We start from the raw sequence: 125595 nt of genomic DNA on the forward strand, positions 1-125595 counted from the left end.
TATTAAAATTTGGAAAATTTTCAATCAAAAAATCAACTAGTAGCTCGGCATTGTTGATGTCATTACACCATGCTCACTCCCCAAACCCATAAAATCATTTGGACCCAAGCGCCAGCAGAGGGCACCAAACAAAAACAAGTAACAAGCGGACATTACACTACTGTCATTTTAATCTGAGCGGGGCATGTGCGTTAATTGCGTCAAATATTTTAACGTAATTAATTAAAAACATTAATTACCGCCCGTTAACGCGATAATTTTGACAGCTCTAATATTAATGGCTATATTTTGTGTTATTTTGAGGGGAAAATACATTAACTCTATTGTATAAGCTGCACACAGTCTACTTTTCATTGTGTCAAAGTGTAAATAAATGCATGATAACAATTGTGGAATCTGGCTATTGTTATTACCATCACATACACATATTAGCATCTTTGTAAAGGAAAAACTAATTACAGTGTATCACAAAATTGAGTACACCCCTCGCATTTCTGCAGATATTTCAAAAAGTATATCTTTTCAAAATGACAAAATGACACTTTGACACAATGAAAGTAATCTGTGTGCAGCTTATATAATAGAGTTAATGTATTTTCCCCTCAAAATATAGCCATTTATATCTAAACCTCTGGCAACAAAAGTGAGGAGACCCCTTTGAAAAAACGTACATCCCTAAATGTCCAAATTGAGTACTGCTTGTCATTTTCCCTCCAAATTGCCATGTGACTCATTAGTGTTACTAGGTCCAGGTGTGCATAGGGAGAAGGTGTGTTTAAATTTTTAGTGCATCTCTTACGCTCTCTCATACTGGCCACTGAAAGTTCCAACATGGCACCACATGGCAAAGAACTCTCTGAGGATCAGCATTTTAAAAGAGCAGGGTCCACTCAGAACAGGCCTCGGGTTGGTCGTCCAAAGAACCTGAGCGCACGTGCTGAGCGTTATATTCAAATGCTTTCTTTGAAAGATAGTTGCAGGAGTGCTTTCAGCATTGCTGCAGAGATTGAAGAGGTGGGGGTCAGTCTGTTAGTGCTCAGACCATACGCTGCACTCTACATCAAATTGGTGTGCATGGCTGTCACCCCAGGAGGAACCTCTTCTGAAGACTGTACACAAGAAAGCCCGCAAACATTTTGCTGAAGACATGTCAACAAAGCACATGGATTACTGGAACCATGTCCGATTGGTCTGATTAGACAAAGATTAATTTGTGTGGTTACGGTGGTCTCAAGCATGTCCGGCGGTGACCAGGTGAGGAGTACAAAGATAAGTGTGTCATGCCTACAGTCGAGCATGGTGGTGGGAATGTCATGGTCTGGGGCTGCATGGGTGCTGCAGGGAAACATGAACTCCAATATGTACTGTGAAATACTGCAGCAGAGCATGATCCCCTCCCTCCGGAAACTGGGTCGCAGGGCAGTGTTCCAGCATGACAATGACCCCAAACACACCTCCAAGATGACCACTGCTTTACTAAAGAGGCTGAGAGTAAAGTTGATGGACTGGCCAAGCATGTCTCCAGACTTGAACCCAATAGAACATCTTTGGGGGATCCTCAAGCGGAAGGTGGAGGTGTGCAAAGTCTCAAATATACGGCAGCTCCGCAATGTCGTCATGGAGGAGTGGAAGAGCATTCCAGTGGCAACCTGTGAAGCTCTTGTCAACTCCATGCCCAGGGGAGTAAAGGCAGTTCTGGATAATAGTGGTGGCCACACAAAATATTGACAGTTGACATGTTGTACTGTATGTTAATATTGACTACTTTCACTAAGGGGTGTACTCACTTTTGTTGCCAGGGGTTTAGATATCAATGGCTAGATTTTGAGTTATGAACAAGCAGCTAACAGTTTGGGGGCGGGGGGTCTATCAATAATCGATATATAATCGAATCGTAGCCTCTGAATCGTAATCGAATTGTTAGGTGCCCCAAGATTCCCACCTTTATAAATGAAAGAGCAATTCTATGTCGTTTGAAGAAACACTCAGGTATTTCATTTTGAAAGTGCAATCTTGGCAAGTCAAAATAAATATCATTGCAAGCATAAACACTTTTTCCTTTGTTTTACATCACCTAAAATGTATTCTGCAATGCATTAAATGTTTGTAATCCGATTACTCAATTATTCGAACTAACCAATGGATCGATAAGTCGATTACCTAAATAATCGATAGCTGTTGCCCTACAGTACAGTACTGTAACATGTTTAGAAGGTTTGTTCAAATAAAATAAAAAACACTGTTTAAAGGACATCTGATGTCGGATTGGGACTCAAGATTCTCTAAATCAGGTGACTTGAACTGTGGTGCAAAAGTTTGTGATCAGGACTTCCCTAATATTATTGACTTTCGAGTGAGTGTAGTTATTGGTCCAGTTATTTATTTATTTATTTTTTTATAAAGGGGCAAGGAGGAGTAGTAGAAGTAATAGAAATAGTATTTTAAACAAAATGGTTATTATTGGTAGTTGTAGTCCACAATGTGGATTTTTTTTGCATTGCACTCAAATACAAAGACCCAAATGAATTCATTTGTGGAAATCCAAATTCATTCATTTGTGAGTTTAGCCCTTTATAGCCACTGGGGGCCGTCAAAAAGCTCACTAAAGAGCAGCCATTATCCGTTTCACTCATGTCAGTATGTCAGTGTGACCAATAAAAATGGTCCTTTACGTTTTTTTTTTTTTTTTTATGGTCCCTTTTATACTCTGTGTAGCAATTTCAAAGCTCAATGACTGCCAATGGTAAATGGTGTGATACTTATATAGCGCTTTTCCACCTTTCAAGGCGCTCAAAGCGCTTTACACTATCTCGCCAGTCACCTACTGGTGACACAGCACCAGGAGCAACGTGGGGTTCAGTATCTTGCTTAAGGATACTTAGGCGAGTTCATCAGGGCGAAGAATCGAACACAACCTCTGGGTTGGGGGACAACTACTCTACCACTGAGCCACGCCACCCCTGACAGCAATAGACGTCCAATCCCTTCTTACTGGGAGGGGTGGCAGTGGATCACCATGTTTCAGTGCCATTAATAGTAATAGTTGTCCAATCCATTTCAACTGGGAGTGGTTGGAAGTGATCGAATAATCAATGCCGGGCCCTCCCACTCAAAACTAGAGATGTCACGATCCAATCACTGATCAGAAATCGGGCCGATCACACCATTTTTCGGAGAGTCGTAATCGGCTGAAAAGGATCGGGTTTTTAATTAAAGAATTATGTTTATGCTTCTCTGCTTCATGTGCTGCTTTTCTCGCTCACTAGTGCACTGTAGTTTGCTGCTTGTTAAAGTTAACAATGAGTGACAGCTCGCGATGCTTTGATGTTGCCAGAAAAGCTTGGGAGTGCTGACTTGAAAGATGCCGCTTCTGTCAATCATCGTTGAGCTTTTTAAACATTAGCGTGTTCTAAGGGTTCTCACCAGAGAACTGAGCGTATTTGAGTAAACTCACTCAATTAAGCATTTAATGAAGGCAAGTATTTTTCTACATTATTGTTGTTTTAAAATAATTTGGTGGCACAGAAACAATTTTAAAACTTCTCATAATTATTACATTTGAAGAGCTTTAAAACCATTTATTAAAATATGCATAAAAGGTTTTTTGTTTTTAATATACTTTGAGGAAAAAAAGGGGATAAACGTCTTTCATATATATATACAGTGGGGCAAATACGTATTTAGTCAACCACTAATTGTGCAAATTCTCCCACTTGAAAATATTAGAGAGGCCTGTAATTGTCAACATGGGTAAACCTCAACCATGAGAGACAGAATGTGGAAAAAAAAAAACAGAAAATCACATTGTTTGATTTTTAAAGAATTTATTTGCAAATCATGGTGAAAAAATAAGTATTTGGTCAATACCAAAAGTTCATCTCAATACTTTGTTACGTACCCCTTTGTTGGCAATAACGGAGGCCAAACTTTTTTTGTAACTCTTCACAAGTTTTTCACACACTGTTGCTGGTATTTTGGGCCATTCCTCCATGCAGATCTCCTCTAGAGCAGTGATGTTTTGGGGCTATCGTTGGGAAACACGGACTTTCAACTCCCTCCACAGATTTTCTATGGGGTTGAGATCTGGAGACTGGCTAGGCCACTCCAGGACCTTGAAATGCTTCTTACGAAGCCACTCTCTTGTTGCCCTGGCTGTGTGTTTGGGATCATTGTCATGCTTAAAGACCCAGCCACGTTTCATCTTCAGTGCCCTTGCTAATGGAAGGAGATTTTCACTCAAAATCTCTCGAAACATGGCCCCATTCATTCTTTCCTTTACACAGATCAGTCGTCCTGGTCAGAAAAACAGCCCCAAAGCATGATGTTTCCACCCCCATGCTTCACAGTGGGTATGGTGTTCTTCTGATGCAATTCAGTATTTTTTCTCCTCCAAACACGAGAACCTGTGTTTCTACCAAAAAGTTCTATTTTGGTTTCATCTGACCATAACGCATTCTCCCAGTCCTCTTCTGGATCATCCAAATGCTCTCTCGCGAACCGCAGACGGGCCTGGATGTGTACTTGCTTCAGCAGGGGGACACCTCTAGCAGTGCAGGATTTAAGTCCCTGGAGGAGCATTGTGTTACTGATAGTAGCCTTTGTTACTGTGGTCCCAGCTCTCTGTAGGTCATTCACTAGGTCCCCCGTGTGGTTCTGGGATTTTTGCTCACCAGTCTTGTTCTCATTTTGACGCCACGGGGTGAGATTTTGCATGGAGCCCTAGATCGAGGGAGATTATCAGTGGTCTTGTATGTCTTCCATTTTCAAATAATTGTTCCCACAGTTGATTTCTTTACACCAAGCGTTTTACCTATTGCAGATTCAGTCTTCCCAGCCTGGTGCAGGTCTACAATTATGTCTCTGGTGTCCTTCGACAGCTCTTTGGTCTTGGCCATAGTGGAGTTTGGAGTGTGACTCACTGGGGTTGTGGACAGGTGTCTTTAATACCGATAATGAGTTAAAACAGGTGCCATTAATACAGGTAAAAAGTGGAGCCTCGTTAGAAGAAGTTAGACCTCTTTGACAGCCAGAAATCTTGCTTGTTTGTAGGTGATCAAATACTATGTTCCACTCTAATTTGGAAATAAATTCTTTAAAAATCAAACAATGTGATTTTCTGCCCCCCCCCCCCCCCCCCCCACACACATTCTGTCTCTCATCGTCAGAGGCGTCACATCCCATTAGGCAAACCAGGCAATTGCCTAGGGCCCCCAGCCAGCAGGGGCCCCCAGAGGGCCAACAGATTTAGCACACGCAGCTGCACTGCACTGCTTTGTGTCTTGAGTTCCCTGAAGGGGCCCCTTCACTTGCTCTACACCCCCCCCACACACACACACACGTGACTCAGAGTGAAAGTGAGCGGCGATTTGGCTTTTTTTTAATTGGCGTATATCCAAAATGAAGAGAAATTATCCTTCTGGAAGCGACAACAGAAAGGAAAAAAAAGCAGAAGAGGAGAAAAGGAAGCAAGACAGCGCTGAGGTTACTATGTTACTGTAGTTTTATGTCCTAATGTAGTAGAAGCCGGACACTTTGAGTGTCCTAAAAAGCGCTCTATGAGAGCGAGGCGTTATACTTTTATTAAATATGCTATTGCTGCAAGTCCAACTGTCCCCCTTACTTGCAAACGCTCGAAGGGCACCATGTTGCTTGTTGCCCGGGGCCCCCGGGTACCCTTGCTACGCCTCTGCTCATGGTTGAGGTTTACCCATGTTGACAATTACAGGCCTCTCTAATCTTTTCAAGTAGGAGAACTTGCACAATTGGTGGTTGACGAAATACTCATTTGCCCCACTGTACATCTTTCATCTTTACAATGCTAAATACATTAGGGGGAACATTTTTTTTCGTTATCAGATCAAGACTCGGTATCGGCAGATTCTCAAAATCAGGTGACTCGGACACTCGGGTGCAAAAATATGTGATCGGGACATCCGTAATTAAACCTGTTAAGCTGTCAATGGCATCCGATGAGTGAATCTGGTAAAAGAGCAGTTAAGACAGAATAGTTTTTAAATCTACCTATAAACTAGCATAGGGTTTTGTTATTAATTTAACCATCAATACAGGAATGGCAACACAAAACAGTAAAACGACATTTAAAACGTCAGTCAAGAAATGCTGCTCTACATTCTTGCCAATACTGACAAGCGGATCGTTTCTATCCCAGTGATCTAAAGACTGAATGAGCTCTTTCATAATGCACTTCCTTGGTGACTCCATAAACAATACAAAACACAATGGGACTAGAATAAAGATATGAATGAGCACAATTTGCAGCAGTGCACTATTGAGTGTTATCTTATCAGGCCACCCGGTTCAGAAAGATGGCTCAATGACTTCACTGCAGTATCATTCCAGCAGGTGGCTATGTGACTGACAGTCTTAGCGGACATAGGTTAGGTGTGCCAGTCAGGAGAGGTTTTTTTTTACAACTAGCGATCAAAGTCCGCATGTGGCCGTCAAACAGTTGTCAGTCCACCGGCTTCCCGCAGTGTGCGTCCGCTCCCCCTTGTACCTGAGACTATGAAGACCTGACCTGTCCCAACCGTGGACATGTTGGACCTATAGACAGTATGGATATTCCTGAACAATTCCATGAGCAGCAGGAACAGCGGCAGCAGGCTTTAGGACTTCAGACGGACAACCACCATGAAGACATCTTTCCATTAGAAGGAGCTTCAACGTGTGAGTAGAACCTGGGAATGTAACAGGGTTCATATTAGAGTCCTAGTGAATAATGCAAGTCTCATATCTGTGATGATTCATATCAAAATGGGTAGTTTGATACTTTAGCAGAGAAGAAATAACAGTAGCTAAATTGGCAATGATAACAGTACACTATTGTCACCTACATTGATTAAAACTGATTTTACTGTCAGAGTACTTTGCTACTATTGTTACCAAACAGCAATTACAATACTGTAAAAAAAATGGAGGTTTTCTATTTATTCATAGTGACCGAAAATACATTTCTACGTCCACTCTTCACTGACGTAATAACTGACTGAACCAGCTTAAGCTATGATGATTCAGTCATCTACTTCGGTGTTTTTCAACCAGTGTGCCGTAGCACACTGGTAGTCTGCCGTAAGAGATCATCAAGTGTGTCGCAAGAAATTATCCAATATCACATTTTTTCTTTTTTTTTTTTTTATGTCATCGGGCGGAGTTGCAGTAGGAAGACAGGAGTAGGTAGAAAGTTCTCGGTGGTGTGCAAAGAACCGCTCGGATTTCGAGACATCAGCCACCTTGCTTTCCGCGACAATGTGGACTCCAGCACGTCTACTGTACATCACTTGATTAGACCTGTCAAGTGCGGATATAAACGAAAATGTCCTTTCTATTTTAGCCGAATGTGACGACCGTCAATCCTCCCCATGTTTTCTTTCTACACATTGTGGAGGACAGCAAGGTTGCTGATGGCTAGAAATCTGAGCAGTTCTTGAACACGACATGAACAGCTCTCTAGGGGTGCACGATATCCATTTTTTGAAACCGATACCGATATTGATAACTTCCTGCTCCTCAAAGCCGATACCGATATCGATAACCGATAATAAATATATAATTTTTTGAGTTTTTGAACACCTGGAGGATTTAAAAAAAAAAAAAAATAGTGGTGGATTCAACATAGATTTGCCTTTGATCTCATCAGATTTTTCATAATGAGATGTACAAAACAGTGCGTTTCACTTCTGCACTGCCCGACAGCCAGCTAAGAATGAATGCACTTCTATAAACCACAAGGCTAGGTCTTTTCTTGCTTTTATGGGAAGAAACTCGTCTTAATATTGTGAAAGTACAAAAAAAAAATACACATATTCAATACTCAATATACAACAAACTGCACAATACACTTATATACACAACTATTATATGTATAGCATAGCACACTAGCTTGAGCTACTAAAGCATTGGCTGGCTTGTAGAACACAACTTATGAAGTTCTGTACATATGACCCTTCACCACAGAAGTAAACATATTTTGCACATCTATATGTAATAGTAAATATAAAATACTTACATATATTTCCGAGGCGGAAACGTAACAGCATTCACGACTGTCAATGCTCCCGCTAGACCGCTAGTCAATATATCCAACTTAAGTCATTTAAATCCAGACCCTCCCCTGTTACCTCCAGTGTGCCTCAGGGCTCTGTCCTGGGGCCCCTACTCTTCATCATATGCCTACTTCCCCTTGGCAATATTTTTCGTAAATTCAACATCCACTTTCCCCGCTATGCCGACGACACCCAACTCTACCTCACTTCTGAACCCTCCTCCTCTCTCCTGCCCTCATCTTTGACTGACTGTATCACTGAAATAAAAATCTGGTTTACCCACAATTTCCTAAAACTTAACAGTAATAAAACTGAGGTGCTCCTCGTTGGCTCTAAATTCACCATCTCGAAAAACCATAACATATCCATTACCATTGACAACTCCACTGTTTCACCCTCCCCCCAGTCAAGAGCCTAGGAGTAATCCTAGACAACACACTTTCCTTTCAATCGCACATCAATAACATTACCCGGATTGCCCACTTTCACCTGCACCATTAATCGCCTCCGCCCTTCCCTCACACACACATTCTGCTGCAATCCTGGTTCACAGCCTTGTCACTTCCCGTCTGGACTACTGCAACTCCCTCCTCTTCGGCCTCCCTCGTAAAACTCTCCATAAACTCCAACTGGTCCAGAATTTAGCTGCCCGCATCATAACTCGTACCCCGTCCATCCACCGCATCACTCCAGTCCTCCAACAGCTTCACTGGCTCCCGGTCCACTTTCAAATACAGTTCAAAGTTCTCCTCCTCACATTCAAGGCCATCCATAACCTCTCCCCTCCATACCTGTCCGATCTCATTCATGTTACTACTCCCTCCTGTGCCCTTAGATCCTCCTCCTCCATACAACTCTGTCCCCCCCGCTCGCCTTAGCACCATGGGGAGCCGAGCGTTCAGCCGCTCGGCTCCCCGACTTTGGAATTCACTCCCACCCGATCTCAGGAACACAGATTCCCTCCCCCATTTTCAAACAAAACTCAAAACTCACCTGTTTAGACTAGCCTATACACAATAATCACTTGGTTCTGGTCTTCTTAACTGCCCCTATATCTCTTTTAGTATTTTAAATTTCCTTATACGTTATATACTTTCATTTTCTCACTTTTAATATTTCTAAATGTTTGTACGGCGACCTTGAGTGCCAGAAAGGCGCCTTTAAATAAAATGTATTATTATTATTAGACAGCGCAATGTGTAAGTGATTGAACCAAACTACTGTAACAAAAAATAGGTGCATTGAATTATTCCGACCAGCAGGTGGGAGCAATGCCCCGCAAATGGTCAACTGATTTCCCATACTATTGTGTAAGCTGCAAAGCCAGAACAGTACATATGATCGGTCCTAGGGTTATTCCGATCATGTTTTTTTGCTCCCGATCCGATCCCGATCGTTTTAGTTTGAGTATCTGCCGATCCCGATATTTCCCGATCCGATTGCTTTTTTTGCTCCCGATTCAATTCCAATCATTCCCGATAATTTTTCCCGATCATATACATTTTGGCAATGCATTAAGAAAAAAATGAATGAAACTCGGACGAATATATACATTCAACATACAGTACATAAGTACTGTATTTGTTTATTATGACAATAAATCCTCAAGATGGTATTTACATTATTAACATTCTGTCTGTGAGAGGGATCCACGGATAGAAAGACTTGTAATTCTTAAAGGATAAATGTGACTTTGTATATTATGACTAAATATTGCCATCTAGTGTATTTGTTGAGCTTTCAGTAAATGATACTGTAGCCATTTAACTGTTCTGGCCAAATGCATGATGGGAAGTGCAACCATGACTATGCGTAGGGGCACCAATTGATATATCTTCTCTGCGTTGGGAAATAACAGAGGGCGTTAAGAAAAAGATCAACTACTACCTTACTTCCCCACATTGCTTCCCACAATATTTCTAATTGTGGAGGGAGGGATTTTAAGGCTTTAGCCAATTATAAAAAGGCTCCAAAGACTGCCTAAATTCACTCTACTCATTTTACGTTATCTTTTAGCTCTACATGTAAGTAAAACGACGCCATTATTGATTGAACGCGAGTGGGTCGTGCAGCGCATGCGTTAATTGCGTTAAATAATTTTACGTGATCAATTTTTTTTTTAAATCAATTACCGCTGTTAACGCGATAAATTTGATAGCCCTACTTTAAGCCTAAACTAAAGACTCTGGATGAGTGTAACACATTTTGTCTGTAACATTAAATACAAATAGAAAACGATTTAATTAAAAAATATAAATATATTAAAAAAAAAGGCACGTCCGATATTTTTTTGCCGATTCCGATACTTTGAAAATGACGTGATCGGACCCGATCGATCGACATCTTTAATCGGTCCTATTATAAATGTTATTGGATTTATCGGGATTACGTCATAATTCCTATTATCGGACCGATAATTATCGGACCGATAATTATCGGACCAATAATTATCGTGCACCAGTACAGCTCTCCAACAGCACCATGGTGCCAAGCAAGTATAAACGTCGTCTCCGAACGAAACACCCATTGCTTCAAAACAAGTCCATTGACTATTTTGTTTGCCTTTGAGAAAACACAGAGTAGCAGACAACTTTTTTGAGGAAAAACTACAAAGGTAAATGAGAAAGCCCTCAAACACAGTTACCTTGTTGCTGAACTTGTTGCTAAATCCAAAAAGTCCCATACAGTGGCAGAGAAATGAATACTTCCTGCCTGCAAAGCCATTGTCAGCGAGATGCTCGGCCCTGATGCGGTTAAAGAGATTGCTAAAGTGTCCCTGTAGGATAATTCTGAGCTTTTCAAACCGAACTGCTATAAAAAAAAAAAAAAAAAACAGAGAGACTGAGAGCTGTTGAAGAAGATTCCTTCCAGGATATCGGTTCTGTGTTCATCTAAACAGGCTTATGTTTCCCTCTGCGTAAGTATAATTACTGAGAAATTAGTTTTTCATTAAACATACTGCACAGAAATTATGGAACATTTTTGATTTGTGGTGTGCTGCAAGATTTTTTCCAATGTAAAAACGTGCCGTGACTCAGAAAAGGTTGAAAAACACTGATCTACTTTGTGTGATAAAGAGCATAAAAATTTCACATGGGCCATGGGTGCGCTACACCCAATACCGGCCCCAGACATTGGCATAGTCCAATGCTGGTCTTAAATTATGCTAACGTGCATGTCTTAGAAGTGAAGAAACTGCAGAATAACTGGCGTTCAGTGTCCGTTGACTGCACTAGAGTTGCTCTAAATATTACCACATTTTTCAGACTCGAAGTCACACCTGAGTATAAGTCGCAATAGCCCAAAAATACGCAATGAAGAGGGATAAAAACATCACCAGAGTATAATTCGTAGGGCTGAAACTAATCATTATTTTTATAACCGATTAATCGGAGTTGCATAGAAGTGGACCATTTCAAATCTGATCTGAGTCACTTTCGTATATGGTTTAAATCAGATCTGGGCCACATTTTTCAAGAATGTGGCGGCGGTCTGAACAGTCAAGTCTCACCAATCGGAATTCATGCAGCAATTACGTTAGCAAAGAGCGAAAGCGGGACGCAAGGCGGCAGAGATGGAGCTGTTCATTAGCTTTAGCGCCTAGCTTTTTTACCAAGCTGAATTCGTGCTTGACCACAGTAAAAAAAAAAAAATACAATGAAGAAAAGGATAAGCCTGATAATGTTCGGTTTCTTACTGTGTGCCAAATGAGCAATATTTCAGTGTTGCTAAAATGGCTGAGTCGGGGCGTCATGCACGCACACTGCGTAGTTATTTGTTTTGATGCTTCCGCGTGTAACCGGTGTGTCCGCGCTGCAATGACCGCGTTCGAATCCCACCTCGCTCAGATCAAAACTCAAACCCGCGCCAATCCATTTGAAGTGGGAGGGTACCCTCCCATTTTAAATGGATTGGATGTCTACTAGTGATAAAGTCATTCCAATTCATAGCAGATAAAAATAGCTTGTTTTTCCTGTTTATTAGTTGTTTCGTAGAAATATCGTGATATCATCATTATCATGAGCCTTGTATCGCAAATCCTATCGTGAGGTACCCAAGGGTTCCCACTCTTGGTTATCAGCAGCTTAGAACACCATCAGTTCACAACTTATCTGGAGCTGTGACGTTCAGGGAAACCTTGTCAGTTTCAGCGTTTATCTTTGGACTTAACGGTGTTTTCACCTTGCTTGGTCAGCTCTAGAACTCAGGAGGGATGCGGACGCGCCGCCCGAGTCTGGCCAGGGCTGTCCCGTATGCGGTGACAAAATATCGGGGTACCACTACGGCCTTCTCACCTGTGAGAGCTGCAAGGTAAAGCATACGTACGCCATGGCGACTTGACTCCTAACGGCGCCGTAACGTGTCGGCAGGGCTTCTTCAAACGCTCGGTGCAGAACGACAAACGCTACACCTGCGCGGAGGCGCAGAGCTGCCCTATGAACGTTGCGCAGAGGAAGCGCTGTCCTTTTTGCCGTTTCCAGAAGTGTCTGGCGGTGGGCATGAAAAAAGAAGGTAAGAATTAGACAAGTGTGCACTTTGCTCCAGTGCAACATGAATTGTGCTCCACTGACATGCATGCTGTCCGTTGTATCTAAGAGGTTGTAAAAAGCAGCGTCACTACTGCTTGTAATGACCCAGTTTACATAAGATGACTTTATAGCACAGTGATAAGACACGCTCCTTCAGCTGAGTATACATGTACCGATTTTCAGACAATTGGACTCGAGTCACAGGGACTCGGACTCAAGTCGCAAATTTGACGACTCGCAATTCGGTTCGGGCTTGAAGAAAAAAAAAAACGCAGACTCTGACTTGACTCGCTTGAGCTGGGAGGGTCCGAGACTTGAGGCCCAACTTGACTCGTGAGACAATGACTCGAGATTTGAAAAGCTGACTCGAAAAACTTGGATTGTAGATTGGTTCCCACCTGCCAGTGATCCGCTTGGAACACCTTAATGCTGGTTTATTTCCTGCAGACTAAACTGCATAGTTCGTGACCCAGCTCGGCTCAACGTAGCCTCGTATTCTGGCTTGGCTCGATGCAATGTCATGACTCGGCTCGGCCCGACGCAACGTCGTGACTCGACTTAACGTCGTGACTTGACTCGACGCAACCTCGTGGCTCGGCTCGGCTCGACCCAACGTCGTGACTCGGCTCGGCTCGACCCAACGTCGTGACTCAGCTTGACTCAACGTCGTGATTCAACTTGGCTCGACGTAACCTCTTGACTCGGCTTGGCTCGGATCAACGTTGCCTCGTGACTTGGCTCGGCGTAACCTCGCGACTTGGCTCCAGTTTTGTCACAGAATACTTAAAAAAGTAATTTATTTACTAGGGCTGTCAAAATTATCGCGTTAACGCGCGGTAATTAATTTTTTAAATTAATCACGTTAAAATATTTGACGCAATTAACGCACTAGGCCCGCTCAGACAGATTTAAATGTCAGTACAGTGAAAGGCCAACTTGTTAATTGTGTTTTATGGAGTTTTTCCGCCCTCTGCTGGCGCTTGGGTGTGACTTGCATATGTTATGTGGCCTACTGTCGCCCTCTGCTGGCGATTCAGTGCAGCTGATTATTTGGGTTTCGGCGTGCTTTTCTGACGTAATTATATGTCGACGCGAACTCACACTAATAGACAGTGCTATTCAGACCAGCTAACGTCAGCGTCCAGTATTCAGTGGCAGTTCTCATAGCCCCATCACACTGTTTGTGTCTAATACATGCATCGCTTGTGAGTTATATTCCTCCTTTGTTTATATTTATGAGCATTATATAGTTATTGATGATGTGTATTTGAATTTGTTCACGTATATGGTGAAATGCAGTTACATTGTTAGATGCTTGTGAGCTAATTGGCTAGTGCTACTGCTCAAATGGACACGTGTGTGTACATTTTATGTTATTTTGTGATTTATGCAAGTTATTGACACATTGCCTTGTTATTTTCAGTTTTACAAAAATACAAGAAACGTGCTCCTGTCAAAAAGAGATGACTTCAGTAAAGCCCATGCAACTTTGCCTCACCGTCTGATTTCTTTTTGGAACTTATGTTCGCTATCTGTCAATTTGTGTACTCACACACATTGAGGACAGCATAGGGCAACTAGTTTATTTTTTGATTGAAAATTTTACAAATTTCATTAAAGCGAAAACATTAAGAGGCGTTTTAATATAACATTTCTATAACTTGTACTAATATTCATCTTTTAAGAACTACAAGTCTTTCTATCCATGGATCACTTTAAGAGAATGTTAATAATGTTAATGCCATCTTGTTGATTTATTGTTATAATAAACAAATACAGTCCTTATGTACTGTATGTTGAATGTATATATCCATCTTGTCTTATCTTTCCATTCCAACAATAATTTACAGAAAAATATGGCATATTTTATAGATGGTTTGAATTGCGATTAATTGCAATTAATTACGATTAATTAATTTTTAAGCTGTAATTAACTCGATTAAAAATTTTAATCGTTTGACAGCCCTATTATTTACTGATTTTCCCTCAAAAAAGTAATGTAGTTACTTTACTGATTACTTATTGTCAAAGTAACTAAGTTATTTTAAAAGCTGTTTATCAGTTCCTTTTTAACATTTTTTTTCCTCCCTTTGCTGCCTCAACATAAGAATGACAGCAAAAAAATGTAATTGACTTTCCGATAATTGAATTTAAAGCAAAAGCAGGGGTTTAATTAGTGGATGGAGTTGATTTCAACAACCAGTGACTAGCGCTAGCTTACCCACTCCAGATCCCTGAAACTAACAAATAACTGACAAATATCATGGAATTCGTCAAAATCAACTCAACCGACTAATTAAACCCCCGCTAAATCGAAGATTAAGTCTAATGTCAAAAGTTCTGAACTCCAGGGGGTTAGGGTTGAGGGTGAACAGCATATCTGCGCCAATGTAAAACAATGCAAATTGACTGCACAATAATCAACAACACACAAATGAATTGCACAGTGCAATAAACACAAAGGTGGGGGCGGGCGCGAATGCGCGAGCACAACATGGGAGTACGCCGTACACACACGCGGTCTATTTGGCCACAAAACGTGGCGGCAGCTAAGCACTTTACACTCATTCGGACTTACAACATCCCAAAGATGCTAAATGAACACGTCACCTCACGGCATAAATGTGCAACACGAATAAGATGTAAACAATGCTCGCCGACTACCCGCCGTTGCAACGACAAAGTTATGAAACGGCTGCGCATGTAGCAGCTCCAACCTATTGCTGGAACCCTTCAGAATGAAGGAAAAATACTCACGTTCATTCAAGGACGCACACAGATCAACATTCCTCGCACATCTCAACAGGTGGCATCACTCGGCTCGAATGTGCGCATGCCTCTCTCAGTTCTAAAACACTTAGCGCGTGTGACTCGAGACCAAAACACATAGCGCGAACCTTTTCTGCCATTTTTTATTCAGAATGCTCTTTGTAGATGACTACAATATCCTCATTCTACATACATTATGAGGCAATAACAAAATGGTAACTCACAGGCACTAAGGAAACTAATTTTATTCAGATTACGAGTTTGGAAAAATGCACGCGTTAGATTGCTCGTTACTGAAAGGAAGTACAGTATTGGCCCGAATATAAGACGGCCCTGATTGTAAGACGACCCCCTCTTTTTCAAGACTCAAGTTTGAAAAAAAGACTATTTGAACACCAAATTAATTTCTATACAGAAAATAATTACAGTACATCCGAAACAAATTATTATAACAATATATTTGAGAGAAAAAGCATGTTATTTTGCCTCATTCAAATCTTAATATCTGAACATTTAAATATGTAAACTAAAGTGCAATCACATTCGTAAATGAAGTGCTTCTGGTTGTAAATAAACTGGGGCTGTCAAACAATTAAAATTTTTAATCGAGTTAATTACAGCTTAAAAATTAATTAATCTTAATCGCAATTCAAACCATCTATAAAATATGCCATATTTTTCTGTAAATTATATATTCTGTAAAATAAATTATTGGAATGGAAAGATAAGACACAAGACGGATATATACATTCAACATACGGTACATAAGGACTGTATTTGTTTATTATAACAATAAATCAACAAGATGGCATTTACATTATTAACATACTGTTAAAGCGATCCATGGATAGAAAGACTTGTAGTTCTTGAAGATAAGTACAAGTTATAGAAATTTTATATTAAAACCCCTCATAATGTTTTTGTTTTAATAAAATTTTTTAAATTTTCAATCAAAAAATAAACAGGTAGCCCGCCATTGTTGATGTCAATAATTACTTACACAATGCTCATGGGTGCTGAAGCCTATAAAACCAGTTGCACCCAAACGCCAACAGAGGGCGGCAAAACTCCATAAAACACAATTAACAAGTGGGCATTTCACTCTACTGACATTTAAATCTGTCTGAGCGGGACACGCGCCTTAATTGCGTCAAATATTTTAACGTGATTAATTTAAAAAATTAATTACCGCCCGTTAACGCGATAATTTTGACAGCCCTAAATTAAACCAATCTATTTTGATAGAACAACAAAATTGCAATAACTGCATTAACCATCAAAGTGAAGTCTAACTGTAACTGTAGTCTCGAAACAAATCTGAATAAGGAAAAACATTGCAATAAAATAATGCAAACTGGTTAAACTTGAGAGTAGCTGAGATCTGTCATGACAGAACATCGCTTCAATGATATCTGGCACCATCTAGCGTCGTGAATGGGTATAACGTCTAGACTGCGAATATAAGATGATCCCCTCTTTTTCAGTGTTATTTCAATGCAAAAACACCGTCTTATATTTGGGCCAATATGGTAAGCTAAAACAATAGTAAATTAAGGCAAAATTGGCATCAAATGTTCAACACTTGTTCGTGTCTTCAAACAGGGAGAAAATACATTATGTCCTTTTGTGTTTCATGTCCTGGGGGACAGCGGTGAGAGCCGACCGCATGAGAGGCGGACGGAACAAGTTTGGGCCTTTCTACCGGCTGATGAAAGAACAAAAAGTTTATCCCCAGTCAAACACCGACCCCTATAGGGACAAAATGGAAACGGCGCAAAGGCTCTGGCCTGCCGCCACTAATTACTGTCCGCTTATGTGCAACCACATGAGCACCACCCACTCTCAGAATGCTTTCCATCCGTCGCCAGTGTATCCATCTGGAACGGCGTTCTTGCCTTCAGACGATAGGGTGGTCCCTCCGCTGCCGTTTCCCCACGCCGGAACGCATCACCAAGCGTTCCCCGGTTACCACCCGGAGGAAATGCCAACGCCCCTGAGCTCTGGTCCTCACTACCAACCCTTGCACAGAACCCCAAGCAGCCCCTACATGTTAAGAACGCCCTCGCCGTGCTCGAGCATCCCGCCCACGCCGCCGCCTTCAGGCCCGCTCGGTTCCCCGGCAGCCTGCGCCGCGCACTCGTCATCCGATTTTCTGGCTCAGCTCCTGGAAGGGGAGCCGGACGAGAGCCAGCTGTGCGCCAAAGTGGTGGCCAGTCTGCAGAGGGAACAGGCCAACCGGGGTAAACACGACTGCCTCAACACGTTCAGCATCATGTGCAAAATGGCCGACCAGACCCTCTTCGGTCTGGTGGAGTGGGCCAGGAACAGCTCGCTTTTCAAGGAGCTCAAGGTGAACAGCTTTATTTGCAAAAACCGCATCAACCGAAATGTAATGTACAGTTTCCTCTACTAAAAAGGTAGAGGACCAGATGGTTCTCCTGCAGAGTTGCTGGAGTGAGCTACTGGTCCTGGACCACCTCTGCAGACAGGTAACCTATGGAAAACAGGGTTGCATATACCTGGTCATGGGACAGCAGGTAATGTGCTCCATCTCCAGTTGAACTACTTTGTTAAAATGACGATCCCAGTTCTAACTTTTATTCACTTTGTCTCCAGATCGAGATGTCAACAATCATATCTCAGGCGGGAGCCAAACTGAGCAGTTTGGTCACCAGGACGCAAGATTTGGTGTCGAAACTGAAGGCGCTACAGTTTGACAGGCATGAGTTTGTCTGTCTCAAATATTTGGTGCTTTTTAACCCTGGTGAGCTTCTCATTTCTTTAGAAAAGAATGTGGCAAATTCATACATAAATTGCCAAACATGTCACAGCAAGTCATATATTCCTAGAGGCCCTAGAGCAGACATGTCCAAAGTCCGGCCCAGGGGCCAAATGTGGCCCGTGGTCAAATTTCATCTGGCCCCCAGCCTCTGTCATGAAATCAATAACGTCTGGCCCACACACAGAATTAATAAATTGGTCAGCAGTACTGCTACCAGCATATGAAGTAGCTTAATGCTGCTCCTCATTTACCCACTAAAAGGCAGCAGCACTCTAAGCAACATTACCCCGTGTTACCCTTTATTCCATTTCGAAAATGGCGACAATCAACAAAAAAAAAAAGAAAGTTGACTGTGACAGCCGACGCTTAAAGAATAGGTGGAAATTGGACTATTCTCTAAAATACGCAGACAGTCTCCGTTTTCAAATGTGAGGCGATATTACCAAACAAGACATGCTGACATGTACGACAACATTACAGGGAAGATACGTAGCGAGAAATTGAAGCAACTTGAAGCTAGTTTAATTTTACAGCAGCAGAGAACGCCACAAAGGCTAGTTGCGAAATTGTTGAAATAATTAATTTAGGGCGGTCAAACAATTACAATTTTTAATCGAGTTAATCACAGCTTAAAAATTAATCAATCCTAATTAATCGCAATTCAAACCATCTATAAAAGATGCCATATTTTTCTGTAAATTATTGTTGGAATGGAAAGATAAGACACAAGACGGATATATACATTCAACATACTGCTTGTAAGTACTGTATTTGTTTATTATAACAATAAATCAACAAGATGGCATTAACATTAACATTCTGTTAAATCGATCCATGGATAGAAAGGCTTGTAGTTCTTAAAAGATAAATGTTAGTACAAGTTATAGAAATTTTATATTAAAACCCCTCTTAATGTTTTCGTTTTGAATAAAATTTGTAAAATTTTCAATAAAAAAAATAAACTAGTAGCTCGCCATTGTTAATGTCAATAATTACACAAAGCTACTGGTGCTGAAACCCATAAAATCAGTCGCACCCAAGCGCCAGCAGAGGGGGACAAAACACCAAAAAACACAAGTAACAAGTGGACATGACACTGCTGTCATTTTACGTAATCTGTTTGACCGGGGCATGTGCGTTAATTGCGTCAAATATTTTAACGTGATTCATTTAAAAAATTAATTACCGGCCGTTAACGCGTTAATTTTGACGGCCCTAAATTAATTAAAAAATAATAATAAAGCAAATGTGACACACAGAATGGCTTGCTAAAATTTGCTTAAATATATTGTTCTACGTTAAGGACGTCAGCCAAGGTCGGCCCTCCACATTTTTACCGCAACAAATCTGGCCCCCTTTGCAAAAAGTTTGGACACCCCTGCCCTAGTGTATAGGCCTCACGTAATTAACTATTGATTATTTTATTGAAATATTTGACTGTTAATTCAGGGTTTCCCCTAGGATTTGTTTGAAGCTGTGGTGGTGGGCTGCATCAGAGTCCGACAGACGCACCATGTCGTGCCACAGTGAAATTGCGTAATATCATGACAACTGAAGAGGTTTTTTTTCGCATTTCATCCCCAAGAAAAACCATAACAAAGATCTATTTGAAATATTTCATTACCCAGGCTAACGTTGTAGCTCTCAGCTACGGTACATGTACGTAAAATGCATACAGCTACATTACCTTACGTAATAATACAACTTTTTTTCTCGTAGCAATAGTACGACTTACATCTCGTAGTCCTTCTTTTTCCTTTTATTTGGCCCTAATACGTAGTACATTACCATAACAATAAGCTCTGTTAACGGACCTATTTCAAGGAGTAGGGGGAAATTCTGATAGCCTTGTAAAGAGTTCTACTAGTTTCGGCCATTTTTCAAGTGTCCCAGGGCTCGCGAAACGCATTTATCAAGGTTTCGTCAGCCGTGATTATGTATATGCGTCCGCTGAAAAAGCCTGATAGAACAGATTAGGGCTGCAGCTATCGATTATTTTAGTAGTCGATTAATCGATGAACTAGTTATTTCAAATAATCGAGTAATCGGAAAAGGAACATCAAAGATTAAAATACCTGAGCTGAGCCTCAAACGGTTTTAAAAACAAATAAATGAGGATCTATGTACAACAAAAGAACAATTGGCTAACTTACATGGGAAAAGTCCTTTAGCTAAAATGCTACAAAATGCTAACTTTTTTTCCCAATGCTCTTAACAAATGGTTCAGACTCATATTTCCACAAAAAACGGCTAAATATACATATAAACTACATTACGAATATATTAAAAAACATAAGCCCAAAGAATAACTTAGCTTACTTTGATCTTAACAGGGAGCAGTTGGATTCAGCCATGTGAAATGAGGCAGACCAGAGGGCAATGTATCCACCCTCATCAATAAACTAAATGTAAACACTTCAAAATAAAACATTACAACGCCATTTTAATTAAACGAATACTCGAGGCAACAAAATTTGAATTTTTTTTTTCTAATCGAATACTCGAGTTAATCGATTAATCGTTGCAGCACTTGAACAGATATAAGTACGCCTGCCCCTCCGCTGTTGGATGCGTTGTTGATGTTAGCGCAGCGGCGCTCTGAAAATAGAGCAAGGCTGTATTTTAGGCCCCGCCTCTCGGCGCAAATTCATTCAGACTTGCGGTTTCTTCCAAAACGGCCGTCCAAGCGTGATGCTTGGCAAGATGGCTACAATATTTCCTGACTGTAGCCGACAGCCTACAATCTACGCACACTTGATGCTACACTAGATATCACATGCATATAGAACTACATGCGTAATAACAGACTCAGCAGCGTTAGTAAACAGCTGCCATTTTAAAGCAGTAGACTTCTCAGAAAGGCTCTGTTGTAGTAAACCTTCCTAGCAAACCTAAGTAGCTTTTTATCCAAAATACTACTAAATCGGCAAAATCTTGACTTGAATCCATCTTTAAATGATGAAACAGGTTTAAAACTTTCACATGTCGAAAGGAGACAGAAGGCAACTAATGCAAAAACGGGAGCAATTTTAACAACTTTAACAGTTGATTCACAACATTAAATGACTTCCAAACATAGCAAAGGTTACTATGTTGTTTTTTTAAATGGAAAAAAAACATTTTTAAAAAACCATGAAATGTAACACCAGTTACTTTGCCAAGTAACTAATTACTCTCACGTTCAGGTCACTGAGCTACTAACTGAATTACTTTTGGGGAGAAGTAACTTGTAACATTAATTACTTTTTAAAAGTAAGATTAACAACACTGGTCATAAAGATGCAGTCTGCAGAATGGAAAGTGACGAAAGCGGAGATTTTATTCTGCCAATTTGTTGCCGAACACAATTTGCGTGCAACTATTGCTGATCACTTCTCGGAATTAGCCAAACAAATGTTCCCTAACTCAAAGATTGCATCGGTAAGTTAATTTTGTCAATTAACCTTTTTAATTTATAATTGGACACACTAACGAACTACCTTCAAGTCAAACTGAATTGCGAGCTGAAGTGCAGCCATCAAAAGACATGATAGAAATTACCAAAAGGGCTACATACAATTATAACAAAAGTCACTGTTAAATTTTAGTAATCATCATAGGCGGAGTTTGACTTTTGGCACATGGGGGGCACAACATGTTGATGACCCCGAAACGCAGTGTCAGCAATAAAATTAACTTACAAGAATATTTATAAGATGACAATGAGCGTTTTTTGTTTCCCATCATTCTGGAGGGGATTTCTAAATCCGGCTGCTTAGGCAATACTTTTCGGCAAAATCGTCATCCATTGAATATGGTACGCCCGCCGGTGTCGTGCCAATGTAGTTACCCCAGTCAAAAATTGTACCCCCTAGGCAGAGTCATATGGAGGTAGATTTGTGTCTTTATTATTCAATCAAAAAAAAAAAGTTGCTTCAATAAAAAAAAAAAAAAAGTTGCTTCAATTAAAATATACTTTTTCAATCAAAAAAAAAAAAGTTTCTTTAATAAAAAAAAAAGTTGCTTCAATCAAAATATATATTTTCAATTAAAACAAATCGCTTCAATCAAAAAAAAAAAATGAATGCAAAAATAAATTTGAAAGTAAAAAAAAATAAATGTGAAAGCTATTTTTCTTTGATGGATTTTTTTTTTTTTTTAATTGGAGCAACTTTTTGATTGAAGTAATGTTGATTTGTGTTTGGGCCACACTTTGGCTAGGAGGTTTTTGTCTTTAATATTCAATCAAAATATAACTATAAAATATATTTTTTTAAAAAAGAAAAACCACTTCAATTAAAAAAAAAAGAAAAATTTCAATCATGGAAAACGTTTTTGAATGCCAAAAATTACTTGAGATTGAAAAACTTGCATTTGAACACTTACTTTTTCATTGAAAAGTTTGATTGAAGCAAACCTTTTTGTGTTTGGGCCATATTATGGGTAGGACATTTGTGTCTAAATCATTCAATCCCCCAAAAAGTTGCTTCAATCAAAAAACCTATTTTCAATCAAAGAAAAAAATCATTTGAAAAATAAAATTGCCATCCCTTAATTTTTTCCTTTTTCTGAAAATTATATGCAAAGCAAATGACTAAGGTGCTAGTCACATGATCTGTTCGAAAAATAATTTTGACCCACTATAAAAATATTTTGTTCATTTCATTCATTTTTGTTGCAGTTTTATTGCTTTACAACTTTTATATCTATAGGAAAGTCAATTTCATGCGATTACACATTTCGGCCACCAGGGGGGCCTGCCCCCGCACCCCTTAAAATCCGCTTATGGTAATCATGATGTAGCTGAAGATATTTGCACCAGGTTATATGTGACAATATTACCAATAAATTATTTTTAGTTTGATTTTTGTTTCATATTGCACGCTTTATAAAAAGTTAAGATTAGTCACCATTTTGTAAGGGCGTACATCACTAGTTTTAAGATTGCCAATGGCCTCGGGTTGACAGGTATGATGATGTATTAAAAATTGTAAACCATAATAGGGTCATAAACATACCTGTTGAGCAAACGTCGCTAATAGACAGAACCTTGACGTTGAAACACTTTCAAGTTAGGCATCCGATTAATATCCTGTAAACACAAAAAATGACTCATTCACCGTGAAGAAAAATAATTTGTAGATTACTTTTGAAATATAAATCCATATATGTTTGCTTGGAGTAGATGTGAAGTCGGTGCAGAGTCGGCGGCAAGTGGAGCACACGCAGGAGAGAGTGAACCGGGCGTTGATGGAGCACACCCAGCGGACTCACCCGGGACACTCGGACAAATTCGGCCAATTGCTACTGAGGTTGCCCGAAGTCCGCAGCATCAGTCTGCAGGTGGAGGAATATTTATACCAGCGCCACCTTCTGGGCGATCTGCCCTGTAACTCTCTTCTCACCGAGATGCTGCACACCAAACACAGTTAATAAAAAAATTGCAAAAATCTGACGTTTACATGGAAACCACATCAACCTGCTGCTGCAATGTAAAAACAAACAAAAAATGTAAATAAAAACAGAATTCCAACAAGCATGAGACAACAAAGTGTGCAAATGATTTAAAAATGATTTTTATTCTGGTCCTGATGCCAAGGAGAGTCAATGAAGGAAATAAACATACACATACTGGCACAGATTTGATGACAGAAAAAAATATAATAAACACATAACGACAGCGATGGGAGGAGGGGAGTACTACCTGAACCGACAAAAATTAGTAGAACCTGAAATTAAACATCAAATGTAAAGCAAACTAAATAAATAGACCCCCTTGGGTGGCAGATTTTAGGGGGAGGATTGCACAGAATCAAAATAAAGTTATTGCATAACCACATACTACTCTTGATAAATAAATACACATCCATAGTCCATGTGCACATTCTTATTTTTTTTTCTGTTTTTTATTTTTCCTGTCTTCACATCAACATTGTCAATATGTGACATGTTGGAGGCAGCCAGTGATTTTAAACAGACAACCCAATGGAAGCTCACGGGGGCAAATTTACCATCACTGGCAAATATGTAGTGTTACAATAAAAAAATTTGGCCGTTTACATTCCTCAGAGTCTAAACAGACCGAGTGGCTTAGATTTAGGGCTGCTACAGTCCAGAAAAATCCTTCATCAAGAAGCCCGGACAGACAAAAAAGGGGATTAATTTATGGTAATAAGACGAGAAAATGTCTAATTCCCTCGACATTTAATCCCAAAACGTACATCTAACCCACGTGTAAGCAGCGGACTAGCTTATTCCGATTTTTACAAAAAGCACAGCTTCTATTTTCAAGCGAATTATTCTCGAAAAGTAATCAGCATTCATGACGTGTCAAATCGGCATTGGTTAGCAGAGTACAAATACTAGCCCTCCTTCACGGTTATCTTTCCAGTTGTGTTTCTCAGAATAAGCGCACCACGTGTCAATGAAGGAAAACTCATCCAGCAAACATGAGTAGAAAATGAACATCCAAACGTCTACAGCAGAAGCCGTCGAGTGCACGGGCGGCCAAATCGCTTCCACGGTTGAGCGTGCCCGACATTCGTACATCTTTTCCAGATGTGAACACCCTCTTCTGTCAACCATATTCGTGATTCAGCCCTAGAGAGAAGAAAAGGCAGCGAAAAAATAGGGAAGCGGCAATGAACGACTACAGCCCGGAATACTGTCGAACAAAAAGGCAAGGCGTTGAGGTTGTCGTATCTTGACACGAAAGGGGCGCGGGATCTTACACGGCGCTTTATCGCGTACAATCATCCATCCGGGAGCTCTGAAAAGGGAAGCGATGGAAAAAGATTCAGCAATTTCTTGGCACATAGCGTTGATTGTTCTTTCAGTTTGTCTGCTACTAAAAAAAAGAAAATAAGCAAGGAAAATCTCCCATAAACAAGCCAGGATAGAAAACCGGAATAGCAAAATTCATTTTGGGGTGCCGAGCTTCTTGGGAGTTCCCGGGCGCTTTTGCCAGAAGTGTCCTGGGATGGTGATGGCGTCCACGCTCATGGACATGGTCTTGGACGGGATGGCGGTGAACTGCTTGCGGTCGGAGCTGTACTTGTAGATCGACTCCACCATGTCCAGCGTGATGACGCGCGGGCCGATGCCGGTGAGCCGCATCATTTCCTCTGTTTCGGGGTTCATGGTGTAAACCGCCCGGAACTGGCAACTGGCGTCCCTGAAGAGGATGAGGAAGTGGTTGGCCGTGCTTTTCTCCATTTCCTGGGACAGAGAGATAGAGAAAGTTAGGGTGGATACTAGAGCTGGGAATCTTTGGGCACCTAACGATTCGATTACGATTCAGAGGCTCAGATTCGATTATAAAACGATTATTAACGCACCCCCCTCTCTTTTTTATTTATTTTTAAAAAATGTTTCGTACATTAGTTCCAAAATTGTTCAAAAATCCTCTCAGGCTAAACCAAACTCCTATTTCAGTATCAAGTTAACATATAACAGTAAACAAATATACAAAAATAACAGTAAATAAAAAACTCCAGTCCCCATTCTGTATCAGCAGCTTTAAACTACATTCAATTGAATTAACGGTGTGAATCAACTGTTACAGTTGTTAAAATTGCTCCCGTTATTCCATAATTTCCCTTCTGTCTACTTTTGTCAAAGTTTTAACACTATTTCATCATTTAAAGATAGATTCAAGACAAGATTCTGCCAATTTAGGAGTATTTTAGATAAAAAGTTAATTAGGTTCGCTACAACAGAGCCTTCTAGAGAGGTCTACTGCTTTAAGATGGCGCCTGTTTACTTACGCCGGAAAGTGTCAATTCGCATCTCTTCAATAACACATGGTCTAACACTGACGTCATCTGTCATTTTGCATCTAGTTCTACGTATTTATGATATCTACTGTAGCCGTATGTTTGTAGCAACTAGCAACTGGGCGTTCTTTGTAGCGGCTGTCAGCCGCAGTCAGGTATGATTGTTTTTTTTTTTTATCTAGCGGTATGAGTTGAACATGATATTTACTCTCGGTCCGTTCCTCATTGCGTCCCAAAGACCGCGCTGACTGTATTTTACTTCCGCTTTACCTGGTATAATTCAATAATCGGAATTTGGATATTTGTGAATCGTTCTCGAATCTATCACGGCCGAATCGCGAATAATCTAAGAATCGGAAATTTTGCACGCGTCTAGTGGATACGGTGGGGCTAAATAAGTATTTAGTCAACCACTAATTGTGCAAGTTCTCACACTTGAAAATATTAGCGAGGCCTGTAATTGTCAACATGGGTAAACCTCAACCATGAGAGACAGAATGTGGAAAAACAGAAAATCACATTGTTTGATTTTAAAAGAATTTATTTGCAAATCATGGTGGAAAATAAGTATTTTGTCAATACCAAAATTTCATCTCAATACTTTGTTATCTACCCTTTGTTGGCAATAACGGAGGCCAAAGGTTTTCTGTAACTCTTCACAAGCTTTTTACACACTGTTGCTGGTATTTTAGCCCATTCCTCCATGCAGATCTCCTCTAGAGCAGTGATGTTTTGGGGCTGTCGTTGGGCAACACGGACTTTCAACTCCCTCCTCACCCCGTGGTGTCAAAATGATAACAAGAACGGACGCAAAAATCCCAGAACCACACGGAGGGACCTAGTGAATGACCTACAGAGACCACAGTAACACAATGCGCCGCCAAGGACTCCAATCCTGCACTGCCAGACGTGTCCCCCTGCTGAAGAAAGTACACGTCCAGGCCTGTCTGCGGTTCGCTAGAGAGCATTTGGATGATCCAGAAGAGGACTGGGAGAATGTGTTATGGTCAGATGAAAACAAAATAGAACTTTTTGGTAGAAACACAGGTTCTCGTGTTAGGAGGAAAAAAAATACCGAATTGCACCATACCCACTGTGAAGCATGGGGGTGGAAACATCATGCTTTGGGGTTGTTTTTCTGCAAAGGGACCAGGACGACTGATCTGTGTAAAGGAAAGAATGAATGGGGCCATGTATCGAGAGATTTTGAGTGAAAATCTCCTTCCATCAGCAAGGGCATTGAAGATGAGACATGGCTGGGTCTTTCAGCATGACAATGATCCCAAACACACAGCCAGGGCAACAAAGGAGTGGCTTCGTAAGAAGCATTTGAAGGTCCTGGAGTTGCCTAGCCTGTCTCCAGATCTCAACCCCACAGAAAATCTGTAGAGGGAGTTGAAAGTCCGTGTTGCCCAACGACAGCCCCAAAACATCACTGCTCTGTAGGAGATCTGCATGGAGGAACGGGCCAAAATACCAGCAACAGTGTATGAAAAGCTTGTGAAACGTTACAGAAAATGTTTGGCCTCCGTTATTGCCAACAATTATTGTTATTGCAAACAAATTTATTTTCCACCATGATTTGCAAATAAATTCTTTAAAAATCAAACAATGTGATTTTCTGTTTTTTTCCCCCCACTTTCTGTCTCTCATGGTTGAGGTTTACCCATGTTGACAATTACAGGCCTCTCTAATATTTTCAAGTGGGAGAACTTGCACAATTAGTGGTGGACTAAATATTTTCCCCACTGTATTAGCGTTGGACTCTGGCACTCGTCCGCGGGTGGCTCACCTCTACAATCTTGTTTTTCTGGGGTTCGTTGACCTTGCCGGCCAGGCAGCAACGGGAGATTGCGTTATGGATGATGAACTTGTTGGACTTAAAGCTCGGCTCCTTGTATAGCTTTGGTCCTGAAAAGGAAAAAAAACAGGATTTACCTTGCGAAATTGCGTTGGGATGCTTTGCCTTTCCTATAGATTTTCGGTCATTTCCCATTCATTTTTAGGGGTGTGACAAAATGTCAAAATTGTGATAGAGTGATCCCTCGTTGTTCGCGTTTAATGGGGAACATAACTCGCCGTGATATGCATACACAACAGGAAAACAGTCCATAATTTTCAATTAATTGTACCCAACTAAACACCACGAACTGCATGTAAAAAAAAAAAAAGTTACCTGAGAGTTTAACTCATTTGCTCCCAAAAACGTATAAATACGTTCTATTTTTAATTGTTGCAGTGTCCAAAAAAAGTATTTATACATTTTTACGTTTTTTTTTTTCACAAGAGACATCTCTAGGTTCTGATGCAAATTAGCTTCAAAACATAAAGCCCAAAATCCATTTTAAGGCAATAAAACTGACCAATGGAGGGCAGTAGCGCATTTGGTAAGACCCGCAACCCGATTCAACGGAACGAATGCCTGGGCCGCACGGCCGGGGCGCCGGCGGAAGACAACCGAATGGACGACCAGGAGGCCGTCCAGAATGCCAGGTGCGGGAAGTCCGAGCAGGACGACCGGGAAAGACGTCCAGGACTCCAGGCGACGTACGACCAAGTGCGACGACCAGGAGGACGTCCAGGATGCCAGGCGGCGGACGACCAAGCAGAACAACCGGGAGGACGCCCGGGATGACAGGCGCTGGACAACCGAGCAGAACGACTACCAGTGCAGCGGATGATGCCGTTGAGTCCATGCTGCTCGCCGAGCAGAGCCAGCGCTGCCGTGCTCGGCCGCTCGCGTCTCCCGGGACCCTCCAGTGTCCCACGACTCAGCCAGAAACGCGCACGGCCAAACTAGTTCCCCCCCCAGGAACACGACATGCCCCACACAAGTTCCCCAGGCGAACTCCGCCACGAGGCAGTGGTCACCACAAAAGAAAGACTCAAAAAAATCCATCTTGATAAGACAGGCAGTGACGAGGGAAAAGCCCACCCCATCCGCCGAGACAGCTGCGGCCACAACAGCGCCATCTCCCAGCCCAACAGTCTAGCCATGTGCAAATAAATTGTTACTTTGCTATCAAAAGCTGTATTTGTCTTGTTGTTTATATTATTTTGTAGAAGAAAAACATTATTCAGATGTTTGGGATGTCACAAAAGCAAAAAATAACTGTTAAAGTCAAAGTTATGTTTGAAGTGTGTGCTTTTACAAAAAGCTAAATTTCTGTTTTTTCATCAGAAATTGGAAAATTGCTCAAACTAAGCTATTTTCTAATGCTGATTTCTAAAGAATGGAAAAAGATATCAACTAACTTTTATAATAATAATTTGATTACTCAGTACTGACAAAAATAATGCTGTTAGTAACGCCGTTATACTCTAACGCCGTTGTTAACAGCACTGCCCATAAATGCTCCAAAATGTGGTAGCTGCCACCCTCCCAGTCATAACAGAGTGAACGTCTAGCACCGCCAATCGCATTCAATAAGTTAAATAAGTGCCTAGTAAGGACACTCGAGTTAAAAGTTACACCTAGAAGTTATTCCTAAATAATTAAAAATAAACAGCTTTTAAAAAACGTGAATCATTTAGTTTACATGGAATACAACTGAACTGGACTGGATTAAGGCCATGTCTACACGTAACAGGGTACTTGGCAAAAATAAGAACTGTTTCTATGGTTTGGGCTATCATCCACACGCAAATTTAAACGATGGTTCTTAAAAACTCCGTCCAAAGTGAAGATTTGTGAATTCTGCATTTGTAGCACCATCGTGTGGACACTGATAACCCAAAATTTAACTGCGGAAACATAACTGACTGCAACAAACTTTGTCCTTACGTCACACGTGAGACAAATGTTTACATTTGGAGTAAATCAGACAGGTGCTTTATGCTTCCATTTATTTTACAAACTGTTGCAGTGCTTCATATTGAAGAAACACATCCGAAGGATGGGGGTATTATGGACAATTGTTTTTCACTCATTTTTATGAATGTACTGAAAAATGAATGAATGTGGTTGCCTGTGGAACCTTTTTTTATCTATAAACATGCTAGTGTAGATGTAATTATTTTTCCCGGACGTATTAGGGCAGGATCCTTGGTTTTTAAAAACCCTGCTAGGTGTAGACATGGCCTAAAACAAACTGTATGAAAATATAATTCAGTCACTATTTCGCCAACCGCTAGAGGGAGCCCGCGTACCGCTGCTTTAGACTGTACGTGTCCTACCTGTGTACTCTGGTATTGAGGCAGAGGAGGAAACCGTGGAGCCGTTCTCCCAGTCCCTGTCTCCATTGTGAGCGCTCATTCGTCCTGGCGACATCAGGCGGGAGGGAGAGTGGGAACGACTGGCGGGAGGAAAGGAGAAGTTAAGTGATTGTGTGCTTCATTAAAACCACGTAAAAATGATAGTGGAGTTACCTGCCAGATCTTCTGACAGTTAAGCCTCCGGATTCATTTGCCATGGAGGACAAGTTCATTGTAGAGTGGGAGTAGACCTTATTCAGCCTGCTGCCTAAAAAAAGAAAAAGCATATTGGTAAGTAAATATCTATAATAAATTGTGTTGTACCGATACAGGTATCGGATGGGGCCCCGATACGGCACTGAAATGTAGGCATCGGTTTCGGGAGCGCTAAGAAATAATGCTCTGAGAATGCAAAATATTTGCGCTCCGTAATTTCGTTTCCAACCACTTGTTCTTCCCAAAATGGCTTCCGAAGAAGAAAACGAAGAACACAATAAAGGTTGAACTGTATTAGAGCTGAAACGAATACTCGAGCAACTCGAGTAAATCGAGTTTAGAAACTGATCCGAGTAATTTTATTCACCTCGAGTAATCGTTTATTTTGACAGCTCCAAGCGTCACGTTTTGCTCGGACTACTTTTAATCTGGGACAACGCGCTGATGTCACGTGCGTAGAGGGAGAAGCAAAAAAAAAACCCCAAAAAAAACCCAACAACTTACTGCAGGCGAAAGCCGCTACAAATGACACCGACGTTGCTAAACACTAGCCCGCACGATGCTACGTTGGTAGCAGGTAGCGTCTGATGAGTCTCATAGAGATCACATATATGTTGAACTAGATGCAAAATGACAGACTCGGCCGCATCTGGGCAGCGTTAGTAAACAGCCGCCATCTTAAAGCAGTAGAGCGCTAAGCGCTAATAAAGTGCGCTAAGGGCTAATAAATAAGATTAACGTTACTGTCACTAGCTCACGTAACGTTAGCCCTGCGGAGGGCTAGGTTTCTATTAATTATGACCGCTGTCGATGCGTGGCTAACGTGTCTTACATACAGGCTTTAAAATAACATAGCGTTGTGGAGTGATGAGGGTGTAAAATAAAAACTCAATAATGCTAACTATCAATTTTAGCTCAGTAGTCATTGATGGATAAAACACCAAGTAGCACTGGTCCCTAATGTGCTCCAATACAGCCTGCATCATACATTTATTTTGAACACTGCAAAAACTCAAAATCCTATCAGGACTTAGACTAACTTAAAACTTAACTAGAACTTAAAAATGGCTTGACACAAATAGAAATTCAATTGAAACACGTGGGAAAAAATCCTAACTTTTAAGTGATGTGTGTTATCAAGCGTAACGGCATTATATATATATATACATATACAGTGCCTTGCAAAAGTATTCGGCCCCCTTGAATCTTGCAACCTTTCGCCACATTTCAGGCTTCAAACATAAAGATATGAAATTTAATTTTTTTGTCAAGAATCAACAACAAGTGGGACACAATCGTGAAGTGGAACAACATTTATTGGATAATTTAAACTTTTTTAACAAATAAAAAACTGAAAAGTGGGGCGTACAATATTATTCGGCCCCTTTACTTTCAGTGCAGCAAACTCACTCCAGAAGTTCAGTGAGGATCTCTGAATGATCCAATGTTGTCCTACATGACCGATGATGATAAATAGAATCCACCTGTGTGTAATCAAGTCTCCGTATAAATGCACCTGCTCTGTGATAGTCTCAGGGTTCTGTTTAAAGTGCAGAGAGCATTATGAAAACCAAGGAACACACCAGGCAGGTCCGAGATACTGTGGTGGAGAAGTTTTAAGTCGGATTTGGATACAAAAAGATTTCCCAAGCTTTAAACATCTCATGGAGCACTGTGCAAGCCATCATATTGAAATGGAAGGAGCATCAGACCACTGCAAATCTACCAAGACCCGGCAGTCCTTCCAAACTTTCTTCTCAAACAAGGAGAAAACTGATCAGAGATGCAGCCAAGAGGCCCATGATCACTCTGGATGAACTGCAGAGATCTACAGCTGAGGTGGAAGAGTCTGTCCATAGGACAACAATCAGTCGTACACTGCACAAATCTGGCCTTTATGGAAGAGTGGCAAGAAGAAAGCCATTTCTCAAAGATATCCATAAAAAGTCTCGTTTAAAGTTTGCCACAAGCCACCTGGGAGACACACCAAACATGTGGAAGAAGGTGCTCTGGTCAGATGAAACCAAAATTGAACTTTTTGGCTATAATGCAAAACGATATGTTTGGCGTAAAAGCAACACAGCTCATCACCCTGAACACACCATCCCCACTGTCAAACATAGTGGTGGCAGCATCATGGTTTGGGCCTGCTTTTCTTCAGCGGGGACAGGGAAGATGGTTAAAAACGACGGGAAGATGGATGCAGCCAAATACAGGAACATTCTGGAAGAAAACCTGTTGGTATCTGTACAAGACCTGAGACTGGGACGGAGATTTATCTTCCAACAGGACAATGATCCAAAACATAAAGCCAAATCTACAATGGAATGGTTAAAAAATAAACGTATCCAGGTGTTAGAATGGCCAAGTCAAAGTCCAGACCTGAATCCAATCGAGAATCTGTGGAAAGAGCTGAAGACTGCTGTTCACAAACACTCTCCATCCAACCTCACTGAGCTCGAGCTCTTTTGCAAGGAAGAATGGGCAAGAATGTCAGTCTCTCGATGTGCAAAACTGATAGAAACATACCCCAAGCGACTTGCAGCTGTAATTGGAGCAAAAGGTGGCGCTACAAAGTATTAACGCAAGGGGGCCGAATAATATTGCACGCCCCACTTTTCAGTTTTTTATTTGTTAAAAAAGTTTAAATTATCCAATAAATTTTGTTCCACTTCACGATTGTGTCCCACTTGTTGTTGATTCTTGACAAAAAATTAAAATTTTATATCTTTATGTTTGAAGCCTGAAATGTGGCGAAAGGTTGCAAGGTTCAAGGGGGCCGAATACTTTTGCAAGGCACTGTATATATACAGTGGGGAGAACAAGTATTCGATTGGCAGTGTATCGAATACACTAATAAAACAAGTATTCGATACACTGCCAATCGAATACTTGTTCTCCCCACTGTATATATATATATATATATATTTTTTTTTTTTCAAATAATTGGTATCAGGAGCAACAAAATGGTATTTAATCTAATAATAAATATGATGGTTTAATTCCAAAACTTTAGTTACCCAGGAGGCCCTTGACTGGGCTGTGCCCGAGGGCCGAGTCGTCCCTGAACACGGTCTTGGGTCTCTGTTTCTTGACGCCGCGCACAGTGGTGGGCTTCTGCCTGAGCACCTTGTCCAGGTCCTCCATGATCTTCAGTTGCTGTCTGCGTTCGTACTCCTGCCGCGTGAAATCTCCTCTTCGCTGAGGGGTTCCCTCGGCCGATGCCGGAGGGGTTCCTGGGGTTTGAGGCCTGTCTTCACTCTTGCCACCCCAGCCTTCGATGACCATCCACTGAGGTTTGCTGGGGTATGAACAGAAAGTCATTGAACGTTTGTAGTCATTAAAATTAATTAACGGAATGAATAATAAAATGATAAATGAATATCATGTGTAGAGTCCCAAAAGAAAGTCTCACTTTGATTCCTTTTCCTGCTCCAGCTTGCGTTTCTTCATCTCCTCTGCTCTCTTCTGCTGTTTCTCAAGCAAGGCAGCTCTTCTCTGCGCCATTTCATCCTCCGGTCGCTCGTTGTCATCCTAAAAACATTTAACCCATTTTGAGAGGGCAGCAATTACCGTATTTTTCAATCTATAAATCCCTATGTCCAATGATGTTTTTGTCAACAACGACAATCACGAAAATATTTCGTGAACGAACCATTTTTTCCAGGACTATGACAAGCCTAAAAACGTGGCTTGGAGAGACTATAGCATAATGAGACGAATGGCAGTTTTGGTCTGACAAGACGACAAGGTGACAAAAATGCGACATATTTTCTGTAATATGATCGCAACGCCTGACATTTTCATATTGTACATGGAGTATGTCAGCTTGCATTGTACCAGTGTCCTGTCACTCATTCGAGATGTGCTGCGCCTCTCCCTCCTCACCGGAGTTTAGGATGTGTCTCAAGCTAGACTGCACTCCATTTTAACCCTAAACCCCAAAAAAAACACCCGACTTTGGTACCCCGCCCAGGTCAGGCCCGTAAATGAAAACTCACCATTTTGATAACTTAACATGTCATATGTCTCATGAAGAGTATCACCAATTTTGAGGAGGATCCAACTAAGTGCCTTGGGGCAATGGTCTCAAACGCGCACGCTGGTTTTCGACAAAAATGGCATGTTTTTCAACATTCAATCCAAAATACCCGATTTCCTGTTGGGTTTGCAATATGGGTGCAAGAGACTTTTTGAAGCAGGTTTGCACAACGTATCGACTCCTCTTGCTTTTTCGAAACACGGTAAGATTTGTTTGAAGAAGATGATCTTGACAAGAAAGAACATGCAATATTGCTTTAGCGTTTAAAGGTCTGTGCTGAGTGTCAGTAAGTCGAGAGCAATGGTTCATAATCTGTGTTCGCTCAAACCCCAGGGGTTCTGTGAGAAATTGTCAGGGGTTCGGAAAGTCAGACACGCAGGGACCCATTTTAATATATTGACCAAATCTATACAAACTGACATTTTAGCACAGGTTTTGGACATGTTTGCCCCCAATTTACATTTATTCAATTTGTGTCAAACGAACGGCCAACATAGTGAATCACATGCTTTTATTTTGACACTTGCGCTGTAAAACTGGAGATTTGTGATTTTTTTTCATGATCGACTGCATTACTGTCCTTGTGTCACTTTTGTGTCTGCAGTCACTTATGTTCACTTGCCCCTCCCAGTGAATGGCTGCTAATGAGGTAACAAGGAAGTGACCCAAACATGCACAAAACCAACAGGAAATGCCCCAAAATGTACAGGAATTAATCCATAAGTATCCCAAAATACCAAAGAAGTGACCGAAAATTAACTCTTTGGCTTCCATTGACAACATTAAACATCCAATTCACTTAAACAGTTAAACTGGCAGTGAATGCTCATATTCTTGTCCCATAGATGGTGGTTTTGACTGGGAGTGGCTAATCATTCACATAGTGGGTATCTAGTGCCAATAATGACAGCCAGTGAGTTAACTTGATTGGTCCAAAGTACACTAGTCCAGCCTACATGAACTCTAAATGCCTGAATGTGGCCTGCAAAACAAAATGAGTTTGACACCCTTGCTTTATTCCATTTCTTTCAATTGCTAGTCCTCCATCTGATTATAGCAGAAACTGGTTTGCTCAGTGGAAAGTTGACTCGCACTTGATATGAAGCAGTATAACGGAACTATGGGCCGCGTGGACTCAAATTTTGATCTGTTTCAAAGAACATGCTACCAAATGTGAAGAAATTTGAACCGGAATTCGCTTAGATATTAGCTTGCTAGCTTAGGTAGAGTAGTATTGAAGTTGAAATCGAATTCTGAAGTGTTCGGTGGATGCACATGGGAAACTCGTGGGGTTCAGTACCTTTAGCAAGGTTAAGAACCACTGGTCTAGAGGATGTTAAACGCTCTGACATTTTTTTTTGTAAACATCCAGTTAGTGGCTTCTAGGTAGGTTTAATTGAAAATGATGTACTGCTTTTCCTGCTGAGTGTATTATCCTCACAAAGTTGGCGTTGTCCTTGTAGATGCTACAATATGAAGTCATCTGTTTATGTTCAATCAAAATTCTTGGAAACCTTTATTTATTTTGGAGTAAATTGTTTTAATTTTACAAATGAAAACATTTTGAGTAACTGTCGACTAAAACTAGACAAAGACTAAAACATTTTGAAATGACAAATATGACTAAGACGAATAAGTATTTTTGTCTAGACCAAGACAAAAATTAAAAAAGCTGCTGAAAACAACACTGTATTTTTCATAGTTTGGGTAGGGCTGCAAATTATACAAGTTATAAATGGGAGTGTTTTCCACACCGACAGTCACATAAAGGGTGCTCAACCTTCACAGTTGCCAACAATAGCTGCGCATTTTATAGTTGGTGCGACTTGTACTCCGAAAAATACGGTTGTTAACATCACTCAAAACAGGTTTCACTCCCCCCTACCTTAAAGAAGAAGCCGACCCCTCCTTTCGTATCTGGCTCGTTTTTGTCGCTCGCAGCTTCAGAGAAAGGATCTGGCACTTGCTCGTCATCCTCCGTATCGCCTTGCAGAGCGGACAGCGAGATTTCAATGAGGCTGCTCCGTTTGGCGTTTGCCGGTGGGGCGTCGCTCTCAAACGAACATTCTGACGGGGCGCCGGAACTGGAGCCGCCCGCCGCCGCCCCTTCCTTTCTATTTGCACGCGAGGACCGCGGGTCCATGTCCAAGCTGAATATACTTTCGTAGTCGTTGGACCCCGCTTCGGACAGGGCGTCGTCCTGTTGTTGAGTCGGTGTGAGCGTCGCTGTGGAAACAGGAGTGGCTGCCAAAGAGCGAAGTTCGTCAAAGCTTTCGGAGTCACCGATGGAAAAGGAGGAAGATGTTTGGATTTGATATTGCGAGGGGTTTACGCGCCGAAGATGCGGAATGCGGTCGACACTTTGCGGCGTGTTGATGACCCTGGACAGGCCTGAGAGCCTACCCTCTGAAGGGCGACTGTGTTTGGGACTCTTAGGGGGCACGGACTGAGTTCTACGATGGACCGTTTTAGGAGACTTCGGAGGAGTCATGTGGTTTGTGAGCTTGCGAGATGGCGACGGGGAGGTAGAACTGAAGTCCCTGTTGGGTTCCCTCTGGATACGTGCAGGGGAAGGGGCCGGGGTGGACGACTTGGGGCTGGGTGGAATGACCCAGGATTTGTTGCCGGATGCTTTCTTCTGAACCAGTTGGTTCTGCTGTTCGGTGAGCCGTTGCATGTCGCTTTGAAGCGAACTGAGGGCCGCGGTCAGCTTGGAAACAGCGTTGTTGTAGTCCCCAAGCGGCGCTGATGGTTTTTCACCCGGCGTAACTGCCTTCTCTTTGGTGGGCCCGCTTTTAACGTGACCTACACGCGCCGCTGATGGACGCTGCTCTTCGTCCTCCCCGCTGGCCAGCCGTTCTTCCAGCGTCAACCGGGAAAGGTCTTCCTCGGTGGAGGAGGTGCTGAACTGACCTCCTTCGGCCTCGCCGTCCTCTTGCTGCTCCTTCTTCAGCTGTAGAAAGGCACTCTTGCCCAGCCTTTGCCGGTGCTTGGCAAAAATGGCCTCTATCCGTTTCTTCTGGGCTTCGATAGCCCGTCGCTTCTCCTCGAGACGAACCCCGAGCTCTGACATTTCATTATTGAGCTGAGGGCTCTTGCCGGGACCTTCTTCAAACTTCACATCCCACGTCGTCGCTTGGGGAACAGGCGAGTCGCCGGCTTTGCGGGAATCTCCACCTTGCTTCTTTTTGCGTTCGGCAAAGCTGGTCATCTTTACGCCACTGTCCGATGCAGAGTGCGCGCCGGTGCCGGGTGTGCTAGGAGTGGACCTAGCCCGCGGCGTGTCTTCTGACGCGTCTGAGTCCACGCTGCCGTCTCTTAAGACAGAGTCATCATCACGTGAGCATTCAGATGGGTTTCTGGTCCGGGTGGGCTCTTTGGGGGGCCGGTGCATCATTCCTGAGGGTGTCGGGGCAGAGCAACTGACGGGCGGAGAGTTTTGATGATGTCTCGAACTGGCGGGGTCGTCCGGAGAGTGGAGGTAGAAGCCATCGGGAGCACCGTCGGGATGTAAGCGAGGCTCCAACTTCCTCTCGTTGTGAATGATCTGAAGAGCCTCTTCGATAGTCGGCAGCTCTCCCGTTTCAGTTGCTCCGACGCCATTCTCCGCTATGATCGGATGAGCGGGACTCTGGCTGGACCAGGACGCTCTGTGGACGCCGTTTGAAGCGGGCGCTTTGCTCACGTGCTCCGGAGGCGTAAAGGGCCCCCGAGTCACACTCGGGCCGGTTGGGTTAAGCTGGTCCGAGCTCACAGATCGCGTTATTACTGGGTTGCCCATTACAATGTCCACGTCACTGTCCAGGCCAAAGGGAATGCTGAAGGATACCGCTGACAGGGGGCGGCTAGGCAGAAAAGAAAGTCAGTCTACGTAGAATTAAAACACACACCGGTGACGTAGTCGCGAACACACCTTTTTTTGCTCCACGTCTTTCCAACTCCTTCTAAATGAGACATTGAGGTAGACTGATTCAAAGACCCTGAGACACACAAAGTAAAGGCATGCACAATCACAGGGATGCAGACACAGAAACAACACTCATGAAAGTCATGCAGAGTTCATAGACCTTTCCTCAGTAAAAAACGACACCAGGGCTGCAGCTATCAATTATTTTAGTAGCCGATTAATCGATGAACTAGTTAGATCGAATAATCGAGTAATCGGATAAGGAACATAAAAAAATAAAATACCTGAGATGAGCCTCAAACAATATAAGAAAATTAATAAATAAGGATCTAAGTACAACAAAAGAACTATTGGCTAATAGCAAAAGTCTGCTAGCTTAAATGCTGTAAAATGCACTTTTTTTTTTTTTTTTTTAAATAAAGTGCTCTTAACAAATGGTTCAGGCAATAAACCTAGTATAAACAAAATTACGAATGCATGAAAAAACATTAGCTCAAACAACTGCGTTGGTCTTAACAGGGAGCAGATGGATTCAGCTATGTGAAATGAGCAAACCAGAGGGCAGTGTATCCACCCTAATCAATACAACGAAATGCAACCACTTTCAAAATAAACCATTACAAAGTCACTTTAAACCAATGCTCAAAGCAACTAAATTTAGTTTGAATATTTTTTTCTAATCGAATACTCGAGTTACTCGATTAAAATAATCGAATACTCGAGTTAGTCGATTAATCGTTGCAGCACTAGTTAGTTCGAATAATCGAGTAATCGGTTTAAGAACATTTAATGTGTTGCAGAATAAATTTTAGGAGATGTAAAACAATGGTTTGCTAAGATCACACTGTCAAAAGAGCATTAAACGCGAACACAAAATAAAATTTGAGTGTTTCCTCAAACTTTGCAGAATTGCGCTTTCATTTAAAAATAAATTAAAATATCTGAGCTTACCCTCAAACAGAATTAAAAATTAAATAAATGAGGATCTAAGTATAACAAAAGAACAATTGGCAAGCTTGCATAGCAAAAGTCCGCTAGCTTGAATGCTATAAAATTCTTAAACTTTTTTTTCTTTTTTACAATAATATAAACAAATAATTCAATTACAAGTTACCACGAAAAACAGCTCAATATAGTTATAAACTAAATTACGAATTCATACTTAAAAAAAACAAAACATTTGGTTATGTTGGTCTTAACTGGGAGCAGCTGGTCAGCCATGGTAAATGAGTTATGTCATTTTCACTGTTGCCACTAGAGGGCAGTGTATATTTCCAAATCAATCAAACTAAATGGAACACTTTCAAAACTATCCATTACAATGCCACTCCAATTAAACAAATCCTCGAAGCAGCAAAATTTGATTCGGAGCTATTTTCTAATCGAATTACTCGAGTTAATCGATTCATTATTGCAGCACTACTTTTTACATATATTTTTAAGAATAAATACAGTTATAAATTAATAAAACATTAATAATACCAAAATTAAAGTGAATAAATAGGAAATACACCCTGGGTTTAGCTCCAACAACACTTAATATTACACTTAATATACGTCTAATTCATGTCAACTAGGAGGACTGACTGTGAATGCTCATGTCTCAGTACCATTGACGGCGCTAGACGTCCAATCAACTTTGACTAGGAGACCTGGCAGCAAAGATTCTAGCGCCGTACATGGTATCTAATGACTTCATTCAAACAACGCAATATTTTACACCTTATTCAAATTTCAACCACTTTTCAAACCAGGTAAAAGCAACAACAAAACCTAAGCACGGATAAACGATGGTCATTGACACAAAAGATGGCGTAAAAACAAACAAGCAACATGGGAAAAATTGTAAACAACAGCCATAATCTCACCTGATGCAGGGGAGGAAATTGGGAGGAAGGGCTTCTTGAAGATAGATGGAGAAGTGCTGTAAAGAGGAAAAATTGTTACAGTCACCAAAATAGCTCGATACAACGCACACACCCTTTTTCTTTTCATTAGTTTTTAATTAGGAGGTACCGCACCTGTTACCGTTCACACCCTTGGGCATTGATGGTGCCGAGCCATCTTATGCAAAAGAACACAAAATGGCAGAATTAGATGACAAATAAAGATTACATTTACAGTATAATGCAAGGTCTTTAGTTTAAAAAGGACTTTTGCTACTATGGTGGCGATGTAACCTGCATTTGTATACAACTTAAAATGCAACCTACGCTACTGCAGTAGTTAAGACATAATTATAGCAAATAATTGAATTAAAACACTTCGGATCCAAACATTGACATAAAACATTAAGTGTCACAAAACTGTCTAAACCAGAGGTGTCAAAGTCATCCCTAACGAGGGCCACATTGTAGTTATGGTTTAATTCAGAGCGTCAATTATGTCTGCCAATTTAGGTTTACCATAATTAATCAACTATTTATCAATTAGCAAATGAATTGACAACTAGTTTGATAGTCGATGAATCATTTAAATATATTAACCTAAAATTACCAAGGTCCTCTTGTTAGCAGATATTGGCTCACATTTTTTATTCACAATTTTTTTATTTACATATTTTAATTAGAGATTATACAGTTTGTGACTTTTACTCGCGACTGCCACCTCCAGCCTAAAGCGTAACTGAAGTCTGTTTTAAACTGGATTGTACAAGCACGAACATAAAGCAACAAGCGTTTGTCTCATCAGATCAGCACCATAAACGTAAAAACAGCAAACAGGATTGTTTACTGTTAGTACCAAGTCTTAAGTGGGTTTTAGAAATAGGTTTGGAAAAGTGCTTTTGGCAAGCTAGGGACAGCCAATGTTCGACTTGAAGTCTCTCTATTGAAAAAAAAGGTTTTTTGGGGAGCAGTCCAAGTTAAATGTCAGGGCTCTGTGCACTCCATCAAGGCAATGGTGGAGCGTGCATTGAGTAGAAAACTATTTCAAAATAATTCTAAAAATCCTGTATAATCCCTTTAACAAAGTGGAAAACAGTAAATACAGTATGCCGTTTTATTTGTAGTAGCTAGCACCACAGCTAGGTGGGCACTCTGCAACCCGTAAGCGTTTTTTTATTTTGTTATTTTTAATTAAAAAGGAAAACATTAAATACTATTTTATTATATTTTTAAAAAATGTACCTTTGTTTTAGAGGAAAAAACTACATATTTTCTGATTTCTATAGACCCCAATCACGTGACGTCACAACTCTGCCCCCGACTGGTGTCGCCATATTGTCCGTCAGCTCATCATGTTTACATATTCCCGCTACGTACATTCCTCCTATTACTGCGTGTTTTTCTGCTTGTCTAAGGAATCACCGCCTAGTAAACGAACCCAAATACCTTCCTGACTATCGTTAACATTGATTAATCAAAATGGTGAAGGCATGTGTGGCGGTTGGTTGCAGTAACAGAGAAGATAAACGGTCATTTTAGTAGTTGCTGTGTGTCCATTGTTAAAAGGGCAAATCTCGAAAGCAGCACGGTTTGTTTATCTCGGTCCATGATGCGTTTGTGTCGAAACCCGTTAGACAGCGGCGAAAACGTCAATATGATGCCAACACGATCGTAGACATCATCAGACGGGGACTACGAAGCTCGTCGCCACGGTCGCGCAGCAAGAAGGTGAGCGCAACAACAGGTGTTGTGCCGAAAAATAGCCGCCCTGCGTGAAATGTCCCCCCTACGGGAGCGCCCACACGGAAACGACTTTCTTGTACCGTGAATATGTATTATTTTACTCTGCTTGAACTAATAAATGTCATACCTGTGTGATTGTCATTGCGATATGGTCGTGAAAACCTGTAGACTAATACATTTCTGTTCAAAGATGGTTATGTGGCCCAGTCCACGATTTGTTACTAAAATACAGTACTAATATTTTGTGTAATTTAATTATTTAAAACTGATCTTACAGTCGGAAATCCCTTACTGTAATGCGTCCATGAAAACATTTGATGTTTTCACGTCAATAAAGCGTTATAAATAAGCGCTCCCGTCAGGGGGGACATTTAACGCGAGGCAGCTATTTTCCGGCACACACCGGCCCATTGTCGATCAAGTTTTATTTTACAATCGTGACAACGGTGACGCACAGCTGACCAAATGTCTTTTTATTTTCGGGCCGGTTCCGATTTTGGGTACCCGACTCCTCATCGTGACATACTGTAAACTGGAGTATGATTGGAAATTTTGTGGTCTCAGGACGAGCTCTGACGCACGGGACCGGATGGGAGGAAACATCGGTTCGGGCATCAAATATGGATCTGGCGACTGGATCGACCGAAGCTTTTCCAAATAACGGCTTTTATGCAACTCATCCAATGAGTTTACAGCGTCTGAAAGCACTGGAGCTTCCATAATTTGCAAGTGAATCCACCTTTAGAAACTACGATCAATGACAATACGGACACATAATGACGCACAATATGGCGGCACAATACAGCGATCACATGATTGTGTGACGTAGCTGATTGGGGTCTATAGACCCCACTCACATGACGTCACAACCACGCCTCCGCGCCATATTGTCCGTCAACTCGTCGTGTTGACGCATTACTGCGACGTAAATTCCTCCTATTATGGCGTGTTTTTCTGCTCGTTAACATTAATAATCAAAATGGTGAAGGCGTGTGTGGCGGTTGGTTGCAATAACAGAGAAGACTAATGTTGTCGTACATGTCAGCGTGTCTTGTTCGGTAATATCATTATCGCGTCACATCGAACTCTTTGAAAACAGCGACTGTCTCTTTGCAAATGAGGCAGACACAGTTGTTGCGTGTTTTATTGAATAAATATTCCAATATCCACCTATCCTTGAAGCGTCGGCCATCACAGTCAACTTTTTTTTTTTTTTTTTTTTTTTTGGATTGTCGCCATTTTAGAAAATTGGAAGTAAAGGGTCACACGGGGTAATGTTGCTTAGAGTGCTGCTCTTAAAGTTTTTCAAACTTTCTTGAGAATAGGCTGATTTTGTGTGGACAAGATAGTTGGACAAGATAGTTGTAGATATCAGGGTAGCAGATGTCAGGCAGAGAGGGCGAAGACAGCGGGTCGAAAAATATCGATTTAGGCATCAAATATGGATCTGGCGAATGGATAGACCGAAGCTTTTCCACATAACGCCTTTTATGCAACGCATCCAATGAGTTTACAGCGTCTGAAAGCACCGGGGCTTCCATGAATTGCACGACAAATTGAAACCATTGAGAATACGGATAAACAATGACGGACAATATGGCGGCCGGATACAGCGACACGTCATTCTGTGACGTTGGTGAGTAGGGTCTACAGTCCTCAAGCTTACATCGAGGCCTACAGAAATGTTATTTAAATTTAATTATGGCGTCATCGACTCACTTTCACAGGCGACATAAAATTATGTGGAGGGCCAGAACTGGCCCCGAGTCGCCATTTTGACACTTGTAACTTAAACCAGGGGTTTTCAACCCAGTCCTCAAGGCACACTGTGGGTCCTGGTTTTTGTTCCAGCCGATCCAGCAGAGACAGTTGAACCAATGAGGCTTCTGCTAAAACAAGCCACACCTGACTGCAATCAACTGATTGCACTTGTAAAACACCAGATTGGGGAAAAAGTGTTGTCATCTTGTTTGGTAAGAATGAAATCCTGCACCCACAGTGTGCCTTAGTGGAATAGGTTGGGAACCCCTGACTTAAACTACAGGTAGTCCCCGGGTTACGTTGTACCTGGCTTACGAGACTTCGACTTTATGATGCCGGAGTCTCATCCGCCATTTTGTCTCCAGTCGTTTTTGTTTGTTTGTTTTTTTAAGTTGCGTAAACAGTACCGTATTGTACCTCACAGTATCTTATTTTTTACTTAATTTTATTAATATGGCTGTTCTGCCCTTTGGCGAAATGTGCATTTCATTATAATGTTGACTTTTGTTTTGTGATGCATGCTTTTAGTTTGGCGCAAGAAGCGTAGAGGAGGTAGTACTTCCTAAGCCTGAACGATATATCATTTAAACATCGCTATCGCGATGTGCGCATGCACGATCATCCCATCGCGAGGACGTGCGATAGTTTTTAAAATTTTTTCCCCATCCACAAACCTTTGATCTGCTTTATTCGCTCGCACAGTCTCTCTCACCCCCTTTCCCAGCTCTCAGTCACTATGGCACTTGCTTATTAAAGTTAACAATGTCTTTGATCTGGTCAAAGAAGCCGGGCAGCAATCTGTCAATCATCGTTTAACTTCTTAAACAGTTTCTGCAAAGAAGCGCGGGCTGGAACGAATGTGTGTGTCTGTGGGGGGAGAATGTGGAGACGTGCGAGACGTATAAAATAAAAGCCAGAAGTGATTATGAGGAGCTTGTAATTTCTACATGTCACTCCAAGAGTCACAGCCATGTTAGGTAAACAGAAACATTTAATAAAGCCAAGCATTTTTCTACTACAGGACTTTATTCTTGTTTAAAAATGATTCAGTGGGACAGTTATGTTTAAAACTGATCATAATTAATAATGTGAGAAAAAAACATGTCTTATATGTATCTCTTTCCAGTGCTAGATCTGAATAAATATATTGAGCACACACACACGCGCGCGCACACACACACAAATGGGGGTTAGGGGGGGGTGCACTACTTCGCTGATTTTCACTTATCGCGGCGGGTTCTGGTCCCTATTAACCGCGAAAAACGATGGAATACTATACACTGTGGTCATGATGAGTCATCCAAAGTCTTTCCAAACAGCTATCCAAGTCATCTAATAAAAATGTTTTTTTTTAAAAAAAAAAATTTATTTTTTTTTTTTATATCGCAATATAATATCGCAATATATCGCAACCCCCCCCCAAAAATCGCAGCAATAGTTTTTTCCAATATCGTTCAGGCCTAGTACTTCCACACGCGAATAAGGGCGCATTTACTCCCATGAAGAAAAACGTATTTGTGCACACGAAGAACGTATTTGTGCACACGAAGAAGAGCGCATGCGCACACATGAGAAAGCACGCATTTGCTCCCATGAAGACGTCACAAAGCCAAGGGAGAGAGAGAGAGGAAAGATTACAGCTTAGCTCGCTTTCTAGCTAGGATTTCGCTTGAACGTCTTGGCGTGGACAGTACAATGACGTATGATACATGTTTTTGGATAGTTATTTTGAGATTTAGGGGTACTTAAATGGTAAATCCAGAGTTACGCGAAAATTCAGGTTATGTCACCAGTGTAGGAATGGAACTAGTTTGTAACCCAGGGACTACCTGTACATTTACATTTCATTACATCCATCAGTACCATCTTAAACCAAGGACATTAAAGACAATATATTTTCAAAGTATTAACACACACAAAAAAAAAAGATCCCTACCTAATGTGTCCACTGGTCGAACAAAATCTGGCCTTTGCACTTCAAAACAGTGCAGTATCTCTGCTAGAAAACTCAACATGTTGAGCTGAACCAATCAAACAGAAATACAGAAACAATTAGATAATATCAAGTCCTTTGTCAGTGATAACTAGTCAAGAGGATGAATGTCAGTACCCGAAGCGCTTGTGGTGAATATAGCATGTCTTCCAGGGCCAAGTGGCAGCAGCTCTTCAGGCAGCTGTCACAGAACTCACGGATGAACTGCAGGTTGTACAAGCTGTCAGCAGGTGACATTGTCTCCTTCATGCAAACGTCTGGAAGCAGAAGACAACAGGAAACACATGAAACGACTGCTCAGTTCAGGTGATGAAAAGGTTGTCTCCACGCAGTCGTTCGGTACCTTCAAGTCTTAGCAGGCCGGGGCAGTAGTAATGTACAACGGCGGCGATCGCACAGCCAGTAGACAGGTCTCGGACTTCATTCACCACAGGAAAAATGGGATTCTGTTTGGACTGAACTTTATCCTTTCTATAGCGGAGCTGAAATGTACAAATAAAATCAATTTTAAAAAATCATATTTCAAAGAGGATTACCGGTACACATTGTAAGTAAACAAAATTATTTTCTAAATACAAAAAAGGACCATTTGAGAAGTAATGTCCTGTGTTTAAAGAATCTTTATGATACGAGCTATATGCAAGTTTTACTTTTTACCTACTGACTCATGGAGACACCTGAAGGATGAAGTAAACGTACCTGAAGTGTTGTTAATAGGAGTGGGAACACCTGGGTACTTCACAATAGGATACGATTTGCGATACAAGGCTCACGATAACGATTTCATGATATGGAAAGAAAACAATTATCGGAAATAATTCTGCAATATTTTACCGTTACTAAATATTTTACTATATTTCCATGTAATAAACAGAAAAACAATCTTTTCATCCTTTAGCTTTGAATTGAATTGAGTTTATCACTAGTACACGACCAGTTCATTTGAAGTGGGAGGGTGGGACTTCGAGCTGAAGCTATCGATTATTTTAGTAGTTGATTAATCTATCAACTAGTTAGTTGGAATAATCGAGTAATCGGATTAGGAACATTTAATGCGTTAAAGAATGTAAAATGTTTCTTCAAACTATGCAGAATTGCACTTTCATTTAAAAATAAATTAAAATACCTGAGCTTTGCCTCAAATGGTATAATTTTTATTTTTTTTTTAATTAGGATTTAAGTACAACAAAAGAACAATTGGCTAGCTTGCATAGCAAAAGTTTGCTAGCTTAAATGCTATAAAATGCTAACTTTTTTTTTTGTCAATGCTCCTAAAAAAATCGTTCAAACTCATATTCCAACAAAACAGCTAAATATACTGCTAAACTGATTACGAATGCATATTAAAAAAAATATTAGCTCGAACAAAAACATACAACCTTATGTGGGTTTTAACAGCGAGAAGCTGGATTCAGCCTTGTTTCATGAGTTATGTCATATTTACTGCTGCAATTAGAGGGCAGTGAATCCGCTTATTACCACCTAAAAAATATAACCAGAATTAAGGGGCTTCTGACTCAACAAGACATGGAAAAACTTATGCATGCATTCATTTTCAGCAGATTGGACTATTGCAACGGTATATTTACAGGTCTTGATAAAAAATCAGTCAGGAAGCTGCAGCTAGTACAGAATGCAGCCAGCCAGAGTCCTCACAAATACAAGGAAGCTGGACCACATTACACCGGTTTGGAAATCGCTACACTGGCTTCCAGTGAGTCAAAGGATAGACTATAAAATACTACTGCTCGTCTACAAAACACTTAATGGCCTTGGAACAAAATACATGCTTGACTTGTTAGATTCCTATGAGACATCTAGACCCCTAAGGTCGTCTGGAACCGGTCTTCTGCATGTTCCAAGAACAAGAACCAAGCCGGGTGAGGCAGCATTTAGTTATTATGCTCCTCACCTCTGGAACAAGTTACCCGAACGTCTGAAATATGCTCAAACTGTTAGCTCTTTTAAATCAGGGCTAAAAACGCTTTTGTTTAGCACTGCATATCCATAACTGTATATGTATTTCAATATACCTGCTTTGTATTCCTCTTGTGCTTATCTCCATTGCTGATTTCAATTATTATTATTAGTAGTAGTAGTAGTTTTTGTTTTATTTTTGTTTTATTTTTATTTATTTATTTTTATTCTGTGATTAAATGCGATCTTTGTCTTGGTTTTTACGTTGTGTTGATTTAAATGTGATTTTTATGATCTTCATGTGATGTAAAGCACTTTGAATTGCCTTGTGTTGAATTGTGCTATATAAATAAATTTGCCTTGCCTTGCCTTGCCAGTGTATCCACCCAAATCAATAAAACTAAATGCACTTTTCAAAACCAAACTTTACGAAGTATCAAAAGTATCACAATACACTCACCGGCCACTTTATTAGGTACACCTGTCCAACTGCTCGTTAACACTTAATTTCTAATCAGCTAATCACATGGCGGCAATTCAGTGCATTTAGGCATGTAGACATGGTTTAAGACAATCTCCTGCAGTTCAAACCGAGCATCAGTATGGGGAAGAAAGGTGATTTGAGTGACTTTGAACGTGGCATGGTTGATGGTGCCAGAAGGGCTGGTCTGAGTATTTCAGAAACTGCTGATCTACTGGGATTTTCACGCACAACCATCTCTAGGGTTTACAGAGAATGGTCCGAAAAAGAAAAAATATCCAGTGAGCGGCAGTTCTGTGGGCGGAAATGCCTTTTTGATGCCAGGGGTCAGAGGAGAATGGCCAGACTGGTTCGAGCTGATAGAAAGGCAACAGTGACTCAAATAACCACCTGTTACAAACCAGGTAGGCAGAACAGCATCTCTGAACGCACACAGTACGTCGAACTTTGAGGCAGATGGGCTACAGCAGCGGAAGACCACGCCGGGTGCCACTCCTTTCAGCTAAGAACAGGAAACTAAGGCTACAATTTGCACAAGCTCATCGAAATTGGACAACAGAAGATTGGAAAAACGTTGCCTGGTCTGATGAGTCTCGATTTCTGCTGCGACAGCAGATGGTAGGGTCAGAATTTGGCGTCAACAACATGAAACCATGGATACATCCTGCCTTGTATCAACGGTTCAGGCTGGTGGTGGTGGTGTAATGGTGTGGGGAATATTTTCTTGGCACTCTTTGGGCCCCTTGGTACCAATTGAGCATCGTTTGAACGCCACAGCCTACCTGAGTATTGTTGCTGACCATGTCCATCCCTTTATGACCACAATGTACCCAACTTCTGATGGCTACTTTCAGCAGGATAATGTGCCATGTCATAAAGCAGGAATCATCTCAGACTGGTTTCTTGAACATGACAATGAGTTCACTGTACTCAAATGGCCTCCACAGTCACCAGATCTCAATCCAATAGAGCATCTTTGGGATGTGTCATGGATGTGCAGCCGATAAATCTGCACCGTGTGATGCCATCATGTCAATATGGACCAAACTCTGAGGAATGTTTCCAGCACCTTGTTGAATCTATGCCACGAAGAATTGAGGCAGTTCAGAAGGCAAAAGGGGGTCCAACCCGTTACTAGCATGGGTACCTAATAAAGTGGCCGGTGAGTGTATATCACCATTACGATTTTTTTTTGTCACACCCCTAGTTGTTAATGTGTGAATGCTCTGCAAAGTCTCCCACCTTCAGTGTAATGTACTTGGTGTTCCAAGTGGAAAAAAATAATTTCATAGGTGCAGTTTGACGCATAATGTAAACAGATGAGGTAGAGGCCAAACAAAGAGATACAGTGTACAAGTGAATACTACATGCAAATAACTTCTTCTGTACGAGGAAAAAGTAGGACTAGTAAATTGGACCAAAACAAACAGTTAAGGGAGTGAGAGCAAACTCCCACATGTACAGTAAACAAATCACTGCTGTTATTATCATTCAAACATGTGCAGACATGCCATGCAAGCAACTTGGCCATCATGCTACCACTCGCATGTTAATCTGCACTTGCTGAACTCGAAATAAATGCGCAAAAAAAACACACCCCATGAAATAAAACACCTAACCTGTCTGACATTGGCTGATACGTTTGATGAGGACTGGAGGGATGAAGGTAGAGGGAAAAGGAACAGAGCAAGAAAAGGGAACTTACAGGAACTAGTTTCCAGTACCAGCGAGTAGGACACTGTCAAGAAGGGAATTTGAGGACAGGAAGGCGACAGAGAGGAGGAGAAATGGAGGACAGGAGCACAAAAAGAGATTTAAAGCCTGAAACAGAACAGATAGGACAAACGGCGCTTCTTCCAAATGACCTTGTTGACACCGCTTTCAGATTTATTTAGCATCGACATAAATGTCTACTGTTGCAAAATAATAAAAGCTTGTCAGCTTGCAAATGTAGCAAAACTAGCGACACATATTTGGAAGCTTGTTTGGCTTATATACATGCTCATGAAATACTCACAGCGGGCTGAAGGGATTGCGGCTCACTCTCTATGATGGCTTGAGGTGTTTGTTCACTTTGGGATCTTTCGGAGAGTTCCCTCAGTTTGTGATTGAGCTGAAAGAAAGAATTTTTAAAAGTTTATTCAATTAGGTCTTTATAACTCAAGATATTTCTTGAACGTCCCATGTTTTTGGACTGGCTATGTGCATCCAGTTGATTAAAGGGGAGATGAAGAGCTCAATTCTTTGGCGTTTTACTCAGTGAAATTGTATTGTATGCTTCATTTGCTGTGTCAAAACTCATATTAAAAAAAAAAAAAATTGAATTGACCGAATATTTTTTGAGTTACCATACCTACGAGGGACGTACCTCGCTGCCAGCCACTACATGATGATGTAATTTATAGCACAACGCCATCCTCACCATGAACTGCAAAGATTTTCTGGGTTTTACTTGCGAGATTCATCATGCTATCTTGATGAGTAGTGATGAATTGCTCACACAGAGGCTCGAAGCTTTAAGGCTAGGTTCATAGTGCAGGTCTTAATGCATGAATCAGATTTTTTTGTGTTTTTCCGACTAGAGTGAGGCATTAACTTGACGGCCTGTACGGTACAAGTCGCGTAGAAGTGGACCATTTCAAATCCGATCTAGGTCACTTTCGTTTGTGGTTTAAATCTGATCTGGGCCACATTTTTCCAGAATGTCGCGGCGGTCTGAACTGTCAAGTCTCCCAAATCGGAATTCATGCAGCAATTATGTCATCAAAGAGCGAAAGAGACAGGGCGCTACAGTAGCGGTGCAGCTATGCGTTAGCGCCTAGCTTGCCTTGAAAGGGTCGGGCTTGACAACAGTCATAAAAAAAATTAAATAGGTTGAGGATAAGCCTGAGAACGCTTGATTTTCTCTCTGCTCCATATGAGCAATATTTCAAGATTGCTTACACGACAGAGAGTCGGGACAAACTGTCCGTATGTGTGTGTGTGTGTCATGCACGGAGAGCCTGCATGCTACTAGCTAGCTAGAGCGGATGGACCGCAGCAGTTTTAAACACGAGTCGCACCCGGCACTTTGCAACCTGTTTTCTGTTTGCCACAAGTAGAAGACCGAATCTAACAAAATGGCATGCTCAAAGTTGACCAAAAGAAAAATGGACAAGGAAAATCGCCATTTCAATGAGGAACGGACTGACAAATATGCGTCCATTTTACCAACTGCAAGTACCAAACCTATGTGCTGAATATGCTTCAAGACAGTTTCTCTGATAAAAAGTGAAAATTATAACACAGGTCTTTTGAAGAGAAGTTTCCTCCTAAATCAGAATTGAGGTTGAAGCATTCATATCAAGAGTCAAGGAAGGTTATTGTTAAATCTATGACATAACAACAAATTGCAACGGAGTGTCGTGGGTGTTGGCCAAACATAAGAAGCCGTTCTCTGAAGGAGAGATAATAAAAGCGTGCATGACTAAAGTGATGGCAGAAATGTTCGTAGGAAAAGGAAAGGGGGAAATGACAACAAAAATCTAACAAATCTCACTTCCAGATCCATCAACCACAAGACGCACTGAAGTACTGGCTGATGATGTGAGTAAACAGCTTTGTGACCCCCAAATGCCATTTCTTTCACTAAGCAGTGTTTTACAGTTGTTTTCCGAAATTTCCGGGTTCGCGGTGAGTCAGCAACCAGCACATTTTTGCTCAATAGACGATGTTTATTGATTAGAAAATGCAGAATAAATGAGATATATTGATTACAATCCCACACGAGCAAGCAACAAGTATCAACAACAAGCATAACAAGTGTAACGATGACATTAGATCTAGTTTGTCAATCCCAGAATCCCTGCATTACCGTTACAGTACAACAAACTGTTCCTTAACAATGAAAATCGCTTACCGTTGACAAACGAGCGGGGAGCCAACGCTCCGGCAAAGCGGCAAAGGAACAAAGCCAAAGACCCGTACGTAATCCTTTGGCAGACTGCGGGGGGGTTGGGGAATCTCCAGACTCTTATAGGCACATCTGACGCGGGGACGCGGGTGGCCACTCCTCGCCCCCACGAAAACGCACCACCCGAACTCGTGAGACTCCCCCCCCAAGGGTATGAGATTCCCCCCAGTTGAGGCTCCCAGCGGTTAAAGTAGAATGTTTATTTAAGTTATCTCGTGAGATTCCCTCCTAACTATGGAACTCAAGCGCGTACTATGGTGCAAAACAAGTTATCTCGTGAGATTCCCTCCTAACTATGGAACCCAAGCGCGTACTAAGATGCAAAACAAGTTATCTCGTGAGTTTCCCTCCTAACTATGGGACCCAAGGTGAAAAACACTAACAAGTTGTTACAATCTAGGTCACAGAGGCATTCATACATCACAAAGGCATAATGTGCTAATGTTAAGGCATCACATAATATTTTATATCAAGATATATATATATCAAGAAAATGCTTTGTCAATTTGTTTTTATTTAATCAAAATGTGCATTGTATTTTTGTTTGGTCAAAAGAAAAGCACCTTCGACCTGCCTTGTACTTGACCAAATGGACCCATGCTTGTATGCAAAAAAAAAAAACAATTGTGGACCTTCAAGCTTTGTATTTGAGGACCCCTGTCCTAGGAGAATAAAACCTTGGTTTATCAAAGACATAAGTAGACCCTTACTGTCTTTTCTAATTCTTTAAAATATGATGCGATTCTGTTGCTATAGGAAGGCAAATTCTACTGCGTGTTCGTTGAAGTGAGACCTTTTTTTGTTGTTGTTGTTGCTGGCCTGTCATCAGTAGATAGGACAGCTGACAGGTCGCCTATACATGTGAATTTGATACATTTATTACTAGATCTATATAACTATTCGTCTGTTTTTGCAATTACTGATAATTACATCACAGAACGACTAGAGAAAGAAAGCTTCAGAGAGAAATCACGATCCTAGACATAGGCTAACCACTCTTCCTTTCGTGAAGTGTCGAGCCTCCAATCGGCATCATCAGCACAGTCTGCTGTGCTGAGTAAATCATCGTCCTCTCACGCCTCAGGTTCAAACACGTAAGGATTAATTGTAGATTATCTTTCCAGGGAGCCCTCATCATCACTAACGTCACGAAAAAGCGATCCTGAACGGGTACTTTTGCTCGAAATATCACTATCGCTGGTTCTGCTGTGGATAAATTCGGCCATGTCTTCTGTTGCCTTCTGTAAATGACGTCACGCTTCCGTGTTTAGGAAGGCAGTATTTATGGAGTGCTATAAAAGTTTAAAAAAAAAAAAAAAAAAAACGCAAATTCTTCTCACAGTTATGCGTTAGAAATGACAGTCGTTTCGAAAAACTCATCCAAAGTTTAAATTCGTCAAACTACACCGAAATCCGATAACCTCTTCATCTGCACTTTAAGAGAACCGCATGCTGACTCACCGTGTTTACCCAGTGAAACAAAGCGTCTTCCCAACTTGAAGCCTCACCCAGAAGCTCTTTAGAAGCACCTGTCTTCGCCGAAGCCACCGTCTCCGAGGCTCCGACGGCCATTAGAGCATCCATTACCGCTAGGTGGGCACTCTGCAAAAAGTGAGACACATACTGTAGTTAAAAAAATATTATCAAATTCCATGGTGGGTACTAGAGCAGGGCGGTAAACCGAAAATTTACCGTCACCGAAATTCTTAACGATGACCGACGTAATTTTGACCATGTCGGTAAATTCGGTAAATTAATAAAACAAGAAAATATAGTCTTTTCATCCCGCTTTGATTCTGTGTTGTTCGTTTATGTTCATTCCCCTTTAAGAAAGCAGTCAATGGGCTTACGTAGAGAGTCACGTGATCATCAAGAAGCCAATCAAACAAAAGCCTCGTGAGCTAACGCTAGCAGCTAACGCTACAAGCAAAACGTGATGGAGTGTGGCTTAAGGGAGGTTCACCAAACTTTCACCCGACATTTAGTAGACTCATGGTGGCATCCAGACGGGCTTTCACCCGCTGTCCTCCCTTGTTCTCACGATTTCCAGAGATGGTGCTTTCAGTGCTTTCTACTGGTAGCCAGGCTAACGCTAGCTAGCGGCTAACGCTACAAATGAACGTGATGGAGTCGGATAGCGGCTCTAACTTTGTCGAAACGGCTGAATTTAATGAGTGGATTGGGCACGGACAGCATCTAGCAACTACTATGTGGCGTTATTTTGTATCTGTCTGTGTGTGATTCCTCTGATAGCTTTTGTGATGGTAAAGCATTCAGCATAAAGTACAATCCAACGGCGAAACTTATAATGACCGAGAAATGGCCCCAGCTATTTTTCTGTATGTGCTTATCTCTGTGTCATTATTGCTATCATAAAATCTTTATATAGCTTTAATGTGTGTGTGTGTCTCTCTCTGTTTGTTTGGGGGTTCATTTGTGCGTGCATTTATTAAAAAATGAACTGGGGGGGGGGGGGGGGGGCCTGAAACCATAAAGTAAACACTTGTATTTAATAATTATGTCACAGCAGCCATTAACAATAAGTTGTCTTTTTGAAGTGTACTGTTCAAGCTGCAAGTCATTTGTGTTACAATGACATGTTTGCACAGGCATATTGATTTTGATAATGTACATTGTTCAAGTCATACACGCTGTTATAAATGTTCATACTTGAATTCTTATTGCTTACAATACATTTTTATAAACTTAATGTTTAGACTGCATGTACAATTGTTAAATACAGTATATGAAATTGAATGCCAGTAAATAAATCAACAACAAACAGTTAATCTGTATTTCATGCATTGATTCAGATTTTCAAATTATATAACAGTATGCTTGGGCGAATTTATCGTCATTTATCATTATCGAGATAAATCTGCTCAATTTATCGTGATACATGTTTAAGGCCATATCGCCCAGCCCTAGTGGGTACCCCAAACCCTTCTAAACTGGTGGTTGTCAAAGTGCGGTACGAGAACCACCAATAGTGAGTGAGCGCCCTCTAGTGATCTGCAAAAGACTGACTGAATTAAATGTTTAAAGCACATTTTTTAAATCCATTACAGTGTATTCGGTTGTATTCAATGGCGTACCGCACGCAGGCTATTTTTAGACCGTGATGTCGCATCGTAAAGCGGAAGTAAAGCCGAAGTGGGACATTGTAGACCCGCCCACGCATAGACACAACGTAATTTGTGCTACTTTTCTCCGGTAATCTTTCAAAAACGAACATGCCGATCACGCATTGCTTTTTTGCAACTTGTAGAAACGACTCTAGACATTACGACATATGAAGGATGTTTTCTTCATACGTTTGCGGAAACCAAAAACTCGGGAGGAAAAAATGTGAAGACCGAATCAACTTGCGCGTACTTTAACACCAGCTCGGTGAATCCATTCACATTTCATATGCAGTATACATTATGTTGGGTTGGCATGATCTTTCAGAGGACAAAGAGGTAAGCCATTTTTATATTTTTAACTTATTTTTTAGCGCAACGTTGTGATGTACTGCTTCTGTCTGACAATGAATGACCTGAAAAGAATTACAATGGTATCTGACTGCCACTGTTACCATTTCTGTTATATATATATATAAAAAATAAAAAAAAACTTTAGTAAGGGGGAAGTGTAAATAAATTATAGAATTAAGATGTGTTATCAATGAAAAAATAAAAGTGTTCGTTGGCTGTCACTGAGTAGCATTTGCGACCGCTACACAAAGCTAACTAAATTACCCCCAAGAACGGTAAGAGACGTAGGACAGCCAGAGGATATATAAGAAAGACAGGACTGATGGTAAAGGATAGCTTGTTGAAACAGGAGAATGTCATTGTCAGTCGCGTCGATAAAAAAGGTAAAGCTATGCTTAGGTCGGCTCGTTTTTTAAGTCTTTTTCAGCCTTCGACACTAAAGCCATCTCTTTAACTGAACATTTTTATGTTCTTCCACATCTTTGCCAGTGAATTTGGCACCAGGCACATCATTTTCGGAGAGAATTGGTAGGTTTAGCTCTGTAAACATCTCCTTCGTACACGATTTCCATTCATTTCCTATTAGGGACAAACGGTGGCTTGTCCCTACTTAGCAACAGTAGCTAATGTCATGAATATTAATGAGCGGAGGTAACGTGTTGCTTGCAGTACGCCATTTAAACCACAAAGATTCAACAGATAGAACTCATCTCCGTCGCAGGCAACATCGTAGTTATGTTTTAATCAACAATCAACAATTATTCAATTAATAGATGAACAACTACTCCGAACGTTGTGGTGCTGCAACGATTAATCGATGAACTCGAGTAATTCGATGAGCAAAAAGCTTCGAATCCAATTTTGCTACTTTAAGGATTCCTTTAATTAGAGTGGTGCTGTAATGGTTTGTTTTGAAAGTGTTCGCATTTAGATTCATTCATTTGGGTGGATGCACTGCCCTGAAGTGGCACAGTGAATATGACATAACTTATTCAACATGGCTGAATCCAGCTGCTCCCCGTTAAGACCAACATAAGTTTTTGCGCTGACATGTTTTTTTTTATGCATTTGTAATTTAGTTTATAGGTACAGTATATTAAGCATTTTTTGTGCGAATGTGTTTGAATGATTTGTTAGGAGCATTGTTAAAAAAAAAAAAAAGTATTTTATAGCATTTATGATAGCGGACTTTTGCTACGCAAGTTAGCCAATTGTTCTTTTGTTATATTTCAATCCTCATTTCTTTATTTATCTTTTTATACTGTTTGAGGCTATGCTCAGGTATTTTATTTTTAAATGGAAGTGCAATTCTGCATAGTTTGAAGACACACTCAGGAATTTTATTATGCATTCATATTTAATGCTTTTTTGAAAGTGTCATCTTAGCAAGGCTTTGTTTTACAGAAAAAAATCCTGCAAATACTATTTTCCTATTTTTTACTTAACTATTTTTATTTACATTTTTAATAAGAAAATAAAACATGTAAAAATAGTAAGTAATGTATTCTATTTTTTCTTGGAAAAAAATAGTAAAAATTATCTTATTTTAATTTTTTTTTTTTTTACAATTTTAAACAAGGTTTATTTTTTTCAAAGCGCAAGGGGAAAAAAAGAGGAAATATCTTATTCCTGCAGTCTTCCATCTGTCACTGAGGACGACAAAAAAAAAAATTTAGGGAGCAAGTAACAAGAAGTTGACATACATGATACACACAAAATGACCGATGAGTCCAAATGGATTGGACACCTAGTGCAGTCAATGGCAGCCAATGAGTTTATATTGGCCCTGATGGTCCTACTTGTACACGAGTATTTTTGAGGTGGTACTTGCTGTAAAATGTTTGAGAATCGTTGTAAACGGCAAACAGCCCATTATTGTTACTTTACACGGAGTCTCCACTAGACGTCACCATAAACAACATGTGAGTCAGCAAAAACACTGTCAAGGTTCCAAACAAGCAAACACGTCAGTTCAAGCAAGTGAACTTCGGACTTGTGTGCTCTATCGTTAAATCATTACATTGGAAGCAGATCACCAATACATGTATCCATTTCAGCTGGGTTTGACATTCATTCCTCAACCGCATAGTGCTTTCTCTTATGTGTAGCAAAACATGCGACCGAGGATTATTTTTATTTCTAGTTGCATGTCACAGACTTTCAAAATTAGTTTGCTAATCCCCACACTAAGGGCATGTTCTCATACCTTACCTAGCCTTGTAAAAGGCAAGAGCCCATTAAAAGACAACTTAGATGGAATGTTTTAACTCTATAAACCTGTTAGCTCATTAAGTGGTTGCGCTTGTGTGCCACGAGACTTCCACCTAGCTCTTTTTTGTTGTTGTGGTTGTTGTAAACAGACTGAGATGTTTCAGTTTCAGCTAAAGATGGGAACCTCTGGGAACATCACGATACGCTATGATTTGCGATACATCGCTCAACATAACGATCTCACAATATGGCAATTTAACAATTATCAATACATGGGTCAGGAAATTATTCTAGGATATTCTACAAAACACCTAAGGCTAGGTTCATAACCGCAGGTCTTAATGCACAATTTCAATTTTTTTCTCATATGTTTTTTTGGGGCGTGCCCTTTCAGAGCACAATTGTCCATTGAGCCCGTTCAAGTATGATGCATGCACACTAACTTGCAGTCCTGCATGCGCAGAAGCAGAAAAACAAATGACTACACATGCTGGCTCTACGTCATTCTAGGGTGATCATATTTTGATTTTTAAAAAGAGGACACCAATAAAAGACTTAAATAATTTAGTTTTATATTCAAAGTTTATATGGATTGATAGAATGTATACACGCACTGTGCATGCATGACGCACACGCATATGGTCAGATTGCCTCGACCCGCGGCCTTGTAAGCAATATTGAAATATTGCTCATTTGCCGCACAGAAAGAAAACCAAGCATTCCATGCTTATCCTTTATTTTCCATTTTATTTTATTTTTTATGACTGTGGTCAAGCCCGTCTCCTGCCTAAAAACCGAGTTTAAGCTAGGCGCTAATGCTAATGCACAGCTCAATCGCCGCCGTAGCTCCTTGCCTCTCTCGCGCCTTGGTGACATAATTGCTGCATGAATTCCAATTATGGCCACATTCTGGAAAAATGTGGCCCAATCGATTTTAACCACATACGGAAGTGACCTAGATCGGATTTGAAACTGTCCACTTCTCTGCAACTTGATTTGTTCAGACCGTCAAGTTAATGTCTCACTTGAAACACGCAAAAATCGGATTTGTGCATTAAAAACTGTGGTCTGAACCTAGTCTAATAAACAGAAAAACAAGCTATTTTCATTGTACTGCTGTGAATTGGAATGAATTTATCACTAGTAGACGTCCAATCAATTTGAACTTGGAAAGGTTATTTCATTGCAATACTTTGTACCCCCAAAATGTCATCGATATGCTCCAACCAAGAATCGCTATATGTTCTTGAAGGGGTTACAGTTTTAAAAACAAAAAACAAAAAAAATCTCGGAACCAACAGGTCGCTCCTAAAATAATCTTCTTCCTCCAAAATCCCATTTACAGCGCTAGACATTAGTGCTGCAATGATTAATCGATTAACTCGAGTAATTCAATTAGAAAAAACCTTAGAATCAAATTTTGCTGCTTCGAATATTTGTTTGTAATGCTTTGTTTTGAAAGTGTTTGCATTTAGTTTTATTGATTTGGATGGACACACTGCCCTCTAGTGGAAACAGTGAATACGACATAACTCATTTAACATAGCTGAATCCAGCTGCTCCTTGTTAAGACCAACATAAGGTAAGTTTCTGTGTGAGCTAATGTTTTTTTATTCACTTGTAATTTACTTTATAGGTGCATTTAGGCTTTTTTTTTGTGGGAATACGTCTTTTAACTATTTCTTATAAGCATTGATTTTAAAGCATTTAAGCTAATGGCTAAGATCAAGTAATTTATTTTTCAATGAAAGTGCAATTCTGCATAGCTTGAAAAAACACTCAGGAATTTTATTTTGTATTTGCATTTAATGCTCTTTTAAAAGTGCAATTTTAGCAAACCTTTGTTTTACATCCCCTAAATTTTATTCTGCAACGAATTAAATGTTGCTAATCCGAATACATTAATCGACTAGTAAAATAATCGATAGCTGTAGCCCTACTGGACATCCAATTTACAGTGTATCACAAAAGTGAGTACACCCATCACATTTCTGCAGATATTTAAGTATATATTTTCATGGGACAACACTGACAAAATGACACTTTGACACAATGAAAAGTAGTCTGTGTGGAGCCTATATCATAGAGTTAATTTATTTTTCCCTCAAAATAACTCAAAATATAGCCATTAATATCTAAACCCCTGGCAGCAAAAGTGAGTAAGCCCCTTAGAAACTACATACATCCCTAAATGTCCAAATTGAGTACTGCTTGTCATTTTCCCTCCAAAATGTCATGTGATTCATGACAGGAGTGCTGTCAGCATTGCTGCAGAGATTGAAGAGGTGGGGGGTCAGCCTGTTAGTGCTCAGATCATACGCCGCACTCTCCATTAAATTGGTGTGCATGGCTGTCACCCCAGGAGGAAGCCTCTTCTGAAGACGGTAAACAAGAAAGCCTGCAAACAGTTTGCTGAAGACATGTCAACAAAGCACATGGATTACTGGAACCATGTCCCATGGTCTGATGAGATGTACGGCCTTTGGCATTGGTTGCCATAAATGTCCAATCCATTTGAAGTGGGAGGGGTGACGGCAAATGAACAAATGTTTATTCGCTGCCACCCTCCCACTTCAAACGGAGTGGGCGTCCACTAGTGATACTCAATCCTATTCACAGCAGAAGGATTGTTTTTCTGTTTATTATTTGTATAGTAAAATATTGTAGAATGATTTCCTGACCCATGCATCAATAATTGTCGCATCACCATATCGTGACGTGAGATCATCGTTTTCGTGAGCCTTGTATCGCACAGTAACTTTGTTATTACCACCACATAGAACATTAAAACTATGGAAACAACAACATTCCCGTTTTTTTTTTTTTTTTTTTTTAAATAATATTGGATTGGTAAATGGAGTTATACTTGTATAGCGCTTTTCTACCTCTCAAGGTACTCAATGAAAAATCCTTTCACCTCAGCTTTCCCAATATCTGATGGACTTCTTTCCAACAACCTATCAAGGCCCCTCTCACCTGACTAACAACATCAGCCTCCTCATTAATTCCCACAAACTGCATATTCTGGTCATGGGTCCATTCTTCAGTCCTGATCCTAATCTGTACAAATCAGTGCCTGTTCCCTTTGACACGGCATTAATTCCACTTTACAGGCTAGACATTCCTACATAGAATAGAGATAGGTCCAGCTGCGCGCTTGCATGCGTGAACCTCGTCTGCTAAAGTGCTGACCTTTGCTGGTCACGTGCCAACAAGCGCTTGTCTGACTGTTTTGGGTGCACTGCCTCTTCCTGACATGCTCACTGAGAGCAGGATAGCCTCGGCTACGTCTGCGAGAGCTTTTCTCTCTACGATGGGAATGATGCGCTGCAGCAGCAGAAATAGGGCAAACGGGCAGTGGATGCTGATGAAATAGTGTATAATCCTCTCAGAGGAGATCACGATCTGAACATATCGAGGTTAGGATAACCAGTATTAATTTGTTTTTTAATAAATCATGAAAAAAAGTTTGTATTGCTTCAATTTTGAATTAAACTAAAGCCGATGCTTGTAACTAAGAGGAGGTTTGGTAGGTTGCAACCCACTCAAGAATCCAAACCGGACACCACAATATCATATCAATAATTATTTTAAATGATTATTAGGTATTACAAACACTAAGGGTGTGACAAAATATCGAAATAATCATATATCGTGATACTAATTTTCGTCTTAGTCTTTTGGATGAAAATACTTATTAGCCCTAGTTATAGTTTAGTCATTTCAAAATGTGTTAGTCTTCGTCTAGTTTTACGGGGGGGGGGGGGGGATGTCTAGTTTTGGTCAGCAATCATCAAAATGTTTTCGTCTACAAACTTCAAAAGTTTAAGTCGATGAATAAATAAATAAATAAAAGGTTTCCAACAATGCCGAATGAAAATTCACACACAAGCACATAATTGTACAGTCTACAAGGAAATCAGCATCTTCATGATAATAATACACACTCAGCAGGAAAACAGCACATTATTTGCAATTAACTAAACTCACCTGGACGCCACAAACTGTATGTAAAAAGTTTTCCAAGAGTTTAAGAAGACACACGAGTCACCGCGATAAATGCTAATGCTACCGCTAACGCATATACTTTTAAAGGCTAAATCAACATAACACAGCCAAAATAAGAAAACGACACTAGTAGTATATGTACTCTTACTCAAGTAATAGGGTCGAGTACTCTGTTCATCTGAATTGAGACCATAAATTAAGTTTATGTTTGTAATACTGTATATATCTACAGTGCTGGCCACAAATACTGGCACCCCTGCAATTCTGTCAAATAATGCTCAATTTCTACCCGAAAATGACTGCAATTACAAATGCTTTGGTAGTAATATCTTCATTTATTTTGCTTGCAATGACAAAACAGAAAAAAGAATGAAAAAAAAATTCAATCACTATCATTTCACACAAAATTCCAAAAATGGGCCGGACAGCCTAATACTTGGTAGCAAAACATTTAGACAAAAATAACTGCGAACAACCGCTTTTTGTATCCATCAGTGAGTTTCTTACAATGCTCTACTGGAATTTTAGACCATTCTTCTGCTCCAGGTCTCTAAAATTTGAAGGGTGCCTTCTCCAAACTGCAATTTTCAGGTCTCTCAACAGGTGTTCTATGGGATTCAGGTCTGGACTCATTGCTGGCCGCTTTAGAAGTCTCCAGGGCTTTCTCTCAAACCATTTTCTAGTGCATTTTGAAGTGTGTTTGGGTCATTGTCCTGCTGGAAGAACCATGACCTCTGAGGGAGACCCAGCTTTCTGACACTGGGCCCTACATTAAGCTGCAAAATTTGTTGGCCGTCTTCAGACCTAATAATGCCATGCACATGGTCAAGCAGTCCAGTGCCAGAGGCAGCAAAGCAACCCCAAAATATCAGGGAACCTCCGCTATGTTTGACTGTGGGGACAGTGTTCTTTTCTTTCAAGGCCTTGTTTTTTTCCCTATAAACTCTATGTTGATGCCTTTTCCCAAAAAGCTCTACTTTTGTCTCATCTGACCAGAGAACATTCTTCCAAAACGTTTTTGGCTTTCTCAGGTAAATTTGGCAAACTCCAGCCTGGCTTTTTATTGTCTCTGGGTCAGAGGTGGGGTCTTCCTGGGTATCCTACCATAGAGTCCCTTTTCATTCAGACGCCGACAGATAGTACGGGTTGACACTGTTGCACCCTCGGACTGCAGGACAGTTTGAACTTGTTTGGATGTTAGTCAAGGTTCTTTATTCACCATCCACACAATCTTTCGTTGAAATCTCTCATCAATTTTTCTTTTCCGTCCACATCTAGGGAGGTTAGCCACAGTGCCATGGGCTTTACACTTATTGATGACACTGCGCACGGTAGACACAGGAACATTCAGGTCTTTGGAAATTCACTTATAGCCTTGAGATTGCCTATGCTTCCTCACAATTGTGCCTCTGAAGTCCTCAGACCGTTCTTTGGTCTTCTTTATTTTCTACATGCTCAATGTGGTACACACAAGGACACAGGGCGGACATTGAGTCAACTTTAGTCCATTTTAACTGGCTGCAAGTGTGATTTAGTTATTACCACATGTTATGTACCACGGGTAATTAACAGGTGCTGTTAATTACACAAATTAGAGAAGCATCACATGATTTTTCAAAGGGTGCCAATACTTTTGTCCAGCCTGTTTTGGAGTTTTGTGTGTAAAATAATAATGATTAAAAAAAAAAAAAAAAAATCATTATTCACCTTTTGTGTTTTTTTATTGCAAGCAAAATAATATTACTACTAAAGCATTTCTAATTGCAATCATTTTCTGGGAGAAATTGACCATTATCTGACAGAATTGCAGGGGTGCCAATACTTTTGGCCAGCACTGTACATATTTAAAGTATTCAATGATTTTTTTGATGTCAACCCGCCCAATGTTTGATTCTAAATAACACACTTGGTTACAAGTAAAATATTAATGTCATTTCAAGAGTGTCAAGTTTAACAGGTACAGAAATACTTTGTGAATAAAGTCAGAAGTGTCATTTTGACAGGAGTAAATTAGCACTATTAGAACAATGAAATAAGAAGTAGAAGATATTGGCATAATCTTAGTAAAAATATTAGGGCCTTGGTAAAAATTGTCGAAAATAAGCATTGTTAGAAGAAAAAAAAAAGCTTTAATATACAAGAATAAAAAAATAAATACTAAACTTTTTGGTACAAATCATTTTTGTGTGGCTGACTAATTTTCCCATCAGCACACTTAATGATGCAGCAGTAGGTACAATGCAGAGTTTCCTCACGAGACACTTTAATAGGACAGTATGATCTCCGCGAGACAACAAAACAAAACAAATACATATCGCAACATGTCCAATTCCCCGGCCAGCAGATGTGGCGACATGAGATCAAAGCAGAAATCAACAAAACCAAGCCGTGTAGGTGGATGTACTGTAATTAATCAAAGGAGTAATTCATGAGCTAAAATGCAGTGTTTGTTGGTGGAATCCCCCCCACTCCCGAGTGGGCCGGTCCAGTCTCCCTAATGAGAGAGGAGTGAGGAGCCACTCTAGAATGCATGAGGCAGAGGCTGCCAGGTCACCATGACAACCAGCCAGCTGACCCACAATGCATTTCAAGACCAGCCTTGGCCTCAACGGGCAAAAATGTCGTAGCTCCCGACCCATGATAATCAGTTCCTTAATGACCAATGCGGCGTTAGCGCTTCCCTACATTAGCCTCATCAATAGAGCAATTTGGTAAATATGCGTGTCAAATTGTTGCTATAATACACGCAAACAACAGCATGGCATTTTTTTGGCTCATTAAACAAGATTATGACAGGGCATACCCTGATTATGTCTGAAATATGACTTAACTAACCCCCCCGAGGCTCGCGTACACACACACTGTACAACCCCTGCTTGTGCCCACTGAGGGGGAAACAAACAGGGATCAGGCAGGTCTGAGGCCCACAAGGAGTATTTTGTACAAGGAGAGACATGTACAGTATGCTTTTTAAACTGTGTGCGCTGGCTGAGGAATGAACGGTGAGCACAAGTTTTGGTCACATGGCCATAACTCAAGGGTGGGCTCGGTGTGGAGCCGGCCATTATTCAGTCATAGAATATAATATTGTCCGACGAATTTAAGTTTTCTTTTGTTTTTCGTAGAATGGAAATGTGAGTGCTCTTATGGTCCGAACAGTTTTAATGTGTCACATGGGAGTTTGCTATACTTGCTATATTTTATTTTGTCATAGTGCCCATCTTCACTGTCACTTTAGATTCCACTTGTACTTGTTTTTAGAGGTGGGAATCTTTGGGCACCTAACGATTCGATTACGATTCAGAGGCTCCGATTCGATTATAAATTGATTATTGATTCTACACTGCCCCCTGCACTTTTAATGTGTTGTACATTAGTTCCAAAATTGTTCAAAAATCCTCTCAGGCTAAACCAAACTAATATTTCATTATCAAGTTAACAGTTAAAAACAGTAAATAAAATACTCAAGTCCCCATTCTGTATCAGCAGCTTTAAACTACATTCAATTCATTTAATGATGTGAATCAACTGTTAAAGTTGTTACAATTGCTATCACTATTCCATAATTTCCCTTCTGTCTACTTTCGACATGTCTAAGTTTTAAAACTGTTTCCTCATTTAAAGATAGATTCAAGTTAAGATAGCTCAGATCATGGAACAGTATGACATCTCCTATCACACCAATGCAGATGACACACAACTCTACATTTCTGTGTCCCCACATGATTATAGTCCCTTAGGCTCCCTGAGTAAATGCATTCATTAAATCAATGAATGGATGTGCCAGAACTTTCTCCAGCTAAATGTGGAGAAGACAGACGTGATCATTTTTGGGCCAAAAAAGGAAAGGTGAAAGATAAGCACACACCTTAGCACAATGTCAATTACAGCTACAAATCAAGTCAGAAATCTTGGTGTAATTATTGACTAAGACCTAAAATTTGATAGCCAGCTTAAGTCCGTCACTAAATCTGCTTATTACCACCTAAAAAATATAGCCAGAATTAAGGTGCTTCTGACTCAACAAGACATGGAAAAACGTATGCATGCATTCATTCTCAGTAGATTGGACTTTTGCAATGGTATATTTACAGTCCTTACAAATACAAGGAAATTGGACCAAATTACACAGGTTTTGAAATTGTTACACTGGCCTCTAGTGAGTCAAATGATGGACTATAAAATACACAATGAATGAAACAATAAAATATAAAATGCTCGTCTACAAAACACTTAATGGCCTTGGACCAAAATACATGCTTAATTTGTTGGATCCCTATGAAACATCTAGACCCCTCTGGTCGTCTGGAACCGGTCTCCTGTATGTTCCAGGAGCAAGAATCTAGCAGAGTGAGGCAGCATTTAGTTACTATGCTCCTCACCACTGGAAAAAATTACCTGAGGTCTGAAGTGTGCTAAAACTGTTAGCTCCTTCAAATCAGGGCTAAAAACGCTTTTGTTTATCACAGCATATCCGTAGGTGTCTACATATTTCAAACTTCAAGCTATTTGCTTTTTATTCCTTTTCTGCTTTATTTCCATTTCTGATTTCAATTTAATGCGATTTTTATGTATAATTTTATTTCCTGTTCCGATTGCCTTTGTTTTAACATTCTTTTGATGTAATGTGATTTTTATGACCTTCATGTGATGTAAAGCACTTTGAATTGCCTTGTGTTGAATTGTGCTATACAAATAAATTTGCCTTGCCTATATAGTTTTAATAGTTTTCTATACTTGTTCTTGTTCTGATGGTAATAAGCTGTTGAGCTGTGGTTGTGGGTTTAGGCTCACCTAAAGGACTGCTTTTATTTTTATTTTATTTACGCAGCATATTTCGTTTTGGTTTTATTTATTTTAACTTAACATACTTATGTTGCAATTTGCTAATATGTGTTGAAAAATAAAAATCCTGTTCAATGGATTTTTTTTTTAACTCAGATATCTCTAACACATTTTACAGATATAATTGCAATACCGTGATATTTTGGCTTAAGGTTATCATACAGTCAGAATATCATACAAGCACATGCCTACTTGGGAGACTAGAACATAAGACGAATACCAGTTTTTGTCTGATGAGACGACGAGATGAAAATGCGACAGTTTCTCCCTCATGTTCACAATGCGCGACATGTTCATATTGTATGTGGAGTATGTTGGCTTGCATCGTAGCGGTGTTTGGGTTGTGTCACTCATGTGAGATGTGCTGGGCATCTCCTTCAATCTCTTCGCCAGAGTTTAGGTTTCAAACTAGGCTGCCTGTGCTCCATCTTGCTAGTTTGGAAACACATGGTAAGATTTGTTTTCTTATCTTGGCAAGAGAGAATATGAAATGTTGCTTTAGCCCTTAAAGGTCTGTGCTGAGTGATCATCACACACTAAATGTAACTTGTCACGTTAGCATAGCATTTGCGTTAGCATTAGCATCAACTTTAACACTCAGACTTATGTTGTTTTTTTGTTTTGTTTTTTAACATACAGTTCTACATACAGTTCGTGACTTATAGGTGGGTTTAATTGAAAATAATGGACTGCTTTTCCTGTGTATTATCGTCACGAAGTTGGCTTTATCCTTGTACAGTAGACGCTACAATATGTACTTGTCTATGTTCATTCAAAATAATTGGAAACCTTGGAAACCTTTATTTTTGGACTAAAGCTTTTGAATTTTACTGATGAAAACATTTTGCGTAAATGTCGACTAAAACTAGATGAAATTTGTATGAGATTTCATCGACTAAACTAGAGCTGCAACGATTAATCGATTAACTCGAGTATTCGATTAGAAAAAAATATTCAAATTAAATTTTGCTGCTTCAAGTATTCGTTTTCAGTGTTTGCATGTAGTTTTATTGATTTGCGTGGATACACTGCCTTCTAGTCTGCCTCAATTCACATGGCTGAATCCAGGTGCTCCCTGTTAAGACCAACATAAGTTTTTGCGCTAACATGCTAAATTCTGTTTGAGCTAATGGTTGTTTTTTTTTAATGCATTCGTAATTTAGTTTATAGGTATAGTTAGCCTATTTTTGTGGGAATATGTGTCTGAACCATTTGTTAAGAGCATTGTAAAAAAGTTAGCATTTTATAGCATTTAAACTAGCGGACTTTTGCAATGTAAGTTAGCCAATATTTCTTTTGTTGTACATAGATCCTCATTTATTTATTTTTTATACCTTTTGAGGCTAGGCTCAGGTAATTTAATTTTTTATGTTGCTTATCCGATTACTCGATTATTCGAACTAATGGTTTAGCGATTAATCGACTACTAAAATAATCGATAGCTGCAGCCCTAGACTAAACCTGGCCGAAGTCGAACACATTTTGAAATGACCCAAATATGACTAAGACTAATAAGTATTTTCGTCCAAAAGACTCAGACAATAATTAAAAAACGCTGCCAAAAACAAAACTGATTGTTGAAGTTTTTTATTTATTTATTTATTTATTTATTTATTTTTTTTTTTACAAAAAATAGTCATTTACGGTTCATCAAGAAAAGGAAACCAAGATACTGTAAATTCTTATTGGTTCAATCATCAATTAAGGTGACTTTCACTCTTGCCAACACAGCAGTGTGATTAAATAGCCAATAAAAACAAAGTACATGACTCACTCAGTCTGTCTTACACTATAAATTCAAATGAAATAAATCAGTCTGTCGTTGATAGGTGGACCAGTGAGCGACAGCCTGCTGTGTCATCCAATCACAGGTCATGACGTTCAGTCTGCGTGGCAGATTATCTCTAATCTTCAAATATCTTTATCCTCAATCGGAGGCGTTACACAGGCCAAGCCACCAACACATACAAACATAACGTACTATCAGCTACTCTCCTTTCAGAAGTACTACTCTGATAGTAGTGGCAATGTGTTTTGATAGACCTATAGCTGTAAACTTCGCCCAAACTGCATCTGATGTCCTTCGAAATACTTTGCGATTAAACAGTTTGGTTAAACAATTGTTCTGTTGAAAGTTGTTGCTTCATGTTTGATAAGAAAAGTATAATTTGTGTAGTTTCAGCAAGCTATGACTGTCTGTCTTTGTCCTAGACTGATAAAATCGCACAGTGTGTGGCTTCTATAAACAAAAGATACTGTAGGTGTTGCTGGTTTCTGATTCTGGACTTTACGGATGTCTTAAGTGACACTGTTGCATCTAACAATGTATTCTGCTGTGGTCTGTAGTGAGGTCAGACTGGACTAAAAAAAGTCTTCTCATCAGACTCGCCAGATTGCAGTCTTTCCAAAGCTGTTTAGTGGATGGGACCACCGCTGAAGATGCATCCTTCAATGCGGCTGCAACTTGACCCACTTTTCTCGGCTGCCAACGAGGGACAGACGCGGCTGTGGGACTGATGCAGCGGGGACAGCGCAGCCAAAAAATGAGTTTAGCGGTCAGGATTTGGATCCGAGGCACACACGCAATAATTATGATAGAAACACCAAGCATAAAGCCACCTCCTACGATGACATGTGTCTAAAATTTTACTAAAATGAGATACCTTTAGCTTTTAGACTTGATTCTTTCTACAAATTCTGTAAATATTTTACAGGATTGACTAGTAAGCAGCTTGAAGCAGTGACGGACAAAATACGCAGAAGCAGCAGTACTAAAAACAGGTTTTTGACGACAAGCTATTGCAGTATTTTTGTGGTTCCGGTTGACTGGGTGACCCTAAAACCAACAGCTTTCTGACTTTATAGCTATGACATCAGTCCTTGGGGCTTGTGCCCTGGAAGCGTATGATTTACCACTGTTGGATCTGGATTAGTTTACAAAGTATTACGCTGTGCTCCAATTCCTGCCTCTTTCAAAACCGGATTTTAATGAGCACAGTGAAAATGTGCATTTGCCACGATGAATGACAAAGTGCTACAAATGTTTTGTCACAGCACGGCAAAATATGACTAACATTTGGTTAGGCCCACCAATTCTAAAAACAAATACAGTTGTGAACTCTGTGAAGGGAACTGAACTCATCCAAGCTTGCCTTTATGGACCTTGTTATGTACATTAGGAAACAGAGTGTTGACGTGTTTGACTGGATAATTAATGAGCCTATATATATATTTGCAACAGTCCTTTCATGTCGAAATAAATCAGCCATATGTTTATCAAAATTATTATATTACCTTTACACTAAAGATGTCCCGATCGATCGGCATCCGATCACTTCATTTTCAAAGTATCGGAATCGGCAAAAAAATATCAGACATGGCTTTTAAAAATTTTTTTTTTTTTTTTTAATTAAATCGTTTTCTAATTGTATTTAACGTTACAGACAACATGTCTTACACTCATCCAGAGTCTTTAGTTTTGGCTTAAAGTAAGGCTATCAAATTTATCGCGTTAACGGTGGTAATTAATTTTTTTCTAATTAATCAAGTTAAAATATTTAACGCAATTAACGCATGCGCTGCATGACCCACTCACGCATTGCCGCGTTCAATCTATAAGAGCGCCAATTTACCTATATATAGAGCTAAAAGGCAGCGTAAAATGAGTAGAGTGGATTTTGGCAGTCATTGGAGCCTTTTTTTAATTGGCTTAAGCCTTAAAATCACTCTCTCAACATTTAGAAATATTGTGGGAAAGCAATGTGGGGAAGAAAGGTAGTAGTTGATCTTTTTCTTAACACCCTATGTTATTTCCCAACACAGAGAAGATTAATCAATTGGTGCCAATACGCACAGTCATGGTTGCACTTCCCATCATGCATTTGGGCATGGCTACAGTATCATTTACTGAAAGCTCAACAAATACACTAGTCACAATATACAAATATTTAGTCACAATATACAAAGTCACATTTATCCTTTAAGAATTACAAGTCTTTCTATCCGTGGATCCCTCTCACAGAAAGAATGTTAATAATGTAAATGCCATCTTGAGGATTTATTGTCATAATAAACAAATACAGTACTTATGTACTGTATGTTGAATGTATATATACGTCCGAGTTTTATTCATTTTTTTCTTAATGCATTGCCAAAATGTATATGATCGGAAATGATTGGAATTGAATCGGGAGCAAAAAAAATAAGCAATCGGATCGGGAAGTATCGGGATCGGCAGATACTCAAACTAAAACGATCGGATCGGGAGCAAAAAAAACATGATCGGAACAACCCTACTTTACACCATTGTTGTTTTCGTCAACAAAGATGATAGCGAAAATATTTCGTCGAGGAGCAATTTTTTTTCATGACGACGAGACAATTAGGAGCTATAAACGTAATAAATAGGAAGTATAAATGGAAGACGAAAACATAACGCGACGAATGCCTGTTTTCTTTATCAAATGTTCACAATATGTGACATTTTCTTATCGTATTGGTAGTTAACCTGCATTGTAGCAGTGTTTGGTTGTGTCACCCATGTGACGTGCTGCACCCACCCCCACTCACCAGTGTCCTCTACGGGCTCTGTCTTGAAACACATGGTAAGATTTTTTTTTCTTATCTTGGCAATAGATAATACGGTTGCAGTCAGTGACAGGTGAATCGTCGGTTATCAGTGTCCACATGATGGCGCCACAAACGCAGATTTCGCACTTCTTCACTTTCCCCGTCGTTCTTAAGAACCCTGGTTTAAATGTGCGTGTGGATGATAGGCCAAACGTAGAAAAATGTGAGTTAAAAAAAAAAAACAACAAAAAAACCTTTTTTTTTTTCCATTGAACGGGATTTTTATTTTTCAAAACATATTAGCAAATTGGAACATAAGTGTAATGTTAAGTTAAAATAGATATTAAAAAAAAACAAAAAATAACTTAAATATACTCAATAAAATTTAAATAAATGCAGTCCTTTGGGTGAGCCTAAACCCACAGCCACAGCTCAATATTATTACCATCAGAACAAAAATAATTGAAATATATTCCATAAATAGCACGTGTGTATGACTCGTAATATGTTTATATTGTACACACTATCTTTCTCAACACAGACAGTCGCCAGAGGTGAAAAAAAAACACGTTTTACCACCGCTAGACACACTAAACACGCCTGAGTTAACTCTCGTAGCTGGTGGGAAACGTTTATGAAAGTGTTTACTAACCTTTAATTTTCTATAAATGCGAAATCATATTGAAGGTATTGCCTCCTCGGCAGCCACTACCTGCAAAATGTTTACATGTCCGTTGGCCCTCCTCTAAGCCGCGGTCGTCTCTAACTTTTCTGTCGCCGAAGCATTCCCATAGCAGCGATTTCGTTTTTTCGATGGGGAAAAAAGTTCCTGAGTTTCACCTCCTCCAGCCATCGTGTAGCACAGCTGACTCACTGACACTGAGCAACAACCGGTGAGGGAGGTGAGAGTTGAGCCATACAGCTGCAAGCGAGGGATTTCTCCATGCATTTTTGGGACATAAAAAAAGAGCTAATACCTTATGGATGGTATGGCAGAAAATTTTGCGGTTTTGAAAGCTTCACCACCGTATACCTTGAAGCCCGTAATCGGCACATGCCTAGTGCTGAGTGATCATCACGCACTCAACATAACTTGCAGCGTTAGCATAGCATTCGCGTTCTCGTTAGCATTAGCATGGCGAGCGTCTTCTAAAACTGTCAACTTTTTTTGACATACAGTTTGTGGCGTCCAGGTAGTTATAATTAATTGAAAAGATTGTACAGTGTTCCTGTTGTGTGTATTATTATCACAAAGTTTGCATTGTCCTTGTAGACCACTGGTGTCAAACTAATTCCATAAGATATCGTTCCAACCAATGAAAACGTCATCTTTTCACCAATCTGCTCTCCTACAAGTGTAATCAGTTGATTGCAGTCAGGTGCTGCTTCTTTCAGCTTAAAATTCATTGGTTAATCTGTTTGGGCAGTCTTGGTTGAAATGAAATCCAGGACCCTCTTGGCCCTTTGTTGAATTGACACCCCGTTGTACAGTAGACACTAACACCTGTGCTCGCCTATCAATGTTCGGTCCAAGTTGTTGGAAACCTTTATACTGTATCTATGTTCAGACTAAAACGTTTTAATTTTGCAGACGAACACATTTTGAGTATGCGTCGACTAAAGCCAGACAAAATTTGAGTTTTCGTCAACGAAAACGAGACAAAGACAAACACATTTTGAAATGACTAAACTATGACGAAGACAAATAAGTATTTTCGTATATAAGACTAAGCCAAAGACGAAAATTAGAAGGGATGCCAAAAACAACACTGCTCCTAATCTATACGGTATCTTAAAAACAGGTTCCCGCTGAGGTGCAAAGTTGTTTAGAGGTTACTAGAGATTTCATTACCAGGAAAACACACTGCCTCTTTCAGACAACTTAATTGTTGGAGTACCTTAAGACGCTTCTTTTCACAGCCTTTTGAACAAGCGGGAGTGAGGGACCGAGAGAGGTTCATTGTCAAAAAAGGGGATGAGAGGACTAACCCGTTTCTCTTGACTCATTTTACAAGATTCAGCCTGGGGTGTTCTCGCAACACCAGATCCTGAGTTTCACCAGGCTATTGTGCACTCATCCATTGGAATACAATTGTATTCCGTTTTGCATAAGTGGGAACGCTACTGTATGGCTCAAGGAACACAGATTAATATGTACTGTTTGAAAGACAAGATTGGCATAAAGGTGTCAGATTGCCTTTTTCTGTGGGTGAAAAAGACTGGTGGCTGTCGTTTTGCCAGCAGCTGGATCCACTCATCCTCTGGGATGAGCAGAATTGAGAGCAAGGGGCAATGAAAAAGGCTGGGGGGAGGGGAGCGCGGATGAATGAGCCAGGGTCTTTCAGGAGGTCCTTTAATCCAACGAATCAAAGTATAAACAAGACCCAAATTCAACAGCACACGCCACCAATAGGACCAATATGTAGTTAAAAAGACAACCGGATCGGTTGCGAAAAACACATCTACGCTAATGTGGATCGGTCAAAGTGTTATCAATTTTATGTGGTTGATTCAGGACTTCGTTTACGTCATACATTTGAATTACGATTTTGAAGCCTTATCAACATCATACAGAGAATAAAATAAGCCCTCATATGTGATAGACAAAAGTGAACATCTGGGGTCCAGCAGGCCCTATCCTGGGACTCATTTTTTTCCAATTAGCTAAATCTACATGAGTGCCATTTCAAAAACATTCAGTGTAGCATCTTTTTCCTAAAATAAACCTTACCATTTTGATGGGCTTATGTCTCAGGTCCGCATCGGTCACTGGTGAGTCAGGCTCTTTGGACAGCAGGCCTCGGTCGGCGAGCAGCCGCAGCAGGGCGGCGTTGTCTTTGGGCTGCGCCTCGTTTCGGCCGGTGCCCAGTAGCAGCAGACTGTAGGTGCGGCAGTAAAGCTCTGAGGACTGCAGGAGGCGCGTGACGGGAGGTTTGAGGTGCTCCTGCTCATACTGGTCACAGTAGAAGGGGTCTCGCAGCTCAGCGGGGACATTCTCTACCAAAAAACAAAAGCAAAGAGTTAAACAGTTTTGTTTGTGTTTCATTACAACACGAGCTCAACTGGGTTCAGAGGATTTACATGAATGGTGAGCGCAAATCCTTCAGTGAGCAGAGCAAAGTATCATGGTCACTCGTACACAAGCGAATGATCCCCAGCGGGCATCCCAGTCAAAATGGACTGGACATCTAGTGCCGTCAATGGCATTGAAAAATGAACATTCACAGCCAGTCCTAGCAGTTTTAATGAATAGGACGTGTATCGTTTTTAGTGGGTTGTTAAACCAACTAGGGCTGCTGCTATCGAATATTTCAGTAATCGACTGAAAATTCTATCAATTAATCGAGTAATCGGATAAAACTTTTTTTTTTTTTTTTTAGATAAAAGAGCAATTATAAATATACTTGAGAAAAAAAGACATTTAATCCAATACTGAACCATTTTCAGTCAATCAATGTCTTTATTTTGAATGAATGAATGAAATATTTATTATTATCATCAGTATCATTGACAGTTACAAAATGTGGGATAGTTTGGCCAAAGAAAGAGAATCATTGAAAGTCACAAAATATGGAATGATTTGCCCGAAAAGACCGATGACAAAGGAAGACGGGAAAAGCATATGCTTATCAATACCCGTCCCCCTACAGCCCAGGACGCACAGTCTAGCATAGCAGAGTTGCATAGTCACATTGCATGAGCTTTTATTTTCCATTTTTGTTTTTTTTCTTTTTGCTTTTGTCCGTTTTTTCACTTGTATATCTTCCCAAAAGTCATTGATTGCCATGAGGTCACATTGTAGAGAAGATTCTGTCCAATGCTTAGAGTCCAGTCAAGCAGCTCCATTTGCACTTGCAGATTAGTGATCTAAGTTTGCTGCAGGGCATATCTTCAGGGCGTGCGATGTTATGTCTTAGTCTCTGTCCCTGACATTTAGTCATCCTTTTGTTGTCTTTTTGTTGTGGGAACATTTTGTTGCGGATGTGTGTGTGTGCAGTGGAGTTATGTGTCATTTTGGTTCGAGTAGCGATTTAGGATGGTTTCCTTGTACATCTTTTTGAAGTAACTAAATGATTCCATACTCGTAAGCGCTGCATTACATGTATTCCATAGGCGAGCCCCAATGTTCGTAAACGAGAAGGATTTTAGGGTTGTCCTAATTGTCCGATAGGAAAACAATCTGATTCCTCTTAGGTCGTAATTTGATTCTCTCAGTTGGAATCGAGCTTGTAGGTTAGGCAGCAGACAGTTTGCGTGGAACTTGTACATCATTTGAACAGTTTTGAAGTTAATCAAGTCATGAAATTTTAATAGCTTGGATTTGATGTAGAGCTCATTTGTGTGTGCTCTGAACGGTGCGTTGTGAATGATCCGAATTGCCTTTTTTTGAAGGATAAAAAGTGGATAAAGGTGAGTTTTGTGTGTGTGTCCCCAAATTCCCGAACAGATTTTCGATGTACATTGTTGAAAACAGCCAACAACTGCATCCAAGATGTGACTTAAAAACAAAAAACAAAAAAAACAAAAAAAAACAAAAAAAACATATTTCTTACCTAAAAATGTAATTACGCTTGATAACACACATCACTTGAAAGCTACGTGTTTTTCCCACGTGTTTCAATTTAATTTCCATTTGTGTCAAGCTATTTTTAAGTTCTAGTTAAGTTTTAAGTTGGTCTAAACTATAAGTACTGATAGGATTTTGAGTTTTTGCAGCGTTCAAAATAAATGTATGATACCTGCTGTATTGGAGCACATTAGGGACCAGTGCTACTTGGTGTTTTATTCAGCAATGACTACTGAGCTAAAACTGACAGTTAAGCTTTATTATGTTTTAATTTCACACCCTCATCACTCTACAGCGCTGTGTTTTTACAGATTAAATAAAGCCTGTAAGACACGTTAGCCTCGCATCGACAGCGGTCATAATCAATAGAAACCTAGCCCTCCGAAGGGCTAACGTTACGTGAGCTAGTGACAGTAACGTTATATTTATTAGCGCTAAGATGTCTACTGCTTAAAGATGGCGGCTGTTTACTAATGCTGCCCAGTGGCGGCCGAGTCTGTCGTTTCGCATCTCGCTTTAAATGCATGCGATATCTATGAGACGCATCGGACATTACCTGCTACCAAACTAGCATCATGCGGGCGTAGTTTTAAGCAACGTCCGCGTAGTTTGAAGCGGCTGTCGGCTGCAGTAAGTTTTTTTTTTTTTTAAATGCATTCCTTCTTCCTCTACGCACGTGACGTCAGTGTGTTGTCCCGCAATAAAAGTAATCCGGGCATAACGTGATGCTTAGAGCCGGCAAAATTAAACGATTCCTCGAGGTGAATAAAATTACTCGGATCAGTTTTTAAACTCGAGTTACTCGAGTTGCTCGAGTATTCGTTTCAGCTCTAAAACCAACACTTGACAACTTTTTAGTTTTGGTCAATTTTAGCAACGCCTTTGGACAAAAGGGGTAGTATTTTGCCTTAAGGAAGACTGCGTTTCCCATGAGGACCAGCGCTGTGTTTCTAATGAGGACCAGTGCCCACCCGTACAGTGTCGTAAAATCATCAATCAATCAAAAATCAATCTCGCGGTCGCCTGCTGATGGATTACACAACATTTCTGTTTCCAGCGGCTCTGTGAAGGATGAATAGCAATAAGGTAATGAATCCAGTTGTGGCTAAACAATAGCGTATGACGGTTAGCAACCGTGTGGCTTTGTGTGGCTAACCCTCCCACCCAACCCAAACTCGTCAGCGATGACGAGTTCGGTTGAGGGGGGCGGGTGTCACGCCAGCGAGTGAAAGCATGGCCATTGTTTATTCTGTATATACTGGTAGACTGGCTTTTTTGTCCCTTCTCAGACAAAACTTTTTGTCTCTTTTGTTGCTCTGCCATCTTTGCGGAATTGGTGCGAAAGCGTTCGCATCGACCTCTGTCTTTATAATGAGTGGGGAAAGGGGTGAAAAGCGAGAGTGACGTATGCCGTAAAGCAGTCAGCACATTGTTAGGTTTTTTTTGTGTGGCCTCTTTAAAGTTAATTAGTGCCAACTAAAGCGACACAGACTAAGGGAGTGCCAAAAAATCAATTATTAGATGCATAGCGATTCAACACGTGACGCTTTGATTACGATTCTTAAATGTTCAAAAACAATGATTTACCCTAATAACTTTATGACAGCCGCTCGTAGCAGAACGAAATTCAAGACACATCTGCCGCCAGGACACCTTTAACGGATGCACGCACATCGTTATGATGGATGTTGCCGCTTACTGAGCGACAGATTTACTCCTTTTGAAAAGACTGCAAAATAAATTTGTGTATGAGACAGGCAGAAACCCGGCGGTCGCGCTTCTGTGCGCAAGTTATTTTTTACAGCGAGAGGGGAAGAGACAGATCGTTGCTCCTTGTCTTTCAGTCGTCAAGCAGTATTCAAGTCATGTCAATTGAAAAATGTCCTGAGTGTGTTGCTAAGACCTGTGTGCACCTATAAGAGGTGAGTGCATGAACCCTCTTGTATTGTTTAGCCTTTATTGTTGTTGTTGCGATGTTCACAGTTAGCTAATTAGCTTAGCGCTCGGCGCTAGCGTGTAATTCATATTCAGAACGTGTAAAACCATGATTAAGTACAGCGGTAACACTACAAACATGCAAAATAGTACAGAAATCTTTGAAAACTAAGTATATTGGTTAAAAGAAGTCTTATTTCAAAAAACATTTTGTTTCCAGAAAATGCGGAATTCTACGCTTTTTCACCTGTGTAAATTGTATTGCATTGTTGAGAGAAATAAGTGCTGCCTTTAAAATGGTTAATATTTTTGCACTTTCTAGTACAAGTAGGGCAGCTTTTTGTTGTATGGTCATGTTTCCATCGTTCCTGTTGAATCATTAAGACATTTTAAAATAAAGAATGGACATAAATTTGCTAGGCTACTTTATTAATTAGTAATGTACAATGCATCGATAACCGTGATAATCGTGATAACCGTGATCATCTTCAAGTGAACGAATGTTCAGTCGTTGCCACCCTCCCAGTTCAAATGGATTGGATGTCTACTAGTGATAAACTCATTCCAATTCACAGAAGAAGCTTGTTTTTCTGTTTACTAGTTGTTTATAGAATATCCTACAATGATTTCCTGACCAATGTATCGATAATCGTTGTATCGCCATATCGTCAGATCATCGTTATTGTGAGCTTTGTATCGCAAACCGTATCGTCAAGTACCAAGAGGTTCCCACTCCTACTCCGGTGTCTGTCATTGACGGTGCTCGATGACAAATGCATTTTGACTGGTAAAGGACAAAGATAGATTGGACATCTAGTGCTGTCAGTGGCACAGAAACAACATTCACAGCCAGTCTTCCCAGTTTTAAGGGCATTTAAAGGTCACTTCCTGTTGATTTTGAGTCATTTCCTTTTCGTTTGGGGCATTCCAGGGCCTGTTCAGTAACCCGAAATCAACTGGAATGGATCCGTAAATGCCCCCAAATCAACCGGAAATGACAAAGAAATGCCCCAAAATCAATAGGCAATGACAAAAACTCAATATATTGTATATTGTAGAATGATTTCCTGACCCGATAATTGTTGTAGTGCAGTATCATGGGATAATAGTTATCGTGAGCCTACCCAAAGGTTCCCACCCATTATACAAAGTCGGGCTGCAGCTATCGAATATTTTAGTAATCGAGTCATCGACTGAAAATTCTATCGATTGATCGAGTAATCGGATAAAACTTTTTTTTTTTAGGTAAAGAGCAATATACTTGAGAAAAAAAAAACATTTAATCCAATATTGAACCATTTTCTGTCAATCAATATCTTTATTTTCGATGTACATTGTTGAAAACAGCCAACAACGATTGCATCTAAGATGTGACTAGAAACATCACTCAAAAAACTGTAATTACGCTTGATAACACACATCACTTGAAAGCTACGTGTTTTCCCCACGTGTTTCAATTTAATTTCCATTTCTGTCAAGCTATTTTTAAGTTTTAGTTAAGTTTTAAGTTAGTCTAAACTGTAAGTACTGGTAGGTACTGGTATTTTGAGTTTTTGCAGTGTTCAAAATAAATGTATGATACCTGCTGTATTGGAGAACATTTATTCAGTAATGACTACTGAGCTAAAACTGACAGCTTTATTATGTTTTAATTTTACACCCTCATCACTCTACAGCGCTGTGTTTTTACAGATTAAATAAAGCCCGTATGTAAGACACGTTAGCCACGCATCGACAGTGGTCATAATCAATAGAAACCTAGCCCTCCGAAGGGCTAACGTTACGTGAGCGAGACAGTAACGTTATATTTATTAGCGATAAGAAGTCTACTGCTTAAAGATGGCGGCTGTTTACTAACGCTGCCCGGACGCGGCAGAGTCTGTCATTTCGCATCTAGTCTTAAATGCATGCAATATCTATGAGACGCATCTGACACTACCTGCTACCAAACTAGCATCATGCGGGCGTAGTTTTTAGCAACGTCGGCGTAGTTTGTAGCGGCTGTCGGCTGCGGTAAGTTTTTTTTTTTATTGCTTCTTCCTCTACGCCCGTGAAGTCAGCGCGTTGTCCCGCATTAAAAGTAGTCCGGGCAAAACGTGATGCTTAGAGCTGGCAAAATTAAACGATTCTTCGAGGTGAATAAAATTACTCGGATCAGTTTTTAAACTCGAGCTACTCGAGTTGCTCGAGTATTCGTTTCAACTCTAATATAAAGTATTAAATATTGTGGGCTACACAATCCAAAATGTCACATCCATGTATGTGAATACTAGGTCTTTATTGGGTTACTTTTACCAAACTCTTCTCCTCGTCATTTTTATAGTTGTGTATGATTTGTGACGCATATTATCCAAACAGTCAACACAACCAATTGCCCAGCAATTTGTTTTTGGCAAAGCATGAAGATAAAAGTCCCCTTCCGGTTTGGCTGAGGTCCCATTTCACGTCACAATCAGCAAATCTGCATGAAGCTTTAAGTTCAATTTAAATAGAACATGTCAATCTAGCAGAGGGTTTTAGTGGAACTCATCAAAACGTTAAGCGTTCAGTAAACTATCAAATATACAGGAAAAACCTAACCCCTAAGAGAAAGTGTACATCGTCATACATTATGACAACCTCGCTGCGGATACCTTCATCATATCTGCTCCGACTGGTTTTTCGGCAAACAAGTGACTGAAAACAAACCTAACGCGCCCACTTTTGAACTGGTTCCTCCGCTTGCAGGTCAAACCGGATGCAAAGCCAACTAATACGCAAAAACACACAGACCTTCACACTTCCTACTCTGCTCAAAGGGTCTTGGGCACGAGAGCTTAAATGCACCACTGAATTTAAATGATGAAACTCAAACAAATTGGGCCACAAACAAACACCATTTCAGATAGACTAAAATATAAAAGATGTGGAAACTTCTAGAGCTAGAAAATAAGCCCACGTTTCTCCTTCAATGCCCATCTTCACCTTCGGTCAGTGTCCCAATACTTTTGTCTCCACATTGTCCCTGAAACAGGCCACTTAAAAGGACACGGGTAAACAGTGTGTCTGGGTGCTCTAGATTACACCCAAGTGTGTAAACAATAGGAGGCGTCGAGGTGTAATGTCATGTAATCGTAAGTCACGCAAGCGATCCGCATGCTATCGCCACAATAAAACGCCCAGCTTTAAATGAATCACTCAACTTGGAGTCGCACGGCTCTGTGTGTTGTCGAGCTCCAAACTGTAGCGTCCGCATTACCTTTGGAAACACTGAACAATTCAAACACACGCAAAAAAAAACATGCCCAGAAGGCAAAGTAGGATGCAAATGGCAAAACTCATTAGGCTGGTGAAAGGCGAGCTAGATAGACGTCATCCGACGCCATGTCACGACAAGCCAACTATTGCAGCTCACGTTGTTTGGTTTTCAATACAGGAGGGGGAAAAAAATGTATTGACCCAGCAATTAAAACAGTGCTCTCTGTTAGATTGCCTGCTTGATGAGAGCGGCCATGTGTCGCTGTGTGCGCATTATTGATTAAATGAGCTTGCCTGCCGGCTGCCCGTGTCACAGATATCGGCGCACTTGTCACTACAGCCAGCACGTCAATGCAACAATCAGGCAATAGGTAACTCAACTTTAACCTTCATTGCTTCAGACAATCAGCAGCGTAATACTACGTCAGCTTTAACTGACCATGAAAATGTACAAAATGAGGAGTTTGTGTTAAGCCTTCCACAAACTGCAAAATGCAGTTCATTTAACCATAGGCGGATCTACTATTCAGGCGAAGTAGGCCTTAGGCCCCCAACCAGTAGGGGGCCCCCAACCAGCTGCCCTTGCCCCAACGAACAAGGGCTTGGGCCACCGGAGCCAGCAGCACCCCCAACTATTCGTCATGTATAATTATGTCAGCATACCAAACAAGCAAGTAACAAAACAAAAAAGAAAGCCATTTGAATGCTGCATTTATATTATCTCTCCCCCAAACACACGCACTACAATAGACTGTTCCATGACGACGGACTGAGTATTAGCCGCTTAGCTTCATTTAGCGCCGCTTAGCTTAGCTCCGTTTAGCATCGCTTAGCTCCGCTTAGCTGTTCGTTAGCTTCACTTAGCTTTCCCGTGTTTTTCACGCCACCAAGCTCGCTATTTCTACAGATCACTTGTTACTTTGCATGTTGGCTATCGTTCATTTCGAACACATGAGCGAACGTGCTCTCCATGAGAACCAAAGTGCAGTGAGGGAGAAGTTGAGAACAGGCCGCTAATGCCTCTTTTAACTTTCTTCTTCTTTTTCACAACGAACATAAAATATACGACAGCACACCCTGTGGCGAAACAATGCAGTACAGTTCAAATCAGTCATACAATACGACTCAACAGCTAGTTAACAGCAATTGCTAACATTTTTTTTTTTTTTATCTATTAGTGACACCACAAGCAATGACGAAGAATGTTTTTTTACGGAGTGTAAAGCTTTCGGTTAGCTGTTTTGCAAACGTACCTCCGGTGAACAATTCAAAATAAAAGCACGTCATGTTCGTCATATAAATAACAATTTCTGGAGTTAATCCCACATACTTCAGAATTAATATGTTGAGTAAATACTACAGAATACAGATTCTACACTAAGAATAGCTTTCAAACGACAAATATGATTGGCAATGAATAATTATTATAATTATTCTACTACTGTTATATATAGTAGTATACGATAATAATAATGCTTGAATTTTTTTTTTACGAACTGTTTTGAATAATGTTGGAAAGGCAAAGTCTGTGTTCTGAATCTGTTTACTTTCCATTCTTTTGCACTAGTAAATGCGATCATCATTTAACCTCATTGTTTATTTGTGATTAATTAGTTATTTACATGATTATTTGGACTTTATTAAAGAATTTAAGTGTTCCAAAATGGTTTTATGAATTAATAAGCGTCAACAAAAGTTTCATTGCTAAATTACTAAAAAAAAAAAAGAAAATTATTAGATTAGTCGACTAATCGTAAAACTAGTCGGCTGACTAATCAGGAGAAAATTTGTCGTTTAGGACAGCCCTAGTGTACCGGAACATATTTCCTCCGCACCCTTCACACCTTTTCAACCCCTGACCCAAGAAGAGGGCCCCTGGATATGTTCGCCTTACGCCCCAAAATTGCCAAGTCCACCACTGTATTTAACCTTAATTTGATTGTTGGTGCCAGCATTAGCGATCAGGTAGGATGTCAACATATCCATTAGGGAAGTTAAAAAAAATGTATTAATGAATCCATTGTGAGATATATTCGATATTACGTCACACAATTCTCGTGTCGATTCAAAATCTGTCTGTATCGATCCTTACTGGGTGTTTTTGTTGGAAATAAGAAATCCAGTAGCTGCACTTCTACTCCCGTCTACTAGTTTGCAGCACGCAGCAGCCTTGCATTCTGCTGATGTAACAACAACATTAGACTAATCCGAGTAGAGTTTTGTATACATTGCCCTTTAGTGGTTGCTCGGATTAGTTTTTTTTATACGTCTGAAACTTGGGCTCATTTTGGCTTCAATTGCAAAAACGGAGGCATGGAGTATTTAGAATCTTTTTAGAAGTTTGGACTGGATCAGGTTTGCACTTAAAAAAAAATGTTATAATGAGAGCCACATGTTATTCAAACATATAACAACATTTTTACTTGAGTGCTGGATGACATTTTAGGAATAAATTGATATAAATGTGCTTATGTCCATTTTGATTTGTTTTTTTCTGAAGTGATAAATAATCGCAAATATCGCAATAATCGTCTTCACGTGTAGAATCGGAATCGAATCTAATCGTGACCTGTGAATCGTGATACGAATTGTATCGCCACATATGAGGCGATACTACAGTTGGGTATCGAGCATCGATGGGATCCGGGACTAACACTCCGATGCTAACTGTTCGAAATTTTAAATTTCGATTTCATGTTTCGATACCCTGACCGCCGAGCGGGGAAAAAATAGGTGCCAAACACCACGAAGAACAAGCCACATGAAGCGTGTGTTTGTGCACTGCAAATTGATTTCAACAATGGACACGGTGCGGCAGCGCTCAAAAGTTTGCTCAACTTCACAAAGGAAAATGACCAGTTGGCTCAATGCAACATTTGCAACACAGCTATATCATGCAAAGGTGGCTGCACGACCAATATGATTAAACATCGCCGGCTTCAAGTGCCGAGTAGTGCTTAGCTGAGTGCCGCATATTAGACAAGCTGTGCCAGTCCTCTAACCAGTCAGAACCACGTAAATAAAATAATAAGTTACCTCTGTCTCCTGCTACCCCCGCGACCCGACCCCAGATTAAGCGCAAGTGCGGGGGGTGGGGGGTGAAGGGATGGTCGGAAGGAATAGTACGACAATAAATTGTATTATTACAATGTAGCTACAGTATATAAGCAGCTACATACTTTACGTAGCGCGTTGCCGCCTCCGTTAAAATCAAAATATTAAAAGCATCTTTTGTTTAAAAATCGGTTTTACAAATAAGGAAATCATTATTTTTGCCTCATGGACATCAAATTATAATCAATAGAAGAATTTATAGTAACGCTTCGTCATGGCTCCCTGCAAAGGTACATGTATTTAAAGTGCGTAGCGGCTCACAGCTCCCTTACCCCTACGTAATATTTGCAACTTTGTCTCGCTTTCTCAAATTTATGCGTTCAAGCTTCATCTACACCCAGTGAACACGTATTCTCCACTGCAGGAGACACTATCTGTCCAGAACGCTCACGCTTACTGCCTGAGAAGGCAGATATGATCATTTTCCTGAGTGACAAAATATTCTGTGCCCATTTTGCTGGCACGTTGTTACGACGCATCACGTAAGAGCCTACGTCACCACGTAGATTAGGGTGTTGACTGTTGACCCGGGGTTTTGCTTTAACACTGCATGACGATCAGAGCCGAGGTGATTTTAACGCGGGCCGCTTGGCGGGTCACTGCACCTTTCCCACTGCCACCAAAAGCCGATTGTTAGTGGGTTGACATGGGTTTTTTGGCCAGTGGGAAAGGGGTACTAGATTCCTATTCTCTGCATCTAAGCAGCTAAACGAATTTGCAAAGTCTTTTAAAATGTGAACATCTCTACTTCACCAATGAGATCCGTTTTAGAAGTATGTCCAAAAAACATGTCTCTTTAATGTCTATTGAAATATTATGGCCATTTCATTAATAATTGAAGTGCAAATCCTCTACTGTGCACCTTTAATGTGTCTGTGCGCCCAAATAAGAAAATCCATCTTTTTTTCCCTATTCAAAAATCATGCAAACCTGCAAATGAAGCATCAGCACTAGGGATGGGAATTGATAGGATTTTTACGATTCCGATTCCAATATCGATATTGCTTAACGATTCGATTCTTTATCGATTCTCTTATCGATTCTAATTTGGGGGAAAAGAAGAACAAACGTTTTGATTGGCATCGAGTTTGTTTAATCAGAAGTCATAACCTTACAAACTCACAACGAGATCAAAAGAGGCCCAAAGCCTCAATGTTAACTGTGGCAATAAGTGGCAAATACACAAGAATGTGTAACATTTTACTGAAACATTTATCTAATAGAAATAAAACATATTGGTATATATTGGCAGATAGGTTGTTGTTCTGCCTTTGGCAATATGTGTTAAAGCAGGGGTCCCCAAACTTTTTCCTGTGAGGGCCACATAACTTTTCCCTTCTCTGATGAGGGGCCGGGGTCAGTTTGTAACAGAAAAAGTGTGACGATTGCAGAAGTGCATAAATGTAAAAAATTATTGTTTTTCAGAAAGCTACAATCAAATAACCCTTTCTGGATTCTTTATAATAATAATAATAATAATAATAATTAATAATAAAAACAACATTAATTAAATAGATAATAACTAAATAACCCTCTCTGAATTCTTCAAGGAAAAGGCCAGGAAATAAATAACACGATTGAGAAAAAAAAATTTCAAAATGGCCGGACCAAATGTGGAGGCGGGCCGTATTTGGGCCGCGGGCCGCAGTTTGGGTACTGCTGGGTTAACGTGTATTATTTTACCATTACATTGAATTGCATTCCTTTTAGTTTTTGTGGCGCTTACACGCTGCAGTGGGGGCGCCCTTGCGCTTCCTCACGCGAAGAAGAACGCGCTCACGTGAAGAAGAGCGCGCTTACACCCAAAGAAGAAATGCCACATCCAAGTGAGTGAGCGAGTTAGTGAGAGAGGGAAACACTTCTACGAGCCTACGTTCTTTGTTAATGTTAATATCTACAGAGGCAACGCCTGTATGTATCATCTTTTGTGTTGTTGTTGTTGTGTTTCCACTCGCGATCGGACACTTAAATCCAGTTGTGTAGTGGTTTGAACGATGTGCTAATGCTAGCGAACGAATGCTAACCATTTGTTATTACTGTTATTAGCAGCTAATCATCGCTGATTTACGTTGATGCAAACCTGTTTGTTATTGGGGACGAAATTGATTTGTTACATTTCTATTCTTAGTTTCACTCTTCAAGTGATGGTTGAACAAAGTCAGCAAATTATACCAACGTCTTCTGCATCGTCATTTGGGAGTTTAGCTAGCTGTATAGCCAGGACTGAGCCTTAGCCTCTCTGTGAGGACAGCGCAGTCGTATTCCCTCCCGATGCAGTTATCTCCACCTTGCAATGACTGCAAGTCGCTTTGTTGTTATTTTTCCTCGTGAAGTGAAAACACTTTCGAGCGTTTGAACCTACGTGCTGTCATTGTTATGTTTATGGCTGCAATGCTCATGATTACCCGTCGTAACCTTTCATTTTCACACTCTTTCCTGGTGAAGTGTAGTCAAACTTTGGAGCGAGTGGTTCTTGGCGCCATGCTAGTTTGATGCGTCTGGACAACAACACACGTCACGACGCAATACGCGTCTTTAGGAATCGTTAAAGGGATCATTAAGGCTTTTTCATTGTGATGTCGAGGCCTCGAAACACTCGGAACCGGTTCCGAATTGGAATCGGATTTCGATTCCCATCCCTAATCAGCACACACGCCAGCTTAATGACAAAGTGCTTCTCATCATTCCACGCCTGTGTTTTACTTTACTCCTCTATTTTGTTTCAAAGCATCCTGTTTAGTCGTCCTCAACTACATACTGTGACACCGTGACCCACACGTGACCGCTGAATCTGACTGGAATGCTGATGCAAACAGTGTCCTAAAGCGAGGTACGCAGATTTTGAATATTTTCCTCTCCCCCACTTCACTTCACTTGTCAAACCAACTTCCACCGACACAACAAGAAATCCTGACAAAGACACAACACATCATCAGTTTAAAGTGCATGCACCAGGCAAGCGGAGGCGCCTTAAATTGTATTAAAAGGCTGCAAGGGCGTCATCCTGTACTGAACACGAGTATGTTATTGCATTACTTGCCTTAGACGGAGATCACAGACAGCCTGACAGAGTGACAAAATATTTTGTGCCCATTATTCTCGCCTATAGGAGTGTCTTCAGGTTACAAAGCAACTCATAACAAGGCTTCTGTTTGTGTGTATACAGATACAGTACATAGAACTTAAAACAGATCAATAGATGGATGGATGATGGAGCACATTAGCGTGAATCACAGACTGGCAAGAGCCTTGTACTGTATACTAAATTGTTAGAGGGTAAACAACAGTAACAAGGTAACATCCTGCTCAGCTCCGTCTCCCCCGCTGACTCACCATAGCGACCGCTGCTGAATAGATGAGTAATCGTTCCAAGAGGATTTGGAGCCATTTAATTGCTAGAAAGAGGTCAGATCTTTTAGCAGGTTAAAACAAAATATTTCAAGGAGAATGTTTTTGTACGTGTTTTTTTTTTTTTTGCAATGACAACATAGCCAGGTTTCAGCACCGGTGTTGTTAATAACGACGTTAGATTATAACGGCGTTTCTAATGGCGTTATTTTTTTCAGTCGTGAGTAATCTAATTAATTACTTTTCCCATCTTTGCAACACCGTTACCGTTACTGACGATGTGAAGTGGCGAGTTACTACAATTTGGTTGAATGAGGCGCAAGTTGTCTGATTTTACCATGGCTGCCAGAAAGATATCATAGCTGGAGCAGAGGGGAAGAAAGGCGGTGGTCACGCCATTGCAAACACGATGATGATTAGTAGAGGCGTGCAAAATTTCTGATTCTTAGATTATTCGCGATTCGGCCGTGGAAGATTCGAGAACGATTCACAAACATCCAAATTCCGATTATTGAATTATACCAGGTAAAGCAGAAATAAAACGCAGTCAGCGCGGTCTTCGGGACGCAATGAGGAACGGACCGACAGTAAATATCATGTGCAGCTAATGCCGCTAGGTAAAAAAAAAAAAAACAATAGTACCTGACTGCTGCAGTCAGGCGCTACAAACAACGCCCAGTTGCTAGTTGCTACAAACATACGGCAACATACGGCTATGGTAGATATCACATATATCTAGACTAGATGTGAAATTACAGACTTTCCCGCGCTAGTAAACAGGCGCCATCTTAAAGCAGTAGACTTCTCTAGAAGGCTCTGTTGTAACGAACCTAATTACTTTTTATCTAAAATACCCCTAAATCGGCAAAATCTTTACTTGAATCCATCTTTAAATGATGAAACAGTTTTAAAACTTTCACATGTCAAAAGTATACATGAGGAAAATTATGGAATAACGGGCGCAATTTTAACAACTTTAACGGTTGATTCACAACATTTAATGACCTCCAAACATAGCAAAGGTTACTATGTTTTTGTTTTGTTTTTTTGAAAAAATGAAAAAAACATGAAAGGTAACACCAGTTACTTACTCAATACTCAAGTTACTTACATCATTAAATTAATTGAATGTAGTTTAAAGCTGCTGATACAGAATGGGGACTTGAGTATTTTATTTACTGTTTTTAACCGGTAACTTCATACTAAAATAGTAGTTTGGTTTATTTAGCCTGAGAGGATTTTTGAACAATTTTGGAACAAATATACAAAACATAAAAATAAAAAAAAAATGGGGGGAGGGGGGCATCAATAATGGATTTATAATCGAATCGGAGTCTCGGAATCGTAATCGTAATCGAATCGTTAGGGGCCCAAAGATTCCCACCTCTAATGATAAGCTTTGTGGCTAAGAGCGTTAGAATAACAATCCCGTTCTCATTAGCATTTAGTGTGGCGAGCCGCATCTTCAACTCTCAGGCAACTCCCAGTCTAAGGCTATGTTCATATCGCAGGTCTTAGTGATGCACGATAATACATTTTTCAGCCGATACCGAAAACCGAATTTCCTCCTCGTTCCAACCGATAACGTCGAGCCAATAATTCTATTAAAAGATTTATGTAAAATTTTTAAAGTATACACAAGAGAAAATATTACTGTGTAAAAATATAATTTATTGCTCCTTTTTTCAACATCAAATGTGAACAAGTAGTAAATTCCAACATCTAAATAAAGACTGATAGTCTGACATTGTGTAATGGTAAACCTTTGGCAAAAATTACTTACAGAGTAAATATCTAAGTTGCACAAAATGTGTTTAAAATTAAGCCATTCCTAACATATAACTTTACTACACTGCAAAAACACACCTCCTTGAAACTAGTTAAATTCCCTTGTTTTCAGTGTAAATCTATTGGAAATAAGTGAAATTATCAGCCAGCACTTCAAGTATATTTCACCCATATTTCTTGAAGAAAAATAGCCAGCTAAAAATAAGCTTAACAGCCTAATTTTAAGCAATAAATTATTATACTTAATCCTAAAAAAAAAAAAAAAAAGTCAAATGTTAAAAAATGTTCAAGAATAGGTATGGCTCAAAACATTATTTGAAAGCAGTTTTTTCTTGATTTGGGTGAAAAATGACATTTTTTTTAATGTATAGGCTTAATAAGAACAAATGGCAATATTTACTTCAAGTAAGTGGAAAAATCTGGAGCATTCACCTGTTGGAGTTCATCGGGGAAAACGTGTGTGCGAACCTCTGAGCTCCCTAATGACGGGTGGTTAAAGTAAAATTATTTATTTTTGTTAATAAATGTGCATAAGTGGTAGCTTGTCCCCTTTTTGATATTTTTATGCACACATCCCACCTACCACGCGTTACAATACGAACGTGACCCAGATCGGATTTGATATGGTCCACTTCTATGCGACTTGTCACATTCAGACATTCAAGTTAATGCCTCACTCGTGTCAGAAAAACACGAAAAAATCGGATTCGTGCATTAAGACCTGCAGTATGAACCTAGCCAAAATGTATTGGGCTTTTAGCACTGTCAGTGGCAGGCATTGGGTTAACAGAGACACTATTCTAGTGGAAGATTTTGGTAGCAACTAGTTGGTTCCTTTTCATTTCTATTTAAACAGTGACACCTTTTTAAAACGATATACCAATTCTTGGTAGGAGCATATCGATAACATTATAGGATACAAAGTGTCACGATATATCACCGTTTCGATATTTTGTCACACCCCTATTTGGTATACAAGTGTGACCTATATGAACCAAAATTTGATGTCCACATTTAGCCACATCTGACCGATCGTGCCATTTTTCAGAGGACCGGAACCGGGGCAAAAAGGATGAGGTTTTTATTAATGATGTCCCGATCGATCGGCATCCAATCACGTCATTTTCAAAGTATCGAATCGCAAAAAAAATATCGGACATGCTTTTTTTAAATATATAGATATATTTATTATTGAAATCGTTTTCTAATCGTATTTAACATCACAGACAAAATGTCTTACACTCATCCAGAGTAGTTTTGGCTTAAAGTAGGGCTATCAATTTTATTGCGTTAACGACGGTAATTAATTTTTTTTTAATTAATCACGTTAAGTAATTAACGCATGCGCTGTACAACCCACTCACACATTGTCGCGTTCAATCTGTAAAGATGCCGTTTTACCCATAAATAGCGCTACAAGGCAGCGTATAATGAGTAGAGAGAATTTTGACAGCCTTTGGAGCCATTTTTTATGTGGCTAAAGCCTTACAATACCTCTCTCGGCGATTAAAATTAACGTGGGAGGCAATGTGGAGAAGAAAGGTAGTAGTTGATCATTTTCTTAACACCCTATGTTCTTTCCCAACGCAGAGAAGATATATCAATTGGTGCCCCTACGCACAGTCATAGTTGCACTTCCCATCATGCAGTTATGCAGAAGTTAAATGGCTGCAGTATCATTTACTGAAAGCTCCACAAATACACTAGATGGCAATATTTAGTCACAATATACAAAGTCACAAGTCTTTCTATCCGTGGATCCCTCTCACAGAAAGACTGTTGATAATGTAAATGCCATCTTGAGGATTTATTGTCATAATAAACAAATACAGTACCTATGTACTGTATGTTGAATGTATATATTCGTCCGAGTTTTATTCATTTTTTTCTTAATGCATTGCCAAAATGTACAGTATATGATCGGGAAAAATTATCGGGAATGATTGGAATTGAATCGGTAACGGGAAAAAAAAAAACAATCGGATCGGGAAATATCGGGATCGGCAGATACTCAAACTAAAACGATTGGATCGGGAGCAAAAAAACCTGATCGGAACAACCCTAGTTTTTTTTTTTTTCTTCATTTTTTTATTTTTGAGGGTTAAAAGGTAACAAAATGTCCAGAAATACAATGGCATTGCCAAGAGAAAAAAATATATATTTGTTTTATACTCCGCAACACTCCCGGAAAAAACAGATGAGGAAGTTCTGTGACGTTTGGAACTTTTGTTCCAATTTTAAAAAAAATATATATATATTTTTAAGACTTTTTGGTACGAGAACAGGACTCAGCAGATTCGCAAAATCGAGTGACTCTGATGCAAAAATGTGCGATCGGGATGCCCCCAAAAAAAACAGCTCTTTCATTACATGTATTACCGTATTGGCCCAAATATAAGACAGCCCTGATTATAAGACGACCCCTCTTTTTCAAGACTCAAGTTTGAAAAAAAGACTTTTTGAACACCAAATTAATTTTTATACAGAAAATAATTACAGTACATCCGAAACATGATTGTAAAAATATATTTGAGAGAAAAAGCGTGTTATTTTGCCTCATTCAAATCTTAATATCTGAACATTTAAATATGTAAACTAAAGTGCAACCACATTTGTAAATGAATGGCTTCGGGTTTTTGAAATGTAAACAAACCAATCTATTGTGATAAAACAACTAAATTGCAGTAACTGCATTAACCATCAAAGTGAAATCTAACAGTAACTGTAGTCTTGAAACAAATCTGAATAAGGAAAAAAATTGCAATAACATAATGCAAACTGGTTATACTAAAAACAGTAACTGAGATCTGCTAAGACAGAACATCGCCTCAATGATATCTGGCGCCATCTAGCGTCGTGAATGGGGAGAGTAGCTGAGATCTGTCATGACAGAACATCGCTTCAATGATATCTGGTGCCATCTAGCGTCGTGAATGGGTATAATGTCTAGACCGCGAATATAAGACGAGTCGACCCCCTCTTTTTCAGTGTTATTTCAACGCAACAAACACTGTCTTATATTCGGGCCAATACGGGACATAATTTTGCTAATGCCCCCAATAACAGTTATATTATATTTTACTTTTAGAAATTTTAACTCCTTGCCTGTTCTTGACAACAATAGACCAATTTATTTAAACTTAGAGAAACAACTCTCATTACTTCTCTTTCAATGCCAATGATTGTGCATGCCTTCCAATCCATTTGGATTGGGAGAGACTGGCAGCGAATAACCGCTAGCGCCGTCAATGGCAGCCAATGAGTTAAACGAGTGCCCTATTCAGGGTTTAGTCAAGTATGCATCGTTAAAAATAAGCCATCTCAGACTTCTTGATGAACATGTCAATGTACATGTCGTCGAGAACAGGCGAATCCAGAGTTTCAGGTCTTGGTGTAAAGTTGTTCTGAGTCATTTGTCTGTCGCATCACCCGTCACCAGCCGTCAAGGCTGGATCCAAAATTCCCTCTCCGCACACAATCACAATGGCCTTCGCCTTGATGCAAAACATAGCTCCGTGTCAGGATAATAAGAAAGCGACTGAATGCTGACTGCGCATGCCTTTTGTGTTTTCCTCGCATGGAATGGACGTGACATTGTCATAGGTTGACAACTACAATGCGAGACAATTTTCCATTGAACATAACTTTGCAAACTAGAGGACCGGGAAGTGACTTTGACCTAGAGGGCGTGGCTAGGGAAAGGAGGTGGAGGGGGTTAAGGCAAACAGAGCAGCTACTGCTGGGAGATCCGGAGCCTGGAATTGTGTAAGCAAGCTTTGTTTTGTACATAACATGCTACACTACTCACACCCTCTCAAGATTATGGTTATCTGGATTAAGCGGAAAATACTGCCACAGCGAAAACTTCACCTGACGTGTGCCATGAACCAGGAAAAACATTAACATGTGTTCGTCCATATGGGAATAAAATATTTGAGCAAGGATTATTTTGTCATACTGGTGTGCATTGGAAAATGGGCATTCTGCAACATTGTTTGCTACACATAAAAAAGTACAATTTGAGGAACTGCAAGAGACAAAACAAAGATGTTTTTCCAAATGTAGTACCTAAAAGTAAACAAATTGGTGCTCATCCATAATTAGAGAGCTCAACTTTGTTTACTACTTCTCAGAGGCTTCTAGTTTACAGACTTTAGAAAGGGTCAGACATCTTATGATTCCTAACATAGTATTTTTCAAAGATGGGTGTGTTGGCGAGTACTGCCCCGAGGTCATGAAATTATAACTGCTAGTGTTGCCTTGCTAGTATTGGTGTCCTATTATCCATGAGAGGACATTGACAACAATATGCGCCTCATCCATTTGAACGAGGTGGACTACCAGTAAAGCCTGAGAGCTCATGTGTTAATACAGTACAAATGAAAGTTTGCTACTCCCCATAGCATTAAGTTTAACGTTCAATCCATTTTGACTGGGAGGGTTGGCAGCGACCAGTTTAAATGGATTTGATGTCTGTAACTGTCAATGACAGTGAAACAGTGAAGATGTACAGGCAACAAAACAATCGAGAGTTAATAGGGTATTGCAAAATATATTTATAATTGCGCTACTGAAACTTTGCAAAACAAAGAGAAAATGTTCAGCGACGGCAAACAAAGATTTACCACATTGGACAATTTTTTTTATATATATGGCGGAAAACACAGACAAGACTGAAAGAGCAGTTTCTGCTCTTGCGCTCTTCTTTAAAAGAAACTGCTGTATTTTAACCCAAAACAACTGTTGTGTTTGATGGAACAATATGTCTATATGCTGCCATAGCAGATTCATGGCGCATTAAAGTGCCTGTGACACGAAAAAGCATGTTTATTTCATAATACACACGGTATTTTATGCCCCTGAATGATATGGACCGCTTGGATGTGTGTGGAAGCGATCGCTATATTTATTTAGTTTTTTGAATCCCGCGCCATGAAAATGAGTGACTTCCGGCTTCGGTCTTGCATTGAGGAGGAGGGCGCTGTGACGTGTACGGTAGAAGACGTTCTCTTCACTATACAGTGTACTGTTGTGTATGAGGACGAAGGATTCAGCTGATTTTGCGGATTAATACTTTTATTTTTTGCATCACGCCAGCCAAACGGCTGCAGAAAAATCATTCTGTATGCGGGAGAGGCGTATGCGCCTTTTTGGAGTTTCAAAAGGTTCCCATTCACCGTGGATATTTACTGTGGGACCATTGGACTTACAAGGAAGTGAGTAAACATCTTGTTTTGTATTATGTCAAATACGAATACAGTGATTACAAAGTAAACACTATAAAATTCCTTTAAATAAAGGACTACTTACGTTTGATCATTGATAGGCATGTAAAAAGCTATCCTCATGCTCATTAGCAGTTAGCTGTTAGCACGTTAGCTGCACAACAATTCCAGCCACCCTCCTCCAGGGAACGAAATGTAAATTGCTCTCCGCCGGGCGGTTTGCCGATCCGCAAAGAAACTCGACAACCGGGTCGTCATGTCAAATAATCCAGGCTAGTTATGTGTGATTTTCCACTTCGAAGACTTTGAAACATCACTCGGTTCGGGTTAGCATGTCGGCTAGCTGTCACTCCTTCTGGTCTGTTTACATTCTCCGAAGCCGGGGAAGGGAAATTACATATGTCCGATTTAGGTGTCATAAAATATCGTTCGGGAGGTGTGACAGTAAAGGTGAAGTCGACTGTTTTGACCATTATGGAGTAATTTTGCCATGTCGTCTTGAATAAATGGATTTTTATTATTTTATATTCCATTTAGCACAAGATTGTTATTTGTCATGACCATGCCATTTATTTAGCAATTGGGGAAAGTACTTGGGTAAAAAGAATATCCTGTAAAAATATTGAAGTAAAGAGACAGAAACAATGACATTTTGCCGCTCTCTTCGTCGCGTTTTCCTCATTGTGAATAGTTCCCCCTCGACGGGCTGACTGGTCCTTCTCAAGCCATTTATATAGCTATTGGGGAAAAATACTTGGATAAAAAGAATATCCTGTAAAAATATTGGGAGTAGAGAGACTGAAACAATGACATTTTGCAGCTCTCTTCGTCGCGTTTTCCTCGTTCTGAACAATTCCCCCTCAATGGGCTGAATAGTAAAACCGATGGGCCTAGTCTACCGCTGACGTCATCCACCTGTTGGGGACGCTAAAGCCCTATAATTGTAGGCGTGGCTAACCGGCAGATTAAAAGACTAATTTCTCGTCATCTGCGCTTTGCTAAATTGTTGTATATAGTCGAATCGTCTCAAAATATGATTCTAATTCACATAATAATGCTGGTGTCATATGCTCTTTAAGCCCCCAAACTATTTTTGATTTGTCTGTTTTACCCTGACAAACCCCCGTTTACAGATGTCACGCAACCGCTTTTGTTTCAACCCAGCCATAAAACGAAGGTAATTACTGATATTTATTATTCGAAATGTCTGTCGTTTTTAGCTTAGAATCATTGAGGTCTCATATTTCGTTTAAAACACACACACACACAAAAAAAAAAACGACTTTAAAATATTATTCACTCACATATTTTAATTTTTTAAACACATTATGTCACAATGAAAAAATAGCGTCAGTAAAAAAGTCACGGATATCCACCTCATAACTATCGCTTTATTGTATTTTTTTTTTTTTTTTGTTACTGTTGCATTTTCTCCGATACGTTAGATGATAATCGATCCAAACAAAGAAAATTTGAAAACAAAATCGTTTAAAAGGGTAAATATATGAAAGAAAATCTCAACCACTCGATGTCTGCGATCTCTGCATCGCGACCTTTGTTATATTTCAACGTTTCATCCATAAAATTAAAAAAAAATCCAGCTGTGGCCATTCACAGCTTTGTCTTGACACTCGGTGATACATGCTACATGGAGTTTTTGGATCAAAACATCTATCTCATTAAAGTCACGCCGTCTGTAATTCTGCTCTCACATGCTCTCACCTCCAGATAAGGTTTTGCTGTTTAAATTTTTTTTTTTTTTTTTTTAAATGCCCTTCTGTTCAAAATTTTTCTTCCCCCAGGAAATTGAGATTTTAAGCTTTTCAATGTTGTATCACACATGCCTATCGGACAATTTTGAAAGTTGGCCAAATTGGGGGTCTCAGAGCGCAACTTCAAGTCACCTCAGTGTTTTCCGCCATATGTACAGTAATTGTAATAGAACCAGCTGTATTTATTAAGGATTTAGTGTAGGTTTTCAGGCTGTGGACTGGATTAATGGAATTATAATGTATTCTTATGGGAAAATCCTGCTCGACATACGACCATTTCGACTTACAAACAAGGTCCTGGAACGAATACACTTCTTATCTAGAGGTACCACTGTACTTTTTTTTTTTTTTTTTACGTTGCTTTAAAGACGCCACGTGATTGAACAGGCCATAGTGATGAAAGAACGGCACGCTCGAGTCTTGATTGGTATAATGGAGTCATGTGATTATCGTTGCGACGTCTCATTGGTGAAACTGGTAGACCCACTTTTGGCATCTCTGACACAAAAAAGTCAAATCTGATACATAGAACAAAGAGGAAAAATTTAATGATTAGTGTTGCCCAAAGAAGCGGAGGAAGAGTAGCGTTTTTTTTCCTCCACAAATCTACTCAAGTAAAGGTAAAAAGTACATTTGTCTCAAGAAGTTACTCAAGTAAATGTAACGCGTTACTACCCACCTCTGCCCCTGAGCTAGAGTCAAGTGTTACAGGGCCTGTCATCCTTGAGAGGCAGCACATTATCCACGCCCAAAGTGGCATGTCAAAAGGATTTCACACCACATGAAAGAGTGATTCAAAAGGACTGAAGCCTACAAGCGATGTAGAACAGCCTTGGCCTTTTTCTGATAAATACAAACCTTCCCCAAAATAACAAAAACAATGTGAGCAGCTATTGAATGAAAGCAAATGTGTCAGAGTCCTACCAACACAAACTGAGGCACAGCGTGCTCTCTGGCTTTCATTTACGCCTCTTTGTGCTCAAAACCGCTGAGTAGCTCATAAAAAGCGTTTCTCAAAAGATTAGAAAAACGCATTGTAAACACGCAAAATCACAATAAAGGCATTTAAACAACAAGCATCGTCTCCGGGGCCTGTGAACCTACCTGCACTGCCGTAGGACTTCGCCAACAACCAGGCGACACTTGAGCATATTTTTGCTTTAGTGCTGTCGTACAAATCCAATGGTTTGATATCCGGGACGACAAAAGTCTTCCTAATGAAATCCACCATGGCGGGGTTAGCTACTAAAAAAACAATGTGTACTAGCAAAAAAGGCTTCTAAAAGCGTGTAGAAAAAGCTCTAAACAAGCATTGTCACTCCAGTCGCGAATGATGGCTGGGAATACGGATGTAGCTGAGGGATTAGGTCGGGGAAATATCCAAAGAGGAGCTGCTTCCAAGCCTGCTAACGTCGTCCTAGTCGTTGTTATCAGCAGTCGAAACCTTCGTGGAACATTCCATAGGGCCAAAGCGACGGGCCAAGGCGCCGAGAAGCGGTGTTAAAGCGGACTATTCCGGTGTGTCCCCTCGTTCGACCGCATAGCGCTCTTCAGTGTTGGCGGAGTGGGTTCACCGTCGAGCCCCGCCGAAGATGACGGACTACCTGGTGCACGCCGGCGACGTCACTCAACAGGAGGACCAATAGAAATGAAGATCTCGGTAAAGGGGCGGGAATTCTCAGTTGTGAATGTTGACGCTGATTCACAGGTGCTTTCACTGCAGAGTGCAGAGCCGAATAATTTATTTTAAATGAAGAATTATGTACATAATGTACTTCGAAAGCTCGTATTGCAACTTAGTAACAATAACGCTAACGTCTTTAACCCGTTATAGCAAGGAGGGTCCAAATTACGGCCAATTGACTAGTTTTAATCAGAATTATGATATCATTGAATATGGCCCGAACAAGAATCCTAAATTGTTTACATTGTTGCACTTTTGATCTTTAACACTAGATGGGGCTAGTCACTTAAACAGTGTCTCTCCGTTAGGTCAGGGTTCAAAAAGGTGTTGAAATCAATGCAGAATTTCAGTATTTTGCTCTGAAATTAATTTATACATTTAAAAAAAATTCCAATGTGATGAATTGAGCTATTTTGGTTGCGATTTTCCTGACTGCTGTGGCTGGACATATTTTCTGTTCTTTAGTTTGTTTCAGTACAATTGCAAAATTCTTGTACAGGACCGGCCCTGGGCATAGGTGAGTTAGGTGGTTGCCTAAGGTGCCAAATTGCTTTGGGGGGACCCAGAAAAATTCTCACGCTATGATTCCAGAACATTTTCTAACATATCAACTATGTTTAACTAGGCTACATGTAACAAATACAGTGTTTGCCATTTCCAACTTGGCTTGTATTAGCCACCTGCTATTTTGTTGCACACGTAATGCAGGGAGGAAAGGTCCACACTTAGCGTATGTAAGCAGATCCACTTCACGAAAAAGGACAAATAATGGCAGGCGATTAAATCAAAGGTCATTCAAATGCACAGTTTCAAAACGAAATTATCACATAAAAAACTAAATTGCATAACTATAAATTACATAACGACCACCAAATAATTAGCACAGAACATGAAGTTATTAATCTTAAATGTATCAACAGCGCTGCAACGCATGCTGGGAGGCATGTTGTACAACAACAGTTATAGCTTTGTTTTTGGCAAAAATACTTTTTAAAAAATGTTTTTTCTTTGGGGCGGGAGGTGGGGCTCCTCGCTACACATCACCAAGGGGATCGAGTCACCCTGTTCTTATTATTTAGGATTATTTTGTTACTTTTAACTACCGTTGATGGAGAAATTAAATCCATTTTAATTGAGGTATTGAGTGATCATGTTTCACGGCAATATACATCCAACATAGAATTGGTTGTCTATGGGTGTCAATGAGGGAAGCTGCAAATAACATTGTTTACCAAAGTATCATATTTTGGAATTTATATTCCCTTTGTGCTGAAGGCTTACTTATTTTCAGTCCACAGGCAAGCAAATGTCAAGTCATCACATGATGTCGCTCGGCTTGCATCCCACTGCGGTAATTTTCTAAGAGGATTACCTTTCAGCTATGTTAATCGAATTATGAAAATATTTCTCCCCTTGTACGTACCTTTGGAAAAGTACAAAGTCCAGCCCCTATTGAACGTGTGTCCAAAGAATGTGATAATCGTTTACGCAGTTGGAAAAAAAAAAATACACATAGATCAGGATTTCAAGTGGATACTTTAAAGTCTGGTACAAGAGATGGCGATGTAATGTTTAACCTTGTAAATATGTAATGCTTTGTACAATCAATGTTGCTCTAAATCTAAAGGTATGCAAAAATATATGTACAAATACAGATTTTATCCGTTTAGAATATCCTTATTAAACAATATTCACTTCACCAAACATTACAATTTAATTCAAGACTGCTCAACTGCTTACTAACATTTATAGCTGAGAAAGCCTGCCTCTTTGTGGTCATCATTAGCAAGTGCATGCTACTTCAAACAAAACATGGCAGAGATGTGGCAATCACAGTCAAATAACCTAGAGGAGTCAATGAAAAAATGTACATGAATTCACATATGCCTATTTTATGACAGTAGAAAAATGAGTACAATGTAACAAAAGTCAGTAAGTGTTCTTGAGAAGATTTGCTCAATCATCTTTCAGGCCTCCGTACACAGCAGTGGGAACACTCTTCTGTTCCAGTTGTACCTCTACAAATTGAGAAAGAATTAGCAGTGAAATTCGGTTGAAAAATCTGCCTTGCTCTATTACTCACCCTCTGGGCCTTGCCCGTCATCTTCATCCTCATCGTCAATATCGATCTCATCGGGATTCGCTTGTTTGGCGAGCTCGCCCAACTCACTGCGAGATGCGTCGCTCCTGCAAATGCAGAAAATGAGAATATTAAACACGTGAACGTTTGGATCGATTCATAAAAAGCCAACAAAAGTCACCTAATGAAAAGAATCTTTTCTTTTGGCTTAGGTTTATCCAGCTCTGCCTCTGCCGCGAGCTGCTGCGCTTTCTGCTCCAACATTTTCATGTCGTCAATTCCCAACTGGCCTGGAGCGAGATCCGACACTGGATAAGAACAATTCAAGAGCATTTGAATCCTTATCGTATCTCCTCAATCATGAACAAGAAGCTTGAGGATCCATCGTACCCGTTCCTGTAGAGCTCGTTGTGGCTTTCAGCATCTGGGACGACATGAAGTTAACCTGAGTGTTGTACGTCGCCTGGACGCTGCGCTTAATTCGGAGCATTTCTCTTATGGTGTCCTCGTTTCCGTGACGGATCTCAAATTCCTTCCACGTCTGCCAAAATGTAGCTGTAACCTAAAAAATATATAAATAAATTTTAAAAATTGTGAAAAGGGTGGAAAAGCGACATTCAAGAGGAGACTGTTCTTACCCTTGGGTCACAGATCTGGGAGCAGTAGGAATAAATGGCCCTAGCCCGATCGATTTCACCCAGTTTGCTTTCCATGTCGGCGAATCGCAAGCACATGTCTCTGGAATGCTCATCAGGGAGTACCTGGAGGAATTACATACATTTAGAGCTGAAACGAATACTCGAGCAACTCAAGTAACTCGAGTCTAAAAACTGATCCGAGTAATTTTATTCACCTCGAGGAATCGTTTAATTTTACCAGCTCTAAGCATCACGTTTTGCCTGGACTACTTTTAATGCGGGACAACGCGCTGACGTCACGTGCGTAGAGGAAAGAAGCAATACAAAAACAAAAAAAAACTTACTGCAGCCGACAGCCGCTATAAACTACGCCGACGTTGCTAAAAACTACGCCTGCATGATGCTAATTTGGTAGCAGGTACTGTCCGATGCGTCTCATAGATATCGCATGCATTTAGGACTAGATGCAAAATGACAGACTCGGCCGCGTCCGGGCAGCGTTAGTAAACAGCCGCCATCTTTGAGCAGTACACTTCTCATCGCTAATAAATACAACGTTACTGTCACTCGGTCACGTAACGTTAGCTCTTCGGAGGGCTAGGTTTCTATTGATTATGACCACTGTCGATGCATGGCTAACGTGTCTTACATACAGGTTTTATATAATCTGTAAAAACACAGCGCTGTAGAGTGATGAGGGTGTAAAATTAAAACATAATAAAGCTACAGTGCCTTGCAAAAGTATTCGGCCCCCTTGAACCTTGCAACCTTTCGTCACATTTCAGGCTTCAAACATAAAGATATAAAGTTTTAATTTTTTGTCAAGAATCAACAACAAGTGGGACACAATCGTGAAGTGGAGCAAAATTTATTGGATAATTTAAACTTTTTTAACAAATAAAAAACTGAAAAGTGGGGCGTGCAATATTATTCGGACCCCTTGCGTTAATACTTTGTAGCGCCACCTTTTGCTCCAATTACAGCTGCAAGTCGCTTGGGGTATGTTTCTATCAGTTTTGCACATCGAGAGACTGACATTCTTGCCCATTCTTCCTTGCAAAACAGCTCGAGCTCAGTGAGGTTGGATGGAGAGTGTTTGTGAACAGCAGTCTTCAGCTCTTTCCACAGATTCTCGATTGGATTCAGGTCTGGACTTTGACTTGGCCATTCTAACACCTGGATACGTTTATTTTTGAACCATTCCATTGTAGATTTGGCTTTATATTTTGGATCATTGTCCTGTTGGAAGATAAATCTCCGTCCCAGTCTCAGGTCTTGTGCAGATACCAACAGGTTTTCTTCCAGAATGTTCCTGTATTTGGCTGCATCCATCTTCCCGTCAATTTTAACCATCTTCCCTGTCCCTGCTGAAGAAAAGCAGGCCCAAACCATGATGCTGCCACCACCATGTTTGACAGTGGGGATGGTGTGTTCAGGGTGATGAGCTGTGTTGCTTTTACGCCAAACATATCGTTTTGCATTGTGGCCAAAAAGTTCAATTTTGGTTTCATCTGACCAGAGCACCTTCTTCCACATGTTTGGTGTGTCTCCCAGGTGGCTTGTGGCAAACTTTAAACGAGACTTTTTATGGATATCTTTGAGAAATGGCTTTCTTCTTGCCACTCTTCCATAAAGGCCAGATTTGTGCAGTGTACGACTGATTGTTGTCCTATGGACAGACTCTTCCACCTCAGCTGTAGATCTCTGCAGTTCATCCAGAGTGATCATGGGCCTCTTGGCTGCATCTCTGATCAGTTTTCTCCTTGTTTGAGAAGAGAGTTTGGAAGGACGGCCGGGTCTTGGTAGATTTGCAGTGGTCTGATGCTCCTTCCATTTCAATATGATGGCTTGCACAGTGCTCCTTGAGATGTTTAAAGCTTGGGAAATCTTTTTGTATCCAAATCCGGCTTTAAACTTCTCCACAACAGTATCTCGAACCTGCCTGGTGTGTTCCTTGGTTTTCATAATGCTCTCTGCACTTTAAACAGAACCCTGAGACTATCACAGAGCAGGTGCATTTATACGGAGACTTGATTACACACAGGTGGATTCTATTTATCATCATCGGTCATTTAGGACAACATTGGATCAATCAGAGATCCTCACTGAACTTCTGGAGTGAGTTTGCTGCACTGAAAGTAAAGGGGCCGAATAATATTGCACGCCCCACTTTACAGTTTTTTATTTGTTAAAAAAGTTTAAATTATCCAATAAATTTTGTTCCACTTCACGATTGTGTCCCACTTGTTGTTGATTCTTGACAAAAAAATTACATTTCATATCTTTATGTTTGAAGCCTGAAATGTGGCGAAAGGTTGCAAGATTCAAGGGGGCCGAATACTTTTGCAAGGTACTGTAACTGTCAGTTTTGGCTCAGAAGTTATTGCTGAATAAAACACTAAGTAGCACTGGTCCCTAATGTGCTCCAATACAGCAGGTTTCATACATTTATTTTGAACACTGCCAAAACTCAAAATCCTATCAGGACTTACAGTTTAGACTAACTTTAAACTTAACTAGAACTTAAAAATAGCTTGACACAAATGGAAATTATATTGAAACACGTGGGGAAAAACACATAGCTTTCAAGTGATGTGCATTATCAAGCGTAATTACATTTTTAGGTAAGAAATATGTTTTTTTTTATAAGATCTAGAAGTTTTTTGAGTGAAAGCAGTGAATTTTTTTCTAGTCACATCTGAGATGCAATTGTTGGCTGTTTTCAACAATGTACATCAAAAATAAAGACATTGATTAACTGAAAATGGTTCAATATTCGATTAAATGTCTGTTTTTCCTCATGTATATTTATAATTGCTCTTTACCTAAAAAAAATGTTTTATCCGATTACTCCTCAATTAATCGATACAATTTTCAGTCGATTACTTTATTACTAAAATATTCGATAGCTGCGGCCCTACATAGATCCACAACCTCAGTCAGTCACACTCCAAATTCTACTATGGCCAAGACCAAAGAGCTGTCGAAGAACACCAGAGACAAAATTGTAGACCTGCACCAGGCTGGGAAGACTGAATCTGCAATAGGTAAAACGCTTGGTGTAAAGGAATCAACTGTGGGAGCAATTATTAGGAAATGGAAGACATCGTAAACCACTGATAATCTCCCTCGGTCTGGGGCTCCATGCAAGATCTCACCCCGTGGCGTCAAAATGATAACAAGAACGGTGAGCAAAAATCCCAGAACCACACGGGGGGACCTAGTGAATGACCTAGAGAAAGCTGGGACCACAGTAACAAAGGCTACTATCAGTAACACATTGTGCCGCCAGGGACTCAAATCCTGCATTGCCAGACATGCCCCCCTGCTGAGGCCAGTACACGTCTCGGCCCGTCTGCGGTTCACTAGAGAGCATTTGGATGATCCAGAAGAGGTACGGGAGAATCTGTTATGGTCAGATGAAACCAAAATCGAACTATTTGGTAGAAACAATGATTCTCGTGTTTGGAGGAGAAAGAATACTGAATTGCATCCGAAGAACACCATACCCACAGTGAAGCATGAAGGTGGAAACATAATGCTTTGGGGCTGTTTTTCTGCAAAGGGACCAGGACAACTGATCTGTGTTAAGGGAAGAATGAATGGGGCAATGTATTGAGAGATTTTGAGTGAAAATCTCCTTCCATCAGCCAGGGCATCGAAGATGAGATGTGGCTGGGTCTTTCAGCATGACAATGATCCCAAACACACAGCCAGGGCAACAAAGGAGTGGCTTTGTAAGAAGCATTTCTAGGTCCTGGAGTGGCCTAGTCAGTCTCCAGATCTCAACCCCATAGAAAATCTGTGGAGGGAGTTGAAAGTCCGTGTTGCCCAACGACAGCCCCAAAACATCACTGCTCTAGAGGAGATCTGCATGGAGGAATGGGTCAAAATACCAGCAACAGTGTGTGAAAAGCTTGTGAAGAGTGACAGAAAACGTTTGGCCTCCATTATTGCCAACAAAGGGTACATAACAAAGTATTGAGATGAACTTTTGGTATTGACCAAATAATTATTTTCCACCATCATTTGCAAATAAATTCTTTAAAAATCAAACAATGTGATTTTTCTGGGTTTTTTCCCCACATTCTGTCTCTCATGGTTGAGGTTTTCCCATGTTGACAGTTACAGGCCTCTCTAATATTTTCAAGTGGGAGAACTTGCACAATTAGTGGTTGACAAAATATTTATTTGCCCCACTGTATGATAGCTTGTCAATCAAAAAATCTGACCGTACCTCAATCGCCTTCTGGTAAATGGCCCTGGTGTAAGTGACGCCGTAAATTTCAGCTGCTCTCTTGATGTAGATATTGAACATCTGGTGTCTCTCCTCATTTTCTACCGCCTCTGTTGCTCTTTCGTAAACCGCCATAGCGTGACGTGCTAGGCCGTACTCCTCCTCCAGCTTGGCGTACAGCAGGTAGATCGCTGCAAGTGCGTGCACAGTGAGTTTGCATTTGGAATTAGTGATGCAGATGATGACTGACGATATTTAAAAAGCTACTCACTCTTGGCGAATTTGGCAGGACAGCCATCGAGGGCTTGCTCGAATAGATCTCTTGCCCTCTCCAGTTTTTTGCCTCCGTATCGATCGATGAACTTGGTGAGGTAAGTGTTCCAGATGTCGTAAACGTTCGGCCACTTGAAGAGGGCGATGCCGCGCTCGTACGCCTGGAGGGATACGACTGTTAGCGCCATGTTCATTTACTGATGTCATATTTAAATAACAAATAACATTTTTACTTTGAAGCTCTCTTCAAAGTAGTTGTGCTCTTCGAGGAACATGGCGTAGTTGATGACGATCTGCGGCGTGGCGATGCGCAGGTCAATAATGCGATCATATACTGCTTTTGTAGACTGAAAGAAGAATTCAAATGTAAATAATTCATGAATATATACTGGTAATATTTTTGGTTCCAATGGACATTTACAGCTAAAATTTTAGGCCTAAAGTAGAATAACATTTGATTCAACCCTTCCAGGGACAGTTTAACTTTAAAGCAACACTGGGTAACTTTTCAACCTTTATAAATTATATTGATAACATTTGTGATGATATGTCGACTGACAACTAGTTGAATGACACATCTTTTATAACTTGAGGTGGTCTGTATCGCTTTCACCGGCAATAATTTACTCTTAGGAGAGTGGCAGGAACCCTGCCAAAAAAACAAAAAAAAAAACTACTTATGTGCTGACTGCTTTACGGCATACGTCATTCCCCCCTTTCCGCATTCATTATGAAGACGGAAGTCAATGCGAACGCTTTCGAGCTAATTCTGCAAAGATGGCAGAGTAACAAAAGAGATAGCTACTAGCGGTGCAACGGTTCAGTTAACCCACGGTTCGGTTTGAACCTCAGTTTTGGGATCACGGTTTCGGTTCGGTTTGCCTTTTTTTTTATTTATTTTTTTTTTATTTTTTTTTTAAACCTGCCTTTATTTTTCTTTTTTAAAAATGAAATAAACACTTAAAATGTAAACATTTTTGACTGTTAAAATGCCTCTTAGCTCTTTGGCTGGTGTAGTGACTGACTACTGAAATACACACACAGTAGTAAAAAAGTTACTTGGCAAAGTCACTGGTGATACCTTTCATGTTTTTTTTTTTCCATTTAAAAAAAAAAAAAAAAAAACAGTAACCTTTGCTATGTTTAGAGGTCATTTAATGTTGTGAATCAACCGTTACAGTTGATAAAATTGCTCCCGTTTTTGCATTAGTTCCCTTCTGTCTACTTTTGACATGTGAAAATTTTTAATCTGCTTCATCCTTTAAAGATAGACTCAAGTCAATATTTTGCCGATTTAGGAGTATTTTAGATAAAAAGTTGCTTAGGTTCGCTCGGAAGGTTTACGATAACAGAGCCTTTCTGAGAAGTTTACTGCTCTAAAATGGCGGCTGTTTACTAACGCTACCGAGTCTGTCATTTCGCATGTAGTTCTATATGCAAGAGATATCTAGGCGTATATTGTATGCTGTCGGTTACAGTCAGGAAATACTGGAGCCACCTAGCCTAGCATCGCGTTTGCTACAGTGTCTCAACAAACACTCTTTTCTCGCGTCATTCAACCAACGTAATAACGAACATTGTCTCGTTGCAGAAACTGTGACCAAATCCGAACGGACGGAAAAAAAAAACGTAATGCACAAAAAACGTGCAGATTTTGAACGTAACATACGGCGTACACATTTAAAAATCAGTGCTCACTTGTACAAATTACGACGAGACCGTACAACTTGACAGGTATGAATTATAGTGGACCGTCACAGTTAGGTAGTAGCACTCTGTAGCACGGGACATCCAACTATATGTGGTCAGGGCGAAACTATGTGCTTTAGCGAAATCAACTTCGATGTCTTTGTGTGCCATTTCATAAATGTCGGGGATTACGTTGTTGGAGAAATATGTCCGCGAGCGAACAATGTAACGCGGGTCAAGCGTTGCAAATAAATTAACAAAGCCCGCCGTGTGTTTTCACTGGTGTCATCTTTGGGATTGTCCTGCCCTGAGAAAGTGATATCTGTGGGTGATGCCGGCTGAGTTGTCGGAGTCATGTTATCAAAGTGTTGCCATTCGCATGGGGAACAAGCGCTGAGCAATGCTTGCAATTTTTTAAATTTTTTTTTCAATATTTTCTCTCCCTCCGCATTGTAGTCCACGGGGAAACCGAAATGTTGCCACACCGCAGATTTGAAAGAAGCCGGTGCTTCCTCAAAATTCGGTCTCGCCACAGCTATTTGTTTTCTTTCTTGTTTCACTTTCACTTTGCTCGTAAGCGAGAGAGGGCGTTACTCGGCTTCCATTACACAGGTGCTTGACAGCGATCCAACATTTACTTGCGGGGCGGGAATTTCTCCACAGCTGTGCTTCACGTCACACAGAGCTCGATCAATTCATTCTACAAGCGTTTAGAATACATTAATTGCAAAACCGAAAAGGCGCGGTTCATAAAGGCGTATTGAACCGTACAGGGCGAATCGTACGGTTCGGCTTTGAACCGCAAACCGTTGCACCGCCAATAGCTACCAAGATATCAATAATAAACATTGGCCCAGCTTTCACTGACACCCCCCCCCCAGTTGCTAATCGTCATATGCTATTGTTTAGCCACAATTGGATTCATTACCTTACAACTATTCATCCTTCACACATTCGCTGGAAACAAATGTTTTTTAATCCATCTGCAGGTCACCGGGAGATTGATTTTTGATTGCTTGATGATTTTCCGACACTGTGCGGGCGTGCACTGGTCCTCATGGGAAACGCAGCGCCGGTCCTCATGGGAAACGCAGTCTTCCTTAAGGCAAACACTACCGCTTTTGTCCACCGTCGCTAAAATCGACCAAAACTAAAAAGTTACATAGTGTTGGTTGAAGTCTTTACAGAGCAAGTGACTATTTTTGGTCATTTTTAGGGCAACTGACTATTTTTGGTCATTTAAAAAATAAATATTAGCAATTAATATTTATATATATTTTCTAATTCTTAATTAGGTAATTAGAATTCTTAGTCATTATTGTACTTGTACTTTTATAATTTTAAATACATTTACAAATTAATGCAATGTTAATAAAAACTATTCAGATTTAAATGAGAGTAACACTCTATAGTTGCCCCCCCCCCCCCACGCATAGTTTTAACTCATTGCATGCCATTGATAGCAATTGACGTCCAATTTATTTAAACCGGGAATACTGGCTGTGATTGCTCATCTCTCCATGCAATTGACAGAATGAGACGTCCAATCCATTTTGACTGGGAGGGTCGAATGATTGGATGGCTCACGCCGTCAGTGGCAGCCACTGAGGTAAATGAGTACCTTATAAGCATTAAAAAAATCATAATGCAAGGCAGAGTTTGAATTAATTTAAAACTGTACCTGAAAGGTGCCAAGACTCTCTTCCAAGTCAGCCAACATGGACCAGACCTTCAAAGACTTGTAGACCCTGTTTTGGACCGGCTCAGAAGCATCAAAATACTCCGCCTTCTTGGACGGGATGGCTGTTGCTTTCTTTATTTGACAAATGAATAGTTGAGAATAACATGAACTCATACACTGTAATTGAAGGTCATTAAATGAACCAGAATTGCTCTAAAAAAATAAGTAACTTCCGTAGATTAAAACACCGTTGGTGAACCGAAATATACTGAAATAGTGGGAAAAAAATCCCTGTTGAGTTGCTAAGGCTTTAAACTTGTTGCTAATTTGATCCTAAATAAAAACATTAAAAAATAAAAGCGCGTCTCACCCTAAGTATCCTCAATGCCTGTTCATAGTTCTCATGCCGCAGCTCCATCTCTCCATATTCGCACCACACTGCAGCCAGGTCATCTACTTGCTTATAGTTCACTTTGGTGGCCTTTTCAAAGATGGTCCTGGCCTAAAAAACAAAAAAACAAAATAGCAGTCAATACTCATTCATCAGTTCATTCATTTCAGTTCCTTCAGGCATGTACAGGTACTTACATCATCCAGCTGTTGATTTTCCTCGTAGAATTTAGCAAAAGTGACCCAGAGCGTGTGTGGTTTTCCGGTGGCTTTCATGGGATCGACAGTCTGCACTGCCTCAGTGTATGTGTTGATAATCTGCAGTGTAAAGAAGGTACTTGTTATTTATTTAGTAGCTCACTAACCATTTACAAGACACTCATTTTAACCCATTTGCTTATTTGACAGCGCTAGACGTCCAATCAGACGGAATGTATTGGTCAATGGCACTAAAAGACAAGCTCTACCCAGCCAGTCCTCCCAGTTAAATGAATTGGATGCATGTCGTTTTCAATGGCTGACAATGATTAAATCCAGTGGTACCTCAAGATAAGAAATTAATTTGTTCCGAAACGGCTTTCCTTTGGCACTAGATGTCCGATCCACTTTGACTGGGAAGGGATGGTTGCTGTCAGCCCTCCCGGTTAAAATGGATTGGACTTCGAGTCACTAGCACTAAAAGAGGATAATTCACTGCCCAAAAACTATGTGAGGTCACTCCTAAAGATCTCCAGTTCAAAATAAGACAATGCCAAAAACTCACCTGCCTTGGAGTCCCCTCATACAACTTCACACGTTTATGCCACTCGTGGACATTGTGGGGGTTCTGGCGCAACAGTACACTGTTCAAAAGAAGAGGTCGCCGCGCTATCAGCTCCTCAAAGCGGGCGAGTCGAAGCTCCAGATCAATGTCATCTAGGCAGGAAAAAGCACAATTGTGACTGATTGAACAGGGATGATATACAGTAATCTGTTTCAGACGACTCGAAACGAACCATCTGGGTCCTGGCCCATCTCCGAAGTGGTCTCCATTTTGGCTGCGATCATGCTTTCTTCAAACTGAGCGTAACTGTCAAAGACTTGGGTGAAATCCCGGACGGTGACCACCGTAAGAATGGCCTCCTCATACACATCGCGAGCCTGTAACGCGTCATAAAGTTACAAACATTTTTGTAGTTTTTGTTGTCTAATAAATGGTGCAAAAAACACATGCCTTAATTAGTGTTTCGATAGACTTGAACATTTACAACTTGGCCGAGAATGAATCTTGCTTTAAGAGTGTAACGGTATTTGTATTCGTATACGGGCATCACAATTCAGTTCACGCAGTCGGTTGACAAATACGTTGTAGTTAATCCTCCTTTACTCCGGGTGGTCGGGGGGGCTTTACCGACACCTCTTGAAGTGTTTTTAATACAATCAAATCAGAAAATGTTTATTTGGCTCTAGCCCTTGGCTGAAGTCATTGAAACACTGAACATTTACTGTATGTTTGCACTTTTTCAAGAGATGCTTTTTCATATTACTGAGCCCTTAAAGCAGTACTTCTCAAATAGTGGGGCGCGCCCCCCTGGGGGGGCGCAGAGCGATGCCAGGGGGGGCGCGTGTGACCTCGGGGAACATGCTTTTTTTTTTTTGTTTTTCTGCCGTACTGGAATAAAGTGTACTTGCGCATCCACTCAGTGGGTGGCAGTGGCGCTCTCATTTTCAGAGTGCGTGCAGTATTTTTGAACTAAGGAAGAGCACTCATCACACAGAAAACAAATATGAAGAGCAGTGCGCCGCCGCCGTTTTCGAAAGCCGTTTCCCGACCGGACTCACTCACGCAGCGACCCACACGCCGCCGCCCGATAAGTGCCATTTTCGGCTTGGGATCGTAACGACGACCGCCCTCACCTACGGTTCCACCTCGGCTGCCGAGAATGCGCTTTGTTCGTGCCGTTTGCCTTTTAGCTTTGACTTTTAATACTGTGGGTGATGAGGAAAGACTGTTTACTGTGTCTAAAAATAATTATAGCGGACCGCCAGAAGCCAAATCAATTAAGACGCCACTTAAAGACATTCGACCCCAATCTCATTGATAAGCCGCTTGCTTGTTTTTCAGCGAAAACGTGCCGAATATTGCCAACAATCGTCCTGCTTTGTCAGTGTTATATCAGTAAACCAGTGAGCATTGTTAGCATGCTCATTGCAATATGACTCCACACCATTGCAAAGGAGGTAACACTGAGTGTGAGCAGCAAAAATAAAAACTGTCCTTCTGTCCAAGGACACTCTTTTTTTCCTTTATTCATTTTTGTTTTTTCGGTCAAATTTTTTGGCATATTGTCCTCATGAGTGAATGTTTCTAATCATTTTGAATTTGTTATTATTTACTGATTTTATTACATTTTATTTTTCTGTATCAAATGGTCAAAAATGTACCTTGAGTGTATTTTTACAGTTTGAATGTGACTTTTTTTTTTTTTTTTAATTCAGGCAAATTGATGCACGTCAAGTCTTCTCTGTTACAAACAAAACAATGTTAATAAAGTTTTACTTTATTATAAGTTGATCTATGTTACTTTTTTTTTTTTTTTTTAGAAAAAAAGGACACAATATTAGGCAGATGCGTAATTATAATAGTAATTTTATAGACAAATAATACTATTTACAGTGGCGGCAGAGAGTTTGGGGGGGCGCGAAACATTTACGTCTTGCTTGGGGGGGCGTAGCAGAAAATAATTGAGAAGCACTGCCTTAAAGGGACATTGACAGAAATGAAATACATTTCAGGCAATCTGGTGAGCACCAGATTGTTTCTTGTGCGCACCAGAAACTATCTGGTTTATATTATATTATATGCATTATATAGCATTTAAACTAGCGGAACATTGCTATGCAAGTTAGCCAATTCTTGCCTTGCAAATAAGAGCGTTGTTGTAAACATTGGCACTATATATCATTTAAGCTAGCAGACTTTTGCTATGCAAGTTCACCAATTGCAACAAGGCCACAGTTGGCTTACTTGTAATTGGCTAACTTGCATAGCAAAAGTCCGCTAGCTTAAATGCTACATAATGCTAATGTTTACAACAACTGGCTAATTTGCAAAGCAAAAGTCCGCTATCTTAAATGCTATACAATGCTAATGTTTACAACAATTGGCTAACTTGCATACCAAAAGTCTGCCAGCTTAAATGCTACATAATGCTAATATTTACCAGATTGATTCTGGTGCACATCAGATTCCTTAAATTTATTTTATTTCTGTCTATGTCCCTTCAGTGGCTCCGTAGTTTGAGAACTATTTGCGCTTTTATTTTATTTAAGCCAATGGAAAAATATATCTTATGTGGGAGTGTATGTTCACTAATAATGGTTTACAGTTAACTGTGTGTAGTCCAACATTGAAAATGGTAGTATCTTATTTTTATAAAAAGTTACTAAGCTGGCGAGTGCTACCTGACTCTGTTACCTCAGTCGATCCCTACAAAAAAGGGTGTGTTCTAGTTTTGCACCTAAACTGTAAATCAAAGAATGTTAGAACCATTAAAACTTGGGCTGTTATATTATCGCGTGAACGGGCGCTAATTAACTTTTTTAATTAATCACGTTAAAATATTTGACGCAATTAACGCACATGCCCCGCTCAAACAGATTAAAATGATAGAGTGTAATGTCCGCTTGTCACTTGTTTTTTTATGTTTGGCGCCCTCTGCTGGCGCTTGGGTCCAACTGATTTTATAGCTTTCAGCACCATGAGTGAGCATGGTGTAATTATTGACGTCAACAATGGCGAGCTATTAGTTTATTTTTTGACTAAAATTTTTTTTTACGAATTTTAATAAAACGAAAACATTAAGAGGGGTTTTAATATAAAATTTCTATAACTTGTACTAACATTTATCTTTTAAGAACTACAACTCTTTCTATCCATGGATTGCTTTAAGAGAATGTTAATAATGTTAATGCCATCTTGTTGATTTATTGTTATAATAAACTAATACAGTACTTATATACCGTATGTTGAATGTATACATCCGTCTTGTGTCTTAGCTTTCCATTTTAACAATAATTTATAGAAAAATATGGCATATTTTATATATGGTTTGAACTGCAATTAATTACGATTAATTTTTAAGCTGTAATTAACTTGATTAAAAATTTTAATCGTTTGACAGCCCTAATTAAAACACAAATTCTTAAGCTTGACGTTTTCTTCTATTTATTTTGCACTTTAGGGCTGCAACTAACGATTATTTTCATTATCGATTAATCAGACGATTAATCCGATAAATGTCACTTCTTTCAATTACCGTCATAATTTACTTCTAAGTTGTTTTCGGCATGTTGTAATAAGCAATGAAGACAAAATGGATGACTATTTGCTTCAACTGTATCGATTATCATATTTGTTGGCAACTAATTTATTAATCGATTTAATCGATTAGTTGTTGCAGCCTTATTGAGAAGCTAGTTTAGACAGTAAGATGTCCGAAAATTGGCAAAAATGTGAATTGCTGTTTTCCAAAGTATAAGCAGATTTTCATGTCAGTTCATGTCCTACTTCGACTTAACAAAAATATAATGACTGAGAATTTATGTTTTCAAGAATTAAGACAAGTTTAAGGTGAATAAGGTCCTAAACAATTAATTGATTATCAAGATAGTTGTCGATTAACTTGCTAATCGATTACTTGTCGATTAATTGTAACACCTCTTTTGCACTTTAATAAGAGCTGCTTTTGAGTTTTAGCAAATAGAACAAACTCAAATGTTGCGATAAAAATTGTTGTACCGAACCGTGACTTGTATGTACCGTAACACTCCTATGTGGCTAGTAGATTTATAAGTCTTGTTTACAAACCTTTTCGAAAAGCCCACTCCTGATGTAATAATCTGCTAAAGAGCACCAAAGCTTGCCAAGCTGATCGGTAAAGCGAGTGAGCCCGCCTCGGATGATGGCGCCCACATTTAAAGAAGTCACCTTATCGGGGTTCTGAGAAATCAGGTCGCACAACTCGTGCCACAACTGCATCAAGAATTCAAATAATATTTAGAAATATTTCTTACGGGAATCAAATATTGGGGAAAAAAAATAAAACATACCTGGTAGTTAGATTTGCCTTCTTTTGACACAAAGCTTTCATCATTGACAACAGCCGCTAGACGCACAGCAGCTTCATCCAAGCGTCCAACAGACTTAAGGTACTCAATGTATTCTTCTGCATTCTCTGGAGAAAGCTGCACATACACAATTTGATGTAAAAAACATGAGCTAATTAACGCTGTGACGAACAGCAGCTTTTGTCAGTCAGTACCTTGAGGTATCGTCGGTAGACTCGAATGGCCGTCTCGGGCAAAGGCAAGCTTCGGACAAAGCGAAGATATATGGGCCAGATGCGTGGATGCTGAGTAACTGGAAGAGCTCGGAGTGCACGGTCAAATGTCCGCCGGCTCCTAGTGATCTTACACTGCGACACTAGGAAGTGACAATAATCCGTCCATATCCTAGGCATCTGAAGGCAAGAAAAATGCACAAATTTAATCGACAAAAATAAAAAAACAAGCAAAATGAAATATTTGGTTCATTTTTTTTCCTCACCTTGTGCATGAATACTAACGCTCTTTCATGACAGTTATTGATTTCTTCATACACTGGTTCATTTATGCATTTGCCCTTGACTTGTTTTCTCCTCTCCCTCAGATAATTGTACCATAGTTTATAACTATGGGAAAGCACAATTAAAAAATAATTAGCTTTTCTGCATCAACATAATACACACGTATAGAATTTAAACGTAACAGAATGAAGCTCTCATTTACCTGCCAGGTAGCTCTTTTAGAGCTCGTTCATAGATCATATTGAGCACGGATTTGTCAGCATTCTGTTTAAACTCGATGTAACGCATCCAGCACTTGACTGAATATGGATTTCTGATGATCTCCTCTTCATATGGCAGATCATCATCTTCCTAATAAGAAATGAAATGACATTTGACCCTTAGCATAAATAATGCTATTCCGCCACAATAACTGTGATACTCTATTCGTGAATACAACGCATGGGTTTGCATTTCTGTACACAACTAAAGAAAACGCACAAAACGTATTAAATAGTCAAACTAGTATCCACATACAAGAATCATAACACTAACAAGTTAACTTCATCAACGATGCACATAGCATGCATAGCACAAGTGATTAGCACGTACGCAACAATCAACTATCTATATCCCCTATTTGATAAACAGTTATTAAATGAAAACTTACAAACATAACATCTTGTTTTTTATTTTGTGACGACATTTTCACCACGGGAGATGGCGGGAAGAATGTAAACTAGCACTGTTAGCTGTCGCTAACGCGGGCTAACTAGCTAACTTCCTCAAGCGTGTTGGTGAGAATCAGAGATCTTACAAAATGGTGAGATTGCTACGTCCATTGTCAAACTATAGATCACGTGTGCCATGTGAGCCAATGAAAAGTGAATTTGGTGCCGCCGAAAAGTCATCCTATCTGTCGTAAAACGTTATGTTGCATCTCCAATTGTCAAAAACAGACGTAATCGACCATTTAGGTTAAATTCATTCGACATTTTAGGGAGTAAAACATATAGCAGTGTATTGAAATATTTATTCTTAGAATTTTCCTCATTGACTGCGTTGAATCCAATGAGTTAACAAGTAAAAAGAAAGTCTTCTTTTTATAACATCTCTGAATCGGTACTGCGCAAGCGCAGGAAATATATTCGCGACGTTTTCTTTACGCCCCCAAGTTTTTTTTCCACAGTCTAAGTAAACTGATCAGACTTGAATAGATGTTTATATTTAAAAAATGAACATAATAAATGACTACAACTTCAATTAGCAAAGCAGTAGTTTTAACTATATGTCTGGAATAAAAAAAAATACATATTTATATGAATTACTTTTGTATTTTATCTCCCACTCACTACGCAAACGCAAAAAGGTAAAATTTTAATAAAGCTGAATAAACAAACTTAATTAAAATGTAGGAATTACATTCCATTGTCTGCCGACTGAGCTTTTGAACTCTCCTTGGAGTAAGATGCATTCTATTAAAGCAATGCTAGGTAACTTTTCAACCTTTATAAAATATTTTCATAACATTTGTGATATGTCAACTGATACCTAGTTGAATGACACCTCTTTTATATCTTGAGGGGTGGCAGGAACCCTGCCACACTCAAAAAAACCTACAAATATGCTGATTGCTTTACGGCATATACCCAGATGCGTCGCGTCCCATTAGGCAAACCAGGTAATTGCCTAGGGCCTCCAGCCAGCAGGGGCCCCCAGATTTAGCACACGCAGCTTTTCTGCACTGTCGCATCAACAAGTGTAGGGAGTGTTTCAATGCCATGGAATCATTTGGCAGATTATCTAACGATTCTGATTTCGAATCCCAATCAGCACTAAACATGTCACATACATTATACATGTTTATGAAAATCCAATCAGCTATTAATACTACATGACTGTGTTAAGAGTGACTCACCAATTACTCTCTGGAAAGTCTTTGCCGAATTGTTTTACGTTGATTTTCACAGGCCACCTCATTATTCATGTGACTAATTAAAGAAACGTTGATTTAAAAAAAAAAAAAAAGTCTATTAATGGGTCCATCATATTCCTCGTCAAATACTCTATAAGAAAAATATAACATATATGAATCTAAAATAATCCTAAACAATTTTATTAGCAAATTTAATACTCATTTCGGTCAGTAGTCCACCAATCAGTGGTTTTTACGGAATAATTTGAATTTGGTGGGTCGTAGGGCCAATCTGACTACTGATTTCGTACAAAGGTATATACCTCCGCATCCGATGGTGGTATTTTTGTGTTGCTACTCTTTCTTCTATTACTCCAAGTCCAACTGTCCCCCTAACTTGCACACGCTCGAAGGGCCCCATGTTGCTTGCTGCCTAGGGCCCCCAGGGACCCTTGCCACGCCTCTGCATAAACCACATTCATTATTAAGACGGAAGTCAATGCTAACGCTTTTGCACGAATTTTGCAAAGATGGCAGAGCAAAAGAGATAAAAAGTTTTGTCTGAGGATGAATGAATCTACCAGGATATACAGAATAAACATTGCCCTGGCTTTAACTCCCTGGCGTGACCCCCTTAACCGAACTTGTCACTAAGCCACACGATTGCTAACCGTCATATGCTAATGTTTAGCCACAAGTTGATTCATTACCTTATTACTTTTCGTCCTTCACACAGCCGCTGGAAACAGATATGTTGTTTATTTCATCTGCAGGCAACCATCATGATTTCAAGACACTGTACGGATGTGCGCTGGTCCTCACGGAAAACGCAGCGCTGGTCCTCATGGGAAATGCGGTCTTCCTTAAGGCAAAACACTACCGCTTTTGTCCACCGGCATCGCTAAACTCAACCAAAACTGAAAAGTTACCAAGTGTTGCTTTAAATAATCATTCAGCTTCTTTGTCAGACGTTGTGGGAAACCACCTTTATGTTAACTGATACTGACATTGACTGCAAAGGTTAAGCTTTGGGTCAAATGTTAAATGTCATCCAACTGCACTCCCCTCTAGCCCACCCATTACGATGCACCTGGCTAATAATATGCATTAAGCTTCACTGGTGGCGGCATGGTGGAAGAGTGGTTAGCATGTCCGTCTCACAATTCTTCGTGGGTTTTCTGCGGGTACTCATATTTCCTCCCACATCCCCAAAACATGCATAGTAGGCTGATTGAACACTCCAAATTATCTGTAGGTGTGAGCGTGTGCATGAATGGTTGTTTGTCCCCAGGGGTGGACTGGAAACAAAAAATGGTCCTAGCATTTCTGTCTGGGGTGGCCCACCTTGTGTGGGTGTATATGTGGGTGTATAGATATATATTAGTGCTGTCAGATTAGCGCGTTATTGACGAGACAATAATTAGGAGCGTGGTGATTTGTACCTTTTGTAAAAATAAAAAAGTCTTTGAACTGAAACAACTTTAGCCTCATGCAGGGCTGTCAACAGGTTTGCAGGGGCCCGGGGAACAAGAGGGCATTATAGGGCTTCTCGACCCCACCCCTGCCACCAGCTTCTCACGACAACATCATAAGCGGATTTTAAGGGGGGGGGCGCCCCCGATGGCCGAAAAGTGTCATTGGATGAAATTGACTTTCCTATATATATAAAAGCTGTAAAGCACAGGTGTCAAACCGATTCCAGAAAGGGCCAAGTGGGTGCAGGTTTGCTTTCCAACCAATGAAGAGGACACCTTTTCACCAATCAGATCTTTTACATGTGTAATTCAGTTCAACTTTGTCAGGTGCTGCTTGTTTCAGTAGGAAGTTCATTGGTTAAACTATCTGCACAGTATCGGTTGGAACAAAATCCAGCACCCACTTGGCCCTTTCTGGAATCGGTTTGACACCTGTGCTGTAGAGCAATAAAACTGCAACAGAAATGAATGAAATGAACTTTTTTTTTTTTTTTTTTTTATAATTGGTCAAAATTATTTTTCAAACCGATCATGTGACTAGCACCTTAGACGTTCATTTACTTTGCATATAAGTTCCCCCCCCAAAAAATTAAGGGAGGGCAATTTTACTTTTCCTAAAAAATATAACCAGATTTAAGGGGCTTCTGACTCAACAAGACATGGAAAAACTTATGCATGCATTCATTTTCAGCAGATTGGACTATTGCAACGGTATATTTACGGGTCTTGATAAAAAATCAGTCAGGAAGCTGCAGCTAGTACAGAATGCTGCAGCCAGAGTCCTCACAAATACAAGGAAGCTGGACCACATTACACCGGTTTTGAAATCGATACACTGGCTTCCAGTGAGTCAAAGGATTGACTATAAAATACTACTGCTCATCTACAAAACGCTTCATGGCCTTGGACCAAAATACATGCTTGACTTGTTAGATTCCTATGAGACATCTAGACCCCTAAGGTCGTCTGGAACGGTCTTCTGCATGTTCCAAAAACAAGAACCAAGCAGGGTGAGGCAGCATTTAGTTATTATGCTCCTCACCTCTGGAACAAGTTACCTGAACGTCTGAAGTATGCTCAAACTGTTAGCTCTTTTAAATCAGGGCTAAAGACGCTTTTGTTCAGCACTGCATATCCATAACTGGCTATATATTTCAATCTACCTGCTTTCTATTCCTCTTGTGCTTATCTCCATTGCTGATTTCAATTATTATTAGTAGTAGTAGTTTTGTTTTATTTTTATTTTTGTTTTATTTTTATTTATTTATTTTTATTCTATTTGTGATTAAATGCGATCTTTTATCTTGGTTTTTACGTTGTATTGATTTAAATGTGATTTTTATGATCTTCATGTGATGTAAAGCACTTTGAATTGCCTTGTGTTGAATTGTGCTATATAAATAAATTTGCCTGCATTGCCTTTTCAAATGATTTTTTTTCTTTGATGGAAATTTTTTTTTTGGATTCAAGCAACCTTTTTTGGGATTGAATGATCTAGACACAAATTTCCTACCCATAATATGTCCCAAACACAAAAAGGATTGCTTCAATCAAAACTTTTTCTGTGAAAAATTAAGTGTTCAAATGCCAAATTTTTCAATCTCTAATATTTTTTCGCATTCAAAATCGTTTTCTGTGATTGAAATTTTTTTTTTTGATTGATTTTTCTTTTTGAAAATATGTGTTTTTTAAAGCAACTTATTTTTTGATTGAATACAAAAACGTCGTAGCCAAAATGTGGCCCAAACACAATCAACATTACTTCAATCAAAAAAGGCAATCCCCCAAAAAAATTCAAAGAAAAACGGTTTTCACATGCATTTTTTTGACTTTCAAATTTATTTTTGCACTGAAACACATTTTTTTATTGAAGCGACTTTGATTGAAAATATATATTCTGATTGAATCAACTTTTTTTTTTTAAAGAAGCAACTTTTTTTTGATCGAATAATAAAGACACAAATCTACCTCCATATGCCTCCGCCCAAGGGATAACATTTTTGTCTGGGGTAACTACATTGGCACAACACCGGCGGGCGTACCATATTCAGTGGTTGACGATCTTTGGCGAAAAGTATTGGCTAAGCAGCCTGATTTAGAACTCCCCTCAAGAATGATGGGAAACAAAAAAATGCTCATTGTCATATTATTTTAAATGTTCTTGTAAGATAATTTTATTGCTGACCCTGCATTTTGGAGTCATCAACATGTTGTGCCCCCCCTGCCCCAAAAGTCAAACTCCGCCTATGGACACCATACACAGTACTTCTAACGCTTTGCAAGAAATGACAGTGTAAATTTTCAAATTATTTAATTTGAGATGGACAGTTAAATTTAACAGACCGTAATGTGATGTGGCACAATATGAACAAACAATTTCCATATATTATCCCATGTACTGTATACTACAATCCAATCCAAGTGAGAGTGCTATGCCTGCCTGCTGAGCAACAAAACAGTATAACTAAACATCCTGTGACTGCCCCCTCCACATCCCTGGGGTTATCCAGCCCTCAAACAGTGATGCGCCTAGATTTTTTGACAGCAAAGTCATTTGTAACATCAGTGAAATCCAAGACTGTTCAGTCTCGCGCACTTGCTCCCCACAGACTAACATTATCCCTGATCTCCCATCACCTTCTCTCTCCTCGGCTCAACGCGAGCAGCATGTCTGCAGCTTAATAAGCTACAAGCGACGGACTCGTATCGGGCTTTGGTCACGGTGATCGGGAATGTAAACGTTAGCGGCTCTTGTTCTCTTACCGACATCACCGTCCGCAGCCAACTCTTGCCCCAATTTCACTGGCTTCTTGTCCCCCTTTTAAAAATTTCATCATTTTTTTCTCGTTCACCTCTTTGAGCTTCATCTCTTTTTCTTTTTTCTTTTCTGCGCACCGAATTTATGGCAACTCGTTATGTTTTGAGTTTGTAACAATGACAGATTTTAATTTCCCGTTTCAGGGCAGGTACTTAGTGTAGCTTTGAGTGCGCCAGACCGGGGTCAAACCATTCTCTGCTAAGACAGAGGGGGAAGGTGGGTGTTATGCAAATAAAGGAAAACATATATATTTGAAACATTTAATATGTTAAAGTTTTTAAGTATATATCAAGTAGAACATAATATTTAATCAGAGAATGATTTAAATAAAAAAGAAATATGTGAATGTAAAGTAAAATAAATAAAGGGTCATTGAGGGGCCCCTTATGGTCCTGAGGCCCGGGACAACATACCCGGTTGCCCCCCTGTCGACGGGCTTGGACTCATGTGTCAGATATCAGTCAACCTTGGCCCATGGTTCCCCTTATGAAACTTTTTTCCAATAAAACTCAAGCAGGGATGGTGCTAGCTTGAGTTTTTTCCCGTACGATATTTCCTGTACGCAGTATTCGTTAAAAAGATCCTGTACAAAATACAGGCTGGTGGAAAAAATTTGGGACTATGGTCATAGCGCAATAATAAGTCCGATTTCAAATCTTCGCTTTTTACTGTATTCAATTGATTAACCATTCACTACAGTTTTTTATGTCCTAGAGTTCAAAGTCTTTATTTTGGGACCTTTAACAGATATGACAGATATTAAATATGAGAAATTCTAATTACAAATCCTGTAATCAATTAGTTAGAAAATTTTTAATTGCCTGACAGCACTAATATATACGGCAGAAAACACTCAGGTGACTTAAAGTTCCGCTCTGAGACCCCCAATTCGGCCAAATTTCATAATTGTCCTATATGCATGTTTGATACATCATTGGAAAGCTTAAAATTTCTATTTTCTGGAGGAAGAACATTTTTTAACAGGAAGGTGTTTTTAAAAGTAGGTCAAATCAGGTGAGTGAAAAATAGACATTTATGAGACCTTTAAAATTTTCTTTAAGTTTCTCATTTAAAAAAGGTTTTGGACACCCATCCTGGTGCATAATAAATAACAAACACTTCAAAATTGTCTACTCAAGTCTTTAATAATCAATATGAATGCTGTAAGACGTGGGTGGATATACAATATTAAAAGAAAATTGGTGTGTGAGTAAATGTAGATTCAATTTAAACCAGTGTTTTATTTTGTAAACAAACATGGCTAAACAGGGAGTTAGCTGTATAGTTAATGAAAACTTTACTGCATAAATTTTTTGATTTGGCTTGATTTTAATCTGTGCAAAGGGAACTTTAGGGGTTAAATTCCAATGCCATAATATTATAATTTTTGCAGTGGGCTTTCAAATATTTTTTTCAATTATGATTAAAGAATGTGAATGCATCACTGCTTTAACTGAGAATAAAAGGCTCCATATGCATAAAAGGAACATATACACTCACCGGCTACTTTATTAGGTATAGGCATTGAGTGTGTGTAGATATATATATATATATATATATATATACACTCACCGGCCACTTTATTAGGTACATCATGCTAGTAACGGGTTGGACCCCCTTTTGCCTTCAGAACTGCCTCAATTCTTCGTGGCATAGATTCAACAAGGTGCTTGAAGTATTCCTCAGAGAGTTTAGTCCATATTGACATGATGGCATCACACAGTTGGTGCAGATTTTTCGGCTGCACATCCATGATGCAAATCTCCCGTTCCACCACATCCCAAAGATGCTCTATTGGATTGAGATCTGGTGACTGTGGAGGCCGTTTGAGTACAGTGAACTCATTGTCATGGTCAAGAAACCAGTCTGAGATGATTCCAGCTTTATGACATGGCGCATTATCCTGCTGAAAGTAGCCATCAGAATTTGGGTACATTGTGGTCATAAAGGGATGGACATGGTCAGCAACAATACTCAGGTAGGCTGTGGCGTTCCAACGATGCTCACTTGGTACCAAGGGGCCCAAAGAGTGCCAAGAAAATATTCCCCACACCATTACACCCCCACCAGCCTTGAACCGTTGATACAAGGCAGGATGGATCCATGCTTTCATGTTGTTGACGCCAAATTCTGACCCTACCATCCGAATGTCGCAGCAGAAATCGAGACTCATCAGACCAACGTTTTTCCAATCTTCTATTGTCCAATTTCGATGAGCTTGTGCAAATTGTAGCCTCAGTTTCCTGTTCTTAGCTGAAAGGAGTGGCATCCGGTGTGGTCTTCTGCTGCTGTAGCCCATCTGCCTCAAAGTTGGACGTACTGTGCGTTCAGAGATGCTCTCCTGCCTACCTTGGCTGTAACAGGTGGTTATTTGAGTCACTGTTGCCTTTCTATCAGCTCAAACCAGTCTGGTCATTCTCCTCTGACCTCTGGCATCAACAAGGCATTTCCGCCCACAGAACTGCCGCTCACTGGATGTTTTTTCTTTTTCGGACCATTCTCTGTAAACCCTAGAGATGGTTGAGCGTGAAAATCCCAGTAGATCAGCAGTTTCTGAAATACTCAGACCAGCCCTTCTGGCACCAACAACCATGCCACTTTCAAAGTCACTCAAATCACCTTTCTTCCCCAAACTGATGCTCGGTTTGAACTGCAGGAGATTGTCTTAAACCACGTCTACATGGCTAAATGCACTGAGTTGCCGCCATGTGATTGGCTAGTTGGACAGGTGTACCTAATAAAGTGGCCGGTGAGTGTATATGTGAGTACATAACACTGGAAATAATAGCTATAAACTGCAGCACATGCAAACTGACTTTATATAAAACTAAAACAAAACTGAGTCTAGTCAACTCATTGATTAATTTCTCTTTAATAATCACTTTGTTTATCACTCTCTTTACACGCACACAACACATGGCACCTTCACCACTTTAGTGACAGTGCCTGTCGACATACCCGCTTTTGCTGACGCTGTACAGGGTTTTGTATGAATAACCATGTCAGTTATCCTTCAAAATTTCGCCGCATCAACCTGTTGGCTTTTCAGCCGTGTCTCTAAAGTCTGCACCACCCTTTCGTTCATTTCCATCTCAGTTGTCCGAGGGGTGGGGTGAGCAGAGCGCTGATATATTTCATTGGACTAACAAAAATTGGACCAACGAATGGGCTGCGTGCAACAGCCGAGAAACTTTTTTTTTATATATAATGTGTGTCAGCCAACCGGGAAGTGCCCGGTGCACCCGATGGCCAGTCCACCTCTGTTTGTCCTTATGTGCCCTGCAGCTGGCTGGCAACCAGTTCAGGGTGTACCCAAATCCTGCCCGTTGTTAGCTGGGCTAGGCTCCAGCACCCCTACAACCCTAGGGAGGATAAGCGGTTCAGAAGATGAATGAACGGAAGTATTATTGGCGGCAACATTACAGAATGAATTTCGACTACCATCACACAAAAGATGGAAGCTATTCATTCAGTGGATGTCAGAAGTGTCCACAAATAGATAAGAGAAGGCACACCATGACCCACTTGCCCCTATTTGTCATCCTTTGGAATTGGCTATCAGCATTTATGAAATCTGGCCCGCATAGATAGTATAAAGAGTATCACTGTCGATATGTATACGCCAACCTATTTTCAACTGTATTTAGATATGGATATATATCATGTTTTTTTTTTCCTTCTTGTCATTAAGTACAATTAATACACACACAAGATTAACTCATTCCTGCCATCATCAAGTGCTTTAAAGGGACACATTCTCTTAAGATTATATTGCTTAAATATACTAGAGCTTTTATTATCTCATCATTACAGTAAAACAGGATCCAAATTCAAGAAATGTTTAAAAGTTCACATTTTTCAAGCAAAATTCTATTTTTTTAAATCTAAATTTGCAACAAAAATAACCACATTATGATACTTAATACTTAACCCTCCTGTTACGTCACAGGGTCAAATTGAACCATTTTAAATTTTAAAGTGAAACTGCTACAGTAATTTTCGCACTATAAGCCGCATCTGACCATAAGCCGCCACCCACCAAATTTGGCACGAAAACAGCATTTGTTCATAGATAAGCCGCACTGGACTATAAGCCGCAGCTGTCCTCCCGGTATTATGGGATATTTACACCAAAAGATATTAACCGATAACTAGGGTTGTTCCGATCATGTTTTTTTGCTCCCGATCCGATCCCGATTGTTTTAGTTTGAGTATCTGCCGATCCCGATATTTCCGATCCGATTGCTTTTTTTTTGCTCCCGATTCAATTCCAATCATTCCCGATAATTTTTCCCGATCATACACATTTTGGCAATGCATTAAGAAAAAAATGAATAAAACTCGGACAAATATATACATTCAACATACAGTACATAAGTACTGTATTTGTTTATTATGACAATAAATCCTCAAGATGGCATTTACATTATTAACATTCTTTCTGTGAGAGGGATCCACGGATAGAAAGACTTGTAATTCTTGAAGGATAAATGTGACTTTGTATATTGTGACTAAATATTGCCATCTAGTGTATTTGTTGAGCTTTCAGTAAATGATACCGCAGCCATTTAACTTCTGCCCAAATGCACGATGGGAAGTGCAACCATGACTGTGCGTAGGGCTACCAATTGATATATCTTCTCTGCGTTGGGAAAGAACATAGGGTGTTAAGAAAATGATCAACTACTACCTTTCTTCCCCACATTCCCACGTTATATTTAATTGCTGAGAGAGGTATTGTAACGCTTTAGCCACATGAAAAATGGCCCAAAGGCTGTCAAAATCCTCTCTACTCATCATACGCTGCCTTTTAGCGCTACCGATAGGTAAGACGGCGTCTTTATAGATTGAACGCGACAATGCATGAGTGGGTCGTGCAGCGCATGCGTTAATTACTTAACGTGATTAATTAGAAAAAAATAGTTACCGCCGTTAACGCAATAAATTTGATAGCCCTACTTTAAGCCAAAACTACTCTGGATGAGTGTAAGACATTTTGTCAGTAACGTTAAATACAATTAGAAAACGATTTAAATAAAAAAATAT

At 40.1% G+C, this 125595-nt stretch overlaps 3 protein-coding genes across 5 annotated transcripts; 1 reads left to right on the plus strand and 2 right to left on the minus strand.

Annotated features, from left to right (window-relative positions):
* Window positions 1-6446: 6446 nt before the first annotated feature.
* On the plus strand, window positions 6447-24004 carry nr5a5 (nuclear receptor subfamily 5, group A, member 5). Of its 2 annotated transcripts, none has more exons than XM_057860845.1 (7): window positions 6447-6687; window positions 12259-12374; window positions 12434-12575; window positions 17230-17711; window positions 17779-17898; window positions 17978-18125; window positions 23308-24004. In XM_057860845.1, the coding sequence occupies exons 1-7, from the start codon at window positions 6576-6578 to the stop codon at window positions 23553-23555; spliced, it is 1368 nt and encodes a 455-aa protein (XP_057716828.1). In that variant the 5' UTR covers window positions 6447-6575; the 3' UTR covers window positions 23556-24004. The 2 variants fall into 2 exon arrangements, with proteins under 2 accessions (XP_057716828.1, XP_057716827.1); XM_057860844.1 differs by having other exon boundaries at window positions 17011-17711; window positions 23308-24000.
* camsap3 (calmodulin regulated spectrin-associated protein family, member 3) lies at window positions 23683-97686 on the minus strand. 2 transcript variants are annotated; one of them, XM_057860842.1, is made up of 18 exons: window positions 97189-97686; window positions 73830-74095; window positions 53451-53591; window positions 50055-50150; window positions 49743-49775; window positions 45983-46121; window positions 45757-45896; window positions 45583-45667; window positions 40278-40320; window positions 40125-40180; window positions 38263-38329; window positions 36235-38194; window positions 33723-33841; window positions 33328-33608; window positions 30266-30359; window positions 30074-30192; window positions 27690-27808; window positions 23683-25340 (listed from the first exon to the last, which is right to left on the minus strand). In XM_057860842.1, exons 1-18 carry the CDS (start codon window positions 97313-97315, stop codon window positions 25041-25043), a joined length of 4185 nt encoding a protein of 1394 aa, XP_057716825.1. In that variant the 5' UTR covers window positions 97316-97686; the 3' UTR covers window positions 23683-25040. The 2 variants fall into 2 exon arrangements, with proteins under 2 accessions (XP_057716825.1, XP_057716826.1); XM_057860843.1 differs by lacking the exon at window positions 49743-49775.
* Window positions 97687-99268: 1582 nt separating this feature from the next.
* xab2 (XPA binding protein 2) lies at window positions 99269-115171 on the minus strand. The gene is made up of 19 exons (XM_057817982.1): window positions 115012-115171; window positions 114565-114713; window positions 114344-114467; window positions 114060-114257; window positions 113848-113982; window positions 113606-113770; window positions 109752-109896; window positions 109520-109671; window positions 108955-109074; window positions 108737-108868; window positions 108367-108498; window positions 105230-105343; window positions 104995-105157; window positions 104724-104914; window positions 100487-100609; window positions 100239-100410; window positions 100030-100156; window positions 99852-99955; window positions 99269-99786 (listed from the first exon to the last, which is right to left on the minus strand). Exons 1-19 carry the CDS (start codon window positions 115045-115047, stop codon window positions 99725-99727), a joined length of 2544 nt encoding a protein of 847 aa, XP_057673965.1. The 5' UTR covers window positions 115048-115171; the 3' UTR covers window positions 99269-99724.
* Between the last annotated feature and the right edge of the window lie 10424 nt (window positions 115172-125595).

The sequence above is a fragment of the Corythoichthys intestinalis genome, chromosome 16 (assembly GCF_030265065.1).
Source record: "Corythoichthys intestinalis isolate RoL2023-P3 chromosome 16, ASM3026506v1, whole genome shotgun sequence".
Taxonomy (NCBI): Eukaryota; Metazoa; Chordata; class Actinopteri; order Syngnathiformes; family Syngnathidae; genus Corythoichthys; species Corythoichthys intestinalis.

Excerpts from the sequence above, each read along its gene's own strand:
- nr5a5 (XM_057860844.1), top strand. The coding sequence starts at position 6,576 with ATGGATATTCCTGAACAATTCCATGAGCAGCAGGAACAGCGGCAGCAG. Across the intron at positions 12,375-12,433 it reads TCACCTGTGAGAGCTGCAAG|GGCTTCTTCAAACGCTCGGT; the intron begins GTAAAGCATACG and ends ACGTGTCGGCAG. Across the intron at positions 17,712-17,778 it reads CGCTTTTCAAGGAGCTCAAG|GTAGAGGACCAGATGGTTCT; the intron begins GTGAACAGCTTT and ends TCTACTAAAAAG.
- camsap3 (XM_057860842.1), bottom strand. The coding sequence starts at position 97,315 with ATGGTGGATTTCATTAGGAAGACTTTTGTCGTCCCGGATATCAAACCA. Across the intron at positions 74,096-97,188 it reads GAAGTCCTACGGCAGTGCAG|AGAATGTCCCCGCTGAGCTG; the intron begins GTAGGTTCACAG and ends GTTTTTTGGTAG. Across the intron at positions 30,360-33,327 it reads CCCAGTCAAGGGCCTCCTGG|GCAGCAGGCTGAATAAGGTC; the intron begins GTAACTAAAGTT and ends TTCTTTTTTTAG.
- xab2 (XM_057817982.1), bottom strand. The coding sequence starts at position 115,047 with ATGTCGTCACAAAATAAAAAACAAGATGTTATGTTT. Across the intron at positions 108,869-108,954 it reads AAAATCAACAGCTGGATGAT|GCCAGGACCATCTTTGAAAA; the intron begins GTAAGTACCTGT and ends TTTGTTTTTTAG. Across the intron at positions 100,411-100,486 it reads CCCAGATCTGTGACCCAAGG|GTTACAGCTACATTTTGGCA; the intron begins GTAAGAACAGTC and ends TATATTTTTTAG.